At 52.0% G+C, this 122,736-nt stretch overlaps 4 protein-coding genes across 10 annotated transcripts; 1 reads left to right on the forward strand and 3 right to left on the reverse strand.

Moving 5' to 3' along the window:
- The first annotated feature begins 2,487 nt into the window (after window positions 1-2,487).
- Window positions 2,488-5,493, forward strand: SLC25A6 (solute carrier family 25 member 6). Its single transcript, XM_027609054.2, has 4 exons — window positions 2,488-2,720; window positions 3,324-3,810; window positions 4,203-4,343; window positions 4,914-5,493. Exons 1-4 carry the CDS (start codon window positions 2,610-2,612, stop codon window positions 5,069-5,071), a joined length of 897 nt encoding a protein of 298 aa, XP_027464855.1. The 5' UTR covers window positions 2,488-2,609; the 3' UTR covers window positions 5,072-5,493.
- Window positions 5,494-5,631: 138 nt separating this feature from the next.
- On the reverse strand, window positions 5,632-29,579 carry IL3RA (interleukin 3 receptor subunit alpha). 3 transcript variants are annotated; one of them, XM_027609487.2, is made up of 12 exons: window positions 29,263-29,577; window positions 26,098-26,195; window positions 21,535-21,653; window positions 18,425-18,545; window positions 17,804-17,936; window positions 17,544-17,710; window positions 13,889-14,004; window positions 12,036-12,062; window positions 10,531-10,642; window positions 8,841-8,946; window positions 7,611-7,692; window positions 5,632-7,306 (listed from the first exon to the last, which is right to left on the reverse strand). In XM_027609487.2, exons 2-12 carry the CDS (start codon window positions 26,159-26,161, stop codon window positions 7,232-7,234), a joined length of 1,122 nt encoding a protein of 373 aa, XP_027465288.1. In that variant the 5' UTR covers window positions 26,162-26,195; window positions 29,263-29,577; the 3' UTR covers window positions 5,632-7,231. The 3 variants fall into 3 exon arrangements, with proteins under 3 accessions (XP_027465288.1, XP_027465290.1, XP_027465287.1); XM_027609486.2 differs by having other exon boundaries at window positions 7,232-7,306; window positions 17,544-17,719; window positions 29,263-29,579; XM_027609489.2 differs by lacking the exon at window positions 12,036-12,062 and having other exon boundaries at window positions 17,544-17,719; window positions 29,263-29,579.
- A 4,784-nt stretch (window positions 29,580-34,363) lies between these two features.
- Window positions 34,364-63,623, reverse strand: LOC113930172 (granulocyte-macrophage colony-stimulating factor receptor subunit alpha-like). The gene is made up of 14 exons (XM_027607294.2): window positions 63,325-63,623; window positions 62,671-62,873; window positions 58,189-58,282; window positions 55,514-55,674; window positions 47,637-47,763; window positions 47,383-47,512; window positions 46,717-46,901; window positions 45,110-45,243; window positions 42,843-42,866; window positions 41,330-41,465; window positions 39,912-40,005; window positions 39,450-39,531; window positions 34,966-37,556; window positions 34,364-34,739 (listed from the first exon to the last, which is right to left on the reverse strand). Exons 2-13 carry the CDS (start codon window positions 62,848-62,850, stop codon window positions 37,479-37,481), a joined length of 1,425 nt encoding a protein of 474 aa, XP_027463095.1. The 5' UTR covers window positions 62,851-62,873; window positions 63,325-63,623; the 3' UTR covers window positions 34,364-34,739; window positions 34,966-37,478.
- A 5,786-nt stretch (window positions 63,624-69,409) lies between these two features.
- LOC113930157 (colony stimulating factor 2 receptor subunit alpha) lies at window positions 69,410-93,024 on the reverse strand. Of its 5 annotated transcripts, XM_027607268.2 has the most exons (13): window positions 92,915-93,024; window positions 87,853-87,954; window positions 86,089-86,231; window positions 84,846-84,969; window positions 82,668-82,797; window positions 82,404-82,576; window positions 80,140-80,273; window positions 77,725-77,754; window positions 76,776-76,911; window positions 75,129-75,225; window positions 73,046-73,127; window positions 71,365-72,234; window positions 69,410-70,098 (listed from the first exon to the last, which is right to left on the reverse strand). In XM_027607268.2, exons 1-12 carry the CDS (start codon window positions 92,976-92,978, stop codon window positions 72,139-72,141), a joined length of 1,311 nt encoding a protein of 436 aa, XP_027463069.2. In that variant the 5' UTR covers window positions 92,979-93,024; the 3' UTR covers window positions 69,410-70,098; window positions 71,365-72,138. The 5 variants fall into 5 exon arrangements, with proteins under 5 accessions (XP_027463069.2, XP_027463072.2, XP_027463073.2 ...); XM_027607271.2 differs by lacking the exons at window positions 84,846-84,969; window positions 92,915-93,024; XM_027607272.2 differs by lacking the exons at window positions 86,089-86,231; window positions 87,853-87,954; window positions 92,915-93,024 and adding an exon at window positions 83,605-83,673 and having other exon boundaries at window positions 84,846-84,909.
- Between the last annotated feature and the right edge of the window lie 29,712 nt (window positions 93,025-122,736).

Genomic DNA, 122,736 nt, shown 5'->3' on the forward strand with positions numbered 1-122,736 from the left:
AACCACGCCCACCTACACAAGAGGGTCGCTCTAGGCAAGCACCTCACTCCAAGTCTCAGGCCTGGAGTTCCCCAGCTGAGCAGACCCCAACCAGCTGCATCCTGAATGAGCAACTGGCTGGCCCCTGCGGTTCCCCCACGCGGTCATAATCATTGCCAGGGCCCCTTCTGCCCCAGGCAGGCTGATCCTGTTCTCCCTGGCAGTGCCCAGACGGGAGCCTCTGAGCGAACTCCGCATCCCCACTCGGCACCCAGGCCAACCCTCCGTCCTCTTCGGCGGGGCCCTAGAGCTGCTCTGGCCGGGGTGGGGCTGGACCCTCCAGGGACCTTCTCTCCACTTGCTGTCCCAGTGAAGGCTCAAGAATGCGCCGGAAACTCCAACGCCCTCCCCACAGCCATCATCGAAAGCCCAGACCCTCTCACCATTTAAGTGACTGAATTCAGAGTGCCCCCCCCACCTCCCCTCCTACAGCTGGATCAGCCTCTGCACCCTGGCCAGCCGCAGGCGCCTATGAGCCTTACCTGCCTCTCCTGCAGGTCAGGACAGGGTAGAGAGAAGCTTTTGCCAGGACACCAGGGACCGGCAAAATCACAGGCTCAGGGTGCCCCGGAGCTCTCCTGGAGGTTTTGCTGGCAACCATCCCTCCAGTACAAGGATTTTCTACCTGCTACCGGGGACACAGGAAACCAAACAGAAGTGCGGCAAGCACAGAGGAAAAAGAGGAAGGAAGAAGAGAAGAGACAGGGAGGAAGAAAGAGAAAAACAGGGAGGGAAAAGACCAAGAATCCTTGCCTGAGGATTGCTCCTAACGATCTTGTTCTGAGCTCGGTGTTTACACTACTGTAAAATTCAGCTAATGATGCACTTATTTGGTTACAATTCAATAAAAGCTTCAGGACTCGAGACCTCTGGGCTTGGTGAGCTTCCATTCGGGGATGTGCTCGTGGGTGCATGGGAGTGGGTGTGCACGTGTGTACAGTGCAGTAAGGAGTGGGTATGCACGTGTGTGTACAAGTGCATGATTGTGTGCACGTGTGTGTACAAGTGCAGTGCACGTGACAAGTGCACGTTAAAAGTGGGTATGCACGTGTGTACGAGTGCACGCGTGTACAAGCGCACGTAAGGAGTGGGTATGCACGTGTGTACAAGTGCATGCGTGCAAGGAGTGGGTGTGCACGTGTGCGTACAAGTGCACGTAAGGAGTGGGTATGCACCTGCGTACAAGTGCACACGTGTAAGCATGCACACGTGTGCAGCTGGCTGAGCACCGGCCCGGTGCGCCGAGCGCCAGCATGGATCACCGACCGATGCGGGCTGCGAGGCCCCCACGTCCGGGTGGGGTCCTCCAGGGGGGCCCAGCGCGGCCGGACCCGGGATGGTCTGGGGTCTCTGGGGCAGGGGTGTGTCTCGAGATGTGTCAGTGGAGGGGGGGCCCCTCCGGCTGTTCTGGAGGTCTAGGTGAAGGACGGGTCCGGGAGCCAACGGTGGAGCCCACGGATCTTTGGGGTGAGCGCGGGGGGTGGCTGGCGACCTGACCTCAGGCGTCTTTAGGGCGAGCCTGAAGGTCGTGACCTGACCTCGAAGGTCAGCAGCGAGAGCCAGAGGGTAGCGGCTGGGGATGGCGGGTGCGGGGGTGATCTGGGCGAGCTCGGGGGTCTCGGTCGGGCGTCGGTCAGAGAGATAGGCCAGGGGCTGGGGGTCGGGGGTCTTCGGGGCGAGCCAGAGGGTCGCGACCTGACCTCGGGGGTGAGCAGGGAGCGCCAAGGGGCTGCGGTCGGGAATCGAGGGTGGTGTTCGGGGCGAGCTGGGGGGTCGCGGTCTGGCGTCGGTCAGCGAGATGGGCCAGGGAGGGGGTCGGGGGTGTTCGGGGCGAGGCCGGGAGTCAGCAGGGAAAACCAAGGGGTGACGGCCGGGAATTGGGGGTGGGGCGTGTTCAGGGCGAGTCCGGGGGTCGCGACCTGACCTCGGGGGTCCGCAGAAAAAACCAAGGGGTGACGGCCGGAAATCGGGGGTGGGGCGTGTTCGGGGCGAGCTCAGGGGTCGCGGTCGGGCGTCGGTCAGCGAGATGGGCCAGGGGCTCGGGGTCGGGGGTGTTCGGGGCGAGCCCGGGGGTGACAACCGGACCTCGGAGGTCAGCGGGGCGAGCCTCTTCCAGCGGTTTGGAAGGAGCCCGGGCGCCGGGACCCAGCGACACCCGGCCTTTTTCCGTCCGCTGCGCGCGCCCGGGCCCCACGGTAACCTTGACAAGGTCACGGTGGCGGCCGAGCGCCCCCCCCCCGCCCCGTACGGCGCATGGGCGGGGCCCCGCTCCCGCCATGCCCCGAGGCGCGGCGCGCGGGAAGGGGCGGGGCCGCAGCAGGGACGCGGCCAATGGGCGCGGCGCTGGCGGGCGCGGGGCGGGGCGCGGCGCGGCTCCCGGCAGCCCGCGGGGGCGCGGCGCAGCCAATGGGCGCGGCGGGCGGGGGCGCGGGGCGGGGCGTCGGGCCCTTAGCGGCTGCGCGCTGGCCGCCCCGTCTTTTCGGTCCCGGCGGCGGCAGCGCTGAGCCAGCGGCGCCCACACTCCGGCTCTCCGCGCCTGCACTCCGCTGTCCGCCCGCTGCGCCGCCACCATGACGGAGCAGGCCATCTCCTTCGCCAAGGACTTCCTAGCCGGAGGCATCGCGGCCGCCATCTCCAAGACGGCCGTGGCCCCGATCGAGCGGGTCAAGCTGCTGCTGCAGGTGCGGGGCGGGCCGCGCGCGCTCGGGGGGCCCGGGGCCGGGCTGCCGGGGCTGCAGGAGGGTCGGTGAGAGCAGGGCGGGCCGGCCGCGTGCACCGGGACCGGCCAGGCGCGCGGGCGCCGGAAGTGGGAGGACGCGCCGCTTTGTCCGCGCGCCGCCGGGTTCCGGGGCCGGCCGCGCGTCACGTGGGGGCTGCCGCATGCGCGGGGGTGGGGCCTCGGGCGCGCACGCGCGGGTGGGGCCGGAAGGGGTCCTTCGCGCGTGCTCCCGGGACCGGAGCCCCCCAACCCCACCACCGGGGGCGAACGGACTGCGGGAGCCCCGCTGCTGCCGCCTTGGTCGCTCGCCGGGTCTTGTCCTCGCTCTGAACGGGTTTGCGCGGCTGCAAACCCGAGGGAGCGCGCCGGTGGCAACATTGTTGCAAAGCGTTCCGGTAGCGACATTGTTGCGGCGGCGCCGTTTACGAGCTCGGTAAACGGGTTTCCCGGGCTGTGAGCTCTCTCCCGACCAGCCAGCGCGCTCAGATGCACGGAGTAGTTCCCTAGGGACGGCTGCGGGTACCGGGTGGACGCCCTCTTGCGAGCCTGTCCGTCCGTCCTGCAGGTGCAGCACGCCAGCAAGCAGATCGCCGCCGACAAGCAATACAAGGGCATCGTGGACTGCATCGTGCGCATCCCCAAAGAGCAGGGCGTGCTGTCCTTCTGGAGGGGCAACCTGGCCAACGTCATCCGCTACTTCCCCACGCAAGCGCTCAACTTCGCCTTCAAGGATAAGTATAAGCAGATCTTCCTGGGGGGCGTGGACAAGCACACGCAATTCTGGAGGTATTTTGCCGGCAACCTGGCCTCGGGTGGGGCCGCCGGAGCCACCTCGCTCTGCTTCGTCTACCCCCTGGATTTCGCCAGAACCCGTCTGGCCGCGGACGTGGGCAAGTCCGGCACCGAGCGGGAGTTCAAGGGCCTGGGAGACTGTCTGGTGAAGATCACCAAGTCCGACGGCATACGGGGCCTGTACCAGGGTTTCAACGTTTCGGTGCAGGGCATCATCATCTACCGGGCGGCATACTTTGGCGTCTACGACACAGCCAAAGGTCAGTGTGTCCTTGTGTTGGGGCTTTAACATGAATTTCAGGGTGCACTGTTGACACCCCAAAAGCAAGCCTAGGCGTGCTAGCGTCGAGGGCTGGGGTGTCTGCAACAGAACAGCCTCACGTGTGGTGTGTGTGCTTCTCAGGGCTTGTCTGATCCCTGCCATACAGAGAAGCTGCTCCCAGGCACTAAGTCTGGGGCTCTGGGACTGTCCTGGACCTGCGGGTGGTTCCTCCACCTTCCCACCGCCCCCAGCAGGCCCTGTAGCAGAATCCGTCGTGATACCAGTGTTACCTGGTACTGGGAGCTCCCTGTGGAGCCAGGGTGGGTAGTACCGGTCTTGGACTGTTGTGTGTGCAGCGCCAGGATCTAACACTGGCTGGTGACCCCGCAGGCATGCTCCCAGACCCCAAGAACACCCACATCGTGGTGAGCTGGATGATCGCCCAGACGGTGACGGCTGTGGCGGGCGTGGTCTCTTACCCCTTCGACACCGTGCGGCGGCGGATGATGATGCAGTCAGGGCGCAAAGGAGGTATCTTCTTGTCTCAGTCCTGGTGACAGTGGCTCGTTCTTGGGAGATGAGAAAATGCGAGAGCTCCTTGAACGAATGGCCCTTTGGCCTCAGCCCTCGGGAGGCGTAAGCTAGCACACAGGTGCTTCCCAGGGAGCTTAGGGGCAAGGTTTTGTGGGCTGCCTTCACAGGTGCGGGGGGCGGGGGGCCTGGTCAATGACAGTAATTCTACAGGCAGCTCCAGACCTACACAGCCCTGCTGGGTGCCTGCCTTTCCTTTGCTCTTGTTTCTCAGAGTGGCTAGAGCCCTTGTATTGACCCCAGGGCTGGAGATGGGGCTCCACGGTGGCTGGCAGCTCGAGTTTCTGGAATGATCATCCCTGTCCACCTCCCTGCCCACAATCTTGGGCTGGACAAGGGCCATAAACCTGGGCCATTGGTGCGCAGACCCTCATTTGTCCCTGTGATCAGAAATCCAGTTCGTTCCGAGAGCAGCCTCCGATTCGGTGTCTGTAACGTGTCTTCCGCGGTTCCCTCTGTGCCCCTTCCCGGAACAACATCCCAGTGAGCTCTCGTCTCTGTCTCTTGCAGCGGACATCATGTACAAGGGGACGATCGACTGCTGGCGGAAGATCTTCAAAGACGAAGGGGGCAAAGCCTTCTTCAAGGGCGCGTGGTCCAACGTCCTGAGGGGCATGGGGGGCGCGTTTGTGCTGGTCCTGTATGACGAGTTGAAGAAAGTCATCTAGACCTTCCTCCTCCAGACGTGGGGACCCAGGCAATCCTGTAGAATACTTGTAACTGTTACGGACCATTGATCTTCGAGAAATTCCAGGGTCCTTGTCCCAGCCAGATCACGTGTAGAGGGCTGGGGAAGGTTCCAAAGGGGGCTCATTGTGATCAGCCATTGGCACCAGATTCCGTGTATTGATTATGGGGGGGGAGGGGAATCAGGAGGTCTTCGTGGGTCCACAGGCTGGCAGCTCCGCCGCACAGACCTTCGAGTCCGGGTGCTTGTGGGACCCGAGTCGTGTTTAAGTATTTATTTAAAAAAAAAAAAATTGTTTCCATTTGTACTTAAGCACTATTCTCTTTTGCACAACCGAATATTTACAATTATGTGTCATGTCAGGCATTCTGCTGCAAAACCATAAAAAATGGGACACAGAGACTCTGGTGGTTTGTTTTCAACTAAGCGGTCTTGTGGCGTTGGGGTGAGAGACACGTTTGGGGCCACGTTCTGCCTTTTGTTGGGTCGTCCAGCAGCTTTGCGGAATGGGATAGCACCCCAGCAGGGAGGGGATGGAAACTGAAAGGCACATCACAGGCCTGCATAGCTCAGGGAGGACCCCCCCCCCCTTGGGTGGTAGACCAATGTGAGGGAGCCTGGGGGCATCTGAGCCTCCCTGCTCCAGGGATCTTTGAGGAGACAGACCTTCCTTAACCTTCCATGAGCTGCTGGGGCCTCTTAAGTCCCCCATTCAAGTTAGTTTTCCTGCTGAGAAAAGCCAGCCCAGAAGTGGCTACAAGTAGCCACATCCTGTGACCCATGTCAGCCCTGGCTACTCAGGCAAGAATCCATGCAGGCAGGCCCCAGACCCTGGGACAGGTCCACATCCTCTTACGGAGCCAATTCTGCACAAACGGCAACATTCACTGCAGGAGGAAAGTCTCCTCCAGGCTGAATGTTGGATCCTGGCATTGCTTTGGGGGGACCTGGGCTAGAAAGACCCCAACTGAGGGTTCTGGAACCTCTCCAGGGCCGGCGCATCCGGGATGTGGAAGGCCAGTTTCCTCTTCAAGACTGGTGGGTGCAAATGCTTGTTTTTGCCACAACCGGGGTGGGGGGGGTGTCCAGTTAGAGATGAAGTTTGAACTTTGCCCAGGGTCGTGAGGCAGTTTAAAAGGGGTCAGGATGGGACTGTGTGCCCTTAATGCCCATGTTTACCCTGCCCAGCTCCACAGAGGAGCCTCGTTGGGAACCTCAGCTTCTGACCCACTTGAGTGAGCCCTGGTGTTCTGGTGGACGTTGCCTCCTGCCTGGAGCCATGTTAACCACTGGATTTGGAGACCTGTTTTCACCCTCTGTTCATCTCAGCTAGCTGAACGGTCCCATTTATGCAGCCAAGCCCTTCTTACTTAGCTGTCAGGTCCCCAAATACCCACGGGTGCTGGTGGTCTCAATAGTATTTTTGCGATGACGCTGGGGTGCTTTCTGGCACGGCTGGTTCGGCAGTGTTAGGGTGCTCGCTTACCGCCCTACAGGAAACGTTCCAAAGGGGAAGCGGTCCCTCAGTAAATGCCGAGGGGGGGTGTGTGTCCAGGGAGCCCTGCCCCTGGGAGACCCAGGCTCCTGTGAGGCAGGCGGTGTCCACGGGTTTACAGCGGGCTGTCGAACGTGGCTCCGTGTCAGGCGTCCACGCTGTGGGCAGTGCAAGTCAGGCCACGCTGCGGGGGACGGTGTTGGCGGACAGCCAGGCCCCCCGAGCGTCCCAGGTGCTGCTCTCCCCTTCTCGGGGGGAGGGGGGGGTGTGGCGGCCCCTCCGTGTCAGGTGCTTACACTGAACGCGGCAAGAAGACCAGTCAGAACCAGGCGTGGCCACTGCAGGCACTCGGACCAACCAGTCCCGCCGACTTGTTAGCGGCAATCTGGGTGGGGCCCATTTCAGGAGACCCGAGAGAGGGGCCCAGGGGGCCCACCATGGCGGGCTGTCTCCCACCCCTGGAGTCCAGGGACTGGGTGGAAACGGCGTTTATTTACAAAATGAGCCTGACACAACTTGCTCGTGGCGGCTCCGCGGAGTGTGCCCTGGGGTGTCCCTCCCCCCCTATACAGTCGTCCGTTGGTCCAACGGCAGCCAGGCTGTGCGGGCACCTGGCCGTGTGCTGAGGAGGTCTGAGTTCGCGTGTCATGTCTCCCCCAAGACCTGCACCTCCGCCACCGGGCAGTCCTCCCTGCTTGCTCTGCTGGCCTCCCAGGCCACCTGCAGGGGACAAGGAAGTCAGGCTGAGCCGTAGAGCTGCAGACTTGCAAGCGAGGGTACCACCCCGACCCGGAAAAACCGCAGGAGGCTGACCGGCCCTGGGCACTTGGGTCACCAGGGCTCCAGGCCTTGTCTGCCTGCAGGAGCGCCTCGGGGCGAGCGTCCATCTCACGTGACCGTCACCGGGCAGCCTCCCCCTGCCTCCCGCCAGGACCAACACACAAGCATCCTGCTCCCCAGGAGGGGCTGTGGCCACCCCATCCCAGACCCACCCACCGCACCGCCAGCAGAAGCCCTGACGTACCAACTTGCTGCCCTCAAGGTTGTCAGTGATGGGGTCTTTCATGTGAGGGATAGGAGGGAAGAGCTTCTGCAACACTGAGTACCTTGGAGGACAGAGAGAGACACAGGCTCAGAATCCAGAACTCGGGGGTCTCTGGACGCCAGACAGCCGCAGGCTCCGAACCCAGAACTCGGCGGGGGGGCACCGGATGCCAGGGAGAGCCACAGGCTCCGAATCCAGAACTCGGGGGTCTCTGGACGCCAGACCGAGCCGCAGGCTCCGAATCCAGAACTCGGGGGCACTGGATGCCAGAGACACAGGCTCTGAAAACAGAACTCGGGGGCCCCCGGATGCTGGGTTGGAGTTAGGACGCTAGTCCCAGGGTGGGGGTGGGTGGGGGGCTGGTCTCTACCGCCTGCCTCCAGCACCAGGTCCTACAGCCAGGAGCAATCCTGGTCCACAGGGGCCGAGTGCTGATCTGCCGCTGGGGCCCGTGCACCCCACCCCAGCCCCTGCCACAGACCCCCCGGCCCCAGGCTGCTGGCCTGGGCGGACCCTGCCACTCCCCATGGCTTGCACACAGACCAGTGGCCCCTACCTGAGCAGGAGGCCCATCCACGCCCAACGCCCGAGCCCCTGGGCTGGGCGGCTCTGCCTGAAGCGGCTGGGAGGGGCGTGGGTGCAGCCAGACAGAGGCCAGAGCCCCCAGGGACAGACCCCGAGGCCCGCCCGCCCGTGGGACAGGACCTGGCAGGGCTCTGCAATTTGGCATTTGGGAGGCGCCCCAGGGGCAGGAGTTGCTATCCGGTGGGAAAGGTCAGGATGACCCCAGCTCTGGCCCTCTGCCTGCTGCGGAGATGGAGGAGGGGGACGAGGAAGGCGGCTCCCAGACTCACCCCCTGAAGGGGGTCGGGGATGGGGAATCTGGGCCGGGGTGCGAGGCCGAAGAGCGGGGACGCATGGGGACACGCAGGTGAGCCTGGCTGCAGACCCGGCCCTCGAGCTAAGGGTCTGAGGAGGGAGGGTCCTGAGGGTGCTGGGCCGGCCCCCAGCTTCTGGATTTCCAGGGGCGGGAGGGACCAGAACAGAGTCATGTCTCAGAAGGACCCCGGGGACGCTTGAGGCAGCAGGCTGCTCCCTGGGGGTGTCGCGGTCCTGCAGGTACGACCCGCACGCGGTGGCAGGAGGGGTGGGACGGGGCGCCGCGCCCCGCGGGGAGGCCAGCAAGGTCGTAGGGGGCGGTGCGCTCACCTTCCACACAGCACGACCGCGAGTCCCGGGACCAGCAGTGTTCCCAGCAAGACCAGCGTGGTCAACAGCCAGTTGGGCCACTGTGAGTCCTCCCCGAGGTCGCACACTATGAGAGAGGGTGGACGGGGCACGTCAGCAGGTCCCAGGGCTGGTGCTGGCACCCAGCCCCGAAGCCTTCCCCAGGGGCGCCCCGACAGGGAGCAGGCACTCGGGCGCGTCCAGGAGGGGGCAGTGGCCCCCTGCACAGGGGGCCGGCCACAGCGCCGCCACGCCGAGGCCCCCACCGCAAGCCGCTGGGGCACCTCCCAAATGCCACACCTCTTGCAGCCGAGCCCCGGTCCTAGACCGCGAGCATTCCCCTGCAGCCTGGCCGGGAGGGGGAGCCCCTGACGCACCGATCTGCAAAGACCTCAGGCTCCCCTCTGGGACAGAGGGGCCCTGTGGGGGAGTTGTGAGTTGTCTGGGGCTGCCACAACCAGGTCCCACAGACAGGGTGGCTGAAACAGCAGATACCTGTGGTTTCACTGTCCTAGAGGCCGGGAGTCCGAGACCCAGGCGGGGCCGAGGCGGGCTCCTCCTAAGACCTCTCTCCTGGGCGTGTGGACCCTGTGTTTTCCCCGTGTCCTCACGGGGTCGTCCTTGTGCGCGTGTCTGTGTCCTCATCCCCTCTGCCTATGAGGACCTCAGTGCTATGGGATCAGAGCCCACACTACTGACCTCCTGTTACCTTAACCACCTCTTTAAAGACCCCACCTCCAAATACAGTCTCATCCTGAGGTCCTGGGGCTGAGGACTTCAACAGGTGAATTTGGAGGGACACATTTGAGCCCACAGCAGAGGGTCTTTGCAGATGGAATCAAGTAAACGTGAGGTCCCAGTCAATAGGATGGGCCCTAATCCAATGACGAGTGTCCTTATAAAGGGAGGAAATTTGGACACAGAGAGACACAGAGAAGCCACGTGAGGACGGAGGCAGAGATGGGAGGGACGGTGACACAAGCCCAGGGGCACCTGAGCCCCAGAAGCTGGAAGAGGAAGGGAGGACCCTCCCCTGGAATCTCCATAGGGAGCAGGGCCCTGCCCCGCCTGGATCTCAGCGGTCCTGCCCCGCCTGGATCTGAGACTCTGGTCTCCAGAGCTAGAGGAGGATGGATTCCTGTGCTTTTAAGCCCCCTCCCCAACAAGGTGTGGTTATTTATTGCAGTAGCCCCATGACCAAGGTTTCCTATGTGCCACCTCTGAAACAGGACGTTCTTGGGGGAGCCCAGGAGGAGGGTCTGGTTTCAGAACAGGTCAAGGAGAAAAGGCAGCTCTTAATTTGGGGGAAATCCTTCTATAATCAGGCCCAAGAGCCATGCCAGGGACCATGTTGGATAAAAGAGGAAGTCGTGTGCCTGCTGACAGCAAGCCATGGGGGCTCTAACTGGGGGTCTTGTTCCTCCCCCTCTCTGCCCCCGCATGGGGTGAGCACAAGGCGCAGGGTCAGCTGTTGTCTTCAGAGCCGTCTTTGGGGACACAGAAGCGCGTGGAGCTCGATTCTGGCTCCTTTGGCGGCGGAGCATCCAAGAGCAGGGATGAAGAGCCCGTCTGAGCGTGCGAGGGGTCTGTGCTTCCTTGACCAGGACTGGTGCCCACCCCCCCCCCAGCATCCGGCGCACATGAGGGAGAGGTGAAAGGGCGCCCCACTCACCAAAGTATTGGGGGGCACTCCACTCGCTCCACGTGTTGCGGAAGAAACCTTTCACCTTTAGTCTCGCCATGTAGTTCCCGGGATTGTGAATCTGGAAGAAGTTTTCCTGGAGCTGAGGTTGAAAAGGAAAGAAGGAACGGCTATTCCCGGTTGGCAGGGAGACAACGGGGCCCTGTCGCGGGTGGAGTGGGTCCTCCCCTGAACTCGTGCGTGAACGTTCTCACCCCGTAGCGCCTCCGAAGCTGCCCTCCTTTGGAAACAGCGTTGGAGGAGATGCAATCAGTTAAGGAGAGGGCCGCTTGTGTAGGGGGTGCTGTAATCCATTACCACTGGTGTGGTTACGGAAAGGGGGAATTTGGCAACAGACACACACACACACACACACACACACACACACACACTCTCACACTCACACACTCACTCACTCACACACACTCACACACACACAGACACACACACACTCACACACACTCACACACACTCACACACACTCTCACACACTCACACACACTCACACACTCACACACACTCACACACACTCTCACACTCACACACACTCACTCACACACACTCACACACACTCTCACACACACACAGACTCACACACTCACACACACTCTCACACACACTCACACACACTCACACTCACACACTCACACACTCTCACACACTCACACACACTCACACACACACACACACTCACACACACACACCGGGGGAAGACCGTGTGCATGATGGTCTCCCATCATGCCAAGGAGCCCCAGAAGCTGGGAGAAAAGCCTAGAGCCTCCGGAGGGAACGAGGTCCTGCCCCATCTGGATCTCGGACGTCTGGTCTCCCTGACCTGGAGAGAATAGAGCTGTGTTTTAAAACCCCCAGTCTGCGACACGAGTTATGGTAGGTGTCCCCCCACCGGGGGAGCTAACACAGGCCCTCCAAGAGAGCAGACCCGACCGGCCTCGATCAGGGACGATGCCTGCACTTCAGAGGGGCCCGGAGCCCCCTACCTTTCTCAGCCCAGGCTCTTGGTGTCCAAACAAAAATGTTCTCTGTCATCACGGGGAGGTAAAGAACCCAGGGACACCCTCAACGAGGCCAAGATTATGGTGCCATGAGTAGGTGTTGTGCCCTGCCAACTTATGAATGGGGACCTCCCCACCCCGTTCCCCAAGAAAGATATGTCCCCTCCCCCCGGAGGCTGTAGTCGGGACCTTCTTTGCAGATGTGCTTACGTGAAGGATCTCGGGATGACCTCATCCCGGATCAATGAAGCTCTACGTCCAATGACAAGTACCCTAACAAGGGACAGAAGTGGAGACAGACACAGAGGAGAAGCCACGTGAGGACAGAGCTTCATCTCCGAGCTGTTTCCACTCAGCACAGACTCCTGGAGATTGCCAGATGGTGAGCGGGGCCCCCACACAGAGTCGGGCACCGCGGAGTAGCTGGACAGTAAGAAAAACACATTTGTGATGCCCAGTTCAGGGACGGTGGGGGACACTCACCTTCTCTGTGTAGGCGGGATCGCTGCCCTACAAAACAGGAGTGGAAATTGGTGGCTGTCTGATGCTGTCCCCTGACGAAGGCCCTTGTTTGAGCCCTTTTAGGTTTATACAGAAACCGAGTACAGAATAATCAGGGACTGAGTCTAATTGATCCATATCATATATAAATATCATATATAAATATGAGTATAAAGGAGGGATTAACTAAAAAGTACCTGGTCTTTTTTTTTTTTAATGGAATTAATAACCTTTATCCTTCTAAGCAGTTTTAGGTTTACAGAAACATTAGGTATAATCACTAGTTGAATATAAATAATAAATAAATACACAAAGAAGAAACATAATACATTTAATAACTGAGTATGAAATACTAATTAGCTCAAAACATTCTGTCATTTTCTTTTAACTTAGAGACTTATAATTTTTTTAAGTTTATTTATCCATAGTCTCTACACCCAACGTGGGGCTCAAACTCACGACCGCGAGATCCAGAGTCGCACGCTCCACCAACTAAGCCGGCCTGGCGCCCCCATACTTGATCATTTTTTAAGATAACTTTATTCAGGCACAATTTGCTTGAGCAAACCACACATTGAAAGCATAGGATTTGGTGCGCTTTGAGAAATGTTGTGCACATAAAACCACCTCAGCGTTCCAGGTGAGGAACGACCCCGTCATCCCCAAATTTCCCTGTGCCCCTCTGTCGTGCCTTCCTCCCTGCACACACCCAGAGCACACGTGTGTCCCTCACTATAGGTCATTCTGCATGTTCTATGCTTCTGTATATAAATGGGACCCTCTAGGGTGGACCTCGAGTCTGGCTGACCTTCCCTGGGGGTGCGGACTCCACAGAGCAGATATATTTTGTTCGCCTCTTCTCTTGGGTTGTTCCCAAACTCAGCTGCTATGAACACGCAGGTCCTCACTTTGGTGGGCTTACGTTTTCATGACCCTCGGAGCCAGACCCCGCACGGGAATGGCTGCCTCCACGAGATACTACCAAAGCCTCTTTCCAAAGTGCCTGTGCCATTTTTTTCTTAAAAGGATATGACTTTATCCTGGCTCTTACCATACGGAGAATGTTCATCCACAAGGGACACATCTCAGAGAAGAAGAAGCCACGTATATCATTTTAAGTGGTCACCAGTTTGTGACAAGCAAGTGTTGTAATCAACTGGGTGACAGCCCCACCCACCCTTGGTTTGGCCAGACTTTGTCGTTTTAGCCAATCTGAGGTGTGGGGAGAGTGGCCTCTCCCTGCGGTTTGTGTTTCTGTGGCACCTTTTCATGTGTTTATGGGGCAAGAATACATCTTTGGGGAAGTGGTTGTTTCAACTTCTTGCCCCCCCCCCTTTTTTTTAATGCGGTTCTTTGTCTTCTTGGTATTGACTTGGAAGCCTTTCTCATGCCCCCCAAACATGAGTCCTTGGACAGACAAATACGCACCTGGTTTCTTCCATCTGTGACCTGCATTTTCAATTTCACCTCTGTATTTTGAATAGCCAACATTGTTTCTTTTGTTAAAGCTAAATTTTTTTTTTTTAGGGTTTGTATATTTTCTCTTGATGATTTTCACACATACAAAAGCTTACATGATCTTTAATTTTTTTCAGTTTTTTTTTTGTCTTAACATTCTTCACTTTTATGTAGGGTTTATGTTTTTATTTTTTTATTTAAAGTTTACGTTTTATTTTTATTTATTTTTTTACTTTATTTTTATTTGTGTTTATTTTTAAAAGACTAAAAACTTTTTTTTGATTCATATTTTTTTGTGTGTATGTTTTATCTGCCCCCAGAGCTTTGGGGTACGGATTCTAGAGAATCTAGAATTGCCAGCTAGGACAAGCATTTACCTTTTGTATTTGAAGTTGATACTCAAATCTGAGATTGACGTGGCTTGACGCTTTCCATTCCATCATCGAATATGATTTGTTACACATCGCAGTGATGTTGGGTGGACTTAATCTCTCTAGGACAGGAGGAAGAAAAAAAAACAAAGAGACTTGAATGAGTAAACCAAATCAACATTCCCCCCCTCCGCTCCCAGAAGATACTTCGAAAACAGGCTTCATCCTCCTGGGGAGGAGAGGAAAAAGTCATTCCAAGGTTAAAGAATGGGCAAAATATCTATACAGATGCATGACAAAATACGTTGAGATATCTATCCACTCGGATTAGCCTTAGGCCTAGCTGCTCAGAGCCTGGGAGAGACCCCCAGCCACCCTGGGACCCTTCTGGAAAGCACTCTTTAGGTCTGTGCCTTGGACGTCCCCAGGTCCGGCGGCCTGGCCCGCTCCCCACCCTGCTCGGGGTGCGTCCCATTTCCAAAGCCCTTGGCCGGCCAGCTGTACTCCCAGAAACGTCTGTCCTCTTCACGTTCTCCAGGCCCTGCCTGCTGTAACCAGGTCGTCCCCAGACGTCCTGCCCCGCCTCCTGGGTGCCGAGACCCACCTGGCCGGCCCCGTTCGGGGGCTCTGCCCTCTGCCCTCCTTCCGGGCCTTCAGCCTCCCCTGACTTCGTGGTTTCGCCAAGCTTCCGACGTGACCGCGTCTGAAACTACAGCCCAGGTCTGACCGCCACTGGGAGCCCAGCCCTGGGTCCTCAGCTGCCTGCAGTGGCCTTCCACCTGGACCCCCGGCTGAAAGCTCACTACAGGGCAGTCCCCAGCTCCGAGTCTCCTCCCCCCGCCCCCACACCCCACCTGCTCTTCCTCTCTGCGGGCCCTCGCCCCCCTCCCCCTCCCCTCCCCCATTTATGACATCACCCTGCCCCCAGGCTCCCTCAGTCCTGCTTCTACCGCAGCAGCATGCACAGAATCCATCCACAAAGTAGCCTCAAAACCAACTCCCCTCCCTCCTCCCCGCAGCCAACCAGGCCCTGCCCATCTGGGGCCACCTTGCTGTGGGACACGCCCACCCCCACCCCCACCCCCACCCCACCAAAGGCCTTGCCCCCTCAGAAGCAGGAGACAGGGCGCGAGGCCTGCTTGGGAGGGCGTGCCCATTGGCAGGGCCAGGAGAGTGCGGCCAGGAAGGCAGGCGCACCCCGAAGGCCAGGTCAGTCAGTCCTGCTGGGGAACAACCCTGAAGACGGCCCAGAACCCACCTGCTAGGAGCCGCCCAGCCCAGGCGAGGGAGCAGGGTTACCCACCAGCCCCTCCGACTTTGGGCAGAGTGCTCACATCCTGCCTGCCTGCGGGCTGAAAGACTCTGGTCACAATATAACACGCACAGGCAGGGTCCCCTTGTACACCTATGGCTCCTTGTGGGAGGAAGGGCCAGGCACAGGGTGAGACGTGAGTCACTTTCTACAGAGCTCTACAGGGAGGGGAATGGCCACCCCCAAATGGTACATCCATGTCAAATCGCTAAAACCTGTGAATGGGATCTTGTTTAAAAACAGGGTCTTTGCAGGTATAATAAGGGAAGGATCTTGAGATGATGTCCTCCTAGATCACGGTGGCCCTAAATCCAATGACAGGTGTCCTTGTAAGAGACAGAAGAAGAGACACGGACACAGAGGAGAAGCCACTTGAGGACGGAGGCAGAGACGGGAGGGACACGGCCACCAGCCCAGGGACGCCTGGAGCCGCAGGAGCTGGAAGAGGCAGGAAGGACCCTCCCCTGGAGCCTCAGGAGGGAGCACAGCCCTGCCCCGCCTGGATCTCAGAGGCCCTGCCCCGCCTGGATCTCAGCGGCCCTGCCCCACCTGGATCTCCAGGGCTGGGGGATAAATTCCTGTGCTTTAAGCCTCACGGTTTGGGATCATTTATTAAGGTACCAACTGGGAAATAATAAAGCACCACGGCCCTATTCTCTTGGTGTCAACTGGCAACATCCGGGACCCTCTTCAGCAGCCACCCCTGCAAGCCTGAACCTGGCCCATCGCAGCACAGAGCTGTGTGTGACTGATGTCCTTGCGCATGGCCCCAGGCTTGGGTCCATGCTCTCCCGGTGCCATGCTGAAATGGCTAGTAACGGTATTGTATTCATTTCCCAGGGCTGCCTGGTAGACCACCAACGGGTGGCTTGAACCATAGAAATATGTGTCCTCGCAGTTCTGGAGACCAGAAATCTGAAACCCAAGTGTCCACAGGGCTGGTTCCTTCTGGAAGCTCAGAGGGAGAATCTGTTCCAGGCCCCTTTCCCACGTGGGGTGGCTCCTGGCGGATCCTTGGCGTTCCCGGGGTACAGACACATCACCCCCATAGCCTCCCACAGCCTTCCTGTCTGTCTTTGGGTTGGCCTCTGTGTCCCCTCCTTTTCTTGTAAGGGACCGCCATACCGGATTAGGGCCTGCCTGTAATAAGAGCAAAGACCCTATTTCCACATAAGGTGGCATTCACAGCTGCCAAGATGTGGACAGGTCTTTTGAGGGGACAACAGGCATTTTTCAGTTTGTGTTCCTGGGGAATAATGGAGCATGCACTGGGGACACGGAGCCCCCAGTTCCCATTTGACCCCTCCGTGCATCCCCACGGGGCTCTCAGACACCCACCACCCCACTGCACTAACCACTGTCTCCACCCACCCCTGCTGGGAGCTGGGGTGAGGACACAGTGGTCCAGGTGGGAGCGTGCATTGAGTTGCAGGTGGTCTCGGACACGGTCTGGATGTACCAGTGAGGGCCCCGTGTCTGAGGGAACAGTGTCCAATCAGTGCCAGTAAAACATGGCATGGAGCTCAAGAGGCAGGAGGCCACAGACAAAGGAAGAGTCCCCCTGCTTTTCAAACAAGAGGCCTTGCCTTTTTCCCCTCTGCACCACGTCTCAGTTCATGTAGCCGGCCATGTGCTTCCTTACCCCACGTGGACCCGCCAGGGCAGGCCCAGGCTCCCGGAGGCTGAAAGCTGTCACAATCTGGGGAGGGGTCCAGTTAAAGAAAATGGATGGGGACATAGCTTTGTTACGATGGGGTTTGTGTTCCAGAAACCCATTGGCATATCAATGCAGGGCCGTGACAGGTGCTGTGGGCACGACTCTCACCCCTCTCCAAGACTTGTGACTTGGAGGCATGTGTCCCTTGTGTTATGGGAATGTTCCAGAAGCAAGCGGGTTACTTCCTTAGGTGCAAGGAGCTCCTAGCCACCGCTAGGAGCTGAACGCATGTCATCCCCAAATGCACAAGCCCTGGCCCCCAGTGGGATGGCATTCAGAGGTGAACCTTCAGGAGGTAATTAGGGTTACCTGACATCATGAAGGTGGGGCCCCCATGATGGGACTCGGGTCTGGATAAGCAAAAGAGAACGGAGCTCCCTTTCTCTCCCTCATCCCCCACGTGAAGTCACCGTGAGAAGGCTGCCAGGTGCAAGCCAGGAAGAGGGACCCTCACCAGGAGCCAGATCTGTGGGCCCCTTAAGGTCGGGCTTCCAGCTGCCAGAACCATGAGAAATCATGTGTCATTTCAGCCAGCCGTTTGGGGTTATTTTGTTACAGCCCCCTCAGCTCAGACACCAGCATCCCAGAGCCGAGGGTACAGCCTGAGAGCCGTGTCCTTGACCCGTACTCACCAATTTCTGATAATTCGACAGAACGGTCCAAGCAGGGGATCCTGGCGCCGTGGCTTGTGCCTCTCACCAGGATCTGGAGCTGTTTCGGCAATCTGGACACATCATTGAAACGACACCGGACGTGTCTCCCCCGATCATCCATTTCGTAATGTGGACACTCCTGCTCCCTGTGGGTCCTTCGGTAAGGAGGGAGCACCCAGTAATGACCCAGCAGCCCCATGTGCCCGGGGAGAGCCCAGCCGTGCCATGGCCACACCTACCTCAGCTCCTGCCAGTACAGGCGATACTGGACATCACTGGGGGCCTCCCTGCCCACCTCCCAGCTGCACGTCAGGAAGTCCACATCGTGCACCCAGCAGTCCAGACGTTGTGCGGCCGCCCCAGGGTTTCCTTCTGCACTTGCAAAGGAGGTGAAAAGAAGGGCAAATCCCCTTTCACACACACAGTTACAGGGACAAACACAGAGCTATGCTGTGGAGGCTTGACCCAGTTTCCCGTGACGATAACCCTGGGAAAACACGGTTGTGTGGTATCTCCAGCCAGATGTCAACACCCACACGCTCAAGATGCAGGACAGTCTCTTCCCCCAAGGGCTCCCCAGATGGTCCTTTTCTCACCTCACCCCCTTCCCTCCTGCCCATCCTCACCCCCCCCACCACCAACCACTCATCTGTGATGCATTTGCACACTTCATCAACTCAGGTAGGTCCTATGAATGAAATACTCCTGCAGACGTGATGCCCTAGGGCTGTGTGCTTTCTTTCTTTTCTCCCCCCACTCCTTGCAGGTCCACCCAAGCTAAAAGTCATGGTTTTTGTATTCCTACGACCAACCAATGACTGAAGGCAAACAAAACCCAAAGAGGAACACGTTCCGCTCACCTTGCAGAGGATACTGAATCCCCATCAAGAATGGTGGGCCTTTGGTCAAGGAGATGGTGAAGTTTCTCACTTCACATAAGGGAAGTACGTGGAACTGGCAGTAACGGTTGTTGTCGATGGCCTGAGAGAGAGAGAGAGAGAGAGAACCATTTATTCATTGTTGAAAGAACACACGTAGTGTCATGCTGATGAAATTCGGATTTAACAACAACAACAACAATAACAACACCAACAAAACCATAAGTCTCCAGGACTTGCTCCATAGATTCCCCGCAATCTTCATCAAAACCCCAGCAATTTATTTTGTGGCGGCCGACAAACCGGAGACAGTCTATAAATTACTGGTTGGTGGAGAGGGAGGGAGATGTGAACAGGTGAGGAGCACAGGATTTTTTTTTTTTTAGGGCAGTGACATTGTTCTGTATAAAACGTATCGTTCAAACAAAACAAAACAAAACAAAACAAAAAACGTATCATTCTCCATTTGTTGAAAGTCACCAAATCACACACTAAGAGTGACCCTTCGATAAACTGTGCACTCTGGGTGAGGATGATGTGTCCAAGCACGTTCATCAGTGGTAACGACTGTGCCATCTGGTGGGGAGGCTTATAGCGGGGAGGCCGTGCCTGTGGGGGGCAGGGGGTTGGGGGCTCTATACCTTCCTCTCAATTTTCCTGTGAACCTCACACTGCTCTGGAAAAAAAGTGAAGTTTATTAATTGTTTAACACTGTACAAAAATTTCTATAAAATAATTCCATTTATAATAAATAAATGAATATTCCATGTAAGGAATTCCATTATGAATAAATCGACCCTTTTCTAAGGATCAAATGATAAAAGAAATTGGCATGGAAAAGCTGGGAAAATGAGGAAATAAAAATCGAATGTCACATGGAACAAAAATGAAAGGAAAATACTTATCAAGCTCATGATGGATTCCAGCTTCATACCTGTATTGTGTAATAAGTTAATATAAATAGAAAATGATGTGAGGCTCCGAATGGATTAATAAGCAGAAGGTTATTTTCTTAAGACTTTCTTTTTAAGTCATCTCTACACCCAACGTAGAGCTGAAACTCACGACCGCCTGACGTCAAGAGTCGCACATTCTACCAAATGAGCCAGCCAGCGCCCCCAGTTGGTGGAAAGTGTAATCAATAAATGAAGAAGACCTCTATCTAGTTAATCGTATATGTAACAGATTCAACCAGACTAGTTGTTAAATACACATTAACACAACGCATCTGAAGCTCTGGGAAAATGTGCGCCTTTGTGCAGTTTTCGGCACTGATCTAAAACTTCCTTGGATAATTCAGGTGAGGTTCGTAAACACAGTCACTGTCTCTTGTCTGAGGAACTCGGGTTCCATAAAGGCTTCTAAAAGGAAGGTCAGAACAGCAGAATGCGGGGTAGACGAGTGTTTTCCCAAACCTCCCATAGCTGTGCTCAGCGCTGCCTCTGAGCATTCTCTGGCAGCCCGAGGATGGAGGTCTTCATGTATGCAGATCACGAAACAGGAGTGGACAGACTCCACCCCACTGTGAAGGGGAACCCGTCTCCGTTGAGGACAAACACACCAAACCGAATGGTTCAACACAATATTTACCCAGTTTGGCCAAGAGCGTAACGTTCAGTAGCACAGATACATGGGAAAACTGGACAAAAACGCAAAGACCCGTTAAAAAACAGAAATAATTCAATTTAGGAGAAACCAAACAGCAGATGTGGGAATGACGACAGGGTCCAGTATCTTGAAACAGTCCTCAGCAATTCCTTCTACATCTTCGGTACGAGAAAAAAATATCTAGATCTCTCCTACATGCAATTTACGTGCATGGACGTTCGTGAAGTAGGAATCACTACGTATTTTTAGTGCATTTTGGAAATTGTGCTGACTTCATGCATACAACACTCTATCGCTTCTATATCGACTTGAAATATCGTCTTAGTTAAAATCCACCCCACCCCCACCGGCCACCAATGCATGCTTCTGCTTCCGGATTGTTCCATTTCTTTAATCTATCCATGCATTCTGTCAATCTGATACTTTGGATAATCATAGCTTCTCAGCACATTTGGAGACATCATGGAAAGGCAAATTCCTGATCACTAGTGTTCTTTATCAACATTTCTTGGTTCTTCTGTAGCCTGTGTTGTTCCAGAGTTTAGAGTCAACTGGCCAAGCTCCAATGAAATCCCACCGAGGCTTGTCATGAACTGGATTGTGTCCCCCAAAATTCACGATGAAGCCCTCACCCCAGGACCTCAGAAAGAGGTTGTATTTGGACATTGGGTCTTTAAAGAGGGGATTAAGGTAAAATGAGGTCAGTAGGGTGGGCCCTGATCCCATGGGACTGGGGTCCTTGTAAGAAGTGGGGGATGAGGACACAGACATGCCCAGAGGGATGACCACATGAGGACAGAGAATGGACATGGTGTGTCTACACGCCCAGGAGAGAGGTCTCGGGAAAAACCAGCCTCAGCCCCAACTTGGATCTCAAGACTCCCAGCTTCAGGCCCACCTGGAGCTCAGACTCCCAGCCTCCAGGAGTGGGAGGAATAAATATGTGTTGTATGAGCCCCTTCCTCTAGGGTATTTGTTCTGGGGGCCCAGGTTGTGACGTATATTGTATTAAATAAGGAATCATCTCAAGACAGCAAATTCATTCTCAAGGAAGTTGACAGGTGCCTCTTCCTCATGAGGCTCTATGAGCTGTGAAAGTACTGTATTCTCACCATGGCCCACCCACAGGATCTGTCCCAGTTCTCAAGACCCCTGAGCCGCGGAAGATGACACAGTACTAGGTTTGGGTGAGGGGCGGGAAATGGAGGGAAGGCGAGCGCTCACTTTCAGCTGGGTTTGGCTCTCTACCCGCAATCCCTGAACACATTTTCTCACCAACGCTCTCCAGGGGCACCATCTTGGACATCCTCCAGGTGGCAAACCCTGAGCTGTGGTGCTGGGAATAGACCCCACATCCCACACCCAAGCCCAGAGTAGAACCCCCACCTCTGTGATGTCTGGGCTGGACTTGGCCCTGGGGTTCTGGTAGCTCTTAAGTCCCCAAAAGTCACAGAAGCTCCAGTGTGCCAAGTACAGGGAAGTACCTTAGTGATAAGTTTTGAATTTATGAAACACATAATTTCAGAAACATTTCCATGGAGGTCCCAGGTCAGTCTCCTTTCTCCCGGCTCCATCCTTAGGTTCTTAATCAGTACATTGGGATCTGAAATGTTTAGAGGTCAGAGTTAGAAGAAATACTGCGGATGTTTGAACCCTTACCGCCATGGAACTTCCTCCCACCGAATTCACCGACAACCTCGGGAAGCAGAATTCTACATGGACAAGGCATGGCTGGGACCTGGCCGAGGCCATCAATCAACAGCGCCTTATTCCTCTCATTAGCCTGCCCTCCCAGGGATGGAGGAAAACAACCCCAAAAGTTGGGTGAAGCCGGTCACTTTCTGCCATCCCCATTTATGTTAAATGTACCTTTTGTGACCATGTTACTTTCCCTGAGAACCGAGAACAAATTCTGGCTTACATACATCTCTCAAGGTCAACGATTCTGGGACTAGTGGTTGCCAATGGCCATCAAAGATGCATTTCCTTTTTTTTTTTTTTTTTTGTTCTACTTTGAAAATATAAGGCATGGTCCTTAGAATGATATTCATGACCTTCCACAGTTCATGGGCTGTTGGAACAATTCTGATATTGCTGGAAAAACTCCGTGAGTACATACATCTGGTTATGTTTTGAAATGGAATCAAAGCTCACGCATTCCTGCCACAGGGTCCCTGGGAAAGGGGGTCTCTAGTGGCAGACCACAGAGCTCAACGTCTCTCATCAAAGTCTTGCTTGCCCATGTCCAAGGCGCTACTGAGTCATGTTTTGCCAATAAGTCTGTAAGGCTACAACAAATACTTGGTGAGATTTTATCTGTGGCTCCTTTCAAGGACTTACAGGATATGACTTTCATAAACGTTCACAGAGTTTATAAACTGTAAGTATCGTGATTAGTTATCAAGATCAACAGCCTTAGTTTCATAAGCAAGACCAAACCATATCAACACTTTGGTTTCTGCCATTATTTTCTTCTAACATATAAGGACAATTTATTCCTTCACAATAATAAAAAAATTCATTTGGAGAAATTTCTTTTAAGTTGAAAATGTAATTCTTGATAGATTCTTTTTTAATTTAAATTCAATTAACCAACATATAGTACGTCATTAGTTTCAGATGTAGTGTTCAATAATTTATCAGTTGTGTATAACACCCTTTTAAGAGAGTCTTATGCTTCAGGGGCGCCTGGGTGGCTCAGTCGTTAAGCGTCTGCCTTCGGCTCAGGTCATGATCTCAGGGTCCTCATCGGGGTCCCTGCTCCGCAGGAAGACTGCTTCTCCCTCTCCCACTCCCCCTGCTTGTGTTCCCTCTCTTGCTGTGTCTCTATGTCACATAAATAAATAAAATCTTTAAAAAAAAAAAGAGAGCGAATCTTATGCTTCAAAATTTGCACTCAGTCCTGCCAACACATTAAATATCATTAAAACAGATACGAAGGATGAAGTAGTAAATATTAATGTTAGTATATTTTATCATTTTAGTTTATTTTTATAAATAACATAAATGTATATAAATTATCAGATATTTAAGGAAGAAAAAGTATCATGTGCTCAAAAGTTCAAAAAAGAAAGGGTGGGGGCGACGGGAAATATTTTCTGATTCATTTTAGGAGGCCAGCATTATCCCAATATCAAAATCAAAGATATTAAAAGTAAACTCGAGACCAACGCCCTTTATAAACATAGACACAAAATCCATTCAGAAAATATTAGTAAAAAAAACCAGGAATACATAAACCTGGTAACACCTTATGACCCAAGAGATTTACTCTGGGAATGCAAGGTTTCTTTAGCCATCAATATAATTCATCCCCATTAACCAGAGACTAAGGATCTTCTCCATAGAAGCAGAAAAAAAAAAAAAAAAAACTGACCCAACTTAACAACCATTTGGGATTAAGAAATCTCAGCAAACTGGGTGCCTGGGTGGCTCAGTTGGTTAAGCAACTGCCTTCGGCTCAGGTCATGATCCTGGAGTCCCGGGATCGAGTCCCGCATCGGGCTCCCTGCTTGGTGGGGAGTCTGCTTCTCCCTCTGACCTTCTTCCCTCTCATGCTCTCTCTACCATTCTCTCTCTCTCTCAGTAAATAAATAAATAAAAAATCTTTAAAAAAAAAAAAACAAAACAAGAAATCTCAGCAAACTAAGAATGGAACAAATCTTCCTTACCCTGATAAATCTATGAAAATCTTTGAGCTAATTCAGACTCAATGGTGAAAGATTAACCACGTCTCCTTAAGACCAGAACAAGGCAAGGCATCTGGTTTAACACTTTTAATCCACCTAGTACTGTACCAACGGCCCTCTTAATGCAATTTGGCCAGCGGTGAAGCTTTAGGGGGCTTCCAGCTTGGGAGGGAAAATGTGAAAATTTTATTGCATCAGCTGCCTCCTTCAGCCTTTGATTCCTAGAAAGCAGCTCACTTCCTACCTGTGGTCAGCGATCCTAGAGTACCCTCAGGCCTGAAGTGACCGCAAAGGCGGCAGCGGACTGTGCCCCAGGACAAGACAGGCAAATCAAAGATAATGCTCAGACCTGGGGGTGTCGGGCTGAGAAGTAGGGGGAGCCCCTTCCCTTCCCAGACATCCCACATCTCCCAGCCCCTTGGGCATGGGGTGTGGCCATGTGACTGGGTTCTAGTCCACAAAATTCTACAGGAGACATCACGGTACTTCCAGTTCTCACCCATAAATGCTCCTGGAGATGGTGAAGGACCCTGGATCTTGGAGTAAATAACTGGGACAAAACGACCTGTTCTGAGTCGCACTGTGTCCCCTCAAAATTCATGCTGGAGTCCCAACTTGCAGGACCTCACGATGGGACCTTATTTGGAAATGGGGTCATTGCAGGTGTTAATTCATTAAGATGGGGTCATTCTTGAATACTGAGGAACCTAACACAATGTGACCGGTGTCCTTATTAAGAGGGAACATTTGGACACGAACAGATGCGGAGGAGAAGCCACATGAAGACGGAGGCAGAGATGGGAGGGATGCGGTCACAAGCCCAGGGACGCCTCGAGCCCCAGAAGCTGGAAGAGGCAGGGAGGACCCTTCCCTGGAGTCTTGGGAGGGAGCACGGTCCTGCCCCGCCTGGATCTCAGTGGTCCTGCCCCGCCTGGATCTCAGTGGTCCTGCCCCGCCTGGATCTCAGTGGTCCTGCCCCACCTGGATCTCAGCAGCCCCGCCCTGCCTGGATCTCAGACTTCTGGTCTCCAGAGCTGGGAGACATAAATTAAGCCCCCTAGGCTATGGTATTTTACTCTGGCCGCCCACGCAGACTCAAATAGCAGCCTTCAGAAGAACAATCCCTTCCTCTCCGTCCCCCACAAAACATCTGAATTCCACCCCTATTTGAGGAAGGAATAAACGTCTAAGGGGTTATGAAATCTTGTGGCTGTCACTGCAGCTGACATCTTCCGGACTGATGTAACCACCAGGTGGATAAGATCCCAGACTGCTGGAGAACCTATCATGCCTGGGGCCCCGGGCTCGGCCCACGTCTGTGTGCCATGGGAACCCGGCGTGGAAAACATGCAGATGGCCTCTGTCTCAGGTCCGCCGCTTACTCGGAAAATTCCTGACAGCGACTGGGTTCCATGCGGACATTCCGGCAGGTCGGCGCGAACCTTCAGAGACATTAGCAGCCCCGTCTTCCTCGTGGCCTTGGGCACACTCAGGGCCCACACCCAGGCTAAGTCAATGCTCTGTGCTCTGTACCGGGCTTCACTGGCTTCCAACTGGCTCCCTGGGACATTCCCTGCTGCATGCCCATCGGCCGCCCCTGTCCCCTGAGTCTGACCAGACAGTGACAGTCAGAAGTGGGCACAGATGGCTCGGGGATTGTAATCAGCATCTTCTCATCTCACTACTTCTGGTTACTATGGAATCTCATTATCCTTCATTGAATGATCTCATTATTCCCCATCATCATGATGCAATATCGTATGAGCCACATGGAAGGCAAGGAGACGGTACTTTGCCACACGTGGCCTTCTCCTCGGGCGCACGTCTGTGGCTACACGTTCCCTTCTTATAAGGACACCAGTCCTGTTGCATTAGGACCGCACCCTGATGGCCTTATCTCCGCTTAATTCCGTCTGGAAAGACTCCATCTCCAAACACAGTCACAGGTATAGGTTCTGAGGGTGAGGGCTTCCAGGGAGGAGCTTGGTGGGGACACAGGTCAGCCCATAACCAAAGCCTTTCCCGTGACCCTACCCAGGAAGGGGAGACACAGGTGAAACCCAATTTCGCACTGGAATAATGACTCAGGACCAAGGTAGGTGATGCATCTTTGCATTCGAGCTACATTGAAACGCTCAGCACCTCGACCCTATCACAGTCGGTATCCTGGCTATGAGACTGTACCGTGACAGCATTGCAAGGTGATCCCATTGGCGGGATTGGGGTGAGGGGCACATGGGCAGTCTCTGCATCAGCTCTTACAGCTGCCAGTGGATCTATAATGATCTTGACATGGAGTTTAACTGAACACCAAAACACCTGACACACCCACAGACCACAGTTGAGTTTTCGTCCTACCTTCCTCCATTTGCAGCAGACCGGAGACAGACGTCAGAAACACCATGAGCCACACCAAGGCCATAGCGATGTGGCTCCCACGGCAGGGAGGTCGTGTGCTGGAAGAGAAGGCACAGTCAGAGTGCGGGACAGGGGAGGGTGAACTTAGGGAAGCTACTGCTCACGAGCCTGGAGCTCCTTCCGGGCGGGAAGGCTCTGGGTATGTGCATGTGTGTGGGCGTGTGTGCATTCGCATACACCCATGTGCATGTGCTCACATTCATGTACGCATGTGTGCATGTGTGTGCATACGTGTATACCCATGTCCACGTGTGTGTTCACATACATCCATGTGCACATTCGTGTACGCATGTGTACATGTGTGTGCTTTTGCATATACCCATGTCCATTTGTGTGCATTTGCGTACACCCATGTGCAGGTGCCTGTATTCGTGTACACCCGTGTGTGGGCATTCATGAACACCCACGTCCATGTGTGTGTATTCGCACACACCCACGTGCATGTGCTTGCATTTATGTACACGTAGCGTACCACTACCGTGTGCATGTGTGTGTGCATGTATATGTGTGCGCACATGTGTGTGCATACATGCGTGTGTCTGGGTGTGCATGTGTGCACCTATGCCTGTCGTGTGTGTGTGTGTGTGTGTGTGTGTGTGTGTGTGTGTGTGTGGGCATCCCTGTGTGTATGTCAGCCTGCCTTTAAAGACTTGTACCCTGAGGTCTGAGCATGCTCTTGGCTCCAGCCTCATGCAGAAACCAGGAAAGCACACTCAACGCGTGGTACCGGGAAACACTGCCATGACAAAGCCCTGGAAGGAAGTGTCATTAAAAATGTGAAGTCAACACAGATCTAATTTCCTGAATGGGCAGAGTTACGGTAACTGAACCCTGCATGGTCCCAACGCCCTGGCCAGGACCTTCCCAGGGTCCCCGGGAAGCACCCCTCCTCAGGCTGGCTCTCCGGGACCCTCGCCTGGGTGGCCAGCCTCCTGCCCCCACTGGGACCGTCAGCAACAGGGTCTCCTGATGGGCCCCCATTCCTCCCCACAATATTATCGTTGGCAAACACCATTAGTGGCCTGGGGCCAGCCCTCTGTGCCCCTCAGAATTGCCCACAAAATGTGCTGCGTACACACCAACCCATCTGGAAAATCTTAGCCAGGATCAACGAGCTGGGGCCTCAGACTTCCCTGGTCTTGTCCCAGGCATTCACAGCCCCCATCACAGGACCCAACATGGACCCCTCTGGGGGTCTCATCTGCTCCCCTGAGCTCAGCCTTGGGGCTGCAAGATTTCCCGTCTTGACAACAGGGCGGACAATGATTTCCAGCAAATGTGAACTCTTGCACGATCTGATAGTGAAAGTGCTTCTTGCCAAACCGGGGAGCACGCCTGAGAGACCCCTTCCCCAGGAGAGGGAGGGAGGTGGGAGGCGCCCAGGAACAGGTGTTTTGTAGTCGATTTGTAATACGGGATGAGCATGCAGACAGCGAGGCATGAGGCTCCAAGTTTCCCGGGGGGCCCCCCAGCCCATATTCACCATAAACCATATGCATCAAAGTTCGGTGCAGGAAATCCACGATGGGGAAAAGCTCGGAGTTTTAAACAGAGTGGCCCGGGCCTTGTCGTTAGTTACTGAAGACAGCTGGCATGAGGCTGCAGATGGTCGGACAGGGTGGGTGCCGATGTGGACACGCATGTCCGGGGCTCTGGAACCCCCATTCGGATGGAGCCCATGGCCAGCCCAGAGGAGAGGCCAGGGGTATGCGTCCTAGAGCGGGGCAAGGGCTGCCCCAAACAAGGTCCTCGGTGTCCCCGTCTGGCATCATCACCTATAAGACCTTGCTCCTCACGGGACCCACTCAGGGGGAGTCCTGGGGTGACATGCAGGCATCTATGTTTGAAAAAAATATACCTATTTTTTCAAAAAGATTTTATTTATTTGACAGAGAGAGACACAGCGAGAGCGGGAACACAAGCAGGGGGGAGTGGGAGAGGGAGAAGCAGGCTTCCCGCGGAGCAGGGAGCCCGATGCGGGGCTCGGTCCCAGGACCCCGGGACCATGACCTGAGCGGAAGGGAGGCGCTTTACCACTGAGCCACCCAGGCGCCCCTAAAAATGTATCTATTAATTAATTTTTTATGGAGGTGAAATGCACATCCCATAAAGGTCAGCCTTTTAGAACGCAACTCAGGGGCACCTGGGTGGCTCAGTCGGTGAGGCGTCTGCCCTCAGCTTAGGTCATGATCTCAGGGTCCTGGGGTCCAGTCCTGAGTTGGGGCTCCCTGCTCAGTGGGAAGCCTGCTTCTCCCTCTGCCCCCCACCCGCTCGTGCTCGCTCTCTCTGTCTTCTCTCTTCTATGAAACAAATAAAATCTTTAAAAAAATGTAACTCAGGGGGCATCTGGTGCCTTCTCCACCTCTCTCTGGCTCCAGAACATTCCATGCAGCTAAAAGAAAGCCCGTGGGCATGAGCTCTCAGTCCCCGTCCCCTGCCCAGCGCCGGGCAGCCACTGACGCACTTTCTGTCCATGCATTTCCCCGTTGTGCACAGTTTTCAGTCAATGGGATCACGCACGAAGGGGCCTCGTGCGTCTGCTTCTCTCGCGGCGCATCGTGTCCTGGAGCTCCGTCCGCCGGGCGGCAGGTGTCAGACCTCCGTTCCTTCTCGGGGCTGAGTCCCGTTCCCCTGCGTGGATGGAGCATGTTTTGTGCACATGTGGGCCGTTGTGCATAATGCACCTGCAGCGGATTTGTGCTTCCTGATCGATCTGAGCCCCCAGCCCCAGCAGCTCCCCGGCAGGCTGCGCCGGACGTCAGGAGTGAGCCGCCGTGCCCACCTCGTACCCGAGCTCCTGTGGACCACACAGCACTGCGGCCTCATGCGTGCGCTTACGCTGTTCCAAGAACCACGTCACGGAATGGGACGGCGTGCTGGAGCTGCATCTCCATTCTCTCCCGTGTGCGGCTCAGCACGCCCAGCCGGTCAGCATGCAGGCATGGCCGTCACCCCTGTCCCGGGCGGATACGCGCGCCGTCTCCTGCATCCTTGGATGCGGTAAACCCTTCGGATCCCGGGTGCTGTGCCCAAGGGAGATGCACTGTGGCTGGCACGAGCCCCATCCCAATGCCCCTCGTCCCTCCCGGGGGTCAGGGGTCTTACCTGGGTGGCGGAGAAGGTCCCGCGTGGGAAAGACAGCCGGCCTGGGGAGGGGGGGGCGGAATCCAGACCCCAGACTCCTCTCTGTGGGTCCTCCCAAATGTGCTGGAGAAGTGTCCCCTAAAGAGAAACCAAAGCTGGCTCTCCCTTCTCTGCGTTTTTATGGTCACGACCAGGGGCCCCACCCCTAAAACCCGGACCCAATGGGGCTCGGGGTGGGCGGGGGGTGGTGGAGAGGAGGTGGGTGACTGGGTCGAGAACACCGTCCCCGTGTCTGTGTGTGTCTGTTCCCTTGAAGCCCGGGTCAGCCACTGCGAAGTTTCCCTGGAATGAGTCCCCTTTCTTTCAAAACTGTTACTTTCCTGTTCTCATTTCTGCTTGCGTGTTCCTCTTTGTTACAATCCTAATTACTGCTCACCGTCCAGGGCCGGCTTTGGGCAACTTCCTGGCATTGGGGACTATATTCCGCACACACCAGTGGCTGGGTGGAGGGTTCCTGCGCCGTCTTCCCACCAGGTCCCTGGGAAACGCTCTCCCGTCCACGCCCCCGAAGACAGTCCCTGGTTAGGACCCTGGGTCCCCGGTGAGGACGCCGCCCAGGGTCAAATGCAGCCCTTCAGGTGGCAAGCGGCCCCCAGCTTTATTTCCAGCAACAACGGTCCTGTGCTCAGCCCCTGCTGGACGGACCCCACTCAGGGACGGGGCTGACCCCTAGTCTCCACCCCGCTCACGCCTGTGAGAACACACCAGCTCCTCAGCGGCTCCGGAGCTCTGATCCACCGGCACGGACTTTATTCTGGTAAAGGGTCTTTGCAGATCCGAGCGAGTCAAGGATCTGAGATGAGCTCATGCTGGAGTACGGTGGCCCTCAATGCAATGACAGGTGTGCGTCTAGGACACAGAAGAAGACACATGGAGACACAGAGGGGAAGCGACGTGACAGAGGGGACTGACTGGCTCATGCGTGGCAGGGAGTCCAGAACGGGCTTCCCCCACGGGACGGCCACACAGAGGAGAAAACAGCCACTACCACCCCGCTGAGCCCCAGGACGGACCCCTTTCCGGGGCAGCGATCATCCAGATGCCCTGGGCACGGAGCTCAGATGCAGAAGTCCGCGTGGGGGCATTGGAAGCCAGCTCCTGAGGATGCCCCAGGTGGCAGGTGCCCGGCTGCAGGTGTCTAGGACACGGAGGGGAGACCCAGGGCCAGCAGTGCAGAGCGGCCAGCGAAGGACAGGGCTGGGACGGGGGGGGGCGCTGTCGGGGTGAGTGGGAACCTGGGAGTGAGTGTCGTGGGACGAAGCGTTCTCCTTGGGCAGAAGCGGAAGCTGCCGAGGATTATTAAGGAGGCAAAGCTGACGTCAGGAGTTTGCACCCCGGGTCACAACACACCCACCCCCTTGCAGCTCAGGACTCTGTGCTAAGGACGGTGTGGCCAGAACCAGGGAAGGATTCAGATCCACATGCTGGGCCAGACATCGACTCCCCGAGAAGGGCTTTGGGTCTGTTTTTCTGTTGGCTCCTTCCTCCCTCCCTCCTGCCTTCCCCACTGCCGGCTGCCAGGCTAGCGTCAGCCGTAACCCCGGACAGAACTGCAGGTTAGTCTCCGGAGGGTCCCTGGACCGGGGATGCTGGCAGGGCTGAGGATGGTGGCCCCCTCCAGACACCAGCCATGATGGCATCTGTCCATGCAAATGCGAGACCTCTTCCCTCCGGATTCTACAATGTCTTTAACTTCGCTCTGGGGAACCCCGCTCGCTCCCCACCTGCTTGCTGCATGCTTCCCAAAGCCCTGTGTTCTGTCCCCCGTGCTGATATATGGCCAGACAACCAAAGACTTCCAGATTTCAGAAAAGTGGAAAAGCAGGACCAAGCAAGCAATGGGGGGCCTGGGGTGGGGGTGGCGAGAGCTTCTGTTGTGAACAGAGAGTGCAGCCCTGCAAGGGCAGGGAATGCACCTGGGGGAACAGAGGAACAGAAGACAGGAAGCGGGAAAGGAAAGCGGGGGAGGTGGGAGGCACAGCTGCATGGTGGGGCAGACCCAGAGTAGACCTTCACCCAGCGAGATGCACCTGTGCACGGAGCCCTTTGGGGGGCACAGCAGGCTCGCCTGGGGGTGTGGTCAGCTCTGGGGGGAGGACAGGGCTCGTAAGAAACCCTTGGGCACACGGGCCTGGGGATGGCAAATGACAGCGCCAGCCTCATGGCTGTTGGGGGAAGGTGAGTCCTGAGAGGCGGTCAGATGGGCACCTCTGAGGGGCCCACGGAGGTGGCAGATGCCCCAACATTATATTATGTTATAGTATAGCTTATTGTGTTATATATCACTGTATTATATATTATTATATTATATATTATTATGTTGTATTATCTATTATTGAATTATGTTACAATGTATTCTATAAAACAAACTATGTATTACAAATTGTACACTATTACAACACACACACACCAATGTATTCTATCCATTATATTCATGTTGACATTAATTAATACCCATTAATTATTATATAAACACTATTTTCTTAATATTTTTATTAATTAATATTAATGTACCCATGTACTCACACATATTAAAATGTTTTCGATATGCTTCTGTAGGAGGAAGTGATTTGTTTTCCTGTCCGGCGGTGCTGTGACCAGGTACGCGTTTTCCAGCGGGGCAGGCGGACTGGAAGGAGTAACGTGATCTGAGACGTCACCCGCGGCCCCGCATCATGGACTCCTCTGTGTCGACCTGTTCCGTCAGGCGGCGGGAGGTGAGGCCCCCCCCCCCACCCCACGCAACCCCGGACCCTGTTCACATGGACTCGCCCCTGGTATTCCGAAGAATTTCCGGAGCTTCTTTCTTGGGAAGACCAGAGGCATTTCACCCGGTCTTCCCTGCACATTACCTGCAGACAACGCCTCCTCTCTCTGCGACGCCTGCCTCCCAGTTAAGAAGTCCCGTGATCTTGGGGGTCGACAGCCTGGTTTGAGCAGGACCGTCATGAAGGCAGGTCCAGAATGGGAAGGGGCACCTTGAGGGCCTCTTAGGGAGGGAGGCCTCGGTCTAGGGGGGTCTCGGACTCCTGGCCACCGCACCCCCGCAGTGCACACTTCCATGTGCTGGCGTGGGTGATGGTCTGCAGCTCAGAGAGAAGGAGCTGGGTCCTCCCGCACCGGGGTCTCCGAGCTGCAGGAGGACCCGGGACCCAGCATGTAGGAGTGCTTTACGTGCCCGGTGCAGGGGTCTGGGGAAGACCCCCAGTCCTGCTCCTCCGAGAGCCCAGGGCAGGAGGGTCCGAGGAGCCGAGGTGAAATGTGCCTCCCACACACCTTGTCGGCTCTGAGGTCCTGCAGACACCCAGCTGCGTGCACCCCTAGGCGTCCCCGGGGAGCTTCAGGGCCACTTTCTGCTTTGAGGCTGGTCTTGCCCTGGGATCAGGTGGTTGCATGACCTCTCCCCCCATCCTCTGGGGGGTTCCCCCGAGATGAAGAGCTTCCCTGGTGAACTTTCCCCGGCTAAAAACACAACCGCCAAACACTCTGCCCCTCCCCCAGAAGGGGGAGGATGCTCCTTGCTCTGAGATCATCAGGCTCTGGGACAACCTTGCCGAGGCTTCCCCTCCGCTCTGTGCAGAAGCTCCCCCACATGCTCCTTCTCCCCGAGATGCTCCGGGCTGCACCCCTGCTGCTTCCAGGGGAAGCAGGCGTTTGCTCTTCACCAGCACGCTGTGGCCGGGAGATGCAAACCCCTTCTGCAACTTTTCTGCTCCCCAAATAAACTCTATTTTTTTTTTAATTTACTCACAGTATTTTTCTTTCAGAGGGAGAGAGAGTGCATCTGAAGCAGGCTCCACGCCCAGAATGTGAGCCGGACGCGGGGCTCACTCTTAGGACCCCCAGATCGTGACTTGAGATGGAATCAAGAGTCGGACGCTTAACCGACTGAGCCACTCAGGGGTCCCAGAAAATAAACAGTTTCAGTAACTGTGCTGGGCCGAATGGTGCCTGCCCAGATTTATGTCCCTTGGAGCCTGGGAAGGAGGCCTTATTTGGAAATAGGGTTCTTGCCGATGTGATGAAGTGAAGGATCTGAGATGAGCTCATCCTGGGTCATCCAGGTGGCCCTAAATGCAATGACTGGTGTCCCTAGACAGAAGAGGAGACACACAGGGAGGAGAAGCCACGTGAACACGCAGGCAGAGACGGGACGGAGGCGGCCGCCAGCCCAGGGACGCCTGGAGCCCCAGAAGCTGGGAGAGGCAGGAAGGACCCTCCCCTGGACCTCAGACTCTGGTCTTCAGAGCTCGGACGGGATGAATCCGCGTGGTTTTAAGCCCCCAGTTGGTGGTCATTTGTCACGGCCACTACAGGATGCTCCTACCATCATAATGCTCTTCCTTATTCTTCTCTGGACCCTAAGCACTCACTCCCAGCCCCTCACTCTGGCCCCGGCTCCCAGTCCCCAGTCCCCCGAAGGCTGGCCGGGCCACCCCGTGCGGTCTGGGACCCAGTGAGGCACAGAGTTGCCCCGCCCATTCCAGAACCTGCGGGTGCCCGGCACGGGCTAGGGCTGCATTCCCAGGTTCGGGTTTTTAACGTAAAATCCGTGCACGTAACCAGAGGCTCCCGGGTCAAGCTCATCGGCGCAGCCAGAGTGGGTATTGACGGCAGAAACTTCTCTCTTCGGCTCACAAGGCCTCGCCCCGTGGTTGCTGAGGCCTTCCCGTCACCTCGGGCCGCCGTCTGCTTATCGCCCTTCGCACCTTGCCGGGGCGGCTCCTTGGCGTTGCGGGACAGGTGGCCGCGGAGACAGCCGACAGCGAGCCAGCGCTTCCTCTGCCCGGAGGACACGGTTTTCTTTCTCGGTGCGTGCAAGTCTTTCGAAAGGTGCCGACTGTTTTTTTTTTTCTGTGTATTTTAACCCCGCCCGGACCCCAAAACGTGGAAGCTTTTCAACGAAAACCTTCCTTATCAGCCAACATTGCCTCTTGTGAAATACGTTTCTTCACAGCCTAGACTTTTTTTTTTAATTTTTTAAAAGATTTTATTTATTTATTTGAGAGAGAGAGAGAGAGAGAGAGAAAGGACGGGCAGGGGGAGGGGCAGAGGGAGAAGCAGGTTCCCCGCGGAGCAGGGACCCCCCCCCCCGATGTGGGGGTCGATCCCGGGACCCTGAGCTCATGACCCGAGCCGAAGGCAGACGCTTCACCGACTGAGCCACCCAGGCGCCCCGCAGTGTAGACTTGTCAGTGGATCCGGCTGTGCCGTGTAATCCGAGCGGACATCTCCCCGCCCCGCGTCTGCGTGAGCGCCTTCTGCGTGCTTCCGCACGCCCTGGAACGCGCGCACACGGCCTGGAACAGGGTTTTCTTCCTTAAATGCTCCCAGCCGAACCCGGTGTTCAGTATGCGGTTGTGCAGAAAAGCGATCGAGGGGCGCTCTCCTGAATTCGCCACGCGCCATCCGCATCCTCTGCGCACGTGAGCCCCGAGCTGAAGGGCCGAGCGGGAAGAGCGGACGTGAGTGTCCCTCATCCTGAGTCCTGGGTGCCTGGCGTCTGCCTCCTGTGGGGCTGGGGGGTGGGGACACCTGGCAGCCCCCTTCCCCAATCCCCTTCCTCCTCCTGAGAGCTCCACGAGAGACACAGACACAGACAGAAGGTCGTCCCGATCCCGCTTTCCACAGGAAAAACTCTGGGGGGAGCAAACCCACAAGGACCTGCAAGATCATCCGACGTCTCAACAGCCTCCCGACTGTGTTCCCACGGCTCTGGACACGCGATCCCACGTCCCGCTCTGCGGAAGAGCGCAAACGGGCTACGTCTCTGCCAAACGTCCGGAAGGAGCCCGCCGGCAGGATCCTTGAGAAACCGTCTGTTCTCCGTGAGGACGCTGCAGAACGGGGAGGCGCTGCGGGTTGGGGGTGGGGGGCAGTCCCAGGGCAACAGGGGCCCCAGGAACGGGACCTGGGGCGCTCCGGGGTCTGTCCGCGGCTCCCGCCGGAATCCCTAGGCAACCGGCATCATGGGCCCACCTGCCCACCAGCCCCCGTGTTTTTTCATATCGCCGACACACTATTTATGGGGTTGCCGCTAAATGTCACACCATAAATGCAGCTTGGTGGGTGTCTGGTGGTCGGGGTCCAAAGGACCCAGTTCAGGGAGCGAGGTCCTGTCCAAACGCCCTGGTGGGTGGGAGTCGGGCTGGGGTCTGAGTGCAGATCCCTCAGGGCAGAGGGGGCTTGGCCGAGTCCAGGAGGCAGAGCCTGTGGGTCTGCAAAATGATGCCCGTGTAGGCAGCCAATGTGCACACCAAAAGAGCGGCAAGAAGGACCGAGGGCTCAGGGAGGCCGGATGGGAGGCTGCCAGGCACCTGCTGGGAGAGGTGGGTGCCCAGGGGCCGCTGAACCCTCACCTCCGGGTGCACGTCCCAAGGCCCTCCTGACCCCAAACCCTAACCGAGATGGGCCCGAGAGATGGGGGGTCTGGCATAACTCCCACTCCTCCCTGTCCTGGCCACGTGCCCGTTTGCAAGATCTGAACGAAGCACTCGATACGGCGGAACCCCAGGCTTCCACCAATAACCCGGGACAGAGACACCTCCTTCTCTGGGCGCTGGGCCTCCCCACCCCTCCCAAGAGGGACCCCACGCTCCACCTGCAAAGTCGTGCGGTGGGTGTATCTGGCTCGAAAAACCACGGCTCCATCCACGCCCTGGAGCCTGCCCGGCGGGAGTCCCATGTCGTGGGGACGCCCACCTACCCCACATTCTGCTTTGCTTTGCGCTCCCCAAAATCACTTTCCTGCCCCATGGCCCCCGGCGTCCTGTGCGGACAGAGGGTCTCTTTAAAGACAAGGACTCTTGTGAGCAACCTTTGTTCACCAGCAACGGGATTCATACAAAACCAGCCGTAACGAGAGCATTGCGCATTCATTCCCGGCAATTTGCAAAATCAGAACAGAAGAAGACGGTCTTACTCCCATCGAAACGTACTCCCAACACTAGATTTTTTTCCCCTCAAATGCACCCACCACTTTCTCCCTGTAAACCTATTTCTTCCCCCCCCCCCAACCCCCCGACTCAAAAATACAGACAAGCATGAAACAAAAATGCGTGAAGTCTGCAGATAAGCATCCTTGACGTGCAGGGGTCAAAAATCGATTCTTGCACCTGTGGGCGGGGGGACGTGTCCCCAGCCTGTTGGCACTTTGCGAACACTGCACGGTGATCATCTTTCCCAACGAGCACCTGTAAATGTGCATCAGCGCTCACCGGGGCCCCACAGTCTGCACCCTCGTTTTAAAGCAAATCCGTGCAAAAATGTCCCGCCTATCTTGCATGTAGTTTTAAGGAGTAGGGATGGTTCTCCACAAACACAGGTGCTTCGATGCGTGTGCTGTGTGTGGGCAGCACAGGGTGGCTGGGCTCTTTGAAATGAGGGTATAATGGCCGTATTTGGCGGGAGGAAGCCACAGGGAGGGAATGCAGATATTTCGTGTCCGGGGGTTCATGAACGCGTCTTCTGCACTGACAGCTTTGCTTTATTTCTTCTTTTTGTTCTTTCCTTTGTGTGTGTGTGTGTGTGTGTGTGTGTGTGTGTGTGTGTGCGCGCGCGCGTGTGTGGTTTGGATAAACAGCCAGTGGGTAGCGTGGCTTCTGTGGACACGGGGCAGCACTTATCTTGACCCCCAACGCCTCTAACATCCACGGGGAACGCGTGTCTCCTGGCCCCACGTGCCATGGAGACCGTTGTCTTAAAAGCAATGGCACAACTCTGCAAGAAACCCAAACAGGTGCCGATCCACTAATGCAGACGCAGAGGCGCATCCGTCGGAAGAAACGCGTGCTCTCTCTTTCCGCCCTCGCCCTCGGCCACTGCCCGGCTAGCTCACGGCACGGTGAACGTCTCCAGGGCTTCGTCACTCTGGGACGTGCTAGGTGCACGATGGCGACGGGCGACCCTGGTGCTTCCCAGCCTGTAGGACCAGCCCCCGGGGACAAGGGGAGCGTGGCGGCCTCTCTCCACATCCCCGAGCCGCCCACACCGCCCGCCCGCTTGGATGCGTGTAGAAAGCTAGAAAGCCGTGCTGCGGGGTTTTTGGTGGTGGCATTGCAGGTCAGGTGAGAAATCTTGCCCAGACGTGAGTGGACGATGCACATATGCGACGTTTTCGGGGTGGCGGGGGCAGGGGATGAGGCCGAAGCCACAGTTTCCGCTTGTCCCCACACCAGTCACATTTCCTCCACCACGAGGACGTCCTCGGGTTCCTGGGAGCCTGGCGGTGGCGGGCGGCCATCCTCCCAAGCGACCTGAGACAGAGAGAGAAGACGGGCAGCGTTGAGACCACCCATGCGCGGGACTGTGATTGTGCCGCCAAGAAAGCTTCGGTGCAGAGCCGCGTGGCTCCCCGTGGCCGAACGGTGGACACCCCCCCCCACTCCAGTGCACAGATGCGTACATAAATGTGTGCACGCCCGCAGGGGTCAGGACTCAGCCAAGAGCAGGAGCACAAATCGGACACCTCCTGCCCCGTGGATGGACGCGGACCACACAATGCTCTGGGGGAGAAGAACACATGCAGGACCTCGTAGCGTGGGACCCCCCCTTGATACAAAACGTCCGGAATGGGCAAATCCACAGACAGAACGTGGACGTGAGCTCGCCGGGGGCGGGGGGGGGGGCTGCGAAGGGGATGGGGCTGACAGCTCATGGGGACGGGGTCTCCTGGGGGGAGATGCGAATGCTCGGGAACCAGAACACCCTGGCGAATGTGCTCACTGCCCCCGAATCGGGCTTTCCAAAGGGGCGAATGGGATGGCGTGTGAGTTGGGCCCCAAGAGAGCCACGTCATCCATGGAAACGATGTGTCCCTGACACACTCATCTGGGATACACGTGCGGGCAGCCATCCCTTGCCTGGAATGACCTCTGCAGACGTCCCAACACCCACCCTGCCCACCCTGGGTGCCCCTTGGGAACCCACGCAGGCTGCCCCAGCCCCCCTGCATGCAGGAGTGATGCCCTGGGTGGCAGAGTCTCCCTGGGAGGACACGGCTCCCTCCAGCCTGACGGTGGTGGCCGTGGGGGGCCTGGGCAGAGGGCTGCTTCAAGACTCAGGGGGGCCACCCCAATTTATGAGGGGGTGACCCCGGCCAGCCTGAGGCTGAGAATCGTGTTTCTAGCTGGGACCTTATAGGAGGGGTCCCTTTGCACCCACCGAGAAATAGGGACCTGGACATCCACCCGCCGGCCACTCTTGCCTCTTAGACAAGTGGCATTTCCTGGACTGCACGTTGCAGAAGGGCATCCCAGAAAGGGTTTGGGGACCACCTGTACTGGCCAGGGTGTGGGCTGTGGACGGGACCCCAAGAAGTCGGGCTGGGCCCCTAACTCAGCAACGCCTTTCCCTGGAACGCTGAGACCCACAGAGAAGCCCCCTGCAAAACCCCAGAACCTCACCCCAATTTTATCCATGAACCCTAAACCCAAATGAGACAGCAGCCAGGCCTTGTGGAAGCCCCAGGGGCAGCCCAAGGGGGTGGGTTTCCTGAGGAAACAGCCTCAAGCCTAGAACCAGAGTCCCTGGGTTGGGGGCGTCCTTCTGCTCGTCACAGGTCAGCACGTGGGGCTGATGCACGAGGAAGGTCAAATGGAGGAGGGGTGCCACCCCGGGGAGGGCCCCTGACCCGAGAGCCAGTGGCAGCCCCAGCAAACCATGGTCAGGGATTGAGTGGTGGCCCCCCAAACCCCACCTCCATCCGGAACCACCACAGGCAGCTCTATGTGCAAATAGGGTCTGTACCCATGTAATGGGTTCGGGGTCTTCTGATGAGGGGTGCCTGACTCGTGAGAGGGAGACCAACAGTGGCCTGAGGACCGGCCCGGGATTTCCAGCAGGGAAATAGGGCCACCCCCGCTTCCCCTGCTCCAGGAGCTGTTTCTGTCCTAAGCCCCAAGCTGTGGCTTTTGTGGTGAACTCCCCACCCCCACCCCTGGCCCTGGGGATGGAGTTTTGTGCTGAAGGCTGCTGGACGCAGGCGGTGGCCCCTCCACTTCCCTGTGTCCTCCAGCCCTGGCCCGGAACTGCACGCTAGTGCTGGGGAGCACAGGAGACCCCTGCCCAATCACACTGCTCCCCCCAGCAGACACCCACCCTCCAAAGACTCCGAACCAGGAGGGGAAGAGAGTGTGGCAGGCACTCACCTCCAGGGGCGGCACAAAAGTCCCCGTGATTTCCTTCTTCACCTGCGGGATTCGGGGGAACAGCTTGGACTTGACGGAGAACCTGCCGACCAGAAGGACACGGTGAAGGGCCCAGCGAGCCGGGCAGCGCACCCCAGATCTGCCGGCCTCCTTCCCTTCCTACAGAAACCCCGGGCGCACGTGCAGTGGCCAAGCGCACGTTCAGTGGCCAAGCCGGGTCTGCACCTGCAGGACCGAGCTCGCCACTGGGGCTATGTGGCCCCGGACAGACGTGGCTCAGGCAGCAGGAGACCCCCCCACCCCACCCCACGGACAGTCACTCCCTGTTCCTCCCCAGCCCTCAGATTCCCTGGAATCCGCGCCCTGACTCCGGATTCACCCTCCCCTGGGCATTCCACAGGCACGGGGTCCTGCGCCCGGGTGGGGAGGGGGGTGTTCCTGGCGCCAGTGTTGGGGGCTCACCATTTGCACAAGCCCATGAGGACCGCAGCGAGCGCAGTCGTGGCCACCGCCACCACCCCGAACAGGACGCGGCGGAAATCCTGCTGCGGGAGGCCTGGTGCGGGAAGAGGAGCTGAGGGTCAGAAGCGGGCACGCACGGGGGTCGGGTGGTCAGCTCTGCGCGCACCCGCAGCCCCCTGACCCTGTTACCCGATTATGGGTGGAGGGCGTGTTGGGGGGAGCAGGGCTGCAACGGACGACCCTCCCTCCGGTCCTGTGCCCACGCTGCCCCCCTGGCCATCCTGCCGGTCCCCTGCACGCCTTGCTCACAAGAGAGCTCCCGCCGTGGCACCAAGACACAACTAGTACCGCGCAACGCATTCCTTCTCAAGGGACGTTCGCTTTCCACACCGTGCTGCCTCGTCAAAGGAATGAATGCGTAATTGTGAAACTCCAGGGTGGGACAGAGGTGTGTTTCCTGTTGCCCTGCAGGCTTTCCTTGGGGAACCCTGATTTGACCTGTGCGGTCTGTGCGGCTTCTGCGAGCCGTGAACGCGTTTCCTGGAAAGAATGAGCCCCACACGTGCGTTCGGGGCTCCAGTGGGAGAAGGCTGCCAGCCTGTGGAGCTGTTAGGCATCGAGCTGGTGCGTTCTTCGAGCTCATGCCCTGTCGCCCCCCAGAATGGATGTGTGGGACCCCTGGAGGTGCGCACCAAGCGGACCCCTACCTTGTGGGGTTTCCGCCGCCCCTGCAAGCAGGTGCGCTGAGAGGCCCGGTGAAGGACCCCCGAGACCCCCAGAGCGCCATGAACCCCTACATTTGTGTTTCCTGCCGCCAGCACTACCGCGTGATGGGGGCTGTTACGCTGAAGACCACTGGCTTTGGGATACCCGTCCCTGACCCCATAAAGGAGAGGGGGTGACAGGGCACCCAGGGGGATAGATGGAGCCCCCCTGGGCCCTGGCTGACCCCTCGGGGGAGGGGGACACCTCTGGGTTGGGGGGTGGCCGGCGACCGGGGCCTTCCAGACACCTGAGCGGGACTAAGGGAACAGTAGCCCAGGGGGGCTGGTGCCCTGTGGTTCAGTCTGGGGGTGCGCCCTCCCAGGACGGAACACGGGAGGGGGTACAGGGCAGCGGGACACGCTGCAGATGGTGTGTTTGGGTAGAGAGCCGGCAGGGACGTCCCCGAGCCCCCTCCGCTGGGGGGGCTGCCGCGGGCTCATAGGATCCCCAAAAAGATGCGTGCGCCCTAACCCCGAAACCTGGCAATGGGACCTTAGGGGAACAGGATCATCACAGGTGTGATGAAGTGAAGGGTCCCAGAGGAGCTCGGCCTGGATCCAACGGCAGTTGTCCTCGTAAGACCCAAAAGAGGAACCGCGCAAGGGGACCCCAAAGAATATCCCTCCGCGGCGCGCGAGGAGTGGGGCCCTCACCAAGATGCAGCGTCGGGCTCCATTCGCTCCAGAGCTCATTATGCAGGTAGCGCACCCTCACCCGGAACGTGGTGTCGGGCCTGACGGCAGTACGGGGCATCAGGTACACATTCGGATCTTGCCCCCTCTGGAAAACCTTGAAGGGAAGAAGGCACGGTCTGTGAGCAGCGTTGGTGAGGCGGGAGGCGGGAGCGTCCCCTGGGATGTGAGTTCTGGGGGTCCGTGCAAGGACGACCGACGCCTGACGCCCGGGGCCTCCGTCCGTCCCTCTGGCCCCAAGCAGGGGCCCTAAGGGGCTTGCCCCTGGGGAGGTGGACTCCACGCCTGGGCCCCACGGCTCCCCGAGCTGCGCCCACTGCTCGCACAGAGTGCCCACGCCCTGGGGACCTGGCTTGCGGTTATTCCGAATCTATACACTGGCAGCCGGGGGTGGGGAGGGCAGGAGCCCCACCTGGCCTTGCGGTTCCTAGGGGGCACAACTGGACTCTGATTTCGTTTCCTAGGGGCACAACTGGACTCTGAATCTGGCACCGCCGGCTGGGCGCCAGGGGTCTGCCATCCCCTTCTGCCCTCCCCCAGGGCCAAAATGAGGCCAGTTCTGGGACGGGCCCCATGTTGTCCCTCTGGATGAGGGCCACGTCTCTGTCCACTGCACAGGGGATGTGCACCCTGGTGTCCGGGGATGTACAGGTCTGGAGACACTGGCAGAGTAAGACTGACCAGAACACTAGGTGGTCAGCGAGGAAAAGCAGGCACAGCCTGCAGGGTCCACAGGGGAATGGGGAAGCATTTCCTCACTTGGCATATGCCGCAGTGCAAATCCCAGTCCCATCCAACCACGTCCTGGGGCCAGAGCTGAGTGGGACATCCTGCCGGCCTGGCTCGTTCCAGAGCCCACGGTGTTTCTCTGGAGACCAGAGTCTGAGATCCAGGCGGGGCAGGGCCGTGCTCCCCCCAGAGGCTCCAGGGGAGGGTCCTCCCTGCCTCTTCCAGCTTCTGGGAGCTCTGGACATCCCTGGGCCTGTGGCCACGTCCCTCCCGTCTCTGCCTCTGTCCTCACGTGGCTTCTCCTCTGTGTCCGTGTCTCCTCTTGTGTCTCTTACAAGGACACCTGTCATTGGATTTAGGGCCACCCCGATCCAGGATGAGCTCATCTCAGATCCTTCACTGATATTTGCAAAGACCCTATTTCCAAATAAGACCGCATGCTGAGCTTCTGGGCAGACATGAATTTTTGCAGGACACTCTTGAACTCACGACAATCTTTGAACTGAAAAGGTCCGAGGATGTGCGTCCGGAAGAAGGACGTTGCTCTGTCCACGGGGTGTATGATGACTAGCGACTTGAGTCAGAGGATTTCAAGGAAACACAGCTTCTCAATCCGAGACTAAAAGCCTGATGGCCACTCAGGGGCTAATTGGGACCCCACAGCCGAGGCGATCAGTGAACGCTGAAGTTTGACCTGCCTTTGGGCCCAAGCACAGGAGTCGCAGAGAGAGGAAGAGATACTTACGGGGTTTGTCTTGGAGGTGCTGCCCTGTAAAAAAGGAAAGATTGTTACCATCTGTGTTTTCAGCATTATATGCAAACGTGGGAACCCACGTGGAACCCCAGAACTGGTATGAGGAAGCCTCAGAACTTCCCTAATCTGCCAAAGAGCAGAATACTGGAACGAGGCGGGCCATGAATTCCCCCTTTGGGGAGACTTCACTTCCAGGAAGGACAGTGAACATAGCATCAGTTCCATCTCCAGGGAAGTTTTATGCCCATGAAAAAGACAAAAGAGACCTCTGGTACCTGCCTCAACAAGCATCATCACAATTGTTCTTATCCCCTATTTGTTCAAGCCCGTGACTTGAGCTACTCAAGAGTCACTTCTTTTGTGAGCTCTCATATGCATATGAGTACCTTTTGCTCCCCCCTGCCCTGCCCTGCCCCTTCAGCTCCCTTTTATTTAATTTGCAGCCCCCGTTCGGGACCTAAGAGGGTAGAGGAACAGCTTTTCCTCCTCAGCACAAAGTTTCCTTATTGTGAATTTATCTCTGGCTGGTGAGTTTGCTCCGGGGATATTAATGAGGGATGAGAAGGCAGCGCCTTCAGTAGCCTTTTGTTCTGCATTCGTGAACGTTCAAATGTCTGGTAAGGACTGACCGTCTCAGCGACCGTCCACCTCCTCCAACATTTACTGAGCGCACCCACGAGGCTCTGCGGAGAAAGCCAGAGAGGAGCTCGCTACCAAAGTGTTGCTGTTCCTGGTGGTCCTGTGATGTCAAGGGCCGTACGGGGTATGGGACGGGGCCAGTGGGTGCCGGCCAGCCTCCGGGCACGTGGACGAAGGTGGACCCCCACCCCCCGGAGACGCATCAGGGACTCAGATCCAGGGCTTGTGGCGGGTCCCCTGCAGAGGAGAGGGGGCTCTTGCTTTGCCACGTGGGCCACCCATGGATAGTCCTGACATTCACTCATGCAGCAAGAGGTCCTGAGCACCCCCCGGTGTGCCCGGCTCTGCCGTCGGCGTACGCGTACTGACAGCGTCCCTATACTCAGGGAACCTGCTTCTGGGAGGCAAGAGGCAGAACGAGGGCACAAGAATGTTTCAGGTAGCATCTGATCCCACATCGGTGCTGGGAAGAAATCGGACGAGGAGGCAGAATCAAGAGAGCCTGGCGGGGCAGGTGGTATTTTGGTGGATATGGCGGAGGACCCAGCACTTGGGGATGGAGGGAGCACCTGCCGGCAGAGGCAGCAGTATGTGCAAAGGCCCTGGGGTCTGGGGTGCTCGGGACCAAACCCCCACAGCAGGGGCACCGGAGTAACCCTCTGCCCCTGGCTCTGGGCTTGGGGTGCAGGTCGAGGCCCCAGGCCATGGGGAAACAGAGATGCCGAGTGCCTGGTGGAAAGTCCCCAACCTCCAGGAGTTGGGGACACATCCAGATCTCAGGTTTCAGAAGCTCCCTCAGCACGAGTGGGCTGAGGGGATGAGGAGCAGGTGGGTGGGCTAAAGATTTGGGGGAGTACCCCCTGCACCTCCCATGAGCCCACCATTCTCAGCCCATTTTCACGTTTTGTTTCAAAAAAGGTCACAAAAGGGGCTGTGTCCTGTGGGGTCACAACTCTGATATTCTGGAGAAGGCAGCTAAACAGTAAAGACGTCCCAGGTCGCGAGGGGTTGGGGGCAAGGCAACGAGCGGGTGGAGCACAGGGGATTTTTAGGGCTGCGGGACTATAACACCCTATAACGATGTGTCCATGCTGCTGTGCATTGGTCCGAACCCACAGAATGGGCACCACCAGGAGCCAATCCTACTGCCCATGACGGACTCTGGGTGATGCACGGGTGTCAATGCACGTTCACCAATTCCAACAAATGCACCGTCTGGTAGGGACGCCGATAACGGGGCGGACCGTGCTTGTGTGCATGTAGTGGGTGTGGGGGACACCCCTTTACCTCTCCCTCAGTTCTGTTATGAACCTAAAACGACTCAAAAAAAAAAACTATTTTGGGGCTCCCTGGCTGGCTCTGTTGGACGAGCAAGTGACTCTTGATATTGGGATCCCGAGTTTGAGTCCCACGTTGTGCATAGAGATTTTACTTTAAAAAATAAGAACAAAGAAGCAATTTCATGGGGGAAAGAAAAAAAAGAATGAGCCGCCCATTTAGGGCAAAAACAGAGCAGAAGCCCAGGAGCTCCCAGAGAACAACCCCAGAGCAGAGTCGCCTGCCCGTGAGCCGGGATTGAGCTCGGCTCGAGAAGACGGGGCCAAGCGCGGGGTTCTCACCGTTCTTTGGATATCCAGCTCATAATACAAGACGTGACTCGAAAGCTCGTATCTGATCTTAGGATTCTCCCACTGGATAATGTGATGCGATCTGTTGTAGGAGATCGTGATGTTTGTTGGCGGGTCATACTTTTCTACGGAAAACAAAACAGAAACAACAACAGAAAACCTCGCAAACAGCCCAGCATGTTTTAAATCTGCAACACAGAGCGGTCAATCAGGGGGATCCCGAACATGTCCCGTTTTTCTCTGCAAACAAGCACCCCTTCCGTAGCCTGTTGAATGTGGCGTTGTTCCCGCTTTTGTGCTTTGGGTGGGCGATGTCACCATTTAAAACGGCCCCCAAGCATACAGCTGGAGTGCTGTCTGATGTGCACGAAGGGGACAGGAAGGTCACCTCCAAAATAGGGCACTTTGGCACACGGGTCATTTGGGACTGAAGGCAATTGAGAGCCACGGATGCAGAACGAAGCCTTTGTGGAGCGTCCCTTATCTGACTAAAACCGGAAACTTCTGAGAAATTTGGATTGCCGTGAATCCTGTCTCTGGGCAAGTTTTCTGTCCATGAAAGTCAGCACCAAGATGAGTTTGCACAAACAAACCTTACTAATATAACCCTCTCTCCCATTACTCCCATACATATATTTACCACCTCTAAAAGCGCAAAAAGTTTATTCTTTAACTCCAAAATTAATTGATTTTTATTAAAATGGTAGATAAGTAAAAAAATAAATAAATAGAAATAAATGGTGTATAAGTCCCTGAGTCTAACTACTTCTTTGGGAGGTTTTCATTTATCTTCTATGAAGCCCTCCCCCCATGCATATCAAACTTAAACATTGAAATTACATTTGTATGCTTTCCTCCTGTTAATAGAGTGTTTGTCAGGTTAATTTGCAAGCCCCGCCTACAGAACCTAAGAGGGTAGAGGAAAACTTTTTTCTTCTTTTGCATTCCTACACACAAGAAGGCCATGACGTGCCTGTTGGAGAAAATACACGCACTCGGTAAGCATTGTTCAGGCTTGAGGTATAGGGCTGTGGGCCTCGTGTTCGGTGTTAATTCATCAGCAATGTACATTACGTAAGACGTCTTTAAACAGAAACCCACATAAAACACGAAAAACCCTGTATTTCCACACCAGCAGCCATGATGAGTCAGGATTTGCAAATTCAGGATTTGCAGGGAATTTAAAAAAATTAGCAAACATGGCTACGTGACATGAACACATGCCTCTCTCTTTTTTTTCTCAGAATTTTTTAAAATTAAAGGATAATGTACTATTTGTTTCAGGGGTACAGGTCTGTGATTCATCAGTCTTACACAGTTCACAGCGCTCACCATAGCATGCACCCTCCCCAGTGTCCACCACCCAGCCACCCCCGAACACGTGCCTCTCTTGCATCCCACTGCAAGGGGACAGTCGGGGCCACCGTGCCCCTCTCTCTCCCTATCTCCCAGACTCCGACTGCAGATTCTGGATCTCGCTCAGGCCGGTCCAGAACCCAGCCCTGTGTCCCACACGGCGGTGGCGCGAGCCCAGATGAGTGAAGCCAGCTCTCCTGGGTGGGGTGTGGGGGAGAAGACACGTCCAGGGAGCCTCTTACCCATTTTACTGGCTTCAAAGGGAACAAAGTCCAAAAATGGGATTGCCGTCTCATTGCTGGTCCCGTTCACCAGGAAGAAGTAGTTATCCGTACGCTGGGGCTCACCGAGTTGATCGAAATGGCAGCCCACGTGTGTTCCCGTGGGGTCCACGATGTAGTGGACGCACTCCAGCTCATCCTCATTCCTGTCATTTGCAAAAGGGGCACAGGAAAAGCCCCACTGGGTACCCTTCCGGGCAGACATTATCCACAACGAAATCTCCTCCCCAACCCAGAAAACCCTCTTAAGGAAAAAAAAAAAAAAACTGACACAAATCTGTCCCCGAATAAGCACAAAACCAGAACGGGCTATGCGTCCCAGGTAACCGGCCAGGACGTGGCACAGACAGGGACGGATCCCGCCCTTTACAGGGTGAACCCGTTACGACCCATTCCGCGCACAGTAAAATTGTGGAACTGTGGATTTCCTCCTCTCTTTAGGACGGGAGGGGGGTTTGCCTTTCAGAGCCAGGCGGCAGCAAACGTAAAACGCTTCTCTGCCCAGGGTTCTGTGATTTTGGGGACATTTCGGGGAGGCACCCCCCGGGGCCCCATGGCTCGCTGGGCATTTCCCGCTACGGTCCCCACATCGATCCCAGGTGCTCGGAGGGAAGGCTCCCGGCTTACCAGGAGGCCCACCAGAAGAGCTGATAGTGGACATCAGCTGGGGCGCGGGGGCCGGGTGCCCAGCTGCAGTTCATGAGGCGGACGTTGTAAATGAAACAGGAGAAGTTCACGGCACCGGAACCTTCCCTGCCTGGGAAGACACAGACCGACATCCTCAGCGGCTGCACCACCCCCCACAGACCCTGAGTGGTGACACGCATGGGTACCCGTCGGGCGTGGCGGGAGCCGGGATTCACCAGCCCCAGGGACCTCACCCGGGTTCACAAAAGGCAGGACTTTCTGGGACACGACCCCGTCAGAGGTGACCCTCACGGTCAGCTTGGCCCCCCTATGAAGCACGCGGTTATGGAAGATGCAGAAGTATGTGCTGTCCTCTCTGACCTAGAAAGGGAATCATCAAGAACCTATATAGGTCATGCGTTCGCTTCAGGCTCCCCTGGACCCGACTCCATCCCGGGAGAGGTCCACAGAGGGGCGTCCCCAACAAGGACCTCCCCGTCTTGGATCAAATATCACTCGGACCCCTCTCAAGCCCTGTTGCACACTAGGTTTCATGCCTGGTCTGCAGAGCTCAGCTTTGGCAAAGAATCCCGCTCAATCGATTATCGAGAATCCCCCCCCACCACCTCTGGTGTTCTAGGGGGGTGCAACACATCACCCCAAAAAGGCCACTTGGGCACACCTGACAAACAGCAGGTGCACACACACACACACACACACACACACACACAAAAGCTCTCTGCCCTCCTCTCTGCCTAAAACCTGGGCACACATTTCCTTTTCAGAAGGTGCCCCTACCCCGTTGGCCCGTCTGTCTGACCGGGAAGGGCAGAGTGAATCTCACCAGTGGAGAGACAATTCTAGACACCCACCAGCCCAGAGATGGACCCCAATCTGCAGGACAAACTTCGCCAGAACCTTCCATTTGTTCCCCCAAATGATCGCCTTCCTCGGGTACAGAGCAGAACTCGGCCCCACGACCTGCAAGAAACCTGCCTGTTGCCTATAATCATCAGCCCACAAGTCCTGCTACGTGAGATGCACGGGAGACCGCTACCCCTGCAATAATGCAAGGAGCTCACAATGGCCAGGACTTGAGTAACACCAGCAATGTCCCTAATTCTGTCCCTGCTTCCAATGTGGTGTAAGGATTATTCTGAGCCGGAAGCAACTGACAACCAACAGATACAGAAAGAAACCTTCCTGGAGATTCCTTCATTGGACTAACAGCAGAAACTTCTAGAAACACACATGACACAGTCCCCTCTCTCTCTGAGGGAAGTTTTAGTACCATGAAGAAGGCAGAAATTCGGCACTAAGACGGACCTGTACAAACAAACCTACTAAATAAACCTTCTCTTCCAATAGTGTCCATTCAAATATCTGTCTTCCCCAAATTTGCTGCTCTTAGCAGTCTCAAACTCTTTTCCTGCACCATGTATGTGCTCTTTGTGAAAAACGGTATACAAACTCTCAGGTCTAACTGCCTCTTTGGGGACATTTTCTTCTTTCTATCAAGACGCCCATGTCATGCCACCTAAAATTTTAAACATCCTATAGAACATGCATGCCTCTTCTCAGTTAATCTGTGTTCTGTCAATTTGCAGAGCCCCGCTGACTGAACTTAAGAGTGTAGACAAAAGTGGTGTTGCTCGCCTGCACCACGATAAAGTTTTCCCACTCCTCTGCGTGAGTCTGAGGCTCTGCCCAAGGTAAGAGCTGGTGGCTGACACCCTGGCCAGAGACCCCTTTGTCCTCATTTGGGGGGTCTTGGTTGATGTGATTAATTGTGAATGCATTTTATTAATGCTCATGAAGTAATACAGCTGTTTTGTCTTTGTGGGGGAGGCTTCCTGGGTTGGGGGGTGGATTTTGTGTTTAAGTTTCCCCAACAAGTGTCACCAGGGATGGAAGGGGGTGAGCAGCCATAGGGCACTGGGGGATGGGGAGGGACCGCAGTGGAGACAAGGTGCATGAATATTCCTGAGAATCCAGCCAGGCCTGCACTCAGGAATCTGCCCCCATAGGAAATAATAGAAGGATTTTTTTTTGTCTTTTCCTAGAAATGGAAGTAGAACACATTCCACATCTGAGTCTATAGAAACCCTTTCTTGTGAAAAGGTTTTGCTCCACAAAACAAAACAAACAAACAAAAAACCCCCAAACAAAACCAAAAACAACAACCAAAAAAACCGGTTGCTTGGGAATCCTAAAACAAAAGCAGACATGTATTTTGAAACAAGGATGATCGGCAAAGACCTGGAGGGAGCAGGGTCTGCCCCAAAAGCCCCGAAGCCCATTCTAAGAGTAACAGCTTAAGAATTACAGGGATGACAAAGAGCCCCTTAAAACATCCAGGCAGAAAAATCTGGGATTTACATAAAAATTGTTGATTGACAGCCTTAAAACACCAACCAGGAGGCCACCAGCAGGCAACCCATTCAGAGGTTTTTTGGAGGAAAATGTTTGAAAAGAAGTTTCAATAGAGCAGGGCCTGTTTTTGGCCAAGATGAGGAGAAAAGCAATTTCTTAGATAATCAATGGCTCTCAAAAACGTCCCAGTTGTGCATCATGAGGGTGAATACAAATCTAAATACACACACACACACACACACACACACATATATGAAATGTTTTCTAGTTCCAAAAAGGACAGAGAATGCCTCCCACCTCTTTCTCATTAGCATTCCCTTTACTAAATGGGCAACAGCATGACGTCTCCTGGAGACGTGTGCAAATCTCTGTAAAAGCCGAAGGACCTGAGGCCAGTTCTGGGTCCCAGCGGAGTCTGTCCTGGGGGCAGGGAGCCTCTGCATCTGGAGCATCCGTAAGGGGTCCTGCCTCCTGTCTGGGAACTTTGCTTCCACATACAATTTCCTGCTTGTCTAAAAGAAGGGACTTTTAATATAATAAAAAAGTAATAATAATAAAATAAAAATAAAAGAGGGGACTTTGATGTTTCCTTTGGGTCAGGACAGAGAACAGGTGCATCACGGGTTGTGTCTGGCAGAAAAGGCAGAAGAGGCGAGGTCCCTCCCATCTCTGGCAAACACTAACCCACTTCCTTTTAACAGGATTTGTCTATCAGTCTAGTGGACTGATGCACAATGTAGCCTTTTGCATCTGAGAAGCAGACACAACTGCAAAGTCCATACACAGTGTAGCAAGTGTTTGAGCTGGTCCCCTTTCATGGCCGCCTGGCAGTATTTACTTTTAATCCATTTTCCCCCTACGGCCGCATCTTACCCGACCGAGCGCTGCTACGTGCACAGGGACAAAATGAGGAACTGGAAAAAACGGGCAAAGCAGCCCTGGCAGGAGAGTGACGGCAAGGAGCCCAACACGGTGTCACGTGCTAAATACTGAGCATAAACATGGTGACCCACGGAGGACACGAGATTTAAAAAAGGCTCGAAAGGAAAAACAGACCACGAGGGGGGAAAAAAAAGTCAGCACACCAGCATCCTGTTTGTGAAATCCCAGATTCCATGGGCGCAGGGCAGCCAGTGTAGACTTACTGCCCGTGCGGCTGGTCAGGTAGAGTCCGACCAGGAGGGTCATTATATACATTCAGAATTCCTCAAGTTCAAAATGTAGGAAAATAAAATCAGAGCATCATTGACGTCCATTGCGTCTGTGCCAAATCTCGTGCTGAAAGCCAGAGGCAGGACCCCAGGGCTCCAGGAAGGTCCTCAGGCTGCAAGAAGGATGCCTTCAAGGATTGAATCAACCCATGCCTATCCCGTCTTCCCTGCAAGCATCTTTGTGCAGCCTCACGGAAAACCCAAAATCCCAGTGAGAAATTCTGCAACCCCATTTTCTGAGTCTGCAAACAAACAAACAAACAAACACACAGTCAACTCCTAACTAAAAAGAAGAAGAAGAAGAAGAAGAAGAAGAAGAAGAAGAAGAAGAAGAAGAAGAAGAAGAAGAAGAAGAAGTCTGACTATTTTTAAAAACAGAATTATGTTTTCCCAAAGGAAGTCTTAGTACAGGAGGGCATTAGAAGCACAATGCAGGCCGTTTAAGATAAAAATGGCCCCAGGAGGCCTCCCAGGGCCTTCACTTTCCAACCAGCAGGAAGGAACTCGCCACCACTCACCACTCGGTTAATTTAAAACATTAGCACCTCTCTCTGCAAAACAGCTAGCATTCCCCCCCACCCCATTTCCTGCAGGAGAAAACCCTTAAGACAAATGTGCTCAGAGCAGGCGGAAGGAAATGAGCCAGAGGTTAGTAACTCAGAAAACGCACATAGGCAAAAATGACGGCCTTTAATAACATACAGAGACTTGATTTTATGTCGCTGGCAGAGCTCGGATCTAAGACCATTCAGAGGATATTTTATTGTATTTTTTTTAAAGATTTTATTTATTTATTTGAGAGAGAGAGAGGAGGAGGGGCAGAGGCAGAGGGAGAAGCAGACTCTCCACTGAGCAGGGAGCCCGATGCGGGACTCGATCCCAGGACCCTAAGATCATGATCTGAGCTGAAGGCAGACGCTTAACTGACTGAGCCACCCAGGCACCTTTCAGACAATGTTTTTTAAAAGAACCAGTTTTATTAAAAAAAAAAAAAAAAAGAGTGAGTCACCCGGCTAGCTCAGTTGGTGGACCGTGCCACTCTTGATCACTGGGTTGTGAATTTGAGTCCCACCTTGGGTAGAGATTTACTTAAAAATAAAATCTTTTTTATTTTATTTTATTTATTTATTTGACAGAGAGAGACACAGCGAGAGAGGGAACACAAGCAGGGGGAGTGGGAGAGGGAGAAGCAGGCCTCCTGCTGAGCAGGGAGCCCGATGCGGGGCTCGGCAGGACCCCTGGGATCATGACCTGAACCGAAGGCAGACGCTTAACGACTGAGCCACCCAGGTGCCCCTAAAATTAAAATCTTTTAAAAAATGTAAAACTATAAAAAATATAAACCCCAAAATGTTATGCTCATGCACTGAATTCAACACTATTTTTTTTTTTAATTCTATCAAGATTGTGCACGGTCTGTTTTCATAAGGTCGATGCAGTGGGGGAAACAAAGTGATAATCTCAGCAGAGGTCCAAAAACACATTTTCAAGAATTTGCAAAATCTGTGCTAGAGAAAAACAACACTTGGAACAGCAGGGACCTAAATGAATCTCTTCGACAAGACAAAGAAGATTTTTGCTTTTGGGTTTTTTGTTGTTGTTGTTGTTGTTGTTTTTCATCAACAGGCAGTATTGTAATTCATACGGAAACACTAAATGTAGGAACATTTTCTTGAATTCACAACGAAAAATGAGACGAAACAGAAAGCCAAGACAATTATAAAGGGGAGAGGCACATTAGCATTGTTTCTCAATTACAGGACATTTGGAAAACCAGATACTTCCCCCAAACACATTGAATTTATAAAACAAAAACAAAAACAAAAAAGAAAACCCCACCCTGGACAGGAAGGCCATTAAATCAATGCCTTCCGTGCACCAACAGAACACTTAAAATCGAAAAAAAAAAAAAAATTCAGGCAAGCAAGAGAAAACTATACAATGCATAGAAATGACCCACTTATAAAAGAAGGTTAGCGACCCATTTCTATCTGTTTCATTACGTTAAAATTCAATTTCATTCCTTTTTAAAAGCACAGGTGCATAATGACGCCCACAGCTGGGTCTCCGTGGGCCTCTAGGTGGAAACACTCCTTCTTGCCTCCTTCTCTCGGGGGCCATAAAACACTATTCCGTTCATGCACGGTCTCTCACACCTAAGGGATGACCTTAGCAGAATATAGCACCCCCAAAATAAGCCACCTCGGCACAAGGATTATTTTGAGCTGAAGGCAATTACTGAGAGCAGATAGAAGACAGCCCCAGTGCCGGTCACTTGCCTAAAAGCAGGACATACCCTGGGAAGGTGTCCCCCGCCCCCTCAGTACTTAAATCTCCGGAGACAACGCAAGACCCTCCTCAGCCTGGAGGTGGCGCCAGAGGAACCCATATAAAAAATCCTGCTAAAGGGGCATCAGGTGACGCAGTGGGTTGAGCGTCGGACTCTTCGTTTCAGCTCAGCTCGTGATCTCAGGGTCCTGAGATACAGGACCGCGTTAGGCTCTGCGTTCAGCACGGAATCTGCTTGGGATTCTCTCCCTCTCTCTCTGCCTCTCCTCTGCCCCCAAATAAATAATAAATCTTTTTAAAAAATTCCACCTAAAATCAGCTGTAAATACACAGGAGCCCTCCTCCCCACAGTTTGCATTGGCAGGGGTATGGGAGCACGGCCCACCTGCTCATTCTGTGTTTTGGCTTTTCTTAGGGCAGTTTGGATTCACATTTCACCCTAGAATCGTTTTATGGAGCGATCCCAAGGGGTCTCCCAAGGTACCGTTGTCCTACGGAGGGATGGAATCTCAGGGGCTGAAAGCACCCCAGGGGCAGGGTTCGGGGCAGAGGAGATGGATCCCTTGCAGCCCCCCACCCCCCCACCCCCCCCACCCCCCCCCCCCCCCCCACCCCCCCCACCCCCCCACCCCCGTCTAGAGCACACCCCCACCTGCTGGGGGGAACTCCCCCCCCCAGGAATCCCAGAATTGCTTTGAAGATTATTTTAAGCTGAAGACATCTGGATTCAAGAGATGCAGAAGAAACATTTTTGGGGGGAGTTTCTCTTATCTGACTAAAAGCAGAAAGTTCTGGAAAATGAGGCTGCCATAAATTCCCTCTTTGGGGTCGCTTTTAGTGCCAGAAAGGACACCGAGGGTAAACCTACCATGAATGCCCTCTCTGGGCAGAGTTATATGGTCACGAAAAAGACTGGAAGACTTCTCACACTTGCATGAACAAGCATTATCACAAAATTTCTTATCTCCTGTTTTCTTCTGGAAAACTGCTTCTTCTTCCCATAGTGACCTTTACTCTCTCCTCCCTTTTTCCTACTGGTTAGGTACATAAGTCCTTAACTTTTGCTATTTATGGAGCTACTTTTTTTCCTGCAGGCATGGGAATACATTTTTCTCCCTCTTGTTCATCTATCTTTCGTCATGTTAATTCGCAGGCCTCCAGAGACCGAACCTAAGAGGGTAGGTGACAAAGTTTTTCCTCCCTGACATCCTTAGAATGAAACTAAGGGAGTATGTGAATGAAGGCAGGTGCAGAAAACACAGCTATTATATTCTCACTCATACGTGAGATTTAGTATGTAAGTTTTACTCCCACCCTATAGAAGCAGAGTGAAGGAGGCCATCCTATATATGGAATTTGCCCCAACCCCAAATAGACCACTTTGGCATAAGGATCATTTTGAGCTGCTGGCACCTGAGAATGGACAGATACAGGAGGAGTTCTCGGCCTCCTTATCTACATAAAAGCAGGGCACAGAACCCTTTGTGAAGGGTTCCCCCACCCTGTCCTGTGCCAGGAAGAGGAGAGTGACCCTTATCACTGGAGAGGGGCCACCAGCACTGAGAAGACACTTCACAGACAGACCTTACTAAAATAACCCGTATCGGCCATTAGTTCAACCACTGATTCCCTAGTCACGTCCCCACGATTTATTGGGCCCAGAAGCAGAAATCCCCATTCCTGTATCATGGAATCCCCTCAATTTCTCACCTCTTTAAAAAATGGCAGGAAAGGGGCACCTGGGTGGCTCAGTCTGTTAAGCGGCTGCCTTCGGCTCAGGTCATGATCCCGGGGTCCTGGGATCGAGCCCCGCATCGGGCTCCCTGCTCTGCGGGGAGCCTGCTTCTCCCTCTCCCTCTGCCTGCCTCTCTGCCTACTTGCTCTCTCTCTGTATCTCTCTGCCAAATAAATAAATAAAATCTTTAAAAAATAAATAAATAAAATAAAAAATGGCAGGAAAGCTCCCTAGTCTGACCACTTCTTTGGGTGTTTACTTCTCTTCTGTGAATCTTCATGTATGTAAAAAGTTAAACTAAGAACAAATCTGTATGTCTTTCCTCCTGAAAAATCTGGCATTTGTCATTTTAATTTGCATGTCCCTATCCTCGGATCTAAGAGGATAGAGGAAATGCTTTTTCTTCCCTGACGAGAGCAATAGGAGCAGAAATCAAGAGCAGGGAGGGGACTCAACAGTCATTTCACAGGAATTCAAGATTTACAAGGAGTAAAGCCATAAGGCATGAGCCATGAACACTCACCTGTGGGAATTGCCTGGTGGGAGAGTCGGGCACAGTGGGAGAGTTGAGCGGGGTATATATTGTGCATTCTTGCTGACTCACATTTCTTATGTAATTCCAGGTTAACATTCTTTTCCTTGAATCTAGCTGCATGTTTGTAATAGGAGATATATTCTCTTGTGCTGTAATTAAAAAAAAACCAAAAAAACAAACAAAAAAAACCAGCAACACTTCGTAGGAATTAGACACCCTCACCCCCAAGGTGATCTTATAGTTACAGGTGAGAGGAGACAATCTACAAACATCAGGCGTGGATTGTTACGTTTGTTTGTTTACTGAGGCCAAATTCACACACAAAACTAACCATTTCAAAGTGAACAATTCAGTGACATACAGGAGTCCATGAAAAAAATGCTCAGATCCATTAGTTATCAGGGGAATGCACATCAAAACCATAATGAGGAGTCACTGCATACCCATAAACTTAGCTTTGGTAATAGTAATTTGAAAAATACAGAAAATAACTTGAAAAGTACAAGTTAGCTACTGCAATAATTTGAAAAATAAAGAAAATAATTTGAAAAATATAGAAAAGTATAGTAATAATTTGAAAAATGCAGAAAATTTGAAAAGTACAAAAAAGTTAATTATAGTAATAATATTTTGAAAAATACAGAAATATACAGAAAATAATTTGAAAAATATGGACAAGTTAGTATAGCAAAAATAATTTGAAAAATACAGAAAATAATTTGAAAAATACACAAGTTAAATATAGTAATAATTAGAAAAATACAGAAAATAGTTTGAAAAGTACAAGTTAGCTAAATAATAATGTGAAAAATAAAGAAAATAATTTGAAAAATACAGAAAATAATTTGAGGGGTGCCTGGGTGGCTCAGTAGGTAGTGTTTGCCTTTGGCTCAGGTCATGATCTTGGGGCCCTGGGATCAAGCCCCGAGTTGGGTTCTCTGCTCAGTGGGAAGTCTGCTTCTCCCTGTCACTCTTCCTCTGTGCTCTCTCTCTCTCTCAAATAAATAAATAAAATCTTAAAAAAAAATGAAACTGGTAAATATTTTTAAAAAAGAAAATAATTTGAAAACTACAGAAAAGTTAGCTATAGTAATAATTTGAAAAATACAGAAAATAATTTGAAAAATACAGACAAGTTATCTATAGTAATAATAATTTGAAAAATACAGAAACTGATTCTTACAATACAGAGAAATAAAAATACAAAAAAAATTTAAAATACAGAAAAAAGTTTAAATACAGGAAAAACAATTTGTAATACAGAAAAGAAGTACAGAAAAAATTTAAAATCACAGGGCAGGCTGTGGAGACATTGGGACCCTCTAAACCTTCTGGGACGGAACGCAAAGTGGGCCTTCCTGTGTGAATCGAATTGAGGGGCTTCCCTCTCAGGCCTTCGGGGTGAGCTTTGCCCCTTGGGATGGGGTTGGGAGTAGGGGACCTGATGCATTACCTGGACCAGGCAGGGACCTGCCACAGGTGAGGACAAGTGGAAACTAACCACGAGGACTTTAATTCTCCCTCTCAGGGGGGGAAAAAAAAGGTGGGGAAGGACCAATTAATTTACAACAACAGAGCCAAGAATATAGAATGGGGGATGAATAGTCTCTCCAACAAAGGGTGCTGGGAAAAGCAGACAGCCACTTGCAAAAGATTGAAACCAGACCAATAACCAGATTCACAAAAAACTGACTCAAACTGGATGAAAGACTCAAAGGTACGACCTGAAACCACAAAACTCCTAGGCAAGAAAAAAAATAAAAACAAAAAGCCAGGTAGGTAACTTCTTGACATTGGTCTCGGCAATGATTTTTTTTTTTCGACTTGACACCAAAAGCAAAGGCAACAAAAGTACAAAGAAGAACATGGCCCTTCATGGAGGGGCTATGCAAGTGTCACAAATCCAGAATGTCTGGCCCCAGATCTGGGGCATCTGTGAAATGTGATCGTCAGTGAAGTGAACGTCCGTCCCCAGCCTCAGGGAAGGAGAGGCACCCACCTTCCCCAGGAACCTGGCTCCAAACCAGGGGAGATTTCTCTCCCTGCCTCCTATGCATCCTCTTTGTTGGGTCACCTGCGGTAAGAGTTCTACATTCTCTTGCACCTTTGTGGAGAGGTTTTGCGGGTTAGCAGGAGATTTTTTGTTTTTAAAATGCATTTCTTAAAAGATTTTCTTTCTCCCTTTCTTTTCTTTTTAATATTTTATTTATTTATTTGTCAGAGAGAAAGAGAGAGAGAGCACAAGCAGGGGGAGCAGCAGAGGGAGAAGCAGGCTCCCTGGTGAGCAAGAAGCCCAGGACCCTGAGATCATGACCTGAGCCAAAATTGAAAGAATGGGATGCTTAACTGACTGAGCCACCCAGGAGTCTGAGACTTTTTCTTTTTAATAAGCTTTTCCCAGGACAGGCAGAAGGCCTGACACCCCAGCTGGGTTCGGGGTTTGGGGATAGAGTCTTCACCTTTTGGTCCTTGATTCTGCCAGAGGATAAACATTCACCTATAGTTGGATTTGCAAAAGGACCCCTTCCTCTACCAGAGCAGGGGGTGGGGTGGGGATGTTTCGGGTCTGGGGGAGGGATGTTTGTCTCCTTCCAGCGTTAGGGGCTATGGCAGTCCTGCCCCATCCAGACCCTGGCGTTGGAGCGCCTGCCTACGGTACCTACCCAGCTGTGCTTGTCCATGGCATGCTGAGTTCAGGAGGACCAGAAAGCTCACAAGATCCAGCATGGTCGCCATGCACCAGCCCCAAAGCTGCACCTAAACAGAAGGAGACGCCAGGTAAGAGATCAGATTCCAAAGGGGGCAGGAACCCTCCCTTCTCGGCAGCCCCCACGCCCTCTAGGGGAGTCACCAGTAATGAGCCTCTACAGAGCATGCAGGAGCTCTTGGGGTGCATCCCGTGTCCCTATTTGGCTGGCACTACGCCATCGGAGCATTGTGTGGGGCCACCGTCCTATTGCCACACCCCTGGGTCCCCCGCACAAAATCATAGCACCTCCAAAGCTCTGCTGGAACTCCCTTCAAAGCATCAGTATGTTCAACATTCATCCCTGATGACCACTTTCTGCAAGCTGGGATTGAGCCAACTTTTCCCAGCAGGCATGACTTTCCCCTAGCCCACTGTCACTGGCCGTTACTGGTCCAGTCCACATTCCTGCTGCTGAAACACTTGTGTGGGGACCCATTCCAAACCCCAGAGTTGCTACTGGGATTATTTTAGGCTGCTTCTTTTGTACAGGGTGGCTGAGGGGTGGGACAGGTGAGACCTCCAGTAAAAAGAAGAAGGAATGTGTGGTGAGGATACTGGTCCACAGCAGCCACTTTGGGGTATGAGGCAACTCCATCTGGCCTTGAGCCAAGCCCCTTGGGCTACCATTTTCCTATATCACAAAGGTCCCAGTGGGTAGGGACACTCCTGGCATCATCCTAAGCGACCAACCACGGTTCAGAGGGAGGTCACATGCCTTGGTGTCCATGTGATGAGTAGTGTCTTTAAAAGCCATCTGGAGGTGGGCAAGGAGCTGTGGAGCTGGTTGTGTTGCAAAAGCCAAAAAAAGCAACGAAAGTTTCTGGAATATTCTGCGGGAACCTCTTTCTGTGTCTGGTGATGGCAGGGGCAGTGTTTTGTATATTTGATCAGATTTTTTTCTAATAGCTCTACATCAGTGCAGATCAGCAAGGGCTGGACACAAAGACAGGGGACGGCCTCAATGGCTGAACTGAAGTCACTGGGGGTGAGGCCACAGGTGACCTGGCTGGGGATGGAATATTTTTTTTAATTATTAATATTATTATTATTACTACTGTTATTTAGAGAGAAAGAGAGGTAAGGGGAGAGGCAGAGAGAGAGAGAGAATCTCAAGCAGACTCCCTGTTGAGCATGGAGCCCAATGCAGGGCTCCGTCTCGTGACCCTGAGATCACGACCTGAGCCGCAATCAAGAGTCAGACGCCTAATGGATTGAGCTGCCCACGTGCTCCAAGGATGGAATACCTTTGTAGAAAGAGCCAATACGAACTTGGAGCTCACCAGAGACTTGGGGTACACAACCCCCTCAGGACATGACAGTGTTTCAGCCCCTTTCCAGAGACCATCACCAACCTCCTGGGATGAGAGACATTTATCTTCCTACCTGGAGGAAGCAGGTAAACTCCTTTCTGCTCTGTGTCTCATTAGCGAGCAAGAAGTCTTCCTACATAGGACAGACCAAGGGGGAAGGCTGGGAAAAGGGAAAGTCAGAGAGTAGAGGTTGTACGGGAGGAAAAAATAAAAAATCTTTTCCCTCTAACCTTAACTTGCAGGTTCCCGACACCTGCAAATTAAGCAGATAAAAGATTAACAGGAATAGCCTTAACTACCTATATATGCATGGAGGTTCACAAAGAAAAATGTGGCTCAAGGAGACAGCCAGATGATCAGGGCTTATAAAGCATCTTCGATTCAACACCGGAAGGGGGTTTCTGGGTTCCAAATGGGGAAGAACAGTTATGGGGAAAGGGAAAGCAGGAAATGTGTGGTAAATACAGGCTCTTCTTAATAAGAATCTCTTATATGATAATAAATCTGTGGGTGTGGTCATGTTCCTGGTAGGGAACCATTTTTACCATTAAAAACTTCTTTTACAAATGTAATTTTCCTTTCCCAAGGGGAACTTGATGTCCCCTATTTTCTGGCAGTTAGGGAGGTATATAGAGCTTTTTCCTGCTTCTGCTGGTTCTTAATGGCTTGTTGCCCGAAATCATCCGTATGCCCAAGAGGTACATTGTGGGGTGGGGTGGCGTGGCGTGGTGCCCTTCAAGGCTGACCTTGGCCCCTCCGTGTGGGGTGCAGGGCTCTATAAACCAGAGCAGTGGGTGGGAGGGGGGGTGCTCTGGCTCAGCCTGGCGGAGACCACCCCTGCTGGAAGGCGTTCTCAATGCACCTGTTCTGGGTCAGTCCCAAGGCAGGGGTTGGTCTGCCTCTGCCTGATGGTGGTGGGTCTCAGGCGCATCCTGGCTCACAGCTTCCCGCCTTCCCCTTCGGGGGGTGGCCCTGCCATGCCACCGACACCACCCAGCCACTCTGGGATCATTGCTGAAAAGTTCCCCCCCAAGGAAGGAAACCTGAGGACATATGTGAGCTACAAAGGGAAACCCGAGGTCTGTTTGGAGGTGCACGTCCAGGGCAGGAAGAGCCCACGTGGCCGGGGTCGGGGGAAGTGAGCTCTTTGGGGAAGGGCCAGCGCTGGATTGGGCTCCGTGTGAACACAGACCGCAGAAGGGCCACACAGAACCTCAGGGTCAGCCGCCGGAGAAGCTCAGAGGGGACAAAGCCCGGCCAAGCGATAAGGTTCCAAAGGGGCGTTTGAAGCCCGTGGAGGAGAAAATGCTTTGAGAGGAAAGAGTCCTTTTCAGCATAAGGAGCTGAGGTCCTGGCCTGAGGGGGCCTGTGAGCAGTGAGATGGGTACATCCCTTGTCCAGGAAGGGGGCTTCTCCTGGTGGCTGAGTTGTGCCCCCTAAAATTCACGTGTCAAAACCCTTGCTCTCAGGACCTCAGAATGGGGCTGTATTTGGAGGTGGAGTCTTTAAAGAGGGGATTAAGTAAGGTGAGGCCATTGGGTGGATCCTGATCCCATAGGACGGGGTCCTTATAGGAAGAGGGGATAAGGGCACAGACACGCACAGAGGGGCGGCCACATGAGGACACAGGGAGGACATGGGGGTCTACACACCAAAGAGAGAGGCTTCAGGAGGAACCAGCCTCAGCCCCGTCTGGATCTCAGACTCCCAGCCTCAGCCTCGCCTGGATCTCAGGCTCCCAGCCTCCAGGACCGGGATCAATAAATGTCTATTATTGAAGTCGCCCCCTCCTGGGCTATTTTTTCGGCCGCCCGAGCCGACTCCCTCAGCCTAGTCTCCAGGAAAGCAATGCATGGTGACGCTGGGTGAGTGTTCAAGGCTGTCCCCACCATCAGCCGTGTCTGCATTGGGAGTCCTAGGGCCGAAGGATGGGGGCCACTGTCTGTTGCATGCAGGGACCAGGAGTGCGGGGTCCTGTCTGGACCCTGGCACGGATGCCTGGTGACTCCAGAGGTGGGAGCCGAGGGCAGGTGTAGGCTCTGTAAGTACCCACCCTCAAGACAGGCCACCCTGCGGAGGGAGCCAGGGGAGGGCTGGACGCACACTTGTCATCTTGGGGCATCCAGCAGGGTGGACAGAATTAGAACTCAGGACCCCAGGCCCCTGCTGGAAATTAGCTGCCCCCTCTGCCAACTCCTAACTTGTCCTGAACTTGCTGCATTCATCCGCTTCGATGCTCTCCTAAGAGACCGACAAGAACCGTGGTGTACAGGCTGTGTCGCTGAGGCATGGAAAACAAATGTGTGTGTTTCTGCATTTTGAACGGGGCTCAGCATCCCCTGGAGGGACGTGGCGGTGTCTCGGCACGGGCAGGTGGAGAGGCCCACGCGGGACACATGAGTGGCTGAGCACCAGGCCTGGGACTTTGGCATTTTCATAGAGTCTCCAATTGCCCTTCTCCTGGCATTGACCCAACGACATGCCCATTAACCCTTCTGGGCACCCCGTTTCTTCTGCACGTCTTCAAACAAACAAGACTCCTTTTTCTTTTGGTGTGCATGCCCACGGCCATCCTTGATAAGACAACTCTTCTCCCTGAGCCTTGTGCAGATTGCAGGAGTTTGGAGACATGTCTGCACTGAGTTTTCTGCAGTTTTGGAGGGTGCACGGGGGAGGTGGGACCCTCCGTTCTCTCTGACAGTTGTCATCACGCCCCCTCATTTGTCCCCTGTACCTCCCTGCCTCCTTTCCTCCGTCCTGTGGGATGTTTGTGGCAAACCCTAAGCCCATATCTCAATGAAAAATATCTCGCTGTGTATTTTTAAGCCACCAGGGTGTTTCCAGAAGTAACCCCAGTGTCATTATCTGAAAATATGCAAACACCAATAAAAGGGGTTCAATGTATTTGGTCCTAAATTGGGCATTGGCTTGCTTTCTTTCCCGCGTTTCGGTGATCTATCCCCGATCTCTGGCCACCAGCTATAGATGGCACCCGGCCCCTTCCCGGAGACGCTGCGAGTCTTCTCCGTGGGGAGCAACGCTTTGCCCCCGGCGGCAATCCCCTCCCCCCTTTGCATAAGTCTCACCTTTGCCCTTTGGTTCAGTGGTTCCCGCTTCCAGGAGGACAGATCTGAGCTGTCAATGTTTGCCGCAGGGACAATCTGCGAGCTCGTCCATCGCCGCCCGCGGCTGCACGTCGGCGGCCTCGCCTTGCTCGGGATGGAGCTAGGTGGCCCGTGCTGTCCTCCCCAGGCCACACCCTTCATGGAGACCCCCGCCCCCGGGGAAGCTGCAAGGGGAAGGCAGCTCGTCCACCCCGTGCAGACCTGCAGACCAGAGCCCACGTCCCCGCCTGGACCACGGCTCTCGGACCCGTCGGTTTCGAAGCCCGGCCCTCGGTGACCTTAATCCTTAAAAACCCCCAGGGAAATAGCGTGTGATTACCCGGGAGTAATATGCCTTCTACACACTAGCCAGACCCCGCGACCAGCCATGCCCACGCCGCCGGCCGGACCGGCTGTGTGTTGCGTCAACACAACAGGCCGGCTTCCCCAAGACGTGGGTTCTCGTCTCCCTGCCACGGGGGTGCTCACCCCCACCAGTTTGCCCTCAGCCCCCCACCCCCGCTGCGTGAGGGACGCACCAAGCCCCACCCCCGTTTCCCTCCCATCCCGATCCCCCCCTGCGGTAGGATCACGCCAAAGCCACTGCCCTACTGATGCGAGAAACGTGCAACTTACTGGTCAGCGAGCTTTCCGGAACGTTCTCGGACCGTTGCAGCACGTTTGGAAGGCGCTGTCTTGCCCGGCTGGTTGGCCGCGCTGTAGGCCGCCTTCCCCAGGACGGCACTGAATGGCGGTCCCCGAGGGCACCAGCAGAAAGAGCCTGGCCAAGAGCCTCCTGCGTACGGACACCCACCCACAGTCCCCGCTCAGGTCAGCGTTTGTAGAGACGCCTTATCTGCCATCCGCTGGGTCCTGCTTCTCAATGCGCGGCCGGCCCGCGTTATCGCCCCGCCGGACAGGAAACGTTCCAACCCAGCTCGCCGTCTGTCTCAAGCTCGAAGCCGGCCCCTTGCTTTTATCAGCATCGTGTAGGGTTCCTCTTTTTTTTTTTTTTTTTTTCAGCAGAATGTCTCTGGCCACTTGCCACCTGTTCCCTTTGGGGTGGTCAGGGTTTCTGTGCTCTGTGTCATGTTCTGGAGACTTCTGGTCCCCGTGTCTGCGCTCACGCAGGCTCCCCTCCATTTGCCGGAAGGCGAGGCCTTCCTACGCACTCAGCTGTGCTCCATGTCCTGTGTGATTCTGGTCCTGGCTCGTGTCCCCGAGGCTCCCCCGGGCGGGGATGCAAACCTCCAACGCTTCTCCTCGGAGGGGAGGACTCCTTGCCACTGTGGGAGCCTGTGCCTTCCTTCTTCCCTGACCACCTTAGTCCGTGGAGCCTGGATGGACGGATCCAGTGGGAGAGCTCGGGAAGTGGTTGCTTCCTTGTACTAGCAGGGTCATTACACCCCCGGCGCTCTTAGGAATGGGGACAACCATTCCCTGGGTTTCTCCTCCCTCAGAAATGGTGTCCTTTTCTCATGAGATGTGTGTATCGCATTGTTTGCTCTTCTCAAAGACCACTTCATCCTGCGGTGTAGACAAGAGAGATCCCAGAGACGCCTCGTGAACGGAGTGCGTGGCTAGAAAGACAGCTCTTGGGATGCCTATGCTCTGGAACGCCTTGTCTTCGTTGGGTCTACAAAGTCCAAACCATGTCCCTGGGTAGGGAATGGGTTAGCATTTGATGAGTGACATGATCCCCCATGGCCTTATGCAATAGTTACACTCCTGCTGTTTACTCTAGGAGCAGGTGACTCACTCCCAAACCCAGAAGCAAGTGGGAGGTTTGTAGAAAAGCAGGAGTGTTGGCGGGAAGGGTCTCTCTTTGCTTTGATTTGAAAGGGAAAGCGCCTCCTGCCTGTAGATTCAATATGGCGCCATCTCCAGCCAGATCCCTGGTTGTGGGGAAGAAAGACCCCCACGCGGGCACCCGCAAAGCCGAACGGGCAGTCGGGACCTGCCCAGGTGGGAAGGAAAGGGGGTCTGAACTCCTCAGCCACCCTGTTATTCTATAAAGACCAGAGATATGGATGGCAGATCTAGCTGAGTCCTGTGTCGTCCGTGGCGTTGGTGATGGCGGAATGGAGAAAACGGTGACAAAGTGCTTGCTGTTGCAGGGTTGACGTTCCAGGGCAAAGCATGGCCACGAGGAGGGAACTTGTCAGGGATGGTGGGGACGCCGAATGCACAGGAGCGAGTCAGGAAACAGGGGTCTGCCGGAGCAGGGGTGTGCACTCCCGGCTACACCTGTTAGGGCGCTCTGACGAGGTCTTACCCAGTAGGACACGGTCGAACAGGTGCACTGATGAATCAAGGGAGCCCGTGGAAGATTCGGGGGCATAGGAGGCACTGGTGCAAAAGCCTTGGGGCAGGGATGACCTCGGGGTGTGCGGGTCTGGAAGGTTCTAGAAACAGCAACCCATCAGGAGTGCAGAGTGCGGTGGACGGTGCAGGCTGGCAGGTCCTTCTGAGCTTCGTGGGAGTCTGGGCTGTGGGTCACGTGGTCTAGTCTTATCCACCCCGACCCCCACAAATTCGCCGTGGACATCGCGACCACGGGAACAGGCCGGCAGCAGGAAAAGGAAGCACAGCTGATGCCCACCATCGGCGGATAATTGAGGAATGATGGCAGCTTGCCATCGCTTGGTTGGTCGGCATGGAGGCCAGGAGAACGGACGCCCTTTGGCAAAACCATCTGATGCCTCAGACATGGCCGGAGGGCACAGAATACGGACCCTGAGCACGGTGCGCTCTTGGCGGGGATGACCTCGACGCTCCCCAGCACAGAATGGGCAAACCAGAACACTTTACAATTATTTAATGATTCAAAACTCCCCTAACCATTGTAAGAGTTATTAATTGTTCAGAAATCGGGCCACCCCTCACACCACGCGGGTTTGAAACGCCTGGGTCCACTTACGTGCAGATTTTTTTTTTTCTTTTTTTCCAACGAATACACGACGGGACCGCGAATGTATTTTCTCTTCCTTATGATGCTCTTCACCCCGTTTGCTTTTCCCCAGCTTGTTTTATTGTTAAGAACACAGCCTATGTTACACAGAACACACAACACTGTGTTAATGGACTCTGCACATTATTATCGGTCAGGCTTACGGCCAAGAGCAGGCTCCTCCTAATTAAGTGTTTGGAGGAGTCAAAAGTGATATGTGGGTTTTCCACCCCGCACTGGGTGGATGCCGCAATCCCGTTGTTTACGGGTCACCTGTGTGTCCCAAGTCCTGCGTAGCGTTGATGGGGTGACGTAGGTGTTCACCATCTGCACCGTGGACACGATCTCGCAGGGGTCTGCATAAATCACACGGTGTCACGCTTTACGTTTCAATCACGTGGAGAACATTCTATCTCTGCGATACCTCGTTAAGGTGCTCTTTAAAAAATTAAGCTTCTCGGTGGTCACCAACAATCATGTCACATTGCTTACATGGAACGTGTACCTTTATTTTTTTGTTTTTAAGTGATCTCGACACCTGACATGGGGTTCGAACCCACAACCCCGAGATCAAGCATTTGGGTGCTCTACCTACCGATCCCGGCAGGTGCCCCCAAAGCGGAACCCTTGTTAGAGGTGGAGAAGGAACATTGGTTGGGTGGGAACCACGTTGTTACCGGTTTTAGACACAATGTATGAAGGTGTGGGGTATGTGGCAAGAGGTGTTGGGGTCTTCTTCAAGTTTAACGGCCCCCCAGGTCCGTACGTCAGCCTTCAAAAAGGTTATCATTGTAGGGGAAACGTCCAGCGTTGTTTGCAGAGTCGACACACTTGCTCACGCTCACCTGACCGAAGGCCCGCGATGCCCACCCCAGTGGACGTCCCCGGAGTCATGAACCGCGGGACACGTTGAATTCCGAGGGATGCGAAGGTCTGCAGCTGCGTCTGTACCTGGCACTTCGGTGACGGCTCTGGGGACATGCCCCATGACATGAGAGCAAGGTGACAGCCCTTGTGGGGTTCATGGGGACTGCTTGGGGGCCGTGCAGGGAGACAGAGCTTTGGGGTGGGGGGCCCACACGCTGTGTTAGCACGCTTCGTTCGTGCTAACCCCGGGTCCCGAAGCTCAGGGTGGGGACAGCCCAGGCCATCCGGGCCAACAGGCCTCCCCGCAGGACTCCGCGTCCCGCCCCACAAGGAGCACTCGGACAGCGGGGCGGTTGAGACACGGGGATGGTGAGTCAGAGCCTCCACATCCTGCCCCCACCCCCCGAGCCTGCCCAGCTGCCTCGGACGGACCGGGGTCCCCTGTGTGGCCCCTACATAACAGCAGATGGTACTAACTTTGGGCCGGGCTCCACGTGAGGGAGGGGGTCCCCGAGACCCTCAGATCCGACTGGTCAGCTGGCTCTGCCCGCACGACGTGGGGGCTTCTGCTGGCAGCAAGCGGTGGGTGGGATTCTAGAATCTTCCGCTGCCTGCCGGGGTCTCCACGGAGAGACAGAGACACAAGAGCTGGGAACATGTCCATGCACGTCGGAAGTGACTCGATTTGCACTGAGATCCACCCAAAAATGACACTTTCTGAGCTCACTCGCCTGTCCTACATCCCGTGCGTCCAAACCTAAAACACAGAATCTTCCGAGACAACTTTTTTGCTTCAAACGACCGTGAGACACTTTATTTTCTGCTTTTCACCTAGCTTCTCCCTTCTGGGACTTTTATTGTTAATATTATTATTAGATTTCTTTCTTTTTTTTTTTTAAGCAGTTTCAGTGTCCTAGAAACGCTGAGCAGAAAATGCAGGGTTCCCATGACCTTCCCAACCACCTCTTGCACTTCCCCGATTATGAACTTCTTGTTCTGGGCGGTACATTTGTTACATTTGTCACAGGTGATGTTGATACACTGTTACAAGCTGAGAGGTGCATTCTTGGCTACGATGCACTGGGGACAGACCCCCATTATGTCACACACCCTCGGTGACATCACATAGAAAGGTTTCCCTGTCCTCACCCATTGGCGTTAAAAGCAACGGGTCCCAGGTCTCAAAATTTTATTTCTGAACTCCCAGCCTCTGAATCGGAAGGGACAGGAGAGGCCCCCAGACTCGCTCCCCACGCAGCTTTCCTGGTCCCCCGTCTCCCCATCTCGCCATCTATGAAAACTATGAATACAGTGGCACCCTTCCTCTGGAGGACGTGCATGGGGACAAGGGGTACAGGTGCAGTTGGGGACAGATTGGGGCATTGGGGGCTCACCTGGTGGGGAAGGGAGTCCTCATTACAAGGCTGTAGTGGGTGGGATTTTCTCCCCCACAAAATATGTGCCCATGTTCTAGCTCCTTGTACCTGGGAAGGGGACCTTATTTGGGAATAAGGTCTTTGTGATGTGATCAAGTGAAGGAGCTGAGATGAGCTCTTCCTGGATGAGGGTGGCCCTAAATCCAAGGACAGGTGTCCTTATAAGAGACAGAAGAGGAGACACAGACACAGACGAGAAGCCACATAAAGATGGAGGCAGAGACAGGAGGGACGTGGCCGTAAACCCAGGGACGCCTGGAGCCCCAGAAGCTGGAAGAGGCAGGAAGGGCCCTACCCTGGAGTCTGCCTAGGGAGCACGGTCTTGAGCCACCTGGATCCTGATCAGCAGCCCTGCCTGGATCTCAGCCTTCTGGTCTCCAGAGCTGGAGAGGATGTATGTGGGATGTTTTGAGCCCCCCACCCCCTGGTTTGTGCTGCTTTGTTATGAGCACCCTGGAAACTTGTCCAAACACCCCTGCCCAAACCCCAGCTGCCCTGCCTGCACATCTAGACTCAGATTATCTTCCACAGGATCCCTGTCTCCCTTATCCATGGCCAGCACTTGCCCTGCTTTCCTGGCCCCTCTCCCCCTGTCTGTGCAAGGGAAAGCACCCCCACTTGCCTCCCTGGCCTCCTGTGATCCCCCAGGGCATGCTCAGTTCTCATGTTTCCTGGAGGAGATCTCCTCCCACCACAGGCAGAGAGCTTGCTCTCATATACAGGGCATTTTCTCATGCATCTGCAAGAACATGGGGTGCACCCCAGCTCGGTTCCCCTGATCTGTCAGCTGCTCACCCTGCTGCGTACCTTCCCCTGATGTTCTTGACAATGTGAGCCCACGGAAGCCGAGTGTGACCCCAGACTGTTTATCTCAGCAGCACAGGCTTCAGGGAGGCTTTCTCCCTAGAAGCGGGCATGGCCCCCTCCTATAAGGAGAAAGGGCTCCAAGGAGGAGCCCATCTAACCCCCAGGTTGCGACTGGTCCTCACAGCCTGCTGACCTCCTGAAGGTCTTCCTCCTGGACTCATCTGGGGGACAGAACGCCTACCCGGGTGGTCCGCTGACCCTAGTCCTCTTGGGCGTCCTCTGGGTAGGACCCAGAGCTGGGGTGAGACCCCCCCCAGCATCCAGGCGGAGAGCTATTTCCAGGATCCCGTGTAGAGTGGGGTCGTAGGGTCCCTCTGCACCTGAAACTGCTTCTCCTGGAGTTTCATCCTGCCTCGACACTGCACCCATCTTCCAGTCGAGGACTTCACCAGGGGATCTTTCCTACGGGGTTATTCCAGGGACACTGAAAATGTCTCCTGAACAAAAGAAGTCTCTCCACCACCCCCCTCCCCCTGAATTTAGACTCCTTTAAACCTCACAAAACCATCAACCCTTACACCTGACAATGAAATGCAAGGAGCCTGGGAAGGTGGCTGCCAATTCATACTAAGGTGATAATGACTGATACCACAACCGCTTGTAAAGGCAGGCAGTCACTCTTTTATAGCAGTTAGGGGTTAGAGGGGAGGGCGTCATGGGAGGCAGAACGGGGAAGGAAAACAGGAACAGAAAGCAGAAAGGCTAAATACAATGTCTCTACTTCCCAATGTGATTTAGATTCTCCCGAATCCATTGTTTGCCGGCAGATAGTTTTGTTCACAGAAACCTGGTTTTTTGTTTTCTGTGCATAGAATCTTCTGGTCCCATCTGGGTCACTCCAGGACAAAATTTCAAAGTGCCTTGATGGTGCCGTCTGTGCTTCTACCCCTCACACTCCTGCATGGGCCCCTTGGGCGGCCAGCCATACTCCTGCCACGTGGAGGTCCTGTCTTCTGCTGTCGGCCTCTGTTGGGCTGGCAGCTGTCATCCTGTAGGCCAGGTTGGTCCCTCAGGACTCTGGGCAGCATTTACTTTCCACGGACAATTCTTGGCCTGAAGGGACGCCCCCATGTGTGAAGGCGTGATGGTGTTTCATAGACATGAAGGAAGGGAAACAGGTTTCCTGCATCATGTGCATGATCTTACAGACGGACAGATGGACAAGACTCACTGGAAGTGCTTGTCGGAACCCATGAGGCAGGGGCAAGCTGGAACCACCTAGTACGCACCCGGGGAGCCCACGCTGAACACCCAGGAGAGGTCACGGCTGCTGTCAGGCCATCGGACGATCTGCAACACGGGAGGCAACAAATGCTGTAAATCAATGCTTTTTTTTTTCTTTTCATTTCCTGGTGAGCTGACTGAGGTGAACCCCCGACACCTCTGAAGTGGGGTTCAGCAGCTGGGGGATCACTGCAGTCCCTGTGCATGTAATTTTGTTCCCTGAAACTTTATCAGGAGCAAATTGCAGAGCAAAGCTCCTGGGGTAGGGCCCCCCACCCTAGGCGGACCAACGTGAGCACACAGGAGCCCCTTGGGAAGGCACAGGTGGTGGTGGTGGGGCACTACCATAGGGAGCAGGGTCTCATTGCCCTGGTGCGTGTCACCTGGGACATGCACAGGGGACCCACTGCAGAGCACATTGCAATGCATTCCCACTTGAAATGGTTCCATGAGGATCTGTTTGTGTGTTCACACAGATAGGTGACAAGCCCCCTGTTATTCAATCAAACACTCAGCTGGGGTGTTTTGCAAGTGGGACAAAAAAAACCCAAAAACCAAAAACCAAAAAAAACCAAATCCACAAGCAAAAAAAAAAAAAGAAAGAAAGAAAAGAGAGAGAGAAAGAAAGAAAGAAAGAAAGAAAGAAAGAAAGAAAGAAAGAAAGAAAGAAAGAAAGAAAGAAAGAAAGAAAGAAAGAAAAAAAATCTACAAGCTGCTAACTTGAAGAGATGCTCCTTCACAGGGGGGTGGGCCTTGTCCAATCAGGTGATGGTCCCAAGGGCAAACACCGAGGTTTCCCAGAGAAGCAATTCTGCCTCGGGTGTGCAATATCACCTGTCACCTGCGTCTCCAGCCTGCCCACCTGCCGTGCAGGTTTCACACGGACCAGCGCCACCATCGCAAGAGCCACTTCCTTGAGATGGGTCTGTGTAGCATTTTCATATGTATCTTTTTGTATATATATGTCTGTACCTATTTGTCTAAATATGTATCTGCCGGTCTCTCTGTGTCTGTTTCTGTGTATGTGTCCACATATACAGTTCACTCTCTCTTCTGTATGTATATTTCTCTATGTATAGACCCGTGTCTGTATCTCTATGTATCTCTCTATATTTCCCAATACATTTTGCTCTCCCCATGAGCTTCATCCTCATCAACGAATCCAATGCCTAGGTGAGCCGTGGTTTCCGTAGGACACTCTCGCTGGCTTCTTAAACTTGGTACTTGGTACCCGCTGCATGCACACCATGCGGTTCCTCACGGTTCACTCCCCGCATGGGACTTGCTTCTTGTCTCAACAAGACCCACATTAAACACTTCCCCGTTACTTACCTTCATGGGGGTGGCCGTGTCTCAAAGGTCAAGGTGCAGAGCTGGTTTCAGGATCATTGCAAGAAGACCCCTCCGATCCCTGCCCATGACTGCAGACGAAAGTGTCCAAGTCCCGATCCACGTATGGTGGATGGAGCAATGCCCCCAAACACACCTGCATGTGGTGCACGGAATAATGTCCCCAGAGACGTCTACATCCTGATCCCCGTGTGGTAGACGCAACCCAGTTCCTGAGTGGTGGACTGAATAATCTCCCCAACGGTGTCCACGTCCCGATCCCCACGTGGTGGATGGAACAATGTCCCCAAAGATGTCCACACCCCGGTTCCTGGAGTCTGCGAACATGCTACATTAGGTGGCAAATGGGACTTTGCAGGGGAGACAACTATTCAAGACCTTCAGACGGCCCCCATACGGGGCTGAGCTGCAGCTGGTGGAGAAACAGGGGGAAGGCAATGTTCCCACGGCAACAGCAGACGCGCCAGAGATCCACGTCCCAGCCCTGCTGGCTCCCAGCAGGGGGGCAGCTGAGCCACCATCATGTAAGGGAGAATTCTTTGTTTCCCTGGGGGAGAAGCAGGTGCATCACGGGTTCAGGATCCAAGGGCATTCAACGATCCCTCCGACTACAAGCATCTTTGCAAAATATCACATTCTTTTAGAGTAAAAAAATAGAACACTATATAAATAATTGCTCAAAACAACAACAATAATAATTTAAAAAAAAAAAAAGCAGCTTCCAGAATGTTCCGGGGCTGGAAGCGTCCCTGCAGTTCACAGGCTCGCCGGGGCCACTGTGACTTCTTCCACGGTGAGGATCTCTTCGTTGTCACCTTTTTCCGTGTCCGAGGTGAAGTTCTCCCAGATGACCTGAGGAGGAGAGGGAGGGTGGGGGTGTTGGGGGTTTCAGGAGCCCAGCGAGCAGGACCGTACTGGGCCACGGGGTGTAGATGGGAACCGGGGACCCAGCGGGAGTGAGATCTTGTAGCGGGGGCATCAGCGTGACCGCCCGTGGAGACGCCTGGGAAAGGGACAACTGGACAGAGGCGCTAGCAGGTGCAAAGGTCCTGGGGCATAAGGGAGGGGAAGGGGGCTTCTCCAAGTCTGGTGAGCTAGGTGGGATCCTGGACTGGGGAGGGGGTCAGGGTTTATGATAATACAATCATATTGCTGATATTGATCATTGAGATAACAAGGAAACGAGATGTCTGTCTGGCTTGCGGGTGGGGGTGATGGAGACAGGTGGACATGATGCAGACAGTGGGGACTCCCCTTGTGGGGCAGCCCTGGACAGAGTTGCAGCTGCCAGTGGGAGGAAACGTGTCCCCCGCCCCAGGGCCGGTCAGAGGTGACGAGTGCACGCACGGGGCCTGGGGAGCAGAGCCCTCGCCCTCCCTGGTCCTTCTGGACGCCCTCGGGTTCTCCCTCCGTGAGATCAGGCCAGACCCCTTCTCCCCGCCTCTGCCTCTGTCCCCAGGGCACCCCCAGTTTCCCCAGACACACCTCACAGAGAAGACCCTAACCCCTGATGCCCAGGGTCGGCCGGCGAGCAGGACACGGGATCCCAGCCACATCGTCCGTGAAGGACAGCACGGTCCCCCTCGGGCGGACACGCAGGGGAGTCCCCGGGGGCACTGCCCCCCCGTCCTGGTTCTCCGCTCTGCCCTCCACCCTTACCCACCTGGTGGTCAGGCTGATGGGTATCGTTCCATTTGTCTTTGATGTGCGGAATCGGTGGGAAGAAGCTCTGTGACGCGAGGAACCTGGGGAGACAGGAAGCGTGTGAAGGAAAGAGCCTGAGGACACGTGTCCCTCTCAGAGTGAGGAGGGACACGTGCTCCTGCCCACGGTGCGAGACGCCTACGGGGCCGCCGGCTGTGGAACAATTTCGCGGAAGGCTCACAGCAGGGCAACTCAAATCTGAGACAGATGAGCCAACAGGAGAAGCTATAGGGTCGCATAGTGATAGGATCTTTCTAGAACCTTCCCTCGGTCACTCGGGTACGGGGATAGGACGGGGGGATGTGGCCAGTCACAGGCAGCGTGGGGGAGCCCAGGGTCCCTCGGATCACAAGGCACGTGTCCGTCCTACATCCATCCCACTGTGAAGAAGAGCACAGTTTCCGGTCTTGCAGGTTTCTGTCTATGTGCTGGCTTTAGGGTTTGCCCCCTATTTCTAGCATTTTTACTTCAACAGCAGACTTCCTTTTTGCCAAACATCGGAGTCTTGTTGCATTTTCAGAGGGGCGTTTGCTTTCTCTCTTACCGAAGGGAAAGCACCCCGCATTCCGTGACACCTGGAGGTGCTTCTGCTGAGCTCGGTAGTGTCCCCCCCAAAATATATATTCAAGTCCTGAGCCCCAGAATCTGGAAACAGGACCTTGTTGGGAAATCAGATCTTTGTGGTTGTAATCAAGTTAACATGAGCTCATCCTGGATGACGGTGGCCCTAAATCCAATGACGGTTGTCCCTATAAGACACAGAAGAGGAAACACAGACACAGAGGAGAAGCCACGTGAGGACGGAGGCAGAGATGGGAGGGACGTGGCCACCGGCCCAGGGACGCCTGGAGCCCAGAAGCTGGGAGAGGCAGGAAGGACCCTCCCCTGGAGCCTCTGGGAGGGAGCACGGCCCTGCCCCACCTGGATCTCAGGGGTCCTGCCCCACCTGGATCTCAGGGGTCCTGCCCCGCCTGGATCTCAGACTGCTGGTCTCCAAAGCTGGGAGATGATTAATTTCTGTTGTTTCAAACCATCTGGTTTGTGGTCATTTTTTCCCCTGTGGCCACAGGAAACTCAAACAGCTTTTCATTAAGATAACTGTCCTTGGGTAAAGCACGCGCTCCGTCCCCGTTCCGGCAGCAGGTTGTGGGGCTGCCCCTGTTTCCCTTTGCCCCCAGGTCCAGGGTCCCCAGAGCACGGGGTGGTGCCATGCGGCCACCGCAGCATCCAGCAGACAGGGCAGAGTCCTTGTCCTTAGGCTACATCCCTGTGCAGTTAGCCACGCGTGTCCATCCTGAGGGAAATGCACACAGGACGCCCAACCAGGACGGGGGGTGGGGGCATCAAGGGGTGCGCACAGGAGGACACCCCCTGGGTCCCCACAGGGTGCAGGAAGATCACCAGTGGCAAAACTCTCCATGCTTTGCAAAGCATGCCGTGCAATCTGCTTGCAACTAAAGAATTAATTCTTCCCCGTATGCATGTTCATTCAGAGGCATTTGTGAGGTGCCCCCGAGGCCCTGCTTGGTGCTGAGATCACACATCTGAGAACACTCGGTAGCTGCCTACAGACGAGCCCACGGAGAGGCTGATGGTAAGCAGTGAGGTGTGGATGTGAAGCTTCGCGCTGGGCTCCCAGGAGGCCTCGGGGAAGGGAGTGGGCTTTGGCGGGCCCCGAGGATTCCGGGACTCGGTAAGACTTATAGGGGGAAACGAAGGGCCAGATGAGGGATTGAGGGGGGAGGCATTCCAGGAAGGGGAAGCTCAGTGGGACTGAACGCAAGCCCTCGGAGGAGGTCCAGTGTCCACCTGAAATGTGAGGCCCAGACGGGTAGGCTCAGCATGGCCCAGGGGCCTGGAAGCATCCCAGAATGTGCATCCAGGGCTGCCCTTCAGGGCTCAGGACAAAGCCCCCGTCGGCTGCCCGCTAGACCTCCCTGGAGGACTGTCACACCAGTGGGCTCCCTGAGCTCCACCCGAACCAGCGCCCCGTCTGTGTTGCCCATCTGCAAGGAGGAAGTCAACCCACCAGCGGGCGTTACCTTTTCAAAAGGCAGCCAAGGACCAGGGCAGTGATGAGGGTCCCCAGGACCACCAGCACATAGATGGGCACGAGGCTGGGCGCGGTTTCCTCGGAACCTGCGGAGAGAGGGGGACACACCACTTTGGATGAACGGTCAGCGCACGGCCTGCTCGTTCCCTCGCCGGCTCACGGCTAACGAGAAAGGCTCGGAGCGGGAGGGAAATGCGCAGCAAAGTGCCCATCCCAAAACCTTCCCGCGAACCTCCGTGAGCCAAAGCAACTTCATGAATGTCCAGACCATAACGCGCTCTGGAAACGTGACGACCCGATTTAAAAAAATGGGACCAAAAAAAAAATCAATGAAGAAAAAAATTTAAAAATAAATAAATGGACAAAAACGGACCCCCTCCCTCCCAAAGTAACACATTTCCAGGCATACGGTTTGAGTAAAGTTACGTCACGGCTAGTATTAGGTCTTCCGTGTGCTTATCATCTGGAATGTGCACTTTTTACAACTCGTTATTTCTGTAACAGGGCACATTTTATCTGTTACTATTTAAAGAGTCCAATTTTAAAAATCCAAGTAAGAAACCCAGTTCCTTGGGACGCCTGGGTGGCTCAGTCGGTTGGGTGTCTGCCTTCGGCTCAGGTCATGGTCCCAGGGTCCTGGGATCAGGCCCCGCATCGGGCTCCCTGCTCCGCGGGAAGCCTGCTCCTCCCTCTCCCACTCCCCCTGCTTGTGTTCCCTCTCTCGCCGTGTCTCTCTCTGTCAAATAAATAAAATCTTTAAAAACAAAAACAAAACAAGACAAAAAGCCAGTCCCATCAGGATGACCATAACCAGATTGAGGGTCTGGCGTTTTGAGAGTTTTCCATATTAACATACGAAATGTGCCCTCTTACAAAATAATACTAATACTGCTACTGATAATAATACATTTGCTAAAAAAGTGCCCATTCCAGATGATACAGAAGTTTTTATTTTTGATGAACACCTGTTGACCTATTTTTTTTAATTTTGTTGTTCCTCATTTTGGAGTCATAGCTAAGAACCCACTATCCCATCTCTTTGAACTTATGTTTTACCTCTAGATAAACATTTCACATACATTTTATACCAGCCCTTGTTAAAGTCTCCATTTTTGGATCAGGAAAAAAAAATCCATAAAATTATATGCATAAAATGCTTGCTGAAACACTTTGAAAATATTTGAGAGGGAGGGTTAGTGTGGAAATGCAGATTTCTTGAGTACCCAATTGGCTTTTGGTCCAAACCATTAAATTTGTGCCAACCCATAAAGGTTCCAGGGAAGAAGGTGGTGGAAGGTGTTGGTAACTGAGTTCCCTGGAATGAGTAGCTACGTCTTGATTAGGCCAAAACACGCTCGACTTTGATGTCAGTGTTCCCCTGGCTGGGATCCTGACCGGACCGGGGTTGATGGGGACCAGGAGTGATTGATCATTTCCAGCTGAGGCAGCCCCTTCGGAGGCTGGGTGGGTTGTGCCTTTCTTTGAAGGTCCTGAGTCCCATGGAGACCCGTGGGCGGGGAAGTCTTCCCTCTAGGAGTCTCTGGGGACGGGGACAGGGATGGGGACAGGGACAAGGGCCAGCACTGGGATGGGAAGGGCTCAGAGATGAACTTAGGGACGCTCCCAGGACACATACCAAACTCAACGGGCTGGCTCCAGTCACCCCACTTCTGGATCCGCGCGTCTGAGGTCCTTATTTTCACAGTATGCTTGGGTCTGGGCTCCGGACTTGGGAAGCTGTAGTTATTTTCCAAATTACCAGGCACCTCAATCTTTGGACAAAAGAGAAAGTTTGAGAGCGGGGTGTCCTATGTTCAGAAACGAGGGGCTGGGTGTGTCTTTTCGGTGGCACCAGCGGGACGGATGATGGTTCCAGAAGCACGTGGAAAACGCACCGTGGAAAGGGGCCATTTTGCTAGCGAAGCAGAACCGGGCCCTCATGGCGCGAAACGTTGGTGCTGTCTACAAATACGTGGTGTATAAGTTTAATGCACCGTCTGTGCCCCAAAAGCTTCAGGGAATCAGCACCGTGAGTGTGTGCCACGTTCGCGACAGACCCCCTCCTGGGGTGCTTGTCCACATAGACGCAGAAATCATGCAGCGGGTACACAGGACAGGAGCACAGCCGCCGGTGGGTAATGTCCCAGCAAGGACGTTAACCAGGTGAAAACCCCCCATTGGACGGAGGAGGAGACTGAGGTCACGGTGGTGCTGGGGCTTGGGACACGCCACCATAAAGGACTTTGATGATCTTTAAGAGGTGTTTTAAAGGAAGAAATAATCTCCTTAAAACTCAAAGGAGTATTTTCTTGACCAACACGCAATCTCCTTAAAGCTCTTGACCAACACAGGTGGTCACCAATTTCATCAAAGGGGACAGGGCAGGTATGCCCAGATGAGCCCCTCTCCCACAGAGGGACTGTTGGGAGCACCTTTACATCACTGATGGGACCGTCCTCTGGGAGCCGCCACTCTCCCTCTCACTGCTCGCCCCACCTTGGCCACCACGGGGCTCACGTGCCTACTTGAGTAACATTGGACAGTTACACTACAGGGTGATAGTTTGGGTCAGAGTTTTAACTCACCAGTTGATCCTCACTGTGCTCCTTAGTGCTCTAAAAAAAAAAATAAATAAAACTAGTTTGCTTTTCTCCATTTTGAAGATTTTTACAGGATCCATTCATTGAGTGTGCTCACGGGTTAACCCGAATAGTTGGGGCCACGTGAAGGGCAGAGGTCCCCCTGTACATCCTTCTGCTCAAGTCACATGGACGGTGGGGATGGACTCATTCACCGAGGGAGGATGAACCCTGATCATGCTTCATCCTTGAACCCCAGCTGCTGATGGGTCCAAATAAAGGTCCATGTGGACATGGAGCAGAGGGGCCTCCTTGTCTACACTGAGTCCATGTGGTCGTGGAGCAGAGAGTCCCGCTTGTCTACACTGAGGCCATGTGGATGTGGAAAGAGAGTCTCCCTTGTCTACAACTGAGTCCAGGTGGATGTGGAGCAGAGCTCCCCTTGTCCACATTGGGTCCAGGTGGATGTGGAGCAGAGAATCCCCCTTGTCTACACTGAGTCCATGTGGTCATGGAGCAGAGAGTCCCCCTTGTCTATACTGAGTCCGTGTAGATGTGGAGCAGAGACTCCCCCTTGTCTACACTGGGTCCAGGTGGATGTGGAGCAGAGACTCCCCCTTGTCTACACTGAGTCCATGTGGATGTGGAGCAGAGACTCCCCCTTGTCTACACTGAGTCCATGTGGATGTGGAGCAGAGAGTGCCCCTTGTCTACACTGAGTCCATGTGGATGTGGAGCAGAGACTCCCCTTGCCTACAGTGGGTCCAGGTGGATGTGGAAAAAGAGTCCTCCTTGTCTACACTGGGTCCAGGTGGATGTGGAGCAGAGAGTCCTCCTTGTCTACAGTGGGTCCAGGTGGATGTGGAGCAGAGAGTCCCCCTTGTCTACACTGAGCCAGGTGGTCATGGAGCAGAGAGTCCCCCTTGTGTATACTGAGTCCGTGTGGATGTGGAGCAGAGACTCCCCTTGTCTACAGTGGGTCCAGGTGGATGTGGAAAAAGAGTCCCCCTTGTCTACACTGGGTCCAGGTGGATGTGGAGCAGAGAGTCCCCCTTGTCTACACTGAGCCAGGTGGTCATGGAGCAAAGAGTCCCCCTTGTCTATACTGAGTCCGTGTAGATGTGGAGCAGAGAGTCCCCCTTGTCTACACTGGGTCCAGGTGGATGTGGAGCAGAGACTCCCCCTTGTCTACACTGACTCCATGTGGATGTGGAGCAGAGACTCCCCCTTGTCTACACTGAGTCCATGTGGATGTGGAGCAGAGACTCCCCTTGCCTACAGTGGGTCCAGGTGGATGTGGAAAAAGAGTCCCCCTTGTCTACACTGGGTCCAGGTGGATGTGGAGCAGAGAGTCCTCCTTGTCTACAGTGGGTCCAGGTGGATGTGGAGCAGAGAGTCCCCCTTGTCTACACTGAGCCAGGTGGTCATGGAGCAGAGAGTCCCCCTTGTGTATACTGAGTCCGTGTGGATGTGGAGCAGAGACTCCCCTTGTCTACAGTGGGTCCAGGTGGATGTGGAAAAAGAGTCCCCCTTGTCTACACTGGGTCCAGGTGGATGTGGAGCAGAGAGTCCTCCTTGTCTACACTGAGCCAGGTGGTCATGGAGCAGAGAGTCCCCCTTGTGTATACTGAGTCCGTGTGGATGTAGAGCAGAGAGCCCTTTGTCTACACTGAGTCCATGTGGATGTGGAGCAGCGACTCCCCCTTGTCTACACTGAGTCCATGTGGATGTGGAGCAGAGAGTTCCCCTTGTCTACAGTGGGTCCAGGTAGATGTGGAAAAAGAGTCCCCCTTGTCTACACTGGGTCCAGGTGGATGTGGAGCAGAGGCTCCTCCTTGTCTACACTGAGTCCATGTGGATGTGGAGCAGAAGCTCTCCCTCTCTGCTCCCCCTTGTCTACACTGAGTCCAGGTGGTCAGGGAGCAGAGAGTCCCCCTTGTTTACACTGGGTCCAAGTGGTCATGGAGCAGAGGCTCCTCCTTGTCTACACTGAGTCCATGTGGATGTGGAGCAGAGAGTCCCCCTTGTCTCCACTGAGTCCATGTGGTCATGGAGCAGAGAGTCCCCCTTGTCTACACTGGATCCAGGTGGATGTGGCGCAGACAATCTGCCTCCTCCAGGTGGGGTCCGAGTGGACAAGTAGCAGAAGGTCCTCTCTTTTCTGCGTCTGCTTGGAGATCTCCAACAACCGCCAAAGGCTTTAGGATCCAGCTGGGTGTGTGGACACCTCTCTTGGATTGGCCATGGTGGTGACCCTCAAGCCCAGGACATCCTGTCCCGCACAGCCGCCCCTGTGTTCCTCCCCAGGCATCACCCAGCCCTGCTCATCTCCCGTGACCTGGGCCCTCATGGCAGGTCACCCGGGTTGCTGCCCTCTGCTCCTCGAGGCATGATGTCCTGCTTGGGGCAGGGTCCACTCACCTGTTTCTGGATGCTCAGCTGGTATTTGAACTCCATGTTGGACAGCTTATGTCGGGTCTTGGGCTTTTCCCACCGGATCACGCAGTAGGACTTGTTGCAATACACGCTGATATTGTTGGGCGGGCTATATATTTCTGTAACGAGATCCCAGGACACTCCCCTCAACCAGCGGGCTTCTGCTGGGCTACGGAGGTCAGACCCACTTCTGTGGGCAGCTCCCAGGGGTCACCCTGAGGCCCGAGTCTGAGTGGGTCTGAGTGTTGCCTCCTGGGGACGAGGCAGGCTGCAGGGAACCCAAAGTGAGGGAAGGAGGGAAATACGGGCACTGGGCAGGGACGGGGCCACCGTGGGGACACCCAAGGCATGATTTCCAATGGGAGGACAGGTTGCATGTTGGAAAGACCAAGGAGCTCCAGTGTCCTCCAACAACGTGACCGCCTACGGTGGGCTCCACCAACGATCGGAATGGGCGTTCTGGGTCTGATTCCACTTAGGTAGCATGCGTTCTGATCTCAACCCCGTGGGCTAATTCCATTCCCGAGACCCTTCAAGGGCCACTTGGCTGTAAGCTCACATCCAGTGTATCTGATCACACCGAATGTTGCACAGTCACTGGGAAGCTCACACTGGATCTCCAAGCTCACAACAGGACGGGGGTCCTTCTTTGCTCATTGTTGTGAGGTGTGTGTAGGATTCTGCACCCAGTTCTGACAGGTGGAGTCCCCCCTTCCCACCTTCAAGCTATTCTCAGACAACGGGTGGGGTGTCCTACAATTCAACGCAGTTCTGATCTATCTACCTGGACGTGGCGTCGGATCCCACAGGGTAGGGGGCTCAGCCCTACAAGACGGCCCTTCACCCCCTGGGTCAGACGCCAATCACAGATCCAGGTTGACACCTGTGGTTCTGACCCACGAGCTACAGATCGGACGTTCCCAGGACCTCCTCCTCGGGTTCCATTAACCTGCTACAGTGACTCACAAGAGCCCAGGGAAACATGTTACTCACTAGATCACGGGTTTATTTTAAAAGGCTGTAACTGAGGAACAGCCAGATGAAGAGATGTATGGAGCCAGGTGTGGGGGAAGGGTGTGGAGCTTCCATGGTCTCACCAGGTGCACCTCTCTCCCCAAACTTCCACATGTCCACCCACATATAAGATCTCCAAACCCCATCCTTTTGGGATTTTAGGGAGGCTTCCTTATGGAAACACAACTGATCAGATCATTGCCCACTGGGGATTGAACTCAACCACCAGCCCCCTTCCGGTCCCTGAGGTTCACAGGAGGGGACTGAAAATTCCAATCCTTTGATCACCCAGTTAGTTCCCCTGGCAACCAAGGCCCATCCATAGGGGCTTTTCAGCTGTCACCTCCTTAACATAACAAAAGGCACATTTACCGCTCTCCTCACGGGAAATTCCTAGGGTTTTGTCAGTTGTGTGCCAGAAAAGGACAGAGACCAAACATGGATTTCTTATTGTAAGTCACAACTGCACAGGATTAAAGTTTGAAATAATATTGGGGTTTCCTGGGTTAAGTAAAAATGTTAAAAACATGGGGAGGGAAAAAGAAAGGCGGGGATTCCCTTGGAAGGAGGGTGGCCGAGGCAGGGCCATGGGAGGTTGGTCTGCAGCGAGGAGCAGGAAATGCAGACCCTGAGACACAGGTAGAACACCTGCCAACTGCCTGGGTACACGCACCTGGTGCTTCCCCAACAGGTGAGCCCGGAGGTGGGGAGCAGGGGTGGGCAGTGGCCTGTGAAGGTTAACCGGAGAGTTGGCATCTGTTTGCCAACAGCGTCCCCCAAAATGGCCAGAGAAGGCTGTGCATGCCACTCCATGGGGGAGGTCCACAGACAGGTCAGTATTAACCTCCATCTCCTGGTCTGAGCATCTTCCCTTTTGTCCTGGACGGGCTTCACTGCCTGATTGCAGGCAAAACCCCTGCCTGGCTGGGCTGTCCCAGTGCCAGGATCAGCTTTTGGAGGCTATGGGGGCGTTGGAAGAGCCCTCGCTTCTTCAGGGCGGTGGGGGTGGGGATCCATTAGCAGTGTAGGCACTTCTTGTCACCCCGTTTAATTCAGAGTAAAAGGATGGGTTGGTCTCCTTCCACAAGGAAGCAACCATTGGCAACACCTTGATTCGGGGTCTCTGGCCTCCGGAACTGGGAGAGAGAATACACTTCCATTCTTCCAAACTTCCCACAAACTCTGTTCGGGTCACCTGTTAAGCATCGGTTGACACCACAGGACGTGGCTCTTACCGATTTTCTTCCATGACAAAACCGAATCAAAGAACTGGATTCCTGTCCGTTGGCTGGTACCGTTCACCAGGAAATAATTGTAGTTCGCTAATCCTGAGAGGTCTTCCAGGTGACAGCCCACGTGGGTTCCCGAGTCTTCTATGTAATGAGGACACTCTCTTTCCCTTTTTCCTCTATAAAATTCAAACTGTTCAGAGGACAATCAGGGCTTCCCCCACTCCCCACTGTACTTCTCAGGATTGTCTACATGATATCAATACCTACCTCGAGTCTCGTATATACAAAAAATACTGGACGTCATCAGGGGCAGCTTGACCCTTTGCCCAACTGCAATTCATGAAGTTCGCGTTGTAGATAAAACAGGAGAAATTCTGGGCAGCTGTGCACTCCCCACCTGAGAAGACACACAGACAAAATAATTTGTGGAAGTGGACCACATGGCTTCATAGTTGGAATGTCTACCAAAGATTCAAAGAATAATTAATTTCAATCCTTTTTTTATAAGATTTGTTGACTTATTTGAGAGAGAGCGAGAGCATGAGTGAGAGGGGCAGAGGGAGAGGGAAAGAGAATCCCAAGCAGATTCACCTCTGAGCACAGAGCCCGACTCGGGCCTCGATCCAATGGCATTGAGATCAAGACCTGAGCAGAAACCAAGAGTCAGATGGTCAACCGACTATGCCATCCAGGCGCCCCTCCAATCCTTCTTAAACTTTTCCAAAAAAAAAAAAAAATAGAAGAAGAGGGAGCACTTCCAAATCCATTTTATGAGGGCAGGATCACCTTGATACTTAAGCCAAAGGGATGAGAAAAAAAGATCACATCCCAATATCCTAATAAATATACATGTAAAAATCGTTAACAAAATACGAGCAAGCAAATCCAACAGCACTTTAAAAGGATTGCACGTTGTAACCACGTAGAATTTATCCCCAGCATGCAAAGATGGTTCAACATATGCAAATCAGTCAATGTGTGGTAGCATTTTAATAGAATGAAAGAAAAAAAATCACATAATCATCTCAGTAGCTATAGAAAACGTCTTCGACAAAATTCAACATCCATTCATGATAAAAACTCCCAGTAAAATAGGTATAGAAGCAATTTACCTCAACACAATAAAGGGCAAACATGGAAAGCCCATAGCTAACACCACACTCAATGGGGAAAAAAAAAAAAACCCAAAAAACTGAAAGCTTACCTTGTAAGGTAAGAAACAAAGCCAAGGTAGGCACTCTCACCACTTCTATTTAACATAGTATGGGAAGTCCTAGCCAGAACAATCAGACAAGAAAAAGAAATTAAAGTTTCCAAATTAAAAAAGAAGTAAGGTTATCTCCATTTGATGATAACATGACCATAATGTGTAGAAAAACCTAAAGACTAAACAAACAAAAGACATCGTTATAGCTAATAAATAAAGGTAATAAAGTTGCAGGATATAAAATCAACATACAAAAATCAGTTGCATTTGTATACACTAACAATGACCTATTCAAGAAAGGAATTAAAAAAATAATCCTGGGGCTCCTGGCTGGTTCAGTTGAGCATAAACACCTGGGATTGCATCAAACTATAAAGCTTCTGCTCAGTGAAGGAAACAATCAGCAGAGTGACAAGGTAACCTATGGAATGGGAGAAAATATCTGCAATCCATATATATCTGATAAAAGGTTAAAATCCAAAATATATAAAGACCTCAAACAATTCAACAACAAAAAACCCAAAGCCCCCAAAAAAGAAAAAACCGAAAACAACAAAAACTGAAGCAAACTGAATAGGGCAAAGGACCTGAACAGACATTTTTCAAAAGAAGACATACAAATGGCCAACAGCTACACAAAAAGATGCTCAACATCACTCATCATCAAAGAAATGCAAATAAAATCACAATGAGCTATTATCTCACACCTGCTAAATGACTATTATATATATATATATATATATATATATATATGCAGAGATAAATACTGGCAAAGATGCAAATAGAAGGCAACCCTTGTGCACTGCTGTTGGGAATGTAAGTTGGTGCGGCCACTGTGGAAATCATGGAAGTTTCTTTAAATATTTACAGCAGAACTCCTATATGGCCCAGCAATCCCACTTTTGGGTATATTTCCAAAGAAAATGAAATCTGGATCCCCAAAAGATTTATGCACCCCCATGGTCATCACAGTATTATTCACAATAGCCAACACGTGGCAAATGCATCGACACAGAGAGTAAATGGTGCTTTCCAGGGGCTGAAGGGAGGGATAATAGTTTAATTGCAGTAATTATTTCTCAACGTATATGTACATCAAAGCTTTAAGCTATATACCTTAAATATACATAATACCTAGGTGTCAGGTATAGCTCAATAAAGCTGGAAAAAAAAAAAAAGGAAGAGATCTACCTTGAGGCTAGTGACGTTCAGAAGGATCACTGTGAGGTTTTCCCTACCTGAGTTATTGTAGACCAGTGTTTCTGGAATCAGTCTTTGGGTGCTATTTACTTTAACCATGAGCGTGACTCCATCATGGAGAGAATAATCCGAAAACTTGCAGTGACATTCTTTCTCCTGGGGCTAAAGAGATGCAACCAGCCAGTGCATTAGGAAACTCTTCTTTTCATCTCCTCTCCGTGTTGTTTGTTCGTCCACTGACCCCAAGATGCCACCACCACCCATGTACATTCTCTGGGTGGTTGGCGGCATGCCCCCGTGAAGTTGGGACCTCGACTCGGGTAGTCTTACAGTGTCTGGGAGGTCGGAATAGAGGTTCCATTTCAGTGTGCCCTCAGTCACCAGGGATCTTGTCAAAATGATTCTGCTTCAGCATGTTCTACGCGGGGGATTCTGCATTTGTAACAAAGCTCTGAGGTGATGGTGATGGACCACCACTCTGAGCAGCGAGATGTCTCATCACATTAAGCATTATGGAGCTTAACATATGCTCTTCTATGTTACTCCATTTTCTTGTCCTGTCTCATACCCCCTTCCCCCCCCACCCCCAGGCTTCATGTTTACATTGTATCTGTTCAGTCTGGTAACTTTGTTTTCATGGAACACTGGGGACCAACTATTTCTTTCTGGGGATTAAGTCGGCCACGTGGATGATTTTTGATGGATCAATTGAGCAGAAGCTGCTGTTTCTGGTGGTGGGGGGGGCAGTTCCCCTACACAACACCCTTTGAAGGGGTACAGAAGCCTGAAAGTCACAGAATAAGCCATTCGTCTTCCCCTTGATGACGGTCCCTGAAAGTGATGCCTGGAAATTCTGGGAGCATTTGGGTGCCCTAGTGGAATCTACCTGTGTTGCCCTGGATCCCCCATCCCACCAGCCTGCGTCATTTCATCTTCCTTGGGTGGTTGAGCGTCCCCAAGTAGCCCACCCTACAATCTGTACCAGGTGTAACCTCATAGGAGCTTTGGGCTGGGGCTCCTGCCCTGGGAGCCCTGAACTCCCTTTCCTTTTGGGAAAAGACATTTTCCAGGGAGTTTCTCAGCCCCCCAGGGAATCAGGCCACCAGGCACCTCTTGGACACGGGCCAGGACTTGCTTCCCTGGTGCACCCAGAAGCATGGCTCCTACATGTGTCCCCCAGGGGCACACACATGCTGTCTGTTTCCACCTATTGCTTCCTTGTTTCTAATGTAATGAGAGCTTTGTAAAAGACAGCAATTGTCCGTGACAAATCCATCTTACTGTGATTTCGATCGGCCCGTTCTCCTTGTGAATCATCACGCATTCGAGGTAGGTAGTGTTTTCTTTGCAGTCCCAACTCAGTTCCATTCTCCAAGAATCAAACCTCATATTTAGACTGGGGACCCCTTCCACAGTTGGAAGATCTGAAAGACAGGACCACCGGATTCAGAAATTACCCCTTTTCTGCCTCTACCTGCTGCCTGCTGACCCATCCCATGTCTTGTAAGCAAAGGTCAAGAGGGGGACATGCTGTCCCCTTCCCCTGTCCCCCCAGATGGCCCCAGGGCATTGGCACATGCACGGACTCTCCCCCTTATCGAACTCTTCTTCCTACCTGGACCTCCGTGCCTTCTCTCCATGTGAAGATGCCTACCATGTAAGTAAGGCAAGACCTACCAAGTCAGAGCAGGCAGAGGCTGTTTATTCAGAGCCTGCTGTGGTGAGGACATTGGCCACCATCACTAGTCTTTGTCAGAGATCAAGGACAGACAGGGGAGTGGGCAAGTTTCACAGTGGATGAAGGGGAACATTTGATTGTGCCCTGAGCAGAGGCTGTGGGTGTGCGGGAGATGCAGGTGGCTCACTACAAGGAGGGCATCATATGGAATTCGTTAGGGGACCATATCTGGTTTCTCTGCTTGGTCCTAAATAGGAAGTGGGGTCCACACATAGGGAAGCCATTGGTTACTAATCAAGTCCTGGTCATTCGGAACCCCTTTGTTCCAGATGGGATTGTTTAGCTTCTCAGATTGTCACGGGGATGGACATCTGGCTTCCTGCTCGTCTGACGTGGAGACACCAGGCTGGCTCTGTGGGCTGGTCCCCATAGATGAGGGCTGGTCCCCTGGGCAGGTAGCTGCAGGTGGTGGGCCAGAGCTCTGTTCTTAAGGACCCTCTGCCCCTTGTCCATTTGTATCCTGAGTTTCTCAGCCCGCATGCCTCTGTGCTTGGTGTCTCACACGCACATCCTCCTTCATTTAAGGTGCCAACCACACCTCCCCCAGCACCGAGACCACCCCTCTCCAGGTCCCCAGGGCCTGAAAATAAGTCACTTACCTCCTGAGTTTCTTGGCCCTCCACCCTCCCTGGCACCCCCTTGGCTTCCTGGAGACTTTTCCTACTTTCCCGGCGCAAGACAACAATGATCCTCTGTCCCCAACAGTCCTATGGGCCTTGGTCTTAGCCTGTGGGTCCTGCAAGAGCTGCATCTGCCCTTGAGTTCATACTCAACCAAGAGAGTCTTCAATGGTCAACGGAAATCTGATGGCACGGATGCATCCAGAGCACATCTCCCTGCGCTGAGCTAGCTCCTGCCCATCCCTGGACCTGGGGGCTCCTGAGTGCAGATAGTCTATCAGTTCCATATGCAAAACCCACAGGAGAAGGGCCAGGCTGGACCGTATGGATTTTGTGCAAGTGAAGAAAGATTCCTATAGGTCCTCTGTGTGGAGGACGGGGAGACAGCCATTCGCACTGCCCCCCTATCTCCTTTCCTGGGGTGGCAAAGACGGGTGTCCATACTTTAAACTCAGAGCCCCCTTTAGAAAGACAGGTGTGGGTCTGACTCCCGGCTCTGTCTCTCACCAGCCGTGTCACTTCCAGCACATTGCCTGACATCTCTGTTCCCTGGTCTCCATTTTCACCTAATTGGGCAATAACATCTCTGCCCATGCAGTTGGACTCAGGCGTCAGGATGTGTCCCCAGGTACACAGGACACAGGAATGAGACAGGCAGAGAAGGGTCAGACAGGTTCACACCCTTACCCTGCTGCTCCAGAGTCCGGAGGAACACCGGGTCCGGCAGCATGCAGAATACGACGGCTGTCGCCAAGAGTCCCATGGGGCTGCCCAAAGGTTGAGGAAAACCTGCAGGAACAGACGGTCACACTTTGAGGAAATCAGCTCTCATGGGGATGCTTGGCAGGGGGGCCCGGGGAGGTCTTCTTGGGGGGATTCTCTGGGGACGAGTGCGGGACCATCCCCAGCCGGATGGTCAGCCGACTAACCTGGCCAGCCGGGGGTCACCGCTGGCTGCCAAAGGGTCTCCAGGTTACAGCCAGCCTCGGGGTCGGGTAGAACCAAGGGCCTATCCTGCAGCATGGGCACGGGGCTCCAGCCAACCTTGTCATTCTCCGTGTCACTGGGGCAAGTTGCCCACATGCTGCAGCTTTATTCCTGTCTGTAACCTGGGGGGATGTCTCTGGGGCCATTATTCTCTCCACCACATGGGGATCAGGATGTGGACGTCTCTGGGGATGGTATTCTGTCCACCACAGGTACCAAGATCCACTCCCTAAGTCTTAGGGCCGAGTCTAGGATGGGCAGCCACTTGATGGGCATATTGTCCACAAAAGAACAGTGGAGGTGGTCAGGCAGGGTTGTTCTGAAGGTGCTGGACCGTGCATCAGGCTCTGGCTCCACACACCTGGCCTCCAGGACACATCCCTCCCTCTCTAACCAGGGTTGGGGGTGGAGCACAGGCTCCCCAAGCCCTTCCCCAGGCTAAGCCTTCAGGTGTCAGAGACTGGGATTCTAATTCCTCCTGCAGAGAATGGCCTGGGCTGTCCACCTACTCCAGAGCCCACAAGACGTACAAAACAGGCACCCACCGCCGACTTCTTTTTTCTCCAGGATGAACTTCCTGAGAGAGACGCAGTTTGCAAAATAATCCCCCACACAGCGTGGACAAATACTACCACTGCCCCGGGAAGCTACCCTACAGATCTACCTGTCTGCCTTCTATCAAGCTTGACTCATGGTTCAGATGAGCCTTGAAGCCATGGTTGACACGTGTCAGTGATATTAAGATGCTTTTGGGGAATATTACACCCACTTTGATTAGTTTCTCATTCTTCTGACTCTCTTTTTTTTGCCTGAATAATTTAAATTTTTACATTTTTATTTAAAAAATTTTAATGTAGGTATAGTTGACACATGCTCTGAGTGTTTTTAGAATGGATTTTTGGGGGAGAAGAAAAAGGAATGATAGGTCGGGTTTCCGTTACGGTAATAACAGTTTTTTGAGTTTTTCTTTCCTCTATTTTAAAAAAACTTGAGTTTTGCAGCAATCAAAAAGGATATTAAAAAAAGAGAGGAAAATAGAAAAGGGTAAGTGCACAGAGAGACATAGAGGATGTCTAAATACATTTACTAAGTGGAAGAGGCCAGTCTGAAAATGCTACATCTGGTATGATTCAGACTCTATGACATTTTGGAAAAGGAAAAACTATGGAGACAGAAAAAAACAAAAACAAAAAACCACACAAAAAAAACACAAAACCCAGGACTCACCAGGGTTTGGGGGAGGGACAGATGAGCAGGCAGGGCACAGGGGATTTTTAGGGCAGTGAAACTACTCTGTATATCACTAATGATGGATATATGTCACTATACATCTGTCCAAGCCCATAGAATGTCCAACACCAAGAGTAACGCTAACGTAAACTGTGGGCTTTAATCAATAATAATGTACCAATATTGGCCCATCAGTGATAACAGATGTGCCCCACCGATGCCAAATATTAATAGGGGTGGAGACTGGGTCAAACGGGAAGCGCATATATGGGAATCTCCTGTACTTTCCACTTAAAATTTTCTGTAAATCTAAAAGAGCTCTTAAAAAAAAAAAAGTCTATTAAAAACTTTTTAAACACGTAAGTACAAAAGCAAAGGGCTCTGGTCCCATAAAGCTGCACTCAACAGAGAACACCTGATGCTCTGTTTGGGTCTGGGGTGGCATCTTGGGTCTGTCCACCATTGCCCTGGTGGTATTTTTACTGGTGTTTGTTCTTTGGCTGTTGTTGTGATTCGTAATGGGGTCTTACTTCTCTAAGTATTTCTCTTCCTCTTGGCCGCTTACTGTCTCTGCTGCTCTTCATCTCTTTGTGTTCCCTGTGACCTCATCCTTATAAAGACTTGTCTTTTCTTGGAGGTTCCTTTCTCGCTCTTTTACCATGCACAATCATGTTTTCTGTAATTTCCTTGGGTTTATAGAGTCGATCGGTCTAAACAATGTCTCTTTTATCTTGGTGTAGTAGCTTCCTGGGGGCCAACGGAACAAATGACCACAAATTTCTTCCCTCTTTCCTTCTTTCCTTCCTGTTTCTCTTCCCTCCCTCCTTCCCTCCTTTCGACTTTCCTTCCCTTCTTCCTTCCCGCCTTCCTTCCTTCCTTTTTCCTTCCTTTCCCCCTTCCTTCCCGCCTTCCTTCCTTCCTCCTCCCCTCCTCCCTTCCTCCTCCCTCTCAGACATCTCCCTCACCAATTCCTTCCCCATTTTATCCTGTCTGGTGTCTGCTTCTTGGAGATCAGCCATCACACCACCCCTGACACCCACCCCATGGACCTCCATGTCCTCACCTCTCAGTTGGTGCCTGTCTTCACGGACTCTCTTCTTCTTTCCCCAGGCTCCCCTGAAGCCTGGCTCCCACCAGGACACAACATCTCCCTCCCACATGCAGCCAGTTCAGCACATTTGGGCTCCTCCTCTCCTTGATGTCTAGCCCCACCCAGGGGGCTCCTTTGCCCTCTGTAGGACCTAAAGGATCCCCTTACCTCATTGATCCTGCCCCCACGGACCTCTGAGCTGTGAGGTTCATTCTGTATATCTCCTCACCACCTGCCTCCTTTCCCACCCACCCTGTGCACTGATGGCTTGCCTGTCCATTGAGGGTCAGCTGGCTTGTCTAGATGCTACAGCCCCTTCTCCCCCCTGCCCCTGCCCCAGCTTCTGAGGCTGGAGCCCAGTGATGCAGAGTTCATCCAGCTCCCCAAACCAGGTGTGCACACCTGTGCCAGAGTGCACCTGGGGAGCAGCGCCCAGCCTCAGGTTCCTGCCTCCCAACCTCCCCAAACCTATAAAGAGGAAATAAAAACCATGGACCACACCTGTCCCAACGTCCCTGCCTTCCACACACCTTGTACTCGAGTGCTATGGGGGAAGTTCCCAGCTTCCTCCATCTGCAAGCTAGACCCTGCTGCACCCAGCCCTTCTCTGGGTCTTGTCCGGGGGTTCTTGGCCCTGGGTGCGGGGGGGGGCTCCATGTTGCACCCAAGAGCCTCTCAGGGCGGACCCTTCCTCATGTGGGCTGACTCCACAGTTCCCCTTTGCTGTTCCTGCCTTGCCTCAGCCCTGCTTTTCACGTCTGCAATCTCTGTGAGCACCCTGGCTTTGAGCGGAGCTGCCCTTAATGAGGAGGGGGTGGTGCAATGCAGTGAAGCAGGGAGGGTCCTCGTTCCATTCACCTCCATAAGCTTCTGGAATCTGCTTTTCTCCTCCTTTTTCAAGTCGCCTCCCATAGTACCTGCTTTGGGGCTGTACATGAAGCAGGTGCCTGTGGATGCACACTCCCCCCACCCCCCACCCCTGCCCCACCAGAGGGAATCTGCATGGAAATACGCCCCTAGCCGGACAGTTCCCCATTCCACTTCCTCTAAACCGAACTCCACTTGCTTCTCATCATGATGGAGCAAAAGCATAAACTTCTGTAAACCTGACTTAAAAAACAAAAAACAAAAAACAACACAACCAAAAAACCAAACAACGACGTTATCACATGCCTACTGTTGGAAGATGATCTAGCAAGGGTTGCTGTTTTAATTAAATGGTCAGTCACAACATGGGGGCTCTTGGCCAACGATGGTGACTGACAAACCCCGTGGAGGATAATTCACAGGCAGCGTGAAGTCATCGGCACCGTGATTTCTCCATCGCCTGGGCGTGCCAAACACAGGCACGTTCCACTCAGCTCCTAGTTTCTCGCTCACATTCATCCTCGGAGGCAGTTCCTAGGATCCTCATTCAAGTGGATGAGAAACTGAAGTCCAGGGAGGTCTTAGGCTTCATTTAATTAATTTTTGCCTTGATTTTTAAAAATGGGGGTGAAATTCACATGGCATAAAGTTCACGCCTTGAAAGCATACAACTCAGCAGCCTTTACCACATCTGGAGTGTTCAACCATCACCTCTACCTGAGCTGGGACATTCCCATCCCCCCAAAGGAGGAGCCCATCCCCATGGAGCCGACACTCCCCATTCTTCCCTTCTGCTCTGCAGATTTGCCTGGGGTTTGTGTTTCATATGACTGAAAACTTAGACCTCACTTTGCTATTTTTTGTCCACTGACTACCCACTTTCCCTTCTTCTTTCGGTTTTCTCCAGACTGAGTTTTCTTCCCCTTTCTATAAACCTAAGGTCTACATAGATGCCGGCTCCATCTGTCAGACTAGGTCAGATCAGAGACCTGGGACGGCGCAGGTGCTGCCCATATGTGGGCATCCCTTGGATGAGCTTGGATGTTGAGCTTCCTGCAGTTTGGAAGGGGCGGGGGGACGTAATCGGTCACAATGCCCGGGCAACACACGGAATGAAATGCTGTGGTCCCCAAAGACACCAGTCACCCAGGTTAGCCAGCAGCTCTGCATTTGGTAGCCAGGGGGTTTAAGATAAGTGATTGCCAGCAAAGTGCCTCCCCAGGATCCAGGGACCAGTGGTTCCCCGTGTGGACGACCGCATGCATCCAAGCCTCTGGAGTAATTCCAAAGTGGCTTCTAATGCTCACATACAGAGTCGCACGAGGGGCTCAACCTGCTCCCAGTGCAAGTTGGCTAATCCCTGGGGCTAATTCAGACCTTCCGATGCAGTGTCCACATGCTATTGGAGTGACCCCACCTCCCTGTTGGGCGCCTTAATTCGGAGATTCCCATTTCCCACCCCCAGGTGCTCCCTGACCTGCAGCCTGAGCTGCCAGCACCAGTAACAGGGGCAAGAATAGGTACCCTAGTGACAGGGCACATTTGAGGGTCAGAGAATGGAGGGAACCGCCTTACCCCACCACACCAGGCTCTGCTCCGGCCACCTGTTTTTTTTCTCAGTTTCCCGGCGCTCCAACATCTGGCCGTTCTCTTGGATGGCTCTCTGCCTGGTCAGAAAGTGAGGATACTGATTGCATTGCCGAGACATTTCAACCCTAGACTTCCCTTTTCTCCTTAGCGCCCTCCCTCTTCCTGTGATGTTTTCTCATTACACACACTTGAGAAACCTGTGAACGGTGAGTGAGTTCATCAGCTTCTCAGCTCCCAGAAGAGAGCACATCAAGGGTGTGACACCCACACACAAGTACACCCCCCCCACACACAGCACCCTCAGGCTGGCTGGGGGGTTCTGAGCAAAGCCAAGCACAGGGGAGATGTGTTGAGATATGGGCCACTGGTGCCGATGAAGAACATAGACAAGATGCCCAGGAAATGGAATAGCCATGTCAGTCAATGAAAGGCAGTTGGGCAGGATACACCTCCATGGCTCCCCATTCCTGAAGGAGCTCCTCCCCTTCAGCATCGATGTGGAGAAGCTCATCTTCCCAAGGTTTAACCAGACAGATGGCTCATTGAGTCTGCCCAGGATGCTATGAGCTTGTTGGCTTTGGGCATGGGGCTATTTTATGCCATTGAACTCAACAGACCTTTATTGAACACCTTTATTAGTTAGAACCTAGCGGAGTGGGTAGGAAGCAGGTTTGCAGCTCATGGCAGGACAAGGCTAAGTAGAAGGGCCATGGGGGCTGGTGACACAAACATAGTACTGGATGTCCCCAGTGTGGGGGCCTTGGGATGAGGAGATGAACAACAGTGGGCTGGAGAGTGGGCAGCATCTCATCTGGACCATGGAGGACACTCTAACTCCCACTGGGATAACGGTGCTCATGGTCAACTGAGCATCACAGGGAGTGGGGGACATCCTGTCGTGGGTAGAGAGGCATGGATGGGGGCTGGATGGGAAGGTCACATGTCAGCAGTCATGGGGTGGGATGGGCCAGCTCTGGTCAGGTGCATCTCTCTCGATGACACTGTTAATGTGACCACCAGAGAACCCTCCCTCATTAGCGGTCTTGGAAACCAAGGAGCAGAAGAAACACCAAATGGGAGACCACTGTGAGCAGCATGGTCCAGGCACAATGGCCAGGACAGAACCAGAGAAGGGAACTGCAGGCACCCACTCTCACCACAGCTTGAGGACTGAGAAGGTGCAGGAACGGTGGTGCCTCGTCTGAATTGGAGAAATAAGAGGAGCTGGCCAAGGGCTTGGAGCTGGGGGAGGAGATGCCATGTTCAGTCTTGCCATGTTCAACGGGCTTCTTGGGAGAATCAAGAGAGAGCTTTGAAGAACTCAGTGGGGAATGTTCCACTGCGTGTCTTTCCTGGTGGGAGGGATGTTCCGGATTCTTACATCATTTGAGTCTCTGAAGTTTGAAAAATCTCACAACACACCTCCATGGTTAAGAGTTAACTCAGCAGGTCTGGATTGTGCACACCTGCCCCTCCCAAACTAAGGTCTAGTCCTTGACCAGCTCCTGGAACATCACCTATGAGCCCTTGAAATGTCCTGCCTGATAAGAGTGTCTTTGTTTGCCTGGAGCCGTGGCACATGGTTTATGCTACGGTGTGATTTAGGGTGGGGCTTTGGGTCATGCCATAGCCAGCCTCTCTGGAGGAGCCGGTGATGGGATAACTCAGGTGAGCCATGTGCACACTCCATGCTGTGTGACTAAGCCCAAGAAAATGCCTGCACATCAAGGCTTGCTGAATGTTCCTAGCTGGTAATATCTCATGCATGTTGTCACATATGGTCACTGGAGGATGTAAGCAGCATCCACAAGTCCACGGGGAGAGGACACCTGGAAGCTCATGCCTCATCTCTCTTGGACTCTGCCCCGTGCACCTTTAGGTCTTCCTGATTTTCATCTGTATCCTTTTTTTGTATTAAACCAGAGCCATGAGAGTAAGAGCTTGGCAGAGTTCCGTTGAGTCCTTCTAGTGAATCACTGAACCCGAGGAGGGTCTCAAGGACACTGACATGATACCTCCTCACTGTCACAAAGGCCACCATGTCTGGCTGAGCATGACATAGACAGAAAAACCTTAACAACTCTTGATTGGTCTGAAGGAGTGACAGCATGATGTTTCTCGGGACCCCTTTGTTCCATCTTTTCTTCAAGGGCTTTTGCGTGGGCCTTTTTAGAACCGCTTGGAGTTCCAACGGGGATGTGGAGAAGAGGAAGGAGGGTGAAGGGACCTTGTATGGCTTGCAGTGGCTTACAAGGGTCCTGTAGGACTGCCTGGAGAGAGCGTAGAGACCAAGCAGGGGGACTGGGGCCCAGGGTCAACCACAGTGGCCACACAAATACCAGGCTGCTGGCAGTTGGGCTCTCTGCAAGTACAACAAAATGCACTATGTCTTCTCTCTTCTTCTTTCTCTATTTGGGACTTGGACTTTTAACTGACACAATAGGTTTTAACTTTTGTTAAAGGTTAGGTTTAGCCTTTGTTGTAGGTCACTTTCTGAGAATTGAATGTGGAAGTAGATTGACACACCACGGTCTTCTAGGAACTCCTAAAGAAAAAAAGGTTAAAGTGTTCCCTGCAGCTGCAACCCTCCTGCACACTGTCGCTCCAGGCAGATGGTTGTACTGCGCTGGATGTCCCCCAGGGCCCGGTGGCAAGTCACCGTGGTTGGTGTTATTGGAAAGCCAGTGCCTGCCACTCGCTCTGAGGAGCTGGTTCATGCCCTGGATGTGCAGGTGGAGACTTGGAGGCTGTCTTTGTCTCTGCACTGTGCCGATCAATGACTCCTTCCTGCACTCTCTACTGCTCTTTATAGCCTCTTCGTCCGTCTGTGGGATGAAGTATTCGGGAGAAGAAATTTAGGGGGAAGACTCAGGCCTCCTTCCCCTGGAAAGTAAGATGGTTCTTCAAGCAGACTTGCTAAACAATCCATCTATCGGTGATGACAGTGGTGGGGATGGTGATGGTGGTGATGGCGGTGATGATGGTGATGGTGGTGATGGCGGTGATGATGGTGATGATGATGGTGGTGGTGAGAAGTCACCTGGGAGGGAAGGTGAAGGGAGCAGAGATTAGGGCAGTGGGAGGGTGTTATGCATGTGGCTTCAGGCCACCTGGTTAAGCCTCAGCCCCACAGTGCAGATCTTCACCAATGAGGGACCCCCACCACCTCAGTCTCTTCCTTGGTAAACGGGGGGATATTCCTCCTTCCTGCAATGCATGGTGAGGCTCCATTCAATTCATATGTTGAAACTCTGTTTCACTGTGTGGCAACTTTTATGATGTGCGGTGGCACCAATAAACCACACACATTAAAAGTGAATACTTGGAGGACAACTCGGGATGTGTATGTTTGCCTGTGAAGCCAACTCACTTTCCAGACCACGGGCATTCCCAGCAGATCCACACATTTTGCTTCTCATTCCCCTCCTGTCCCTCAGACCTTTGCCTCCCCCTCTTGTCCTCAGACCCTCTGCCTTCCCGACCCCCTGTCATTTCTGCTGAAAACCGCGGGGACCCCTCCTCGGATCTCCGGGTTCTCTTTCTTGTTTAGCTCTCCCCTCCCTACTCCCTTGACCCACAGTCTCTCAATCCCTTGTATTCCTAGGCCATCAGTTCTCTCTCCCATGTTCTCAAATCAGGGGCTCTGCCTGGTCCCCACCTGGGGTCCCCTCCTTAAACCACGCCTGGAAACTCCCCCAAGCCTTCAGCTACAGCAGTCACAGGGCTTGCCTGCCTGCTTCCCATTCCTTGGGGTCACTGTCCTCTGTTGCATGAACTCCAATGACTTCAAAATCATTGTTTTATATTGCATAGGGTTGAATGGTGTCTCCCCAAAATTTGTAACCAACTGGAACCTTGGAGTGGGACCTTATTTGGAAATAGGGTTTTTGCAGTTGTAATTAGTTAAAGATGATGTCATTCTGGATTAAGGTGGCCCCAAATCCGATGACAGGTGTACCTATAAGGCACAGAAGAGGAGAGACACGGACACAGAGGAGAAGCCATGTGAGGATGGAGGCAGAGATGGGAGGGACGTGGCCACAGGCCCAGGGACGCCTGGAGTCCCCAGAAGCTGGAAGAGGCAGGAAGGACCCTACCCTGGAGCCTCTGGAGGGAGCACGGCCCTGCCCCGCCTGGATCTCAGTGGTCCTGCCCCTCCTGGATCTCAGCAACCCTACCTGGACCTTAGACTCTGGTCTCCAGAATCCCAGAATCTGTAAGCCTTCTTCTCAATCCTGGAGGCATCTGCCCTGTCCTGTGGATGTGGGGAGGGTGACCTATTTTCTTGACTTAAAACATGGCTGGGAGGGAGCAATGGTTTGAGTGGTGTAAGCCTTCCTGCCTTTGTCTCCTGGTGCTGGCCGGAAAGTCCAGTTTCCTCCTTTACAAGGTGGGACATGAGCATGTAGGGGGCTTTCCATTCTCCTGAAATATAGTTCCTCTGAGCTGATGGTAGCTGTGGTCCCTGAGTTCCCTTCTGTTCCTTTTTTCTTAGAGGCAGGAATAAGCGTCAGCAGGTGGGTGGGAAGGGGCCAGAAGCTCGGTGACAGAAGTGAGAAAGACACCCCCAAAGCCACAGCCCATCTTGAGGAGAAGCCCATTTGATACCTAGGTGACATCGGGTTGTGTAAGACCTCAGAGAGAGACGGTCACAGAGAGAGCCTTCCGGCCACTTCACAAGGGGACATGGTGACAAACGAAGCCACTGACTTAAGACAGGTGTCTAGAAATTATTTCTACCACTGTTTCTTAACAAAATGGATGTATTGTCAATATCAGCTTAAGCAGAGTGAGGAATGAAATGGAGAGAATATTTTCTAAAATAAAAGGTCTCCTTTTGCACATGGAAAATCTGATGTTGTTACTTTGGGTCAACCACAAATAAGAAAGATCCAGGCGGGAAAACGTGGGCGAGCTGGGACCCAGCCTTGCCCATACAAGAGTGTTCTACACCATAAGCTATTCCCGCAACTTTCAGGTGGTCCAAGGGAAGAGTGTTTTTATCCACGTTGCCCCCGAAATTACCCTGGAATGCTCTTATTCCACAAAGTCTAGGATTGATGAGCAAAGACTATAGGAAATGTGGTGGGTCATTGGCATACTGGCTGTACTGAAACCGGGGGCTTAATGGCTTTGTCTGCTGAGCTTCTTTGCTTTGAAGGCCTACACAGTGAGTGTGTGACTTTTAAAAAAATGATGACACTCTGCCTCAGCTACAACATGACAAAGCAGGAGGAATTAAAAAAGAAAACTGTTTATTTCTAATTGCACCAAAAGCTATAAATTATCTAGGAAAACACTGAAGAAAAAAAAACACATGGATTTCATACAGAAAATCATAATAACATACCGAAGAGCATGAAAGAAGATGCAAATCTATGGAATGTTATATTGTGCCACTGGATAGGAACACAGAATATGAGAAGTTGATGTTTTTTTCTCAATAAATGCACACATTCAATATAATCTCCAAATCCCAACAGGGTTTTTCTTCAGTTTTGACAAGTTGATTCTAAAGTTCTCATAGAAGAGTATAGGGTCAAGAAAAAAATATGCAAGAACGTGTCTTACTGTTGTAGAGGATCATTTCTCTACCAAGATGCAGAAAAAGTAGAAGCCACAATGTAAAGATGAATATATTTGACTCCACTTTAATATATTTGTTTAAACAAAGACACTGTCAACCACTGAAAAGAAAAAGCCGATTAGCAGAAAAATGTTCTTGCATAGCATACAACGAAGGGTAGCCACACATGTATACACGAAAGAATAATGTAAGTTGATATGGAGAAGACCAACACCACGAAAGAAAAACATACGCGAGAACAAATAGGCACATCTTATTTTTTGTGTGTTTATTTATTTTATTATGTTTTTAAAATTTAAATTCCCATATATAGTTAACATACAGTGTTATATTAGTTTCAGGTGTAGGATTTAGCGATTCAATCAAATAGGCACATTTTAGAAGACTCACCCAAATGGGCGAAAAACACGAATGGTATGACCCTCAATGCCGAAACAGAAATTTAAATAAGCAGGAGATGCCTTTAGCCATCTGTTAGATGGATGACAATCCCAAGCCTGATCATATTAACAAGAATGTGGAGCGGGCGTAAGACTCACACTGCTCAGAGTAAGTACGGTTAGACCCCCGCCTTGAAGAGGGGTTTGACAATGCCAAAATGATGCCCATCCCGATCAATTCAGCACCCACTTCTGCACATTTATTCCTGAAACTCAGCTATGAACACAGGGAGACATGTCCAAGAGCTCACAGTGGTCTTAATACCAACAATTTCGAAATAACTAAATGCTGTGGTGTAGACACACTGAGGGGCATGACAGGACAGCTAACATGAATGAACTACACTTGCCTGGCCGATGAAAATCCGAATATACTATTTTGCACATACTATTTTCTATAAATGTAATCTCTAGTGAAAAAATTGCAAAGGCAGACATATGTTTGATGTAACATGTGCAAAAGTTTTTTTAAAACATGCCGTCTATATGTCACTATGGATAAAAACATTTTCACCCACATTTTTATTCACATATAATCCCATATGCAGAAAAATGAATAAATAGTTAAGTGTCCAGTTCCATGAGTTTTTAATCACACTTTTGTGGTCAGTGCCCACCCAGATCAAGACGCAGAACATTAGCAGCACCCCAACTTCTGATTACTGTCCCCACCAACTACTTTTTTCCTAATACCCTATTGAGGAAAACAAGCTGAGGGTTGCTGAATGGGAGGGAGGTGGGGGATGGGGTAACTGGGTGATGGGCATTAAGGGGGCACAGGATGTAATGAGCACTGGGTGTTATATAAGACTGACGAATCACGGACCTCTACCTCAGAAACCAATAATACATTGTATGTTAATTAATTGAATTGAAATTTAAAAAATAAAAAAAAAACCCTATTGAGGTATAATTCGTATGCCACAGCATCCACCCCATTAAAGTGTGCAATTCAGAAGTTTTTAGTCTATTCACAAAATTATGCAACCATCACTACTTTTTTCTAAGATTTTATTTTTATTTTTTTCTTTTCTTTAAATTTTTTATTGTTATGTTCATCACCGTACATTACATCATTAGTTTTTGATGTAGTGTTCCATGATTCATTGTTTGTGCATAACCCCCAGTGCCCCACGCAGAATGTGCCCTCTTTAATACCCATCACCAGGCTAACCCATCCCCCCACCCTCCTCCCCTCTAGAACCCTCAGTTTGTTTTTCAGAGCCCATCGTCTCTCATGGTTCGTCTCCCCCTCCGATTTACTCCCCTTCATTCTTCCCCTCCTGCTATCTTCTTCTTCTTCTTTTTTTTCTTAACATATATTGCATTATTTGTTTCAGAGGTACAGATCTGTGATTCAACAGTCTTGCACAATTCACAGCGCTCACCATAGCACATACCCTCCCCAGTGTCTATCACCCAGCCACCCCATCCCTCCCCCCCCCCGGCACCACTCCAGCAACCCTCAGTTTGTTTCCTGAGATTAAGAATTCCTCACATCAGTGAGGTCCTATGATACATGTCTTTCTCTGATTGACTTATTTCACTCAGCATAACACCCTCCAGTTCCATCCACGTCGTTGCAAATGGCAAGATCTCATTCCTTTTGATGGCTGCGTAATATTCCATGGTGTATATATACCACCTCTTCTTTATCCATTCATCTGTCGACGGACATCTTGGCTCTTTCCACAGTTTGGCTAATTGTGGACATGGCTGCTATAAACATTGCGGTATACGTACCACTTCGGATCCCTACATTTGTATCTTTGGGGTAAATACCCAGTAGTGCAATTGCTGGATCGTAGGGTAGCTCTATTTTCAACTGTTTGAGGAACCTCCATACTGTTTTGCAGAGTGGTTGCACCAGCTTGCACTCCCACCAACAGCGTAGGAGGGTTCCCCTTTCTCCACATCCCCGCCAACATCTGTGGTTTCCTGACTTGTTAATTTTAACCATTCTGACTGGTGTGAGGTGGTATCTCATTGAGGTTTGGATTTGGATTTCCCTGATGCCGAGGGATGTTGAGCATTTTTTCATGTGTCTGTTGGCCATTTGGATGTCTTCTTTGGGAAAATGTCTGTTCATGTCTTTTCACCATTTCTTGATTGGATTATTTGTTCTATGGGTGTTGAGTTTGATAAGTTCTTTATAGATTTTGGATACTAGCCCTTTATCTGATATGTCATTTGCAAATATTTTCTCCCATTCTGTCGGTTGTCTTTTGGGTTTGTGGACTGTTTCTTTCGCTGTGCAAAAGCTTTTTATCTTGATGAAGTTCCAATAGTTCATTTTTGCCCTTGCTTCCCTTGCCTTTGGCGATGTTTCTAGGAAGAAGTTGCTGCGGCTGAGGTCGAAGAGGTTGCCGCCTGTGTTCTCCTTTAGGATTTTGCTGGACTCCTGTCTCACGTTTAGGTCTTTCAACCATTTGGAGTCTATTTTTGTGTGTGGTGTAAGGAAACGGTCCAGTTTCATTCTTCTGCATGTGGCTGTCCAATTGTCCCAACACCATTTGTTGAAGAGACTGTCTTTTTTCCATTGGACATTCTTTCCTGCTTTGTTGAAGATGAGTTGACCATAGAGTTGAGGGTCCATTTCTGGGCTCTCGATTCTGTTCCATTGATCAATTTGTCTGTTTTTGTGCCAGTACCATACTGTCTTGATGATGACAGCTTTGTAATAGAGCTGGAAGTCCAGAATTGTGATGCCGCCAGCTTTGCTTTTCTTTTTCAACATTCCTCTGGCTATTCGGGGTCTCTTCTGGTTCCATACAAATCTTAGGATTATTTGTTCCATTTCTTTGAAAAAAGTGGATGGTATTTTGATGGGGATTGCATTGAATGTGTAGATTGCTCTAGGTAGCAGTGACATCTTCACAATGTTGGTTCTTCTAATCCATGAGCATGGAACGTTTTTTTCCATTTCTTTGTGCCTTCTTCAATTTCTTTCATGAGTATTTTATAGTTTTCTGAGTACAGATCCTTTGCCTCTTTGGTTAGATTTATTCCTAGGTATCTTACGGTTTTGGGTGCAATTGTGAATGGGGTCGACTCCTTGATTTGTCTCTCTTCTGTCTTGTTGTTGGTTGTATAGGAATGCCACTGATTTCTGTGCATTGATTTTATATCCTGCCACTTTACTGAATTCCTGTATGAGTTCTAGCAGTTTTGGGGTGGAGTCTTTTGGGTATTCCACATACAGTATCATATCATCTGCAAAGAGTGAGAGTTTGACTTCCTCTTTGCCGATTTGGACGCCTTAGATTTCTTTTTGTTGCCTGATTGCTGTGGCTAGGACTTCTAATACTATGTTGAATAGCAGTGGTGAGAGTGGACATCCCTGCCGCGTTCCTGACCCTACGGGGAAAGCTCTCAGCTTTTCCGCATTTAGAATGATATTCGCTGTAGGTTTTTCATAGATGGCTTTTATGATATTGAGGTATGTACCCTCTATCCCTATAGTCTGAAGAGTTTTGATCAAGAAAGGATGCTGTACTTTGTCAAATGCTTTTTCTGCATCTGTTGAGAGGATCATGTGATTCTTGTTCTTTCTTTTGTTAATGTATTGTATCACGTTGATTGATTTGCGGATGTTGAACCAACGTTGCAGCCCAGGGATAAATCCCACTTGGTCATGGTGAATAATTCTTTTAATGTACTGTTGAATCCTATTGGCTAGTATTTTGGTGAGAATTTTTGCATCCATGTTCATCAAGGATATTGGTCTGTAATTCTCCTTTTTGATGGAGTTTTTGTTTGGTTTTGGGATCAAGGTAATGGTGGCCTCATAAAATGCGTTTGGAAGTTTTCCTTCCATTTGTATTTTTTGGAACAGTTTCAGGAGAATAGGTATTAATTCTTCTTTAAATGTTTGGTAGAATTCCCCTGGGAAGCCATCTGGCCCTGGGCTTTTGTTTGTTGGGAGATTTTTGATGACTGCTTCAATTTCCTTAGTGGTTATAGGTCTGTTCAGGTTTTCTATTTCTTCCTGGTTCAATTTTGGTAGTTGATACATCTCTAGGAATGCACCCATTTCTTCCAGGTTATCTAATTTGCGGGCATAGAGTTGCTCATAATATGTTCTTACAATTGTTTGTATTTCTTCTTGTTGGTTGTGATCTCTCCTCTTTCATTCATGATTTTGTTGATTTGGGTCATTTCTCTTTTCTTTTTGATCAGTCTGGCTAGGGGTTTATCAATCTTGTTAATTCTTTCAAAGAACCAGCTCCTAGTTTCGTTGATCTGTTCTACTGTTCTTTTGGTTTCTATTTCATTGATTTCTGCTCTGATCTTTATTATTTCTCTTCTCCTGCTGGGTTTAGGCTTTATTTGCTGTTTTTTCTCTAGCTCCTTTAGGTGTAGGTTAGGTTGTGTACTTGAGACCTTTCTTGTTTCTTGAGAAAGTCTTGTATTGCTATATACTTTCCTCTCAGGACTGCCTTTGCTGTATCCCAAAGATTTTGAACAGTTGTGTTTTCATTTTCATTGGTTTCCATGAATTTTTAAAATTCTTCTTTAATTTCCTGGTTGACCCATTCATTCTTTAGTAGGATGCTCTTTAGCTTCCATGTATCTGAGTTCTTTCCGACTTTCTTCTTGTGATTGAGTTCTAGTTTCAAAGCATTGTGTTCTGAAAATATGCAGGGAATAATCCCAATCTTTTGGTACCGGTTGAGACCTGATTTGTGACCTAGGATGTGATCTCTTCTGGAGAATGTTCCATGGGCACTAGAGAAGAATGTGTATTCCGTTGCTTTGGGATGGAACGTTGTGAATATGTCTGTGAAGTCCATGTGGTCCAGTGTGTCATTTAAAGTCTTTATTTCCTTGTTGATCTTTTGCTTAGATGATCTGTCCATTTCAGTCAGGGGGGTGTTAAAGTCCCCCACTATCATTGTACTGTTGTCAATGTGTTTCTTTGCTTTTGTTGTTAATTGCCTTATATAATTGGCTGCTCCCATGTTAGGGTCATAGATATTTACAATTGTTAGATCTTCTTGTTGGATAGACCCTTTAAGTAGGATATAGTGTCCTTCCTCATCTCTTATTACAATCTTTCTTTTAAAATCTAATTTGTCGGATATAAGGATTGCCACCCCAGCTTTCTTTTGGTGTCCATTAGCACGGTAAATGGTTTTCCACCCCCTCACTTTCAATCTGGGGGTGTCTTTGGGTCTAAAATGAGTCTCTTGCAGACAGCATATGGATGGGTCTTGTTTTTTAATCCAATCTGATAGCCTGTGTCTTTTGATTGGGGCATTAAGCGCATTTCCATTCAGGGTAACGATTGAAAGATACGAATTTAGTGCCATTGTATTGCCTGTAAGGTGACTGTTACTGTATATTGTCTGTGTTCCTTTCTGGCCTATGCTGCTTTTAGGCTCTCTCTTTGCTTAGAGGACCCCTTTCAATATTTCTTGGAGGGCTGGTTTCGTGTTTGCAAATTCCTTTAGTTTTTGTTTGTCCTGGAAGCTTTTTATCTCTCCTGTATTTTCAATGAGAGCCTAGCTGGATATAGTATTCTTGGCTGCATATTTTTCTTGTTTAGTGCTCTGAAGATATCATGCCAGTCCTTTCTGGCCTGCAGGTCTCTGTGGATAGGTCTGTTGCCAATCTAATGTTTCTACCATTGTAGGTTACATATCTCTTCTCCCGAGCTGCTTTCAGGATTTTCTCTTTGTCTCTGAGACTTGTAAGTTTTACTATTAGATGTCAGGGTGTTGACCTATTTTTATTGATTTTGAGAGGGGTTCTCTGTGCCTCCTGGATTTTGATGCCTGTTTCCTTCCCCACATTAGGGAAGTTCTCTGCTATTATTTGCTCCAATATACCTTCTGCCCCCCTCTCTCTTTCTTCTTCTCCTGGGATCCCAATTATTCTAATGTTGTTTCTTTTTATCTTATTGCTAATCTCTCGAATTCTGCCCTCGTGATCCAGTAGTTGTTTCTCTCTCTTTTTCTCAGCTTCTTTATTTTCCATCATTTGGTCTTCTATATCGCTAATTCTCTCTTCTGCCTTATTTATCCTAGCAGTTAGTGCCCCCATTTTTGATTGCACCTCATTAATAGCCTTTTTGATTTCGACTTGGTTAGATTTTAGTTCTTTTATTTCTCCAGGAAGGGTGTCTGTAATAACTTCCATGCTTTTTTCAAGCCCAGCTAGTATCTTTAAAGTCATGATTCTGAACTCTCAGTCCTACATCGTACTAATGTCCGTATTGAGTAGGTCCCTGGCAGACGGTACTACCTCTTGTTCTTTTTGTTGAGGTGATTCTTTTTGTCTTGTCATTTTGTCCAGAGGAGACTGGATGAATGAGAGAACAAAATGCTAACAGGTTAACAAGGTCCCCAGAAAATATACTCTAAACAAATCAGAAAAAAGACCTGAAACCAGGGGAAAAGAAAGGGAAAGAAAGAAAAAAGAAAGAGGAAAAAAAAAAAAAAGAAAAAGAAAAAAACAAACAAAAACAGAACAAAGAAAAAAAACAAAAAAACAGAATATGACCAAATATGATCAGGCTAGTGCAGAGATCAGTGCCACACACTAGATTTTGGGTGTATTTTGGTCTGTTAGAAGAAAGTGCCTCCTAAAATTTTAAAGAAAGAAAGACTTATATATGTACAAAATAAGGGTTGATACAATGAAGGGATGGAATATGAGTGTAAAGATGAAAATTATAAAAAATTTTAAAAAAGGAATTGATAAGGTGCTTGAAAAAAGAAAGAAGAGGATTTAAAAAAAAAAAGAAAGAAAGAAAGAAAAAAAAGGGGACAGAATGTGACCAGGCAGGAGACTAGAACAAAGCCATACACTAGAGATTTAGGGTATATTTTGATATGTTAGAAGAAACTGTATCTCAAAATTTTAAAGAGAGAACTATATATATATATATATATATATGCCAAAAATAAGGGTAACTACTATGAAGGGATAGAATATGACTCTAAAAATGAAAAATAAAAATGTTTTTTAAAAAAGGGATAAGATGTTGGTTGAAAAAGGGAAAAGAAAAAGAAAAATTCAAAAAAAAACAGTTAAAAAAATTAACTTTGAAAGACTAATGAATCATGGTAAAAAAGCCATGAATTCTATGTGCAGTATTCCCCTAGCGCTGGAGTTCTCCCGTTCTCCTTGATCGGTGAACTTGGTCTTGGCTTGCTGGCTGTTGGTGCTGATCTTCTGGGGGAGGGGCCCATTGCCGTGGTTCCCAAATATCTTTGCCGGAAGCGGAATTGCCCCGCCCTTGTTGGTCCGGGCTAAGCAATCTGCTCGGGTTTGCTCTCAGGAGCTTTTGTTCCCTGCAAGCTCTTGGTACAGTTTTGGAGGACCAGGGTGAAAATGGTGGCCACCCAATCTCCGCCCTGGAGGAGCCGAGAACTCGGGGCCCCGCCCCCAGAGAAAAGCAGCCAGTCACTCCCATCTCCCCGGTCTCCGGCCACACTCCATGCTCACCTGGCCTGTGACCGAGGATTTCTATCTCTGGCCCCCCACCCCGTGTGGAGTCTCCAAACCCAGCAGATCCCTGCGGTACGTTCCCGCGCCGCCCCTCCCGGGGGAGGAAGGGGAGTCTCCCCAGCTCTGCCGTTTCTTGGGTCCCTGCTGGAGGAGCAGTCACCCGACTGTGCCATGGATCACGGTTTATGGCCACCCCGAGCTGAGAGCCCCCGCCTCGGCTCCGTCTCTGCAGCCAGCTTCCCAGCTCCGATACCTGGGAGCTCTGCCACACTCAGGCACCCCTGGTCTTTCTGTGACCCCGAGGGTCCTGGGACCGCACTGTCCTGCAAGGGTTCCACCCCCCGCTTAGCCACTGCAGCGACGTCCCTCCGCGGAGCCGACTTCTAAAAGTTCCGATTTTGTGCTCCGCGGCTCTAGCACTTGCCAGAAGCGGCCGACGGAGGCCCCCTCCCCCGCCGTCTATCCTCCCGAATATCGCCTCGGATTCACTTCTCCGCATGTCCTACCTTCCAGTAAGTGGTCGCTTCTCTGTTCAGAGAGTTGTTGCTACTCTCTTCTTTGATCTCCTGTTGAGTTCGTAGGTGTTCAGAATGGTTTGATCCCTATTCAGCTGAATTCCCGAGACCAGACGAAATCCGGGTCTCCTACTCCCAAGATTTTATTTTTAAGTAATCTCTGTGCCCAGCATGGGGCTCAAGCTCATGACCCCGAGATCAAGAGTCTCACCCTCCACCGACTGAGCCAGCCAGGCTCCCTACTACTTCCTATTTTTAGAATATTTTATCATTGCCCCCAAAACAAGTATCCTCAGCAGGTGCTCTGCATCCCCCTGCCCCAGCCCCCAGCAAACACTAATCCACTTCATATCTCCATGGACTTGCCTGTTCTGCCTGTTTCCTATCTATGGGATCACGCGCTATGGGACTTTTTGTGTCTGGCTTCTCTCACTGAGCATCGTGTTTTCAAGGCCCACCCATGGGTATCAGGTGTCAGAGCTTGCTCCTCTAAATGGCTGAGTAATTGTCCCCTGTGTGCCTGGACCACATTTTATCTTTCCATTCACCTGCTGATGGGCCTTGGGCTCATTTCTCCCCGTCGGCGGTCAAGAATAGTGCTGCTACTAACGTGTGTGTTCAGGTTTTTGTGCGGACATCTGTTTTCGTTTCTCTGGGTCTTAACGTCTAACAGTGGGGCTGCTAAGTCATGTGGTGACTCCATGTTTAAAGTCTTTGGCAAACTGCCAGACTATTTTCCAAAGAAACAGGACTATTTTTGCACTCTCCACCAGCAGGGCATGAGAGGGTTCCAGTTTCTCCAATTCTCGCCGGTGCTTGTTCTTTTCCTGTTTTAAAAAGAAATTATAGCCATCATCATGAAGGGATATCTCATTGTGGCTTCAATTTACATTTTCTGAAAGACTAATGATGTTGAGCATCTTTTTTTTTTTTAATTAAATTTTTATTTAAATTCCAGTTAGTCGACATACAGTGTTATATTAGTTTCCGGTGTACAATTTAGCGATTCAGCAATTCTACACATTACTCAGTGCTCGTCGCGACAGGTGCACTCCTGGATCCCCATTGCCTATTTAATGCATTCCGCCCACCCACCTCCCCTCTGATAACTATCAGTTTGTTCTCTGTAGTTAAGAGTCTGTTTCTTGGTTTGACTCTCTCTCTCTTTTTTTTTCTTTTGCTCCTTTGTTTTGATGAAAAGACTTTTCTCTCTCTGGTGAATGGCCTTGGCACCCTTGCTGAAAATCAACCAGCGATCAGTGGTAAGGTCTATTTCTGGGCTCACAATTCTTTTCCACTGATATATCTATATATCTATATATCATACCACCCGTATGCAACAACAATGTTCTCTTGGTGACTGTAGCCCCTGTGGAAAGTTTTGAAATTGGCAAGTGTGAGTCCTGAAACCATGGTTCTTCTTCTTCTTCTTCTTCTTCTTCTTCTTCTTCTTCTTCGTCTTCGTCTTCGTCTTCGTCTTCGTCTTCGTCTTCTTCTTCTTCTTTAAGATTTTATTTATTTGACTCAGCGAGAGAGACAGCACAAGCAAGGGGAGTGGCAGGCTTCCCGCCGAGGAGGGAGCCCAATGTGGGGCTCCATCCCAGGACCCTGAGATCATGACCTGAGCCGAAGGCAGACGTTTAACTGACTGAGCCACCCAGGTGCCCCTGTTCTTCTTTTTCAAGACTGTCTTGGCTGCCCTCAATCCCTTGCATTTCCATATGAATTTTAGGGTCAGCTTGTGAATTTCTGCAAAAAAAACGAGGCAGTTGAGATTTTGATAGGCATTGCGCTGAATCTGAAGACCAATCTCAAGATTTGGGAGGTGCTGCCATGTTAACAGAGTTAAGGTGTCCAATCAAACACACGGCATCTTTTTATTGACTTCAGTCTTCAGCAATGTCTGGTACTTTTCAGGGTACACGTCTTGCACTCCCTTCATTAAACTGTCCCTGCATATTGGGTTCTTTTTTGATGCTATTGTAAATGAACTTTTTAAAAATTAATTTCATTTTTGGGTTGCAAGCATGTGCCTGTGCATGGATCTTGTGTCTTGGAACCAGGTTGAATCCATTTGTCAGTTTTAATCGTTTGCTTAGTGCATTCCTGAAGATTTTCTATATGTAACTCATTTACAATTAGATTTAGTTTTACTTCCTTCTGACCTGTATGCTTAATTTTTTTTTTTTTAGTTTTGCCTAATTGCCCATGCTAGAACCTTCCACTACTGAGTATGAGGTGAGCTACAGATGCCATTTACGAGGATGAGGAAGGTCCCCCCTACTTGTAGTTTGTTGACTGTTTTCACCCCGCCCAAAAGGGTTGGGTTTGCCTTCAATCTTCCCCCTGCCTGCAGGGACCTTACTCAGCTCCCTTGGGTCTTTTTAAGGGGGCCAACATTCACAGCGCTGCTGAATCCACAACCCCATCCTTGTCCTGATGCCCTTCACCTACTCATTTCCCCACAGCTTGTATACCTATACCACATCATCTTGCACGTAATTCAATTTTGAAAACTTTGTTCCATCCCTGATTAGATATCTGGCTGCCCACACCAGGGAACCTGAGCTGTACTCACAGCAGCTAGAGTGTGGGTGGCATGTGATACCCAGGACCTATCTGTGGAATGAATGAAGAAACACAAAGAATGAATGAATGAATGAATGTGTGAATTAATGTTTGCAATAGGACAATTTACCAACAGTTGAGAAATTCAAGTAGGGGCGTTTGCATGACATTTGCACTATTTTCCATATCATTTTGCATATTTGAAAACTTACGTGTAAGTTAAAAAGAATGAAACATTAACTTTCCTTTTTTCCTAATGAGAAAATGGGTATGTGTTTCTGTGTGTGTCCCATTGGAAGGAAAATGGGACGCACGTTTCTTTTTGAGGAAGTCCTGATTGGGGCGGGCAGGGCCTCCATACATACACCAAATAAAAGGCCATTGAAGAAAGCCGGCAGGAACATTTAGGAAATGCCAGTGCCCGTAAGACAAGTAGGAACACGCTTCAGTGCACCTTGAATTCTTTTGAAAGAGAAGCTCTCCTGGTGTAGCATCCCTGAAAGCAGGGATATTCACGCAAATATTTAAAAAGTGAGGTGTCCACGTTGTGACGGTGTTGGCTGAGATAAGTGGTAATAGCAGTGCCCCTGACATCAATGGCTAAATAGGGGAGTGGGGCCCATCCCTGGGCGTGCAGCCTACAAAATGTAGCGAAGACTGACCAAGGGCATGCCAGGCTCTGCCCTCAGATCTTCTCTCATCCCCTGTCTGTCTCCGCACGCAGTCTGGAGGGGAGGCACAGAGCTACTCCACGGAAAGTCTCTGGAGAACAAGGATGCATTGTGCTTTCCTCCGAACAGACGCAACTGCAGAGTATTTGTTGTGGAAACGTGCACATCCACCCCTTCCTTCTAACTATCTATCTATCATCTATCATCTATCTATCCATCCATCTACCAAGCCATCATCTCTCTATTTCTCTGTCTATGGCAGTGTTTCAAAACTGGGGTTGATTTTTCCACTTAGGGGACATTGCATAATGTCTGGGACATTTTTGGTTGTCTGGATTGGGAACGGGATGCCACTGACAACTGGGGCCGGAGACCAGGGAGCAGGGATGCTGCCCGACACCCTGCAGTGCCCAGGACATCCCAGCTCAGAGAGTCATCCAAACGCAGATGTCCATGGTGCCGAGGCTGAGACCTGCTCTGGGTGCTCGGTGATACTCGCTTGCCCGTTCTGTCCCCACAGGCTCCCTTTCCCACTCATGGTCACTCAGACCCTCCCTCCCAATGTGTCCTTCCAGATAAGAAAGGGGGGCTGTCCTCAGCACTCTTCCAGAGCAGAGGTGAGGTGAGCAGCTACTCAGAAGCAGGACCTCAGCAAGCTTTCTGCAGTGTATAGCTCTGGCTACTTGTAACCTCTCTTTCCCCAGAAATAGAAGCAGATAGAGACATATGTTTCCAAACAGCCTCAGGCAGGATTTGTCAACTTCCTGACTGCCAGTGAGTGAGCAAGCGAGCAAGGGAGCCTCTGCACTTCCTGGACAGGCATGCAGCAGCCCTATCTCCTCAGGGTCAGGGAGCACTGGGTTCAGGGTGATCTTCAGGGGAACAAGAATATGCCAGCCTGGATTGCAGTCCAGCTGCTTCTGTGCCCGACGGATTCCTCATCCTTCCTCTCAAGCTGAGGCTCCCCCAACCCCTGGAAGCTGGATGCAGGGACAGATTTTCAGTCTCCAAAAGTGTGCAGAGCAGAGCCTGCACCTCGCTGGCCTCTTTCTTGCAAAGGAGGATATGCCACCTTGCTCAGTACTTCCAGGGTGGACATGAATGTGTCCCGCAGAGTCACCTGTGGAAGCCTGACCCCCAAGGGGATCACTAGACAGAGGGCCTTTGGGAGGAGATTAGGTGTAGATGAGATCAGGTTGGTGGGGTCCCCACGGTGGGATTCACGTCCTGGTGAGGAGGGGTTTCAAGTAAATATCAGAGCCACGTTCTGCTGTTTGGTGAATACACACACATGCTGCCAAATACACTTATATCTTATAGACATTACATTTATATTATGTTATGAATATTACATATAATTCATGCAATATATATATATAACATGGACGTTATTGCAGTGTGTACTGTATATTTTATATATTATAGTATATAGTATACATAATTTACTTTTATGTAATACTTTTTACTTTTATGTAATGCGTATATTATATTTTATATATACTGCACATATATATTATGTAATGTATAATTTTATGTAATAGATGTATCACAGTTTATATATTACACATATTTATATAATTTATATTATATATATTTATATATATTTACATATTACACGTATTTATATATATTTATATTACTTTTATGTAATCAATGTATCACACTTTATATATTACACATATTTATATATACTTATATATATACTTTCATGTAATAGATATATTACACTTTATGTATTACCTGTATTTATCTTTATATTATGTATAATACATACTTTAATGCAATACATATATTACATATATTTATATTACAAAATTCATACTTTTATGTAGCAGTTATATTATATTTAATATAGTACATGTATTTTTATTATATATAAAATATACTTTTATGTAATATATATTACATTTTATATATCACATACACATATATATTCATATATATGCATACGTAATAGAAAACATAGACTTTTATGTAATATTTGCTATGTAATTTATATTATATTTTATATATAACAAATATGTCTTATATATTATGCACAACTTGTATAATGTATAAACTTGTATGCAATATATGATCTATTATATATTCATATATTTATTTAAAATGTCACATATATACTTCTGTATATTATATTTTATATATTACATATATGTATATATATAATATATGTAATACATATTACATTTTATATATTACATACACATATATTCATATATGTGTATGTAATAGAAAATACACTTCAATATTCATTTTATATAATATATATATTTTAATTTTTTGTTATGTTAATCACCATACATTATTACATATATGTATATATATAATATATGTAATACATATTACATTTTATATATTACATACACATGTGTATGTAATAGAAAATACACTTCAATATTCATTTTATATAATATATATTTTAATTTTTTATTGTTATGTTAATCACCATACATTACATCATTAGTTTTTGATGCAGTGTTCCATGATTCATTGTTTGTGCATAACACCCAGTGCTCCACGCAGAACGTGCCCTCTTTAATACCCATCACCAGGCTAACCCATCCCCCCACCCCCTCCCCTCTAGAACCTTCAGTTTGTTTTCCAGAGTCCATCGTCTCTCATGGTTCATCTCCCCCTCCCCCCCCGCCCCCTCCCCTTCATTCTTCCCCTCCTGCTATCTTCTTCTTCTTCTTTTTTCCTTAACATATATTGCGTTATTTGTTTCAGAGGTACAGATCTGTGATTCATCAGTCTTGTACAATTCACAGCGCTCACCGTAGCACATACCCTCCCCAATGTCTATCACCCAGCCACCCCATCCCTCCCACCCCCCACCACTCCAACAACCCTCAGTTTGTTTCCTGAGATTAAGAATTCCTCACATCAGTGAGGTCATATGATACATGTCTTTCTCTTATTGACTTTATATTTTATATATCACATATATTATGTATTACATATTATGTATATATTATATAAATATATACTTTTAAACAATATATAACCAATTATGCATTTATATATTTATTTACTCAATCATATATACTTTTATATACTATATTTTATGTATTACATATATGTATATATTTTATGTAATATGTAGTATATTATATTTTATATTTAAAACCCCAAACTTAAGTATAATTAGACTCAGATCTTAGTGACTTTGGTCAGTTGAATCCTTTAAGGAATCACTGCACATCAAGCCTCTATTTTAGACCCTTCCAGGTGTACAAATGGCAGGGTTTTTTTTTTTTTTAAGATTTTATTTATTTGACAGAGAGAGAGAGCACAAGCCGGGGGAGCGGCAGAGGGAGAAGCAGGCTTCCCGCTGAGCAGGGAGCCCGATATGGGGCTTGATCTCAGGACCCTGGGATCATGACCTGAGCCGAAGGCAGACACTTAACCAACTGAGCCACCCAGGCGCTCCACAAATAGTAGTTTTAGGGACCAATTAATCATGGAGCCATAGACTAAGCCTAAGACTTAGGGAGTGGATCTTGGTACCTGTAGTAGATAGAATAATATCCCCAGAGACGTCTACATCCTGATCCCCATGTGGTAGAGAGAATAATGGCCCCAGAGACATCCCCCCATTGCTCATGGGGCTTCTTCTGATGTCCCCACCGTGGGAGGAGGAAGATGATAAGTCCTCGGGCCGATTGCACTTTGATTTCTCAGCACCTCTTCTTTGGCTGAGCCAGGTCTCAGACTTAGACAGTGCATGCAGAGGGGTCTTGCAGGAAGGCTCCCAAGGCTCTCAGCAGCCATCTGAAACCTTTCCTTGCTTCTGTGGTTTTTAGCCCGTCAGCCTTGGAGAGTCTGCACCGACTTTGATGCTTCCAGCAATATCATCTCCTGCACCTGTGCTCTCGGGGTCTCTCCACCTAGTATCCCTTCCCTCTTCAGTGTCTTTGTCTGTTGATCTGGAAGGGACAGTCCTGCAAAGTGTTTTCTGGACCTGAGGAGAGCCACGTGGCCCCTGGTGCATTTACCACCCAGAGAACCCCATTCTTTCCTTAGACATCCCTTTTCCCACTAGCCTGGGGGATCCAGGCAAGCTGGGTCTCCATTGCCTTTGTATCCACAGAGCCCAACAAATGTCCCAAGGTGATGCTCCATGCTTCTGGAGAGCCCAGTAAACAGCCCAAGGTGATGCTCCATGCTTCTGGAGAGCCCAGCAAGTGTCCCAAGGTGATGCTCCATGCTTCTGGAGAGCCCAGCAAGTGTCCCAAGGTGATGCTCCATACTTCTAGAGAGCCCAGGAAATGGCCCAAGGTGATACTGCATGCTTCTAGAGAGGGGACAGGGAGAGAACAGACAGAAAACTGTAAAGGCTGCAGCAGGGTAGGGGCTCTTGGGGTACTTGGGGTCCACTTCTAGGCCACGCCTTTAGCCCACATGAGTGAATCTTTAATAACAAACCCCCTGGCACCCTGACACACAGGTGAGGCCAAGCCGGTGTGGTTTCAATGGGTTGGGAGAGTCTTCAGAATCTGGTGTGTACCAGCAGGCACAGGGAAGAACATATGCTCCGGAGCATCTCGAAACAGAGAATCTGGGGAGAAGCCCTCTCTCTGTCTACTGAAAACCACCGGATTGAAACATTACCTGTGTCAAACGGTTTTAACACATATCTTCTGCGTAGTCATGGATGCAGGCACCCAGCTCCTGGGCTGTGTCAGCATCAGCTACTGAGCCAATGGAAGGAAGTCGCTGGGGTGTCCCGGTTAAAGACAAAGCAGGTTCCCTGGAGGGGGTTGAAGAGTATCCCCCAAATTCATGTCCACCTGGGACCTCAGAATGGGGCCTTATTTGGAAATAGGGTCTTTGCAGATGTGATGAAGTGAAGGCTCTGAGATGAGCTCATCCTGGATCAGGGTGGCCCTAAATCCAAGGGCAGGTGTCCTTGTAAGAGACACGAGAGGAGACACGGACACAGAGGAGAAGCCACGTGAGGACGGAGGCAGAGATGGGAGGGATGCGGCCACCAGCCCAGGGACGCCTGGAGCCCCAGAAGCTGGAAGAGGCAGGGAGGACCCTCCCCTGGAGCCTCTGGAAGGAGCACGGCCCTCAGTGGTCCTGCCCCGCCTGGATCTCAGCAAACCCCTGTCCCACCTGGATCTCAGCAGCCCTGCCCCGCCTGGATCTCAGCAGTGTTGTGCATCTTGGGCAGATGTCCCAGCCTGTGGAGGAAACCCTCTCTTCCATCCACATATCCAGGGAGAGACGGACGAAGCAGCATCCCGGGTAAAAGATGAACAGGTGCGGGAAGATGCAGGTGAAGTCCTGAGGCTCTCAGACACCAGACCTTCCTGCGCAGCCTCCTTTGTCCCTGCTGATTCAGGCTGGGGGGCAAAGCGCCCGAATCGCCTTAGTCATCGTCACCAAAGCATCCGGCATCCACAAAACCAAGTAGGTTGTGGAGACCACGCTTGTCCCTTCAACGTGCACGTCTCCCCAGGGACGCATCCTGCCCCTCAATTTCTTCTCCTGTAGTTTCACCTTCCAGGTGGGATCAAGGTTCTGCGGGGAGAGAAGTGACGTCTCCGACATGTTTCTAAAGCTGGGTTCATGGTGAGCCTACAGCAGGGAAATCGGTGGCACGTTCCTTCTCTACATTCTCAGAACTCCAGTGGATTTAATGATTGTTCTCCTATAATAATGGTAAATGATAAAAAATTAGAAAAACCATTAAGATCGATGGATGTAAGTAGGATCTGTTCTGGAAAAAGCAAGTTCCTTCCTTCTCTTCTTCTGCCGTATTTTAGAGAAGGAACTGAGAAGTCTCAGCACAAGTGAGAAGAGCAAGGAAATAAATCCACAAATGGGGAAATCCAGTTAAAATGATGTCAAAAGTACTATGGAACGAAGACAGAGGGGAGGCAGAGCACACATTCCCTGCCCAGGGCAGGGATGAAGACAGGCCAGAAAACTGAAACAGAACCAAATTCTGTTATTCTCAGTGCATGGCGACACCTAACGGAGAAGGTGATATCATTCCTTCCAGCTGAAGGTTAAAGCCTGACCCAAGTGACACTGATGCTTCTTGAGGGTTTTCTCCTGCTGTGTCCATTTCCTGCAAGATGGAAAAGCACATCGCAGCCTGTCCCGTCATCCCGTGGACCCTAAGGGTGGCTCTCCAGGAGGGACAGCCCTGGGGACGCAGCTCAGCCTGTCCCCTCCCCTGGACCTTCCGTGTGGTCCTCCAGGAGCGATAGCCCTGGGAACCCAGCTCCGCCTGTCTGCTCCCCCGGACCCTCCCTGTGGTCCTGCAGGAGGGACGGCCCTGGGGACCCAGCTCCGCCTGTCCCGTCACTCTAGACTGCAGATCTCCCCATGACCCTCCTGGGGGACATCTGGGACGGTGCACAGGTGCCCGCGTCCACCCCTGAGGCTCATCATGAGCTCCTCCGTCCCTGTGCCTCAGCTTCTGCTGGCTTCTGGTCAGCTCCTCCACCTGCTCACTTGCAGAGCTCCCGACCCCTCCTCACCGCGGGGTCTCCGGGTTGTAGGGACAGGCCTGCCACACTCACTCTTTCTCCCCCCTCCCCCTCCTCTGATTTAAACTTTCAACTTTTGTTTTGAATCCCTGCTGACCTGCCCCAGATTTTCAGAGGCAGCTACTGACCCCTAGTGACCAAAAGTTCCCATCAAAGGCAAAGACGGGGGTGGGGGGGGGGGGCGGGGGGCAGGTCTTGCTCCGTGGTTTCCTGAGCTCCCTGCCCCAGATGACAAGGGTCTTTTCTGCCCCTGAGGACAGAGTCAGCAGGTGGAAGACACTCTAGGGTCCTTCGGTGGCTGGACACGGTGTCACAGCTGCTCTGGCCAACGTTCCCTGGCGTGGGTTTAATAGTATTCCCGCCAAAATTCGTATCGAAATCCTAAGCCCTGGTACCGGGAAGCGTGACCCTATTTGGAAATAGGGTTTTTGCCGATGTCATTAGAGAAGAGGACATCATTAGGGTGGCCCTTCATCCCGTTGCACGGGGTTCCTTATAAGAAGACAGAAATTCAAGCACACACTGCATCTGTCAGGCTGTGTCTTCAGAATATCACGGAGAACCCAAACATCTCCTGATCCACCAAAACACACACACACACACACACACACACACACACACACACACACACACACAACCCCGAGGTTCCCTCTGCACCCCTCAACTCAAAGGTGGGCAGCTCAGACCCCAGGGCGACCGCCCTGGTTTTTCCCCTCCAAACTTTCCTTTTGCTGCCCTTCTGAATTGGAAAGTTTCCCCTCATCTGGGGAGCAGGGTTTTGCATCTTTCGGAATATTTCTGTCTCACTGTTGAGAGCCGCATTCCACATTTAGGGTGTTCTTTGCCCCGAGAGGGAGTAAACGCTGGAAAGAAACAAATGTGAAAAGGTTGAGATGACTGAATCCTGGATCCCTAAGTTTGTGGGGAGAAGTTTAGGACACCCCCAGCCCTCCCCAAAATTTCTGGGGTTCGGGTTCTGGGAGATGAGAACCCTCCCCGGAGTCTTAGGAAATCTTCCTGAGACTCTCTGTTTGAAGTGCCCGCGGGTGAAAGACGAGCGGGTACTTGTCTGTTTCTTTATTTAACCTAAAAAGCTGGATTTAAGGCAAAATGCCTTCAAGACAAACTTTTTTTGCCCCCCCCCCGGAAACTCTGCTGCCACCTGATGGCCATACTTTGTGTTCGCGGACAAGGGGCGTCAGGAAGCTGAGACGTGAACGCGTCAGTTTGGGGATTTTAGTACTTTTCAGGTAATAACAAATGACCCCAGAATGGGGGCTTAAAGAGGCCAGAACTCATCCTTCCCCAGCTCTGGATCTGAGTATTAACTCCAGACGGGGCAGGACCACTGAGGTCCAGGCGGGGCAGGACCACTGAGATCCAGGCGGGGCAGGGTCGTGCTCCTTCCCGAGGCTCCAGGGGAGGGTCCTTCCTCCTCTTCCAGTTTCTGGGGCTCAGGTGTCCCTGGGCTCATGACCGCGTCCCTCCCATCTCTGTCTCTGTCCTCACGTGGCTTCTCCTCTGGTCTGTGTCTCCTCTTCTCTTACAAGGACACCTGTCATTGGATTTAGGGCCACCCCAATGACCTCATCTTAACTCGATCACATCTCCAAATAAGAGCCCATTCCCAGGGCTCGAATTTCGGCACATCATTTTGGGGGACAGGACCTATGTGCTTCTTCTCCCTGCTGCCTGGGCGTGTCCTGAGTTCCAGACCCTTTGCCGTCGGGTGCTGGACAAGGCTCAGGAGGACCTGTCCATGCAGAGAGCTCGTTAACCTGCTGCCAGGGACCGGGGCCGTCTACTTGTCTTCAGGGCGTTGCTTCGGTTTGGAACTTTTGGTCACTAGGGGTCAGTAGCTCTCTCTGAAAACCTGGTCAGTCCAGGCGAGCTGGGCTCCGCGGACACGGTCGTGGAGGACGGGGTTTCCTGCCCCAACAGTGACGTCCTGTGACTCAGGGACCCGTCCTTGGCAAAGAACGGCACAGGTGCCCCATCAGGAGGGCCAGGAATGGAACCAGCATGCCAGGATTTGGAGATCTGGGATGCCTCCCCCTCCACCAGCCCGAGCTACTCCTGGGACAGCACGTGTCACGCCAGACCGGGAAGGTTTCTGAGGTCGCTCGCGATGCCCAGGGGATGTCCTGAGATGTGAGCCCACAGACAAACGGTGTGTGGCCCTTCTCTGTCCTCGGGGTCTGACCTTCAGCCCGAGCCCTCCCGGCTCAGGAGGCTGGGGTGTTTGTCAGCACCCGAGGACCCGGAGACACAAAGGCACACAAAGCTGTTTTTCTTCCCCACCCCTGATACTTGCAGAGCTGGTTCTGCAAGTTTGTTTTTTTTTTTTCTCCTAATAAATCAGAGATTAGCATCCTTATCTCCCTGGGTTATCTCCCAGCGGAAATCACCCCTAAACCCTACACCTTTGCTGTGCTCTTGTTCCTAAAAAATCTTCACGAGTAGAGATTAGCAGGATGCACCTGAGATGCCCTTTGAGAAAACAGCCCGGCTTCGAGCCCGGGAGCTGGGGTCCACGCCCCGCCATCTGCACGTACCCCAGCCCTGTCTGGGGGGAGTTTCCTCACCCAGGGTTTCGCGGGGCAGGGACCCTCAGGCCACATTCGCACACCCATTGGTGAGGGTGATCACCCCCCTTTCCTGTGGTATGGGCTGTTTCCACCCTTTTACTGTTTTTCAAACTTGCCACAGCAGAAGGAACCCTGAAAACTACCATTTTTGTCACATCAACCTTTGTATGGAGGACGTTTTGTTTTCCAGGATTCTTGCACGTGGTTGCCTGACCTGCACCCCTGGGTCTCACACAAAGCTGCTTGCCAGTTAGCCCATGCCTGAGGGCTCATCCCAGATTTCCATCATTCACCCTGAGGTCCCCTCACCCCAAATTTCCATCACTTTCCCCCAAGAACCCCACTCATTCCAAATTTACACCATTCACCTGAGACCCCCTAGAATCACCTCAAACTTCCATAACTCACCCCAGAGACCCACAGGTTCACCTCAAATGTCCATCACTCACCCCCAAGGCCCCCAAATCACCCCAAATGTCCATCACTCATCCCAAGACCCCCAGGATCACCCTGAACTTCCATAACTCACCCCAGAGACCCAGAGGTTCACCCCAAATGTCCATCACTCACCCTGAGGCTCCCCAAATCATCCCAAATTTCCATCGCTCACTCCCAAAGCCTCCCATTCACCCCAAATTTCTGCTGGGGATGAAAAATGTTCTTCTATCCAACATTTTTCTAGTTGAAGAATCAAATAGACAGGACACAGATCAGCAGGAAAAATTTGAACAGAAGTTTAATAACGTGCACCCATGGGAGAGACCCCGGAAGACAAACCCACGTGAGCCCTCCCTCCCCCCCCAAGTGGCCGCGGCCACCGCGTTGGGTGTCACCTCCAGCTGAGGATAAAAGTGGATGGTGGGGGGTGTTGGGGAAGCTCGGAGGTGTGGGGCGAGGTCCTCCTGCAGAGGTGAGTCCTGGCCGCCCTCCAGGAGGAGAGGTTCTTGGGTTTACACCCCTCCCCCACTTCCTCCTCCCCGGAGGGAGACCCCCTCACAAATGCAGATTTCCTTATCAATGCAAATTAAAAATCAGGACTCCGGATCTCCGATGTGACAAAGATGCAGATCTCAGGGAGGTAAAACTCGTTCCCTTGCATTTCCATTACTCATTACCCCCAGCTCACTTCAGAAACCTCCAGACTCACCCCGAATTTCCATCACTCCCCCCAGACATCCCGGAGACCCCAGACCCGCCCGGAATTTCCATCCCTCACCCCTGAGACTCCCAGGCCCACCTCGAATTTCCATCACTCCCCCTGAGACACAGGAGACCCCAGATTCACCCTAAATTTCCATGCCCCTCCTCAGACAGCCCCGACACCCCAGACTCTTCCTGAATTTCCATCACTCACCTTAGAGACCCCAGACCCACCCTGAATTTCCATCCCTTGCCCCAGAGACTCCCAGGCTCACCTCAAATTTTGTCACCCCAGAGGCCCCAGACTCACCCCAAATCTCCATCATTACCCCCAGAGACCCCAGACCCATCCTGAATTTCTATCCCTCACCCCAGAGACTCCCAAGCTCACCTCAAATTTCATCACTCACCGCAGAGACCCCAGACCCACGCAGAATTTGCATCACTCACCCGAGAGACCCCCAGGCTCACCCCAAATCTCTATCCCTCGCCCCAGAGAGCTCTAGCTCACCACAAATTTCCATCACTCACCCCAGAGATCCCAGAGTCACCCAGAATTCCATTACTCACCTCCAGAGATGCCCACACTCACCCTAAATCTCCTTCCCCACAGAGCCCAGAGACCTCCAACTCACCCCGAAATTCTATCACTCACCCCAGAGATCCCAGACCCACCCTGAATTCTACCAGTCACCCAAGAGACCCCCCCAGGCTCACCCCAAATCTCTTTCTCACCCCAGAAAGCTCTAACTCACCCCAAATTTACATCACTCACCCCAGAGACCCTCCAGACTCACCCAAAATTTCCATCTTTCACTGCAGAAAATTCCAAACCTGAATTTCCATCCCTCACCTCAGAGACCCCAGGCTCACCGCAAATTTCCATCACACACCCCAGAGATGCCCAGACTCACCCCAAATCTCCTTCCCCACAGAACCCGGAAACCTCTAAGTCACCCCGAATTTCCATCTGTCACCTCAGAGACCCCAGGGTCACCCCAAATCTCCTTCCCTCATGCAGACTCCACGTGATATTGCAGAGTTCTCCTAAAGCCATGGACACGGAATTAGGGGTGCTGCAGGGGGTGACCGCTGGTGGAAAAACAAAACCATATTTCCTGCAAGGTGCTGTTGTCAAAACTGAAGTCAGAGACCACCACCGAAGACCCCGAATATCTGGGAAGAAGGGGACATGTGCTCAGCGGTTTCCCCGTCCACCTCAGGACCCTGTAAGCCCTCACTTTTCCAAAGGGGGTCCTTGGACCAGCAGCATCAGCATCGCCTGGGGGAAGGTGAAAGGCAGAGCCCACCGGGGTCCCAGCCCCGGAACCTACATTTTACCCAGAGCCTCCCGACCACCTGATTCACATGCACATCAGAGCCCGAGTAGATCTGCGGGATCCATCTTCACCCCAGATCAGGTTACCTGGGAGAAGTCCCTTCTTTCCATGCCCTGCTTGGAGTTCCTCGGAAAGCATCTTTTTGTTCCTATCTGCTTTGAAACCAGAGCACAGAGCGGATTCCCAAGTCCTACACACGGCTGTTGACCCGGGCTGGCGGATTATTCAACAGGCTTGTGTCCGTCCAGGGCTGCTCTGTGGGATTTCGCCCTCCTGCCCCGGGGGGCGCAGTGAAATCCCACGGAGCAGCTCTACCAAACGTTGGAAAACGTCCAGCACTGCTTTGCGTCACACATTAAAAATAGTAAGAACAGCGGTTGTCCGAGTTAAGGAATCTGGGAATAACTTTGCCCTCAGGAAATTTTTACAACCTTCCTAGATAGTTAACCTCGCCGAATAATGGGAGATTTGGGATTCCTGGCTCCGCTCGGCGCCTGAGTGCACCTGGGCTGGTGGCTGGGAGGAGATTGCAAGAGGCTTGCAGCGGTCCGGGGTTTGCAAACACGCTCAGGACCAAGTCCAGGAGGCCCGAGCTCTGGAGGAAAAGGGACAACCACCCAGGGATTCCAAGCCAGGAGAGCGAAAACGTCACAAAGTCTTTTTCCGAGCTGGTAGATTAAGCTCCGGTGTTGTTCTCAGGGTGAAGAAGCCAGCCTCGGGGCGGAGTGGGGTGGAGTGGTGGTGGTGGTGGGGGGTGGTTTCTTGGGTAAAAAATACAAAAGCAAATATTTACTTGGAATGGGGGGGAAAAAAGCCAGAATGGGACATTTAGACAAGCTGACAGATGTCACAAAATAACCCAGCGTCCAGGAAAGGCGTTTAAGACTTTGGGGGATTTGTGGCTTGGCGCGGCTCCATTATGCCTTTCCATAGACTGGCCACTGGTTGCGTTGTCCCTGTCCACGCACATGCTTCCGGCACCTGTGCCCCAAGACACGTT

This window comes from Zalophus californianus, chromosome X, assembly GCF_009762305.2.
Source record: "Zalophus californianus isolate mZalCal1 chromosome X, mZalCal1.pri.v2, whole genome shotgun sequence".
Classification (NCBI taxonomy): domain Eukaryota; kingdom Metazoa; phylum Chordata; class Mammalia; order Carnivora; family Otariidae; genus Zalophus; species Zalophus californianus.

What these genes read in the sequence shown, in the direction of transcription:
- SLC25A6 (XM_027609054.2), top strand. Translation starts at nt 2,610, where the DNA reads ATGACGGAGCAGGCCATCTCCTTCGCCAAGGACTTCCTAGCCGGAGGC. An exon ending in GGGTCAAGCTGCTGCTGCAG is followed by an intron (nt 2,721 to 3,323) that starts GTGCGGGGCGGG and finishes TCCGTCCTGCAG; the next exon opens with GTGCAGCACGCCAGCAAGCA. An exon ending in GCAGTCAGGGCGCAAAGGAG is followed by an intron (nt 4,344 to 4,913) that starts GTATCTTCTTGT and finishes TGTCTCTTGCAG; the next exon opens with CGGACATCATGTACAAGGGG.
- IL3RA (XM_027609486.2), bottom strand. Translation starts at nt 26,161, where the DNA reads ATGGCCTTGGTGTGGCTCATGGTGTTTCTGACGTCTGTCTCCGGTCTG. An exon ending in GCGGTCGTGCTGTGTGGAAG is followed by an intron (nt 7,693 to 8,840) that starts GTGAGCGCACCG and finishes CTGTCCTCCAAG; the next exon opens with GTACTCAGTGTTGCAGAAGC. An exon ending in ACCTTGAGGGCAGCAAGTTG is followed by an intron (nt 7,307 to 7,610) that starts GTACGTCAGGGC and finishes TGTCCCCTGCAG; the next exon opens with GTGGCCTGGGAGGCCAGCAG.
- LOC113930172 (XM_027607294.2), bottom strand. Translation starts at nt 62,850, where the DNA reads ATGAAGGGTGTGGCCTGGGGAGGACAGCACGGGCCACCTAGCTCCATC. An exon ending in CTCTTCTGGTGGGCCTCCTG is followed by an intron (nt 46,902 to 47,382) that starts GTAAGCCGGGAG and finishes TGCAAATGACAG; the next exon opens with GAATGAGGATGAGCTGGAGT. An exon ending in GAGCCCGACGCTGCATCTTG is followed by an intron (nt 40,006 to 41,329) that starts GTGAGGGCCCCA and finishes TTCCCGCACCAG; the next exon opens with GCCTCCCGCAGCAGGATTTC.
- LOC113930157 (XM_027607268.2), bottom strand. Translation starts at nt 92,978, where the DNA reads ATGTTGGAGCGCCGGGAAACTGAGAAAAAAAACAGGTGGCCGGAGCAG. An exon ending in CCGGACTCTGGAGCAGCAGG is followed by an intron (nt 86,232 to 87,852) that starts GTAAGGGTGTGA and finishes CCTGTCTTTCAG; the next exon opens with ATCTTCCAACTGTGGAAGGG. An exon ending in TTGTATATACGAGACTCGAG is followed by an intron (nt 82,577 to 82,667) that starts GTAGGTATTGAT and finishes TGAATTTTATAG; the next exon opens with AGGAAAAAGGGAAAGAGAGT.